This window comes from Natator depressus, chromosome 3 (genome assembly GCF_965152275.1).
Source record: "Natator depressus isolate rNatDep1 chromosome 3, rNatDep2.hap1, whole genome shotgun sequence".
NCBI classification, from domain to species: domain Eukaryota; kingdom Metazoa; phylum Chordata; order Testudines; family Cheloniidae; genus Natator; species Natator depressus.
In genome coordinates, this window is record NC_134236.1 from 107,917,413 (window position 1) to 108,044,389 (window position 126,977).

At 41.7% G+C, this 126,977-nt stretch overlaps 1 long non-coding RNA gene across 1 annotated transcript; it reads left to right on the top strand.

Moving 5' to 3' along the window:
- The first annotated feature begins 7,945 nt into the window (after positions 1-7,945).
- On the top strand, positions 7,946-107,826 carry LOC141984031 (uncharacterized). Its single transcript, XR_012638621.1, has 6 exons — positions 7,946-8,101; positions 19,284-19,426; positions 104,131-104,177; positions 105,301-105,517; positions 106,762-106,838; positions 107,336-107,826. It is a non-coding gene; the product is annotated as an uncharacterized LOC141984031 (long non-coding RNA).
- The last annotated feature ends 19,151 nt before the right edge of the window (positions 107,827-126,977 follow it).

The following is a 126,977-nucleotide window of genomic DNA, read 5'->3' on the forward strand; positions in this document are numbered from 1 at the left end:
AATCTCATCACTGTACTTTCCACTTTATGCATCCAATGAAGTAAGCTGTAGCTCACGAAAGCTTATGCTCAAATAAATTGGTTAGTCTCTAAGGTGCCACAAGTACTCCTTTTCTTTTTGTGAATACAGACTAACACGGCTGCTACTCTGAAACCTATTTTATTAGGTAATTTTAAGGAAATGTGTTAGGTGCCATCTGTGTGTTTTACTGCTGTCTGGTCATTTTACTGCTGTCTAATTAGCAGCCACAAGAGTCATCTTGTGCCACTTATCAGCATCATCTGAACTGTTGTGGATGTATCCTAAGGGGCTTATTGAATTTCTCTAAAACTTTCTTTAATATTGTCTTGGGGTCTTCCCTCCACCCCCAGTAGTTTTATGTATCATTTTATGTTGCAGAATAGAGACTAATATATGTAACACCAGGATATTTGTGTGTTAGCCAAACATAGTAGAAAACAAATTATTAACATTCAGGCTATGCCATTTGTATAAAAATGTACATCAAAACCATACAAATATATTGTTAAAATCACTAAGCATATCTTTATGTTCTGTTTACTAAACCTTTTGTAATAACAGAAGCAAACACAAACATATTTGTCACACTGTCTGAAGTGGCTCACAACCAAGTTTACCAATCTCAGGGCAGATCATCAAAAAGCAGAGCAGACTCCCCAGAGTGGTTGTATGTTCTATAATTAGATTTCAGCACCCCAGTAAAAAATGTCAGTTCCAGAAGTACTACAATAGTCTTGTAATGGAGTCATAGAGAGTCCCCTTGGACACTCCAGTCTATCTTGCCACCCATCTCTCTCTTGATGATCCCTTGCATCTCTTCCTTGATGCAACACAATACCTCATTTGCCTTCAGTGGCCCATCTTGTACACAAGACAGGCCCTTTACGTTGATTAATGCTTTGTTTCCTTTTTGATGAACTACACAATTACGGAAGTTTAGAATCCAAACACTCAATATAACTTTACACCAGGGGCCACAGAGGTTATCAGTGAGATCAATACATGCAGCACCCTACAAGCGTTTTATGAATTCTAAACACATTCTTATCAACTTAGCATCTACTAATATAGGTAAGCAAGATGGGTTTCCAGCTTTGGCTTTGTAAGTGTTCAGTGAGTCCTTGACATGAACGGGCACCTGGCCTGCCAGCTTTAAAATATTTAAAAAGACAATGTGATTTCAGAGGAATTAAAACAACCACAGAATATACTGCCTGAGTCTATAAAATGCACTTGGAAGCCCAAATGATCAGAAGGGCCATTTTGTATTTAAAGTAGTGAGAATCCAAAACCCCTTCAAGTAAATGGGAAGACTTCTGTTGACTGAAGAGGGCTCAGGAAAAGTCTCTGTAGGTTATCCAAACCTCTTTGGTCTAGAAATAGGGCTGGAAGCACCCCAGAACACGTTTCTTTAGAAGCTGAGGTATTGTGAGCGTGAGACCAGCAAAGTAGTGTTCTTGTATTCTTTGGTAGGCAGAGCAGCACTCTTCCAGTGGCGCTCCATACTCAAAATAACAGCCCTCCCATACTATCGATAGAACTACAGTAGCTCTGAGACAGCTTGCTAAAAGTAGAGTGTAGCCACATGGCATCATCCGGGGGAGAGGCTAGCCGCCCTGAGTATGTACCTTGTGTCTTGAACTGATATGTACTTTGGGTGGCTGGCTGCCCCCGCCACTGCCGCAGCTACACTCTATTTTGAGTTTCAGAGTAGCAGCCGTGTTAGTCTGTATCCACAAAAAGAACAGGAGGACTTGTGGCACCTTAGAGACTAACACATTTATTTGAGCATAAGCTTTTGTGAGCTACAGCTCACTTCATCGGATGCATTCAGCGCACTAACTCATAGTAGGTCTACCCCAGCTGGAAGTTACACCTGCAGCTCAGCTCCAACACACCCAGCATTGGGCCTGGTCAATCTCGAGATGATAAACCTACAAGAAAGCCTCAGTGTGTTGGAAGAAATGTACTGGTGCTAAAGAAGGTGGTAGTGTTCCCTCTAAATTAGGACTGACCCCATGCCTCAGCATAGTATTAGGAGCATTGTGGTGTTGAAGATGCAGTCCTTCAAAAATGTAAAACCAAAGTCCTTTTGTGCTGAGCATGAAAACCAGAGGATAATTATCTATTGATTCATTTTACAGGTCTAAGGGAGCTTTCTTAAACCAGATGAAAAATTTGACAAATTTCGGTTTTGATAACCTTATTCTCTCTATCCAACCTCCCTGCACCTTCAGTTAGATGTGATATTCTGATTCACTTATATCCTCAACTATTGTTTAGTATTGCATTAAATTACTGAACAGCTGCCCTATCCATCCCAGAGCAGGCTGCCTTTCAATGGGGAGGGTGTAGGGGTTGGAGTGAGTCTTTTGTGAATATATACAGTGTGCTTCTAAAGTGTTTGGGAATCTTCAGAATGAAGAGTACCATATAAATCTAATATTCTAACACATTATTAATTTCCTTCATTATGTTTACATTATTGTCTAATAAAATAGGCAATGAGTTACGAGATATGCAAGGGTAGGGTACAATCTAGCTCCCCCTTCCAACTAGCATCTGGGAGCACTAACACTTTTTGTGATTTAGAATTTATGGTGCATGCTATTTATATATATATATATATATCATGGTTTCATAGATTTAAGTCCAGAAGGGACTATTAGATCGTCTAGTCTGACCTCCTTTCTATTACAGGTCATTAAATTTCACTCAATCCTCCTATACTGAGTCCAATGATTATAGTTACACCAAAGCATTTCAGTCCTCATGAGACTAAACTGTGTGCCACACACAGAGAACAGAAGACACTGAGAAATCACCAGTGTCCACGGCCCATGCAATGGCAGGCAATTGTTTAGGTGAGGTGTCCAGATGATCCATGTCCCATGCTGCAGAAGAAGGTGAAAACCCACCAAGGTCCTTCCCAATCTAACCTGGGAGAAAATTCCTTCCTTACCCCACATCCGACAATCAGTTTGACCATGGGTATGTCTTCTTCAACCAGGCATATAAGAGACAGAGGACTCTCTGCACCACCTCAGAGCACCGTGTCCAGTTTCCATCTCTAGTGATGGCCAATCTCTGATGCTTCAGAAGAAGGCAAAGCACTACCTAGAATATATATGGCCAAGTATGGGGGGAGGGATCCTTTTGACTGCTGAATGCAACCAGTTGAATCCCTGAAATATGACATTACTATAGTCACTCTTAATGCAAAACTGCAAGTGTTATGGCATGTTGAGGGAAATAATGGAATGGTTTGGAATGGAATGGAAATAATGGGATGCAATTTTTTAAAATTGATGTTTATGTCATAGTCATGACACAAGTGTTACATGATTCTGCAATACCAAAGTCATGGAGTCCAAAGTGCTGTGTGTGCACGCATGTTCCAGTTCCTTTTGGAAGGCAGTTTAACATAAAGAACTGCCGGTGCAATTTCTGATATTGCCTGATAATTGATATGGCTGAAGACAGATGCAAAACTGTTCAGTGGGTACTGACAGTTTCCACAGCCTAGTCAGCATGGTGCTGACTTTTATCCATCATGTTGGATAAAAAGATGTCCCCAAGAGTACATTACAGGTATTAACCACAAGATGGCTCAATAGGAGAGGGAAATGTACCTTTTAGCATTAGAAACAAGTACACTGTATCCAGTTTTAATGACTAGACATAGGAATCTTAGATCTTGCCACACCAGAAGGAAAATCTATGCAACTTAATTTCTATAACACACAAATTCTACACAGATGAAAACCTGATTTAGATCAGAGACTATCAATCTTCTTTAAGTTTGACTGTTTTCCTCCATTCTAAATAAAAAAGTTTGGCTGAAGTTTTCTTGTAAGTATGGGGTGCCAGATCTAGGATACTAAAACCAATGGACTTTTGCTGAAAATAAAGTTTTGCTAGAAATAGGTTGGTTGCTGTATTTCACAGACAGTACGTTCAGCATGAATCTTCAAATACTATTTTAAAAAAGTGTTTCTAATTAAGGTGATTTGATTAATCATGTTTATACTGTATTGATGCACACAAGTTCTTAGAAAAGGTAGAATACCAATTACTTAGATGCCATTATTAAGAAAGAGAGAGAGATTGATCAAGGTAGATGGTGTTGCCAACTCTTGACAATTTTACTGCAAGTCTTGGGATATTTGGAGAGGAAGTTATTTATGTTTTGTTTGTTGCTGTTTTTAAAGCTCCATCTACTGCAATCAGGAGATTCAAATGAAAATTGAAATTCTTATGCAAACAAAAGAAAGTTTGTAGCCTTCATGATTGCAGAGAAAAACTTCGGAATGAGAGCACACTAAATGCTTGAAAACCTGGAGGCAATTAAAAAGAATCCAAAATGTATTATCTAAAAAAACAAAAAAGAAAGAAACAAAAAGCTTGTGATTTGTAATCCAATCTCATGACTTTTTGGGTCTAGACCCATGATTTCTGAATGATTGGGGTTGACAATAACTATAGATATCAGGCAGCAAATAATCCTCCTAGATTTAAAATAAGAAACCCACAACCCTGTAATGGTACAAACTAGTCACTCTCACACTTCTGCACTTAAACAAGACTTACAGGGTCTGATTCTGACTCTCACCAATGTAACTGTTATTCTGGTACAACTCATTGAGTTCAGTGAAGTTGCTCTGAAGTAAGTAGGTACAAGAATAAGGCTCTTAGTCCTTTTACATTATAAGCTGTGTTCAAGTGATCCAACTAAAGCACTTCTTTACATTAAAGAAATGCTTTCATAGCAACCTCTGACATTTTCTGGCAGCTTACTCATACTAAATGAGTATTTCAACTTGAATTGAACACTTCTTATATAACACGCTTACAACTGCCACACACTGTACTCACCACTTCATCAGGGATGATGTGCATGAAGGAAATTTGAAAAAAAAATCCTCTTTTTCCTCAGTCTCCATAACAATACAGTTGAAGAACAAGCTATAGGGAAACACACATTGGTGGGGTCTTTCTCACATCAGACACCACTCCCCTATGCCAAATCTACAGGCCTTTGTTGATGGGGAGGGTCCATTGAACCCAGGCCACAAGTAAATATTAGGGACAACAAATGAAAGAATAGGGACTGGAGTGAAGATCAGAGGTTAAAAAAAATCAGGGAACCAAATGGGGACACCAAGCAGATAACCCCCCCAAAGCACCTGCCTCTTCTCAAAGTCATCTAAGGAGTCAGTGGACACCTTCCACAGGAAAAATGCCCAGAGGCATGACTTAACAAGGGATCAGAGAGGGGCCCCACAGTCACACAGCACCACCTTCCCCCTCCCCCATCCAGCTTCCTCCACCCGGTGTGATGGATGGCCATCTTTGCCAGCGCCAGGAGGAGGTTGATGATGAGGTCTTATGACTTTGTGGGACCAAGGAGGGGGGGTGCATACATGAGGAGGTGAAGGGAGAAGTGCAGCCAGCACCGCAGTAAAAGGATCTGGAGGAGCCAGGAGAGGGGCTGCAGCCTGATATACCCTACATAGATGTGTGCCAGGGTCTCCTTCTTGCCCCAGAAAGGGCCTGTGTCAGGGGAGTTCATAAACTGTGCCAGGTACATGTCTGTGCTCTTGGCACCATGGAGGAGTTGCCAAGTGATGTCCCCAGTAGGCCATGGAACCAGAGTGAAGACTGATTCCTTATCTCGGTAACTGGAAAATCCTGTTGTTCACAGAAAGATGGCAGCCTCCATGAAATAACCTCAGAGCTATAAAGGGTGATAGAAATGCTTCAGTTCCCCAGAGGCATTACTTCCATATTATTAGGTGGAAAATCATTCGGTGGAATTTTCAAAGGCAGCCAGCATTGAAGTTTGTGGGAGCAATTAGCTCAATGTGGAGTGCTTTTGAAAACCCTAACGCAGGGGTTTTTAAACTGAGGGGTTGGGACCCCTCAGGGGATTGCAAGGTTATTACATGGGGGGTCACAAGCTGTCAGCCTCCACCCTAAACCCTGCTTTGCCTCCAGCATTTATCATGGTGTTAAATATATTTAAAAGTGTTTTTAATTTATTAAGGGAGGTTGCACTCAGAGGCTTGCTATGTGAAAGGGATCACCAGTACAAAAGTTTGAGAACCACTGTGCCTAACCCATTTGTTTTTCTGTAAGAGTGTACAATAGAACCTCAGAGTTACAAAAACCTCAGGAAGGGAGGTTGTTCATAATTCTGAACAAAACATTATGGTTGTTCTTTCAAAAGTTTACAACTGAACATTAACTTAATTCAGCTTTGAAACTTTACTATGCAGAAGAAAAATGCTGCTTTTAACCATCTTAATTTAAATGAAACAAGCACAGAACTGTTTCCTTATCTTGTCAAATCTTTTTTTTTAAATAACTTTCCTTTTATTTTTTTTACTAGTTTATGTTTAAGACTACTTTACTTGTTTCACCCCCCTAACCCCCCGCTGCTGCCTCATTGCGTACTTCTGGTTCCAAATGACTCATGTGGTTGACTTGCCAGTTAATAACTCTCAAGGTCTACTGTACATAGAATTGTTGGAAAGGTTTTTATTTTATGATTTCAAGACCGGAGTTTAATGAAGCTATACTCAGAAGATATGTAGATATGTGCTGGTTTAAATATACTAATTCATCCCTAGTGCAGCTCAATTTGATGTCAGCGGAGCTACAGTAGAGAGGAAATTTGGTCTATTTAATTTCATGTAGAAAAAGTGCCGTATGTTTAAATTGGAGCTGCTCGAAAAGAACAGTTTTTCACTGGGAAATTCTGATTCAATGATTCTGAAACACTGCATCACAATGTATTGATTGTTTAAATTTTCTATGGGAAATTAGCAAAACGTTTCATTTTTATAAGGATGAAATATTGTTTTGACTTACGTCATGTCATAATTGAATGTATAATTAATACTTCAGTAAGGTTTTTTGAATGTTTCTGAAAGGAAATATTTTGGTATTTTAGTTTCACAATAAATTTCAGAACTTTGACTTTTTGTTCCAATTGGGGATGAAAGAAATTTTAGAAATGTTGGAATTTCCCAAAGAATGGAAATCATATTTCCCAACCACCTCAAGTTTTTTATTAGTAGTATTCTGCATCAGTATTTTCAATTATGTAATCTCTGTGGTAAAAATGTTTCATAGGCAAGTAAGGATGTGTCCAGGTCTAAACTGAATAAAATGTTCACCACTAAATTTGTAACCTTTTTGCATGGGATTTGAAAATATTCAGAAAAGGGTTAAATGAAAGTACTTCAATTCTTTGCAAGTATTTTAACTTTAAAGGCTTTGCTTTGTTCGAAAGTTTTCTGAGTCAGTGATGTTCCTGGCACTTTCCAATTATACTGTTACACTTAGGGACCTGACACTTAGGGACCTGACCCTGCAAAACTCCCATTAATTGTTGGAATCGAGTTGCCTGTGTGTAACAATTTGCTTGTGAAGCTAAAAGTTAATATGTTCCTAATATGCACACAAACGTCCCTTTTTATTACTAGCACAGATGCCATTCCTGTTTTTCTATTGAGATATTTGCCAAAATGCTTACACATTACCGGCAGTATTGTCGGACAATTTAGTAATCAAGATTAGTATAATGCCAATTTAAATTTAGTTATCATCTAGGAATGTACTGAGGCTTAGTTTAAAACAGTTAATGATTTTCAAAGGCTATGAACTAATCTCCAACTCATTAAAATGTTGTAAAAAGAGTGAGGATTAACTGAGCTTCATCTGAAGCATTCAGCCATGAATTCTTAATTGCTTTAACTCAGCTAAGACCTGGTTGGTGCCTAATTGACTTTAGAACAGGCCTTTAACAAGATCTAGCAGGCAGTTAAATTTTGGCTGCCTCCATACTATGGATATAAGAAGTTTGCTGTCAGTTAATTGAATCTCCTGCTCAGCAGCAAAGCAGTTGGGTCATGGGCTCTAGGGTACTATACTACACCCAGAGGACAGAGAAGATATGACTGCTCCCTAATACGAGAAACAGCCAAGGTCTTCTTCCTCTCATCCTGCAGAGAGACAACCAGTTCAATTTGCTAATCCTGGGTCCGGAATGTGGTCCTCATCATCTGGTGTCTTGGTAGGTGTAAGTGTGTGTTAATGCTTACATTGATGGTGGTGTTGATGGAAAATTCTTGCTTCTAAGCATTGTTCCAGAACCAGTGTTGAGAAAATGTGTGGGTCCTGGAAGCATTTATACTGGAGTTTGTCAAAAAAGTTGAAATTTTTCTCCACAAGAAATTGAGCAAAAACATTCTCTAAATATTTTGGTTGAAAAAGTTTGGTGTTTCCACAGGAAGTTTTGAACTGAATATTTTCATTTTGAATCACTATTTGAGAATGAAGTGGAAATACTGATGTCATTTTGACTTAATTTCAGGTCTCAGAGTAGCAGCCATGTTAGTCTGTATCCGGAAAAAGAAAAGGAGTACTTGTGGCACCTTAGAGACTAACAAATTTATTTGAGCATAAGCTTTCGTGAGCTACAGCTCACTTCATTGGATGCATTCAGTGGAAAAAAAAATTCCACTGAGTGCATCCGATGAAGTGAGCTGTAGCTCACGAAAGCTTATGCTCAAATAAATTTGTTCATCCCTAAGGTGCCACAAGTACTCTTTTTCTATTTTGACTTAATGTTATTCCATTTAGTTTTGTTTCTTTAGTTTACAAAATACTAAATATTTTAACTTGAAATTAAACAAAATTTGTTTCCCAATGTCATATGGGGAAACTGAATTTTTTGTCAAAATTGGTATTTTCCCTGTGTAACTGTGATTTCAACAAAACCATATTTTTGGTGGGAAAACTTTCCAAGCAAAAAAATAATAAAAAATGACCAGCTCTAATATGTACTGATTTGCCAAAGTCCCGTCCTTATGAAGAAAAGGTCCATCTGACCAACTGTCATATAAATGCTTCATGATCCCACTGAATTTTTCTAAATGCTGGCCCTGGAACAATACTTAGAAGTAAGAATTTTCCATCCTCATCCTCCAACATCCAATCATCCATCACCAACATCCAATGTTTGTCCAGTTAAATCATGAAACTTTAGACCTTAACTTATTGAATTATTTTCCAATTTTGTTGTTGTTGTTGCTTAAGGACAACTATGTAAAGCCTCAATAGGTTCCCAGAATATCTACATTAATATTTGACCCTTGGTTGATTTCCTCTCCTGCCAATTCGGGGACCCTGCTTGAGTCCCATGCAGTTGCTGTTTTACGAGCACAGACCCCCTGCAGGGGGATCGGTCTTTACATGGGTATTCTATGGGGTGGTTGTCAGCTGAAGCAGGTCTGCGATAATGATTTGTTAGGGAGCCGTGGAAAGAGGCTGTCATTATGGAGGCCTCCACACTACGGCTTCCTGTGAATCCCCTGAGATCTGTGGTGTTTACAAACCAGACCTTTGGCCCATTCTTATTTATAAGCATCATTCCAGGACCAATGATACTTAGAAAAAGGTTGAGGGGTTTCTGGAAGCATTTATATGAGAGAAATGACAACTAAAATGTCTAAAACGAAAATAACTTGTTTCATAATAGTATGATTTTTATGGTCTGATCTCTCTTGATCTTACAAAGCTAGAAAAGAAAGCCTAATACAATGGTAACGGGAACATTCCTGGCTTTCTAGTGGTATAATCCTGTTTCATTCACTGATGGGTCACACTTTGCAAATACTGGACCTGGAAATGGGCAAAAGTGTTCAAGCTAATAGTTTATTCACCAAAAAAATGCAGTTTTAGTTAACTCAAAACTATTTTCAAATATTAGTTTTGTTTTAGAATTTTTTTCAGGGGCAACTTCAGAAAAATCTATGTGTGTCCAGCCAACAACACTCATAACTTTTAGCCCTGGGTGAGGACACTTGTCTTGCTCAGTGTAACAGCTTCACCAGGAGAGAATGAGAACAACCCACCCTCGAATAGCCTAGTGTGCGCACCTGAGAGAGGGAAGAGTCAATTTCAATTCCCTCTTCTAGACTGGGGATTTAAACCTGGGTCTCCCATGTCCTACGCAAGTGCCCTAATCACTGGGCTAAAAGCAACATACCCACTCTCAAGTCTCTGAAGTTGACTGGAATGAAACATTTCATACCACCTGAAATGGACTTTCCTGATTTGCTGACAAACTCCAAACATTTTGGGAATGGAACTGAATATTTTTTCTGATCTTTTTTGGTGTATTTGCCAAACTGAAATTCAATTATTCATTCAGCTCTAATAGGATGTTAAATCTGTCAGTGGTCCAAGAATGATTAATTCCATCTTCATCCTCACTTTGCAGAAGTGTCATTAGGGGGAATATCATAGATGGGTCAGCACAACATATCAACACAACATATATGGGTACTCACATGTGATACAGGATCATGCACCTGCCTACATACAGAGTAGACCAGTGCACAAGTCCACTCCCCTGAAGTGATTGTATGATGAAACTATTTCTCAGCTGGTTCTGTTTCTTTACCTAGCAGCATTTGGAAGTTTTGGGTATGACATGGCCTCTCTCTCTCTCTCTCTCTCTCTCTCTGTGTGTATATATACACACACACACACACACCCAGCAGCTTCTAATTTGAGCATTGACTTGTTTCTTCTAAAATTACTGACCTTCTTCATTTGCTGCATTCTGTTCTCTGTGATTTAAGAGAACAGAAATATGATACAATTTGAACCCCTATTGTTACTCTACAGATTAAACCCTGACCCCATTAAAATCAATGGTAAAACTCCTATTGACTTCAAGAGAGTCAGGAATTCATCCTGCATTTTAAAAAAAAACATCCCACTGAAAATGAAGCCTGATTTCTTGCTCACTAATTGACTGGTGAATATTCCCTTAGGGGTATTACAGCATTCTCTTTAGCCCAACTTCCATTTCACTTGTCAGGCTGCAACAGGTACTAAGCTGTCAATGAAAAAGAAATGGAAACATTATCTACTGCTTTGTCTTGTCATCTTTCTTTCTTCTTCTTTTCCTTGATTGCTAGTACTTTCATAACAATCCTCAAGTGCAAGGGACATGAAACATTTCTGATTTTTGTGCCTTGGACAGACTTTTACATCTCTAAAGGATAAAGTTCTGCTTCAGAACACTTCCCCAGTCATGTCCCAACCCAGGCAAGACATTTGTCCCCTCCACCTTGGCCCTCTCTCCTAGCCACTCACCCCCCCACACTCAAATCAACTACCTTACTACTGCTTGGCATAAACTTGTTTTGCTTTGGGGGAAGTTCACTCCTAAGGAAATATGTGCCTACCAATGAAGATGTACCAGAATGGGCCAAATTCTTTCCTGCTTTGATGTCACCAAAGTCAAAGGAGTTTCATCAAGAGTAAATTTGGCTTACTGTATATACGGTTAATAAAGAACAATGTAATTTACATAACTGAAAAGGTATAGGAAGTGGCCAAATGCTAGTCTGTAATAAGATGTTTGCTTATCTAAAAGTGTTCTGCAATTTCAGTTGGATACACTGTGCTGCAAGTCCTGACTAAAGTGTTGTGAAATATTGCTGTGTGCTGTTAAATAGGTGCTGTGTTTCACCCAGAGTTTGCTATCAGGTAAATTGGTCTTTTTTACCAGATATGATGTTGGATCATACAATGCTTTTGTAGACGCCAATTATCTAGTTCAACTGTGTGTTATCAGATACCTGTTCCTTGCACCCATAGTTAAGACTTCAAACACAACTTTTTGGAGGACATTTTGACTATTCCAAGAATTAGTTAGGGGACAAAGGGCAATATAAGAGAAAGAAAAAAGAATGAAAGAAATGGGAGGAATCAACGCCCATTAGTTGATCTTCACCTCTGGTTGCCAGTCCAATTCCTTTGTGCGTCACTCCTCTCCCCTTCTTCGCTATCTTTGTGGGCTGCAGCGGTCAGGTACTGAGAGGATGGGCAAGGCCAGCTAACTCTTTGGATTCACTAATGCCCAGCTTTCCTTCAGCAACAGTGCCAGGCAATTAATGATTGTAGTATTCTCTAGTTCATAAAATACTCCAGAAGTATGAGCTCATGTACATTCTTTCAGCTCAAGTTTATCAAAGAAAATCAACCTGGTGTCACAGATCCACGGCTATGAGACAATTTTATACCATCTCTGTGTTGCAAGTCTGATGTTTTTTGTCAGGAGGAAAAATAGGAAGGGTGTCCCAGATACCGGGAAAAATTCTGATGTCAAAGCCAAAAAGAAAAAAAGATAGAAGTAAAACTCAACTTTACTAAAATAAGACCAGTTGGCACAATGACCTGATCCTATGTTCCTTGTACAAGCAAAATTCCCATTTGAAATCAATGGGTGCGTAGGGACTGAAGAACTGGGTCTCAAGTTAACATGTCAATTTCCATAGTAGCTATAAAGGACTATGGGTAAAATATTCAAAAGAACCTTTTTCTTTGTAAACAAATGCTTCCGTGAAAACTCTTTGTTGTCCCTAAGCCACGATTTTAGTTTCAAACCTATCCTCTGGAAATGAAAGTCATTTTGCTTAAAAACATAAGTACAGCTGTCTGTGCAGGACTAAAACTAAGCTGAATTTTTAAAAGAGTCTGCTTGCTGTACAATTATGTTGCCAGAATTCAATTTTTATTTTTAAATTTTTGTTGATAGATAACATCCATGTTTCTTTTTAAGCATTCTTTTCTATTTTCATCAATTGAAATTTTTGCAAGTGCAGGAAATTATGGGGTTCATACAATGGGGACATCAGACAATAATTATTTAATGACAGTAGAAAGTAAGATTCAAAAAGTTAACACTTCATAACCATTAAAACACAAATTGTCAACATCATATGTCAAAATATACAAAGTAAATACCCTTATTCAAACTCTAATAAGTTCTCAAACAGCATTTTTCTTACTTTCCCTATCTGGAAATTTTGATTAACATCGATGGAAATATTTTGTCATTGATCTGTGTGTATACGGTGAAATCAACATTTATCAATATTTATTGATTAAAAATCGAATAATTCATTCAAAATTGTTACTGCTAGTGTTTCACTCAAGACACCCAAGTCATGTATAGTGGAGTGAAGTACTATAGTCAGACTGACGATGTGTATTGAAAATATACCAGTTCTCTATATAAAGCCTAACTTTAGCCATTAAGATCATAGTAAATTTAAATGAATGGGCTGCTGTCAAATAAGTTCAGCTCCAACTGTTCTTTTTTTTTTTTTTCCCACAGAACAAATTAGCAAAGAAAACTAATATGCTAGAGAGAGATTTTGAATAAAAAAATTTCATTAACATGCTCTTTTCAGTTCCATTGAAATTATTTTTGTATTCAACCATCCCCCTGCAGTGTTGAAAATCCAAACACAGCAGCATTGTTCTAGTGCATAAGCTCTTGAAAGAAAAACTTGCCACTCTAGTCTTACTGTTCAAGTAGTGCATACATTTTTTTCCAGACCACATCAATGGATCAAAGTTCAAGTTTAAAAAACCTTTCAGTTTTATGTATCAGATGTGTAACTGTTAACATCAGTAAAGGTTGTTTTTTATATGATAGATTGGTTACATTTTCCTCTGAAACATCTGGTATTAGCCACAATCAGAGAAAGGATATTGGACTAGATTGGACCATTGCTCTATTTTGGTATGGCTGTGATGATTTTTTTTTATATTTGATACATTGATTAAATAATATTTGATATATTGGTGTGTTTTTATAAAATTGCTATATTTTAATGACCTTTTAAATGTAAATGAACTAAAAACAAATCCATACTCTCTTTTTCTTGCATGATAGTATATTGTATAAGGCTGTGATAATACTAGTTATATAGTTAAGGCTGTGATAACACTAGTCAAAGTGGGCACTTTGACTAGTGTTCCAAATCCGATAAGTCAGGTTTCATATTTGCATCAGTAAAATGCTTGTGAGCTGGTTGTGCCACCAATCCAAGCTGTTTTACAATCCTAGATTTACTATACCTGCTCCTTGAGTACTGATGTGTGAAAGCAGTTATGACATCTGTTTCTCAGGTGCGGGGATACGGGGCCACAAAAGAGAGTCGGGGATTAATGAGGCTTTTAAAATTTTGTTACATTCCTAACAACGAAAATTTTGCTCTTCTACACCCCTACCTTTCAAGTTCAAATATTCTTCGTCAATTTTGTGAAACACACACACAAGTGATATGGGCATATTATCATCGATACACTGACTATAAAAATAAAATATACAAGAGACTCATGAATATTTATTTTAGTTCAAATAAGGGGCTACTAATCTGAAAAGTCTGAGAAACAGTGGAATAGAATGTAATGTTACATATATACACACCAACTCATCTCAGACAATCGACCTAATGTAGCGCTTGTGTAACTTTGACTTCAGTGGAGTATCACTAGGGAAGGCCTTGCCCCACTCTTCAATATCTAGGACTTTATTTTTAAAAAGTAGGATCCAGAATATCAGGTCTTTCCAACCTATGCTTGATTCAGAACTCAAAGGGATGAGAGGGCAGGCTGGCAAGCTCCCCTGAGTCCTGGGGCTGTTAAGGATCAGTTTGGCCCCCTGTTAAAAGTTAGAGCAGCTTTAGAGTTATTCTAATTTATGCCCAGCTGCAATGGGCCCCAAAGTGCTATTTCAGTAGCTATGGACGGACTGAGTTCAAGGGTGCCCTGGCAATGCCCACTTGCTTGTTGAGAGGTTGGCTTAGAGTTGTTAACACCAGCATTAGGCTCCCTGGGGGCTCTCAGGATGCCAGTTAAGACTGTTTTAATCTATTTGCTGGAGAGGCCCCAAGGGCCTGTATCAGGACCAGGATCTGGCCCTGTTTCCATAACATTGCAAATTTACACAATGTTTTTACAAACATAAATTTACTCTAAAGAATTTAAAATCAAAGATCTTATTTAATTGTGAACATGCTGTTCTGATATACACGCCAGCTTCCTGCCTGTGAACAGTACCCTGGCAGGAATACTGCTGTTTAATTGGATGTTTTTGAACTTATTTTCACATTCTTTATTAACCTGACTTTTAATTTCTGGCTGCTGAAAGTAATCTTTCTCACATTTTAGTTCCACCAGAATAATGCATTTCTTAAGAACATCTGTTAGCAGCATTTGAACAGGGAGTCCCTGGAGCACACATTAACCTGACTTGAGCTGAATATCCAATGTGTGAGATGAAATACAAATTGAAATAATAATTATGCACAATATTAATCATGCCAGTGGGACCTCTTGTATTCCAGTACCCTTGACAACACATGGCAGCTTGTGGTTTTTTTTAATTGCCACTACAGCTTGTGAAGTAGCTGCTGTGGCTATGTTCACATATGTATTAGAGTAATGGAATCAGGCTTAAGCCATTCCAATAAGATCAATATTTGTGGTTTTTTATCATTTGTGGTTTTTTTATCATTTGTATTACTTTTGTTTGATTGTCTATTTGCCGGACTATAGAGCATTACATTGACAGTCCCCAGAAAAATCATGGAGCAGGTCCTCAAAGAATCAATCCTGAAGCACTTACATGAGAGGAAAGTGATCAGGAACAGTCAGCATGGATTCACCAAGGGAAGGTCATGCCTGACTAATCTAATCACCTTCTATGATGAGATTACTGGTTCTGTGGATGAAGGGAAAGCAGTGGATGTATTGTTTCTTGACTTTAGCAAAGCTTTTGACATGGTCTCCCACAGTATTCTTGTCAGCAAGTTAAAGAAGTATGGGCTGGATGAATGCACTATAAGGTGGGTAGAAAGTTGGCTAGATTGTCGGGCTCAACGGGTAGTGGTCAATGGCTCCATGTCTAGTTGGCAGCCGGTGTCAAGTGGAGTGCCCCAGGGGACGGTCCTGGGGACGGTTTTGTTCAATATCTTCATAAATGATCTGGAGGATGGTGTGGATTGCACCCTCAGCAAATTTGCGGATGATACTAAACTGGGAGGAGTGGTAGATATGCTGGAGGGCAGGGATAGGATACAGAGGGACCTAGACAAATTGGAGGATTGGGCCAAAAGAAATCTGATGAGGTTCAATAAGGATAAGTGCAGGGTCCTGCACTTAGGACGGAAGAACCCAATGCACCGCTACAGACTAGGGACCGAATGGCTAGGCAGCAGTTCTGCGGAAAAGGACCTAGGGGTGACAGTGGACGAGAAGCTGGATATGAGTCAGCAGTGTGCCCTTGTTGCCAAGAAGGCCAATGGTATTTTAGGATGTATAAGTAGTGGCACAGCGAGCAGATCGAGGGACGTGATCGTTCCCCTCTATTCGACATTGGTGAGGCCTCATCTGGAATACTGTGTCCAGTTTTGGGCCCCACACTACAAGAAGGATGTGGAGAAATTGGAGAGAGTCCAGCAAAGGGCAACAAAAATGATTAGGGGTCTGGAACACATGACTTATGAGGAGAGGCTGAGGGAACTGGGATTGTTTAGTCTGCAGAAGAGAAGAATGAGGGGGGATTTGATAGCTACTTTCAACTACCTGAGAGGTGGTTCCAGAGAGGATGGTTCTAGACTATTCTCAGTGGTAGAAGAGGACAGGACAAGGAGTAATGGTCTCAAGTTGCAGTGGGGGAGGTTTAGGTTGGATATTAGGAAAAACTTTTTCACCAAGAGGGTGGTGAAACACTGGAATGTGTTACCTAGGGAGGTGGTAGAATCTCCTTCCTTAGAAGTTTTTAAGGTCAGGCTTGACAAAGCCCTGGCTGGGATGATTTAATTGGGGATTGGTCCTGCTTTGAGCAGGGGGTTGGACTAGATGACCTCCTGAGGTCCCTTCCAACCCTGATATTCTATGATTCTATGATTCTATGACACTTTAACTACCACCAGTAACAAGAAGCCTGTTTGGGCCCTAGAATTTTAAGGGCATAGAGATGTATTAAATATTTGTAATAGAAAGTAAAGCTTTACATGAAATTCAGACAACACTTCTTCCCATTTTTGTGAAGGAAAACCATTCTCACAGACTACACTATTCCGCTACCTAACAGGAAGCAAGGAGCCAAAAGAATCTTTTGAGTCACATACGGTATTTAAAGCGCAAGACCAGCCTTTACCATGTTTTCTTAACGTCTCATGAAAACATGCGGTAAAATCCTGCCCATATGAAATTCAGTGAGAGTTTTATTATTGACTTTAGTGGAGCTGGAGTTTCTTCTCCTTTCCTCTTTCCAAGGCAAGAAGATGATCGGAGAAAATGAGAAGAAATGAGAACAGATGCTCAGGCTTAATAGAGAACAAGAGTGCTCCAAACATCCAGCTTCAGGTGTCAGTTCTCTGAGAACTAAAAGCCCGCTAGGTATGTAGTTCCCTCCCCTGCCAAGAATTTCTTTTTAATCCATTGTATGTAGAGCTGGTCAAAAAAAATTCATCAATTCTTTTTTATCTGGTTCAATAAAAAACAGCTTTTTGACATGGAAATTTTCTCACAAAGTTCTATTTTGGTAAAAAAAAATCCGGTTTTCATCAAAAGAAAAACATCAAAAATTGTTTTTGCTTTTGAAAATGGACAATCTCCCCAAAATTCCATTAAAATTTTCAACAAAATCTTTTTTTTGTTGTTTTCTTCAAAGTTTTTCACCAAGAATGTATTTTTGACCACTCTGCTCATGTGTAACCATTTGCTAGACAGCATTAGAATGCTTTATACTGCACAATATGTTCAAGCCTTGGTGCAGTAGCTCTGACGTCTTTCCTCCACACCTTCACTCAAGGCCTTTGCACTGGCCTTCTACAGGCCAGCATGGAAAGCTAGTATGGGGGTCGTGTACGGGGAGACTTTGGCAAACCAGTAAAGTGCCTGAACCCACTATGGCTTATTGCTAAAAGCAGCCAAGTCAGCAGGCTGTAAATTGGCCATTCAGCAGTTTCAGTTTAACCAAGGCAGGAGGGGAGGGGGTTTTTTGGGTGCCACAGAGAAGGCAGGTTGACCCCGCGTCCTTCCTGATAAGAATTGTGTTGAAGTTGCCGGTAGATGTATTTTAGAAGAGCAAGATGTGCCCCAGGAATGTCTATTAGGGTCTCAAGGCTGCAAACTCTGGAAAAACCCACACCTGGTTAATCAATAATCAAAAGAAAGCCTCTTGCTTGCCCATTGGAACTGCTTGCTTAACAAGTTTTCTTTAAGGGACATGTCATTCTATTACTAATGTATAAATAAGGGGGGAGGAAGTTTGAGGTAGTGGGACTCTTCAGGACTGAACTCTCCCTCTGGATGCATCTTGTGTTCCCCACCGGTAGATGGGCTGCCGCTGTGCCACTTGAGAGCCACACTCGGCTTTGGCAATTATCAAGGGTTGCGGGTGTTTTACTAACCTGTTGTGGATGTGTGTATAAGTGCTTGAGACTAAGTAAAGTTTAGCTTTAAGTGCAAGCATTCTTGTGTTGTCTTGTTTGTGCCAGCCATCTATCGGTTGGATGGCCATGTCTCCCCTGATTTATTTCCTGACGCCACCTCGCACAGAATAAAAGTTACCAAGAGCTTTGGGTTGAAAGAACCCTGGATAACAGTGGGGTTGAGCCAGGAATGGAATCATGAGATTCATTTTCATGGATCCAGTGGCCCAATATCTCATACAGTCAGTCTGAAGTGTCGGGGTGGGGGGTGGGGAATGTATTGCACATATATATGCAGAATAACCCAGTTCTAATTTCAGAATCACTACACTTTCATGCCATGAAGTCATTCCCAAAGGAGTAGCCTGAAAATGTATGGGGGAAGGAGGGGAAGCAGGCAGAATTTTGAAAAGGACAGAGCTATACCTTCTAACTGCCAGAATCTCAATGTTATCATAATCGTGAGCCCAGTCCTGTTTGCAATGAAGGCAATGAGAGTTTTGCTGCAGACATCAATGAGAGCACGAGCATGTTTTCACCTTTTCATCCCTTATTTTGCATCTGGCTTGTTTATCTTTTGAAAAGAAGCAATTTTCTTTAAAGGACAAGCATTCTGCCACTGCTGAATTTGAACAGCATTTTTAATGACAGCATTTTCCTTGGCAATCTTCCTGTTATGTTAAAGGACACTTGGTTGAAATAATCATTAATACTTTATTATCAATAATAAACATGCTGAATCCCAACTGGCTCAAAGTAAAAGTTAACTTTTGAGATGAAATAATTACAGAATATTTTGAATTAGAGAAATATTGAGTGATGTGAGTGTCTGAGAGTTAAGCTAGAAAGACCATATTTAATGGAGGAGTTAAGACTACAGTGGCACTGAAATATTGATTAAGCAATTGACAATTTTTACTGGTTCTTTTTTATTCTTCCTAGGTTTGGTATCTGTGAGAGTCCTCATGGGACTTTGGATACCTTGTCCGACTCAGACGATACCCTCTCTCCTTCCCACACACAACTTTCCAAAAGAAATCTTCCTCTCATAGAGGAATCCACATGAGATACTTCAGGAAGACCGGGTAAGCTGTGGTAAAGTTAGAGCTGGGAGTTAACTTCATGTGTGCAGTAGTAGCTTTGGTTCTGTCTTCTCACTCTATAATTTGGGGTTGAAATTGCTATTAGTTTGTAAGGCACTTTCATAGTTGGGTTTATTTCCATTGTGGACAAGAAGAACAAGTTGCAGTGAACCGACTGCGCCAGTTTGCACAGCCAGAGCAGAATTTTGCCTGAAGCTATAACAAGTCCAGCTGTGAGACTGTCACATCTGATAGGCTACACAGAGTTGAACTAGGTCAGTATTTAGATGAGACTTTTAAAGAAAAAGTGTGAGCAGCAGGGAGAGATGTTGAGAATTTTGTAGGTGGTAAGTAATCAATTACACTGGATAGGTAGGGAGTTTGTTGGGTGTCCTGCCTCTGGCACTGGCCAACTACTTTAGAGGAAAGACAAAAAAAATAAAACAACAAATCAAGATGTGCCTAACTAGTTGTGCTCAGCTGTACAAAGGACAAATTCCTTCTACATACACTCTTATTATTATCACTTTATGCCACGAAACATAAGATTTGATTATCCCTTTTGCTGAATCTCTTCCTGAAACAATCTTTAATTTATTTACAGATCTTTTAATTTAAGAAATGTGCCCTATTACTAAAAATCCTTGGGACATAAGTTAAATAAAAATAACTTCTTAAAAGAATTTGTGGTTTAAAAAATGTACTCAATAATTTCACAGTTTTTGCAGAGGCTTCCAAAATACAATCAAATTTGGACTTTCCACAGCAAGCCACTTTGGAAAATTGATATTCCAACAAGAGTTTAAAAAAATTCAGTTGATTATATCTCACAGATACCTTGTCCAATTCAGATGATACCCTCCCTCCTTCCTACACACAACTTTCCAAAAAAAATCTTCCTCTGATAGAGGAATCCTCCACATGAGATACTTCAGGAAGACTGGGCAAGCTGTGGTGAAGTTAGAGCTGGGAGTTAAATTCATGTGTGCAGTAGCAGAAAAATCCCAGTCACATCCTTATGTTGCAGAGATGACCACATTTCCAAAATGCCAGTGAAGTTCAGAATTCTTCCAGAATGGTAACTGAAATGAAAACTGCTCTCACTTTAATGTTCAGCGTGTGCAAGCCAGTGCCTTCCAAAGGTCTTAACGGATTGTAGTATTTGGGAATTTGTTTTTGCTCTTATTAAATGATACCTATAATAAATAGGGGAAAGTGAGGAAAAGCAATCACCATAACAAAAAATACTCTGCTCTGAAGACTGTTAGAAAGCATCATTATTGGTGAAAATCTATTCTGAGGTTCAAGAATTTTGATTTCATCAAATCTCATCTAGATGCTGCTCAATGCAGTGTTATCATTATCATTTAGATCACTGCAGAGACTGCCAAAGCTCTTTGAACCAATTCCTGGTCCTTAGTTGTGAAAGTAATAATCGTACTTGACAGTCTAAGTAGGCATAGAATGTCTTTTATTTTTACACTTCAGAAAAAAAGGATTTAAACCCACCCCTCCCCCAAAGCCTGTAGCACTGAAGAATAAAGAACAACCAACCCTAAAAATGACATACACAATGTGTTATATATGAAGGACATCTACCAGCAGTGCTGCATTTCATTCTCCGGGAATGATGCAATAAGACTTTCTTTTCTTTTCTTTTCTTTTCTTTTCTTTTCTTTTCTTTCAAGAGATGATCTGATACAAGTCAAACTGCAGCAATTACTGTGAATGCTAGACTCCAGCAGATGGCAATGGCACACAGAATTACAGTTGCTTCCAGAGATGTGTCTGGGAATAATGCTTACCTGCTAGATGTGAAAAGCTATTAGAGAACAAATAGTTAGCCAGTATGTTTCATCTTCTAAAAAGCAATCAAGGATAAAGTGGAAAAGAGAGACTTAAATGTACTTAGTATGTAAATTTTCTCTCCAGAGAATGAAAAATTTCAAGGATTTGCAAGAGAGAAAACAGACTTGTTGAATCTCCTATAAGCAACAATGCTTAAACTTCAGAGATTCACAAGTCAGCACTGAAACAGTCTCCTAGACATGAAAACTAAATTTTTAAAAGGGTCTCAAGCTAGCTTTTAATTTTACATTTGCATTTCTCCACCCGCAATTACCTGGAGGTATAGTTAATTTGGGTGCAAATGACTGTATTGAAGTACCTAACTACCTGATCTGTGCATGCAAAGGCCATTTCTTGTACCTTTCTGTCAAGTACAATGCACATTTATTGTGCTATGTAACTAATAAGAATGATAAATGTTATCATTTGTGTCTGCAATTAATTACTCTCATAACTTTGTGCCAGCAATTAGTAATGGATGCATACATTTAGGGGCCATTAAGAATCTGGAAGATGTTGAGACGGGTGCAGGGGGATGGGGGAAGTAGGGTAGAAGTCTGCATTCAGTTCCTTGCTTTAATCAACTGTTTTTATGCTCAAAAAGAAAAGGAGGACTTGTGGCACCTTAGAGACTAACAGATTTATTTGAGCATAAGCTTTCGTGAGCTACAGCTCACTTCATCGGATGCATTCACTGGAAAATACAGTGGGAAGATTTATATACATAGAGAACATGAAACAATGGGTGTTACCATACACACTGTAAGGAGAGTGATCAGGTAAGGTGAGCTATTACCAGCAGGAGAGCGGCGGGGAAAAAACCTTTTGTAGTGATAATCAAGGTGGGCCATTTCCAGCAGTGGACAAGAATATCTGAGGAACAGCTAGGGGGGGAAATAACCATGGGGAAATAGTTTTACTTTGTGTAATGACACATCAACTCCAAGTCTCTATTCAAGCCTAAGTTAATTGTATCCAGTTTGCAAATTAATTCCAATTCAGCAGTTTCTTGTTGGAGTCTGTTTTTGAAGTTTTTTTGTTGAAAAATTGCAACTTTTAGGTCTGTAATCGAGTGACCAAAGAGATTCAAGTGTTCTCCAAATGGTTTTTGAATGTTATAATTCTTGACGTCAGGTTTGTGTCCATTTATTCTTTTACGTAGAGACTGTCCAGTTTGGCCAATGTACATGGCAGAGGGGCATTGCTGGCACATGATGGCCTATATCACATTGGTAGATGTGTAGGTGAATGAGCCTCTGATAGTGTGGCTGATGTGATTAGGCCCTATGATGGTGTCCCCTGAATAGATATGTGAACATAGTTAGCAATGGGCTTTGTTGCAAGGATAGGTTCCTGGGTTAGTGGTTCTGTTGTGTGGTGTGTGGTTGCTGGAGTATTTGCTTCAGGTTGGGAGGCTGTATGTAAGCAAGGACTGGCCTGTCTCCCAAGATCTGTGAGAGTGATGTGTCATCCTTCAGGATAGGTTGTAGATCCTTGATGATGCGTTGGAGAGGTTTTAGTTGGGGGCTGAAGGTGATGGCTAGTGGCGTTCTATTATTTTCTTTGTTGGGCCCGTCCCGTAGTAGGTAACTTCTGGGTGCTCTTCTGACTCTGTCAATCTGTTTCTTCACTTCAGTAGGTGGGTACTGTAGTTGTAAGAATGCTTGATAGAGATCTTGTAGGTGTTTGTCTCTGTCTGAGGGGTTGGAGCAAATGCAGTTGTATCGTAGAGCTTGGCTGTAGACAATGGATTGTGTGGTGTGGTCTGGATGAAATCTGGAGGCATGTAGGTAGGCATAGCGGTCAGTAGGTTTCTGGTATCAGGTGGTGTTTATGTGACCGTCGCTTATTAGCACTGTAGTGTCCAGGAAGTGGATCTCTTGTGTGGACTGGTCCAGGCTGAGGTTGATGGTGGGATGGAAATTGTTGAAATCATGGTGGAATTCCTCAAGGGCTTCTTTTCCATGGGTCCAGATGATGAAGATGTCATCAATGTAGCGCAAGTAGAGTAGGGGCATTAGGGGACGAGAGCTGAGGAAGTGTTGCTCTAAATCAGCCATAAAAATGTTGGCATACTGTGGGGCCATGTGAGTACCCATAGCAGTGCCGCTGATTTGAAGGTATACATTGTCCCCAAATGTGAAGTAGTTATGGGTGAGGACAAATTCACAAAGTTCAGCCACCAGGTTTGCCGTGACATTATCAGGGATACTGTTTCTGATGGCTTGTAGTCCATCTTTGTGTGGAATGTTGGTGTAGAGGGCTTCTACATCCATAGTGGCTAGGATGGTGTTTTCAGGAAGATCACCGATGAATTATAACATTCAAAAACCAGTTGGAGAACACTTGAATCTCTTTGGTCACTCGATTACAGACCTAAAAGTGGCAATTCTTCAACAAAAAAAACTTCAAAAACAGACTCCAACTAGAGACTGCTGAATTGGAATTAATTTGCAAACTGGATACAATTAACTTAAGGCTTGAATAGAGACTGGGAGTGGATGGGTCATTACACAAAGTAAAACTATTTCCTCGTGTTTATTTCCCCCACCCCACCCCACACTGTTCCTCAGACGTTCTTGTCAACTGCTGGAAATTGATTATCACTACAAAAGGTTTTTTCCCCCTGCTCTCCTGTGGGTAATAGCTCACCTTACCTGACCACTCTCCTTACAGTGTGTATGGTAACACCCATTGTTTCATGTTCTCTGTGTATATAAATCTCCCCACTGTATTTTCCACTAAATGCCTCTGATGAAGTGAGCTGTAGCTCACGAAAGCTTATGCTCAAATAAATTTGTTAGTCTCTAAGGTGCCACAAGTACTCCTTTCTTTTTGCGAATACAGACTAACATGGCTGTTACTCTGAAACCTGTTTTTATACTGAGTTTTAGAAGTTGTATGCATTATCTGTGTTAGGCTTTTCTATAACACCTGTTATGAGAGTATCTAAGCATTGACATTCGCATGCAATCTCCTTATCCCTTATGTACATAGAAGAGTTAGAGCATCCCATTATTCCTGGACTAATTCAAATGTCATCAAACTATTTCTCCTCTGAGAATAATGTGGAAGTCATTTAAGATTACAGGCTTACAACCTGTCTTTGAACTACACTGTCTATTTCATTGTTCTGAAACAGTCATGAGGAACACCTAAGCTACCTACTAGAACTGGCTGAATAATTCATGACAAATAATATATTCAACAAGCTTCGCTTCTTTCTCTGGTCTTGAATTGTCTGCAAACTGATTGTGAATTTTCTCAAATATATTTATCATTTGAAATGATCCAGTAACTAATTTCTGTGAATACATTATTGGTGTGTAATTTATGAGCAGTTTGTTATGAGTATTTGATATTTGAAAGCTGAGCTGTTTTGACTGGACACATGGTAAGATTGACACATGGTCACAAGTGATTCTGTTCCCTTGTTGGATGAGGATCACTTTATCATTGTTTTCAAGTCAAATATTAATGATTACAAATTTGAAAATTTGTTTTCTATAGATATGCTTTTAATATTTTGCTGTTTGAACAAATACAATAAAGGGCATGAATACAGTCAAAGTGAAACTTATTTAAGGAGAAAAAGGAGGACCTGGGAATTATAGATCAGTCAGCCTAACTTCAGTGCCCAGAAATATACTGGAACTAATTATTAAACGCTCAATTTGTCGAAACCTAGAGAATAATAGTGCTATAAATATAACGAACATGGATTTGTCAATAACAAATCATGCCAAACCAACCCAATTTCCTTCTTTGGCAGGTTTACTGGCCTAATGGATAATGGGGAAGCAGTAGACCTGATATATTTTGATTTTAGTAAGACTTTTGACATAGTCTCCCATGACAGTCACATGAGCAAATTAGGGAAATATGGATTAGATTAAATTACTAAAAGGTGGGTGCACAACTGATTGAAAGATCATGCTCAAAAAGCAATTATAAATGTTTTACTGTCAAAATGAGAGGATGTGTCAAGTGAGATATTGAAGGGGCTGTCCTGGGTCTGGTATTAATCAATATTTTCATTAATGACTTAGACAATGGAATGGAGGGTTTGTTTATAAAATTTGCAGATGACACTATCTGGGAGGAACTGCAAACATTTTGGAGGACTGGAACAGAATTGAAAATGATCTTGACAAATTGGAGAATTGGTCTGAAATCAACAATATGAAATTCAATAAAGATAAGTGCTAAGTACTACATTTAGGAAGGAAAAATCAAATATATAACTACAAAATGGGAAATAACTGGCTAGGCAGCAGTATTGCAGAACAGGATCTGGGAGCTATAGAAAATCACAAATTGAATAAATAAACAATTGATGCTGTTGCAAAAAAGGCAAATGTCGTTCTGAGATTTATTAACGGGCGTGTCATATGTAAAGTATAGAAGGCAATTGTCCCACTCTATTCAGCACTGCTGAGGTCTCAGCTGGATTACTATGTCCAGTTTGGGGCATCACAATTTAAGAAAGATGTGGACAAATAGGAAAGAGTCCAGAGGAGATTGACAAAAATGATAAGAGGTTTAGAAAACATGACCTATGAGAAAAGGTTGAAAGAAGTGGGCATGTTTAGTCTGGAGACAAGAAGGCTGCAGGGAAATATAGCAGTCTTCAAATAAGTACAAGTTTATTACACAGAGGATAGTGATAATTTGTCCTCCATGTCCACTGAGAGTTGGACAAGAAGCACTCGCTTTGGTTTGCAGCAAGACAGATTTTGGTTAGATATTAAGATCCATCTTCTAGGTCTTGCACATGTCTACAACACTGTAGGTCCCATGCACTGGTGTCCGAGAGTTGTCTTTCGTGGTACACATAGTGGTGGCCCTGTCCACACCTGAGTTGCTCGTGCACCAAACTGAGGGAATAAGGGACAAAGGTGCCCTTCCTCTTCTTCTGTTCCTTCTGACTGTCCATGGATGGTGGTTTGAGTATCTGTGTTCCCCCTGAAGAATCTTATTGCTGCTTGATTGCTGGCCTAGTAGTACTCTTTTCAATTTGACATTTGTTTGTTACTTTTTGTTTTTCTTTATTAGTTTGTTTTAATTTCACTTTAGTTGATTTTTTTTCTAGTTAGGTGGCCCTTAATGCCTCTCCCAGTACTATGCCAAAGTCCCCAGGTTTCAAACGTTGCTCAGTCTGTCATTCTGTCATTGATCCTTATATATGCTGTCTCAAGTGCTTAAGTGAGAGCCATGTTAGTGTTGTTAAGTGGTGTGGAGAGTTGTTGCTGCTGCAGCGTGGTTACTCTTCTTGGAGCTCTGATGTCAGCTGCATTAGCACACAGTGCAGCATGTTAATTCAACAGACTTCAGTGTTATTCATAGGAAAGACCACAGGCTCGGTTCCGTGGCAAAGGCACTCCGCCAGGTTTATTGTCGACAAAGCATAGTACTAGTACTAATACCCCATAGGAGCTACAGATACATTAATGCGTGTATGCCCTCGACAAGGTACCCAGTCCATCAGCACACCAGGATGACATCCCCTGGGCAAGCATAAAGTTGCCCCTCCTGTGACTTCTCCTTTTATACATTGGTACAAACAAGTCATGTATTATACTCCAGACATGGTTAGTTACTGCCCTTATCCTTGTACCTGCTAGTTTGAACAAAACATCCTTATCCATTATCCTGTCATCCCATCTCTATTTTACAATGGGTCACTGTGTTCCTGTACCATCTCCTAGGAATGTGCTTATGCCATTACTTAAGAACTCTGGGTATTCCTCTCCAGTCAGGAATGTGCTTACTTGTGGTTAGCTAATACCTAGTGTGTTGTTATTTTGCCAAGGCCAGGCCTACTCTGGTTCACAGCCTTTGGTTCACACTCTTAGGTTCCAGCAAGGCCTACAGTTAGAAACAGGAGTTCCATTAATAGTGTCTGCAAGACCAGGATACAGAAGCTGTGGGAAGAGCACCTCACTACATCCTGAGGGAGGTGGCCCTTAGCCAAGCATTGGAACCACCTTGGTCATTCAAGGGAAGTTCTTGGGCAACTCCATCCCAGCGTGGTCCCCCAGCTTTGTCTGCAGATAGGACCTGCAGGAGATCCCCATAACAGGGACCATCTTCTTCAAAGCTGAAAACATCAGACCAGTCCTGGCCTCAGAAACATAAAAAGTCAGCACTGGGCTCTTCAAAATCCAACATGTGAGATTCCGCTACAGAAGGTTATTCCAGCACCGATGGCACAGCACACACTTCAGCCCACCACCACCCCCAGCGTTGGCTCACAGGGGCAACAGAATTTCCCAAAAAGTGGGGGGAACCACCCCAGTACCCAAACTATAGCCCTGACCCCCCCTGCAGCCCCTTCCGCCAAACTCCCATCCTTGTGCCACCCCTTCCCCCCAAGACCCTGCCCTCACACCACCTCTTCCCCCCAAAAACACTGCCCCCACTCTCTCCTCTCTGCCTCTTTCCCCCCTCAGTCACGCTTATGGCCGATAAAAAGTGGAAGGGCACAGCCCTGTTGTCTCCAACAGATCAGACTTCTCTGATCAAGCGTGAACAAGATCTTTGGCATCAAGACATTCTCTTGTGGGCCCATTGGCTACAGGCCTGGTACTATCCTTGTCGACCTCATCTGTTCTAGAACTAGCTCCTCCACACCTCATGATACCAGCAGCTAGGAAGCCATCCGTCTTCCCTTTGATGCTGTGCTCCCAGCATAGATCCAGATCATGATTTCCTGGAACCCCTTCATTCCCCAGTACTGCATCACCTTGGCTCTTGGGATATTACAATTGTTCATCGGACTCTGAGGTTGGTTCTCTAGTCTCACATTACCAAGCGTCCAGTGCTTCCTCTCGATCCCATACACATCAGCATAGAATTGAGAAGAGTACAGCCACAGACTGGGGCACTTGGACCAGACATGCCTGGAACCTGGGACCATACCAGCCTTTGTGTAGGCCTTATTGGATATTCTGGGGAATGGCTTCGGCATCCCAGATCTACATCACCACTACCTCTAGCAAATCACTCAAGAGGGAGCTTTCGCCTGCTTGTATTGAGAGAGCAGTGATGGTCAGTGCTGTTCAGCCTGTGGACTCTCAGGTATAGGACTAGCCTCAACCTCTGGAGCCATGGCCTACCCTGGTACCACAGGACCAGCCTTGAAAGCTCTCTCCTTCATCTCTCCTCCTTTGCAAATGCTCCTCATTACCTGACAAGGCCCTGTAATGGGGTATTCTACTCACTGCTGGAATGGCACCTCCTCCTGGCCATTCTGGAGATTAGCTCCACGAGGCTGATAACCTTCCTGTGGTTTCACACTGTCTCTCTGTCTCACTCTACAGCCCCTCTCTCTCTGTCTAGGAACTGCAGCTGCCTCTTCATGACTCAGCTCTCTGGCCAGGTCACTCAGTGTTCCCCCCTTCTGGGGTATAGTCCTTCAAAGTCTCTGTCACTCCCACAGGAAGTCTTCCAGTTCACTGCCATGCTCAAGTCAAATCAACTGCTTCAAGGCCTGGAGAAGTCTAGAAGAAGAGAGAGAGGAGGAAGAGGACATATGTCTCCTCTTCTGCGACCTTTGCTTCCTCTTGTACTGGTCAGCCTGACAGAAGGGGCAATATAGTTGTCTAGGCTGTGTGACAGGGTCGGACCAGATGGCTATAGGAGAGTAATTTTTTTTTGAAGCAGAAAAGAATTTTATTTGTATAACACTTACAAAGAATCACCAAAAAGGATCAAGCAAAACTATGCAACAAAACAAAAGCAAACACAAGGTATAACACAGCAGCCTTCAGGAGGGAGAAGTGTTCAGGCTAGCCTGGGCCCAGAGCGGGGGGGCTTCCTCGACACTCGTGGTCTTCCACCCTCCTGAGTTACCTGGTGGCCTAGAGCGGGGGGGCTTCCTCGACACTCATGGTCTTCCACCCCCTCGAGTTACCTAGTGCCACGCCCAGTGTCACCGATAATTCCTCTCCTGAGAGTGCCCAACAAGATGGGCACGGCTGCGGGGTGGGCGGTTTGGGGGTGGGGGGGACGTACACCCACGTGTGATACGCGACAGTGATGATAGTATCCACAGTGGCAATGGCAGGGGCTTGGGTCCCCCTCAATCAAAGGGTCAGAGGGAGGGAACCGGACGGGGTCACCAAGCAGAGAACCTCGGACAGCGCCCACCGCTCCTCGAAGGCGTCAAGGGAGTCGGTGGACGCCACCCAGAGGAACTCCGCCCGGATACGTGAATGTACTGAGGATCGGAAAACAGCCCTACAGTCGCAGTACGCTTCATTGGCCAGCCTCCCCTCTCTGGTTTTATAAATGGCTGTTTTAGCTAGGGCTAGGAGGAGGATAACCAGGAGATCTCGTGACTTTGTGGGGCCACGGATGGGGAGTGTGTAGATAAAAAAGTGAGGGGAAAAATGTAGCCAAAAGCATAATAAAATATACGTGAGGAGCCGGAAAAGGGGCTGCAGCCTGGCACACTCTAAATATAAGTGTTCCAGGGTTTCCCTCATGTTGCAAAAAGGGCAAGTATCCGGGATGTGGGTGAACTGCGTCAAAAACACGCCCGTGCTCACAGCTCCATGAAGGAGCCACCAACTAATGTCCCCGACGGGCCTCGGGACCAAGGTGGAATACAGGCTGGCCCACCGGGGCTGCTCACCCTCCAAAGGTGGAAGGAGGTCCCGCCACTTTGTATCGGGGCGGGACATCAGGGTGTGGGCGTGAAGGGTGTGAAGCGTGAGTGTATATAGATGTTTCCTTGGCGCGGTTTGGAAGCTGACCGGCTGCAGTTCGTGCAGCTGGCTTGCAGTGAAAGGGTGAGGGGTTTGTTGGGATCTATGGGGTAGGGGCCCAATTGAAAGGTGCGGCAGGCCTGGGGTAGAGGGTGGGCGGGGTGCACCCTCGCGCAGGGCTCCGTTGAGATAAGCCCGAGCAGCGGGCGTCAAGGCGGCCTTCACCTCCTGAAGTACGCACCGGGGGGTACGAGGTCTGGAGAGCCCCATGCGCCGAGCAAGCGTCAGGGGATCCAACCAGTCTCCCTGGTCGTAGTCCAGGAGGTCTCCGACTGTCGTGACTTCCGCCAGGACCAAACTGGCGCACCGAGCGGGACTCCACCGCCTGCACACAGAGCTGGGGGTTGTGTAGCAGGGGCTCCGCGAGGCGATCTGCTCCCACGGTGACCGCCACGGACCTGGTCGTTGAAAACAGTTTCCAGGTCTGGAGGAGGTCCTGGTAGAAGACCAGCAGCCCAGAGAGGTCTCGTGGAAAACCTCGCGGACAAAGATAAAAGAGCTGCCAGTCGTAACGGAGCCCTTGGAAGCGGCGCAGGAAGGCGTGCACCAGTATGCTCCATGTCGAACTACCTGCACTATAAAGGAGCCTCTGCGGGGCCTGGAGGCGGAAGACATGGACCTGAGTGTGCAGACACTTCAGTCCCTGCCCTCCTTCCTTCAGGGGTAGATGAAGAACCCCAACAGGGGCCCAGTGCATTCCTGACCAAAAGAACTCTAGAATCGATGTCTGGAGGTTGGTCAGGAAACCCGGGGCCGGGACTAGGGTGTTGAGCCGGTACCAGAGCGTGGACAGGACTACTTGATTAAGCACCAGCACTCTCCCTTGGAGGGAGAGACATTGGAGTAGCCTCGTCCATTTCCGGAGCCGCTCTATCACCCCGCCTTCTAAATTTTGCCAGTTCTCCGGTGGAGAAGGGTGCGTGGCAAAAAGGTAAACGCCTAGGTAGAGCAGTGGACCCGCGCTCCACCGGATGGTCTGAAGCGCGGGTGGGAGGGAGCTCACCTGCCGCCAGTCCCCCACCGCCAAGCCAGAGCTCTTGACCCAGTTGACTCGGGCGGAGGAGGCTGCCGAATAGATGGCCTGGCATGCCTCCACTCGCGCCAGGTCGCCCGGGTCCTGGACCACGAGAAGTACGTCATCGGCGTATGCCGACAGGACCAGCCGCAGCTCCGGCTCCCGCAGCACCAACCCCGTCGACCTCCTTCGGAGGAGACAGAGGAAAGGCTTGATCGCCAGAGCGTACAGCTGGCCCGAGAGGGGGCACCCCTGCCGCACTCCTCGCCCGAAGCTGACCGGTTCGGTCAGGGTCCACTTGAGCCTAACCAAACACTCCGCGGAGGCATACAGCACTCGGAGAAAACTCACAAACTGAGGTCCGAATCCAAACGCCTGCAGAGTGCTCAGGAGGTACCCATGGTCTACTCTATCGAACGCCTTCTCCTGATCAAGAGACAGGAGGGCGAACGACAGACCATCTCTCCGCCCGAGTTCCAAAAGGTCTCGGACTAGAAATAGGTTGTCAAAAATGCTGCGACCCGGGACAGTATAGGTCTGGTCTGGGTGGATCACGTCCGCCATCACGGACGCTAGCCGCAGTGAAATTGCTTTCGCTATGATTTTGTAATCCGTGCTAAGGAGTGAGACGGGACGCCAGTTTCGTAAATCGCGGAGGTCCCCCTTCTTCGGCAACAAGGCGAGCACCGCTCACCTGCACGACAGAGGGAGGACCCCGCCCTGCAAAGACTCAGCCCAGACAGTGACTAGGTCTGGGCTGAGGATGTCCCAGAACGCGCGGTAAAACTCCACGGTCAGCCTGTCCATGCCCAGAGATTTATTGGTGGGCATGCGGCGGAGGGCTTCCGAGAACTCGGCCAGGGTGAGAAGCAGCTCTAGCCGGTCTTGGTCGCCCACGCTGACCATGGGGAGTTCCTCCCAGAGCACCCCGCAAGCACCAGGATCGGTCGGATCCGGGGAGAAAAGGCTTGCGTAGAAGTCGCGGGCCCTCCCACACATCTCCTCCGGATCCATGAGAAGGCAGGTGACGTGTTTCTTGGCCCCCCTCGTTTTCTCCAGGGCATAGAAGAAGCGGGAGCCATGGTCCATCTCCCGAAGGAGGCGGATGCGGGACCGGACGAAGGCACCTCGGGCCCAGTGGTCCTCGAGGGCCCGAAGCTCCTCCCGCTTCTCCCGGCACGCTCCGCAGAGGGACGGGTCCTCGGGGTTGGCGGCCAGGGGCCTCTCCATCTCTAAGACCTACCATTCCAACTGCTCTATCGCCGCATTTCTCCGTCGGCTGGTGCCCCGAGTGTAGTCGCGGCAGAAGAGCTTGGCGCGTACCTTCTCTAGATCCCACCATCGCCGCACCGAGGGAAAGGCACGCCACTGCTCTCGCCAGGCCAGCCAAAACTCCCGGAAGGACGTCACGAAACTCTCGTCCTCCAACAGGCTGTTGTTAAAGTGCCAATAGGCCGGCCCCGGTCTCTCTGCATGGAGGGAGACCGTTATAGTAACTAAATGATGGTCGGAAAAAGGGGCCGGCCGAAAGGTGGAGGAGTGAGCCTGTGAAAGATGGAAACAGGATAAGTAAATACGGTCCAACCGAGAGTGGTGTGACCGATGGGCCTCCACCCGGACAAAAGTGAACGTGGAGGTGTCATCTGGGTGATGGTCACGCCAGACATCCACTAGGGAGTGATGTTCAACTATTCCTTGGTAATGTTCGCGGCGGCTGGGCTCAGCTCGGCACCTGAGCGGTCCTGTTCCTCAAGGGTGGTGTTAAAGTCCCCTCCCAGGACCAGGCACTCGTGCGAATCTAGGGTGCCGAGAAAGTCGGACACCCGCTGGTAGAATTGTAGCCGCTTTGGGCTCATTTGCGGAGCATAGATATTAACAAGATTGACCATGAGCCCCTCCATACGGACTCGAAGGTGCAGCAGGTGGCCCGGCATGACCTCAGTGACCCCTAGCACCTCGGGCCGTAGGGTGGGGGAGAACAGGGTCGCCACTCCAGCTTGCCAAGTCGTGAAGTGGCTAAAGTGGACCCCGTCCCCCCACTCCAGCCGCCACCTGTCCTCGACGGTCGGGTCTGTATGGGTCTCCTGCAGGAAAACTACAGCGTACCCCCCTTCCCGAAGGTAAGAGAGCACCTGGGACCTGCGGAGAGCCATCCTACAGCCCCTGGTATTCAAGGTTGCAATAATAAGAGGCATCATGCGGAGGGCTGGGGGGGTGGGGGTTTCTCATTGGCGGAGGTGTTCGTGGCCCCCGGCGGGTTGTGCAGCAACCCGTGACCCATCCCGTAGATGAGTAGAGCGTTTCGGAAGCCGCGGGCCCGCTCGTAGGCCGCAGCACCGCGCCTTCCTTGCCCTCTTCCCTCCTTTATAAGGGATCTTGTGGCCTGAAAAATTTGATCAAAGTCCCCCCATAGCTGAAGAGCCAGCTGTACCCTATTGCGGGCACCACGGGTGTGTTCTAAGAACTTCTGTAGTGCATGCCGCAGCTCATGGGGGGGGTGGGGTTACGATTTCCGAGGTATTCCCTGGTGGAGCACTTAATACAGCCTCGTGGTCCGCTAAGGTGGGTAGGCAAGGTGCGGACCACCGACGGGGCGTCTGACAGGCTGGGGTTATTAAATCCATTTCGCGCCTTGGGGTGGAAGGGGATGGCGGGGGAAAAATTGCAACTCCTAATGGGTCGCGACTAGAAAGTGCAAAAACTGCTCCCTGGGGGGAATCTGCGAAAGGCGGAAAAAAAACAACCCCAGGGGCGGCAATAGCATTGCAGGAGGAGGTAAACTGGGCGGGGACAGGGGTGGGGGCAGGGGTAGAGGTAAGTCTCTGGGGTTCAGGAGGCAAGCAGCTGAAGGAAGGTGCCTCCTGAGCAGAGTCGAGGGTTAAGGGGTAAGGGAGGGGGCTCCCAGTAATGCTAGGCGCTGGCTCCGTGGTGGTCTTGGCGGCCATGGTATCAGGTGGTGGACCACCTTCTGCAGGGTGCTCGCCCGGGAAGGCAATGAGGGGGAGGGAGCATGGGGAAAGGGGGGCTGGGGTGAGGTTGCCCAGCTCGAGGCCAGCCGGGAGTAGATCATCCTCTCCCTGGGTGACTGGGGTCAAATCTAGGGCCTCAATCTCCGCATACACGGAGGAGAGGCCAACTCCTGCCACCCCGGGGGCTTCTCCTCCAGGGCCCGCCTCAACGGTCGCCTCGTGGTTCGCGGGGGGTTTGGGTGGTATCCGGGCAGAAGGGGTGTCCTCAGGGGTCTCGGAGGGGAGGGTCTCCCGAGGAGGGGGGATTCTGCCCTCCAATGCCAGTCTGTCTTCCCCTCCCAACACCAGCAGATGGATCTCACTCGTGGTCGTAGCGGGGGGCTCAATGTCAGTGCCTCCCTTCCTGGTCTTCCGGTGGGCTTCCGCGTCAGATGGATGCAGCGGAGCTCGAGCCTTCCGCTTGCCTCACTTCCCCTGGACTAAGGTCCAGCCCTCCATAGCATCGTCTGGGGGTTGATTAGCAGGGGTCGTGTCGGGCGAAGGCAATGGTTCAGGGGTTCGGGGGGGTAGCGGTGAGACAGCATGAGGGGCGGGGGGTTCTCCTTGGGGCAGGCCTTCTCCTGTACCCGGTAATATCTTTGCCACACCCTCCTCCATAGGCTCTGCTGAATTGGTAATAGCAAGGGTGGGACTCCCTTGCTCGCCCGGGCGATGTAGGGAAGGAGTCTCCTGGGCCCGGACGGGAGCAGCGATGGAGTGAGTAGGAGGAGGGTTGGTTCCAGGTGCCGGGCAGCCAGGGGCGTCGGCAATGACGGGGCCGATGTCCTGCCGGGTGTCGGGGGTCTCGGGTGGCCCTCCCCCCCGGGGCCAAAGGGCAGTCTCTGCAGACATGCCCCGCTGAGCAGCAGAGGTAGCACCGGGCCTCTCCGGTGGAGTAAAAGATCTGATAGCGGGCTCCCTGGTAGGGGACTAGGAAGGACCCCTCGAGCGCCTCTCCGTCACGCACCCCCGCCGGCGGTAGAAGCTGCACTTGCCGGCGGAATGAAAAGACGTGACGGAGGGTGGGGTCCTTGCAGCCCAACGGGAGAGGGCTGATGACAGAGGTAAGTTTCCCCAGGGCGGAGAGAGCGGGTAACAGGGCAGCATTGGGTAAAAAGGGAGGAACGGAGGTGAGGACGAGGCGAACGCCCAGGTCTTCTAGCGGCTCTAGGGGGACGAACACCCCCCCACCGCCAGGCCCCTCTCCACCGCCTCCTGGGCGGCAGCCTCCATAGCTAAGAAAAAAACGACCTTCCCATACATCTTGGAGGCTGCCACAATAGCTGTGGGTCCTACCACCTTCGCCAATGCCTGCACGTATGTCTCCACGTGGGGCAAGGCGGGCACCAGGAGGCAACGGACACCGTGCTTCCTGGTCAAGGTGGGGAAAGGGCCCTGGCTGCTGGAGATGGTAGCGGAGGCAGTGGGTGGGCGAGATGACGAGGCGGCAGGCGGGGGGGGCCTGCCACCACCCGGGCATAAGTCCTGGGGGCCAGGGGAGGGACATTCGCAGAGCTGGTGGAGGGAAGTGCGGGGAGGGGCACCACAGTCGATGACGAGGCCACGGCTGTGGGGGCAGCCCCTGCCATGGAGGGCCTAGATGTTTTAGCGGGGCCCTTTCCTTTCTTCCCGCCCTGGCCTTTGCGGCCAGCTGGGGGGGGGGCGGTTCCTAGAATCTGGGGGGGCGGTGGGCGCAGCAGCGGCAGTAATCACTCCATTGCCTCCTGCTGCCGGTGCCCCAGCGGGGGCGGTGGCAAGTATTTTAACAATTGTGGTGGGGGGGGCGGGTTGGGGGTTGGGCGGGGGGGTAGGGGAGAAACAGCTGATATTATTAAAGGGGCCTCGCCCCTCTCATTCCCCGCCATTGTGAGCAGGGAGAGACGGGGAGACACCGGAAGGAGGAGGGGGAAGCAGATTAACCGCTCCTCCCTGCTGGGCTGCAAGCGGGGGGGCGGGGGGAATGCCAAATGGGTTGGACTGGGAGGGGGGGGAAACAAAAAATGGAATCCAATAATAGGGGCAAGCCGTGGAATAAGCAGTCCGGGGGGGGGGGGTGCAGACCCATGCACGTTTGTCCAAAGAGTCTCGTTTGGTCGGCTGTTATGTCCAGTCCGAAAGGCAAAGTTCAAAGCAAACAGCTGGATCCGAAGGCAGATGGCAGGTTGCCAGCAGGGACGGACGGAGGGGGGCCGTGACAATTGTAGTAATGGTGGGGGAGTTGGGGGCACCGATGGATCAGGGGGCAGCTCGTTGCCACACCCCCTGTGCCACCACAAACGCAATTAAAACACAGTCAAACTCCCCCCCATGAGAGTATAATTCAAAAAATTACTCAGTCTTACGGCCCCCTTCGCGATGATTTGTAGTTTGCTGGATGATTTCTTCTCCAACTGTGTTGGCTGTGTTCCAAGGCTTCCGGCAGGCTGAGAATGTTATAAAGATAAGGCTGGAATGTCCAAACAAACAGCGAAACGGCTGGGTCTGGGGGCTTCCACTCCCCCCTCCGGATAGCAAAATCGTCAATCTTCCCCCCCTCTTCCGGGGGTTTCAATTGAGACAAATAGCTGCGCCCGAAAGCAGGCGGGGGCGGGGGGTGGTGCTGGCTGCAAGGTGGCAGCCAATCAGCACTCAAAAAAAAAGCAAGAAAAAGCGGCAGAAATCAAACCAAAACAAAAAGCGTCTGGCCCGGCCGGGGCGGGGGGACTAAAACAGGTTCAAAAAGTAAGAAAAATCTTAGGGGGCTTTAGGAAAGAAAAGAAAGCAGATAGCTGAGGAGCAAGCTAGGGACGGTCCCGTCTCCCAACAGGGAAGGTTCCAGAACAATCAGGAATCTTCTGGAGACAATTAAGACAGACTGATTAGAACACCTGCAGCCAATCAAGAAGCTGCTAGAACCAATTAAGGCAGGCTAATCAGGGGACCTGGGTTTAAAAAGGCGCTCACTTCAGTTTGGAGTGTGCGTGTGAGGAGCTGGGAGCAAGAGGCACTATGAGCTGAGAGTGAGAACGTGGACTGTTGGAGGATTGAGGTGTACAAGCATTATCAGACACCAGGAGGAAGGTCCTATCGTGAGGATAAAGAAGGTGTTGGGAGGAGGCCATGGGGAAGTAGCCCAGTGAGTTGTAGCTGTCGCACAGCTGTTCCAGGAGGCACTCTAGACAGCTGCATTCCACAGGGCCCTGGGCTGGAACCCGGAGTAGAGGGTGGGCCCGGGTTTCCCCCAAATCCTCCCAACTCCTGGTCACACACAGGAGGAGTCGACCTGGCCTGTGGGTTCAGAAAAACGGCCAAGCTGAGGGCTGCCGTGAAGCTCCAAGATGAGCAAATCCGCCAATAAGTGCAAGACCCACCAAGGTAGAGCAGGAACTTTGTCACAGCTGGTATTAAGGATGATAATTTGTCCTCTTCATACCTGGAATGTAGATCCCCAAGGACCTTAAGAGTGCTCTTGAGTCCTTTAGAGTATGCTAAGCCTCATCTGTTTTGGAAGAGAACAAAGTACACCTCTTGAAGGGCAGGTCCTCAATGGACAGGTATACAGTAGTCCATTGACCTCTCCATCTGTTCAACCTCCTGGGCCTGAAATTAAACAAAGAAAAGTCAATATTATTGCCTCTGCAAAGGACAGAATTAATTGGGGTGGGTCCTGGACTTGATCTCGGCCACAGCTTTTTTGCCTCTTTCCAGATTTCAGATTATACAGGAGCTTTATACATCCCTCATGTATCATCCATGGATCACCATGAGGAATTGATTTCCTGCTGTGACTAAGCAAAATGATGCGTGGACATGTGACTTGCCCATGTGACTCCAAAGATTATCTTGTTACTGTAATTTTCTACAGTAAGAACAATGGGATTTCCTCCACATGGCAGAAGATATAAAAGGCCCTGGAAACACTTCAATTTTGCCTCTATCCTGCTCAAGCCTCCGGACCATAAACTTATACTAATGGAAGCATTCTAACCAATGGACTGAGGATCTTCCCATGATTTGGAAGCAACGAGAGACTTACCAAGCCAGCAGTTTATTCCATCACTGCTATAAGCCTGAACCAAGAACTTTGCACTTATTGTATGTATTTGATTCCCATAACCATTTTTAACTCTCACCATTCTTTCTTTCTTTTTTATTAATAAACCTTTAGCTTTTAGATACTAAAGGATTGGCAACAACGTAATTTTTGGGTAGGATCTAACTTATATATTGAGCTGGGTGTGTGGCTGGTCCTTTGGAATCAGAAGAACCTTTTATTTGAAAAGTTTGGTTCTAAAGGTCCACTCATCTCTAAGTCTAGTGTTATCAATGGTAATACAAGGACCGGTATGCCTAAGGAAACTGCTTTTATGACTTTTGTTAAGCAGTGTGGTGAAACAGAAGTTTACTTTTGTTGCTTGTTTGGTATATTTTATGGGAGAGTAACCGCCAGCTTTGAGGTGTGTCTGCCCTATTTCTCAGCCGTTTGTCCTAAATTTAGTATTCTCAGTTGTGACCCATGAAGGCACGTTTACAAGGTGAAAGTGGCTTTCTTAGTGGCTTTAGTAGGAGATTGGAAGAACGGAATGCACCGGTCACTGATCCACCATACACCATTTTCTACAAGGACACAGATCAGTTTAAGCCAAACCCTAAGTTTCTCTCAAAGGTGGTATCTAATTTTCACATGAATCAGTCTATATACCGGCCAGGTTTCTTTCTGAAGATGCATGCTCACAAGGATGACAAAGGCTGTACGCTCTAGATATTCACTAGGCATTGGCTCACACAGCTGGAAAGTAAAGCCCTTTTGGGTTTCATCCCAGCTTTTTGTTTCCTATTCAGAGAATATGAGAGGATAACCAATTACAGCACAGAGATTTTCCAAATGGATCACCAACCACATAGCTTCATGTTATGCTGCCAAAGGTGTAGTGCCTCCTGACAAGCTGACAACACACCCATCCAGAGCACATTCAGCCTCAGTAGCATTTGTGGCATACCTCTCTGTTGTGGATATCTGTAGCGCAGTGACATGCTCTTCAGTTCATCCATTCAACAGACATTATGCACTCACTCAAGGGAGAATGCAAATGTAACACAAGCAGTCCTTCAGTCTCTCTTATGATGAGACTCCAAGCCCCATCACCTGGGGTAACGGTTTGGCAGTCACCTATCCTGTAATGGACATATGCAAGCACTTGAAAAAGAAAAACAATTGCTCACCTTCTCATAACTGTTGTTCTTCAGAATGTGTTGCATATGTCAATTATATAACCCATCCTCCTTCCCTGATGCATCAGAGTCTACCATTGGCTTCCAGTGCAAAGCAACTGAAAGAGGGGTGGGGGCTCCGCCCTCAACACCTCCGTTCAGAGCACAACAAGCTGGGGTCTGGGTGGGGCTGCCCCTATGGGAACTGCTGGGGCACAGGACACTCATACATCTACAGTTTAATGGATGTATGTAACATATCTCAAAGAACAACAGTTATGAGAAGGTAACTAGAACTCTAAGGAAAGTTAAGCACCAGAGCAGGGTACCTAGGGAGGTTGTGGAATTCCCCATCATTGGAACTTTTGTAAGAACAGGTTAGACAGACATATGATAGGGATGATCTAGGTATACTTAATTCTTCCTTAACATGGGGGGATGGACTAGATGACCTCTTGAGGTCCCTTCAAGCCCTACATTTCTATGATTTTATGAATATTCAGAGGGAAATATTTGCAATATTGTCCCATCTCTGCTTTGTTATGCACAGCAGATAAATAGTAGGTAAGTTTTGAAATGATCTCATAGACCTTCCTCGTCAAATCAATGTGTTTTACTTATATCACTGACACTGCCCTAAATTCTTTTATGGTGTCGCTGAGCACTGTCAAACCATTACCACTTTCAACTACACTGGGAGGCTGTATTTCAGTGGTGAGTGAAATTATTTTTATTTGTAAGTTATAAAACTTTAGGTTTCTACTTTAATGTAAGGTTGTGATGATAGATGATTATATCAATAAATGGCTGGGCAAAGCAAGGCCATACATTTAACTTGGCATTTCCATCTGTTTGCCTGTTATGGGTCTGTTCAAGGCATCAGTGGGCAGAAATTGGAAAACCAAAAGGGAGAAATGGAGGAGACTAGCATCTGATTAGGAGATGCAGCTGCTTCAACCACATCTGTAATTGTCCACAGATGAAAGAAATGATTGATGGCAGCTATTAACACCTTCCCTCATAACAATACTTCCCATCTCAGCTCAGCCCATATAAGTTAAAATGTTGACACCCTGAGTATTTTATCTCCCAGACAGAAAGAAAACAAATAAGAAGAGGGGAGGGGGAGGATGGGCGGCACACAGAGCCTCTGGCATGGGTGGGGGGTGGGAGTGGAAGATCCTGGTATGAGGGAATTGGAGACCACACAGAATCTTTGGGGAATGGGGAGTGGCCCACACAGCCCACAGCATTGTGGGAAGAGTGGAAGGAGAAGGAACACAGAGCCTCTGGCATGAGGGAATGTGGCAAAGGGTTGTAGTGAGTCCCTGAACTAGAGAGGGATGGGAAGGTGGCCCACAGGGAGCTTGTGGGGGATGAGAAGAATGGAGGAAGAGAAAAAGGCCCTGGTGTGTTCGAAGAGCTCAGCCTAGAGAAGCAACAAGCCTGTGACCCTCAAGTTTTTTTCATTTTTTTCCCAACTTCAACTTAACTGTTTCTGAAGAGATCCACATCTGTGAATACAACTTATTAGAGGACATCGTTATGTATATATATTTCCTATTATGGCTGAAAAACTCACCAATCAGATGGAGACGCTGTCCTAACTCCAGACTAAAATCTCTTCTTATGGTACCACTGAAAGATCACTGGAATGCAGGCATTCCAATCCATTCCCTAGTACTGATACATGCTGCTAGAGTATAAAGGGGGAAATAATTAATCTTTGAATCTGAAATCTTGTAGATGAGTTTTGACACTCTGTGATCCATAATAAATAACTCGCTCTGTCTGCTGAAAATCACAATTTGTGTTGTGAATGATGAAGAAGGACAAATACTCTGGAGATACAAAGTGCTGGTTTCAATAGTATAAGACATAGAGGCCTAAAACAGCAAAGATATCGAGAATAAACTTTAATTTGTTATATTTTAATAAGTTCATGTTAATGGCTTTCAGAAGTAGTTTTTGAAGCCGCTTGGCTTGGAGCTTTGATTGAGCAAAATAACCTTTCACCCAGTTCCCCAGTGTCTCAGAAAGGGTGAAAGTCTGCAATTTCTCACTTTGGTCATGAGGCCCTGTGTGCCTTGAGAAAATATAAACATGGGAAATGTGAATGGGTACGGAACAATTTTCTAAGTCAAGGAATAAAAAGACATAAATTATGACCAGGAAGGTACTAGGCCCTAATAATTAAGAAACCCACACAAAGGGAGGGAGGGGGGTTGAGATCATTTTTATGGAGTAATCATCTCCTGTTAATCCCTCGTTATTGTTTACTTGGGAAAAACAGACTTGTGGACATGACCAAGAACCAGTACCCTAAAAGTAGGGCCCCAAAAATGGACCAAAATCTGACTTGATCAGGGTTGGACAAAGCAGTTGGTGTGAGAAACATGTGATCCTCTGGTTTGATGGGAAGATCACCGGGAGCTTCTGTGGGATGACATCACCCTGGGTTTCACCCGTAAAATCAGTTAAATGAGGAAGAAATTGTGCTCCTCCCAAGGTCACCACAACAACAGCCAAGTGGTTGATGCCCCTACTTTCCCTCCCAAGGAAACCAGAGACAAAGACATCCCAGAACACCCAGTTGACCAAAGGGTGACTCCCACTAGCATGTCGGTACCTGAGCTGGAAGACATTGCCTGGTTCCCCAAACTGCAATTTTTCACTGAAGTCTGAGGCTCTGCAGATCAAGCAAGCTGAAGAGCAGATTCCTTTATCTTTTTCAAAGTAACTTTCTTCTTTGTTTCCTTAATAGGACATTTTTGAATACCTGCAGGGATGCCTGTCAGAAAAGTGAAACTGCAGGTGCTGAGCTAAATTATATACCTGCTGGGATAATCAAAGACAATTGTAGAGGGGCTAAAAGCTTAAAACCCTGGTTTGGAGGAGGAGGAATATGGGTTCCTGCCCAGAGAAAGGTGACTGCTAGAGGCCTGAGGCCTGAGACCTAAGACAGAATTCCTTGAGCAGACCACGGAGGGGAACAGAGGTGCAGTTACCTCAAAGTTATGACAGACAGATCTCCAGATCACAGATAGCACTAATTAACTCACTTGCAGTCTCAGCACAAACTTGAGGGATAGAATGAACATTGAGATTGACCTTCCCTCTTATTCTTTCATTAAGCCTAACCTCTAGGTCATGTTGAATACTGGTGAGGAATCTTGCCTTGAAGTTACTCATGCTGTACTTGCACTGTGGCTAAAATGAGGCCTTCAAGCTCTATGGCAATAAATATGACACCTCTCAAGAGCACAATACTCACTTCTAAGAGTTAATTTAAAAAACTTCTGACCCTTTTATTCCAGTCAGAATTGCACATTACAAGCACAAAATAAATGAAAAAAAGGACCAATGGGCATCAGTGACTTTGAGACAGACTAGCTCCAGATCAGTCCTTCAACAAGATTAGGAAAGAAAATCAAGGGTCATTAGCAGCCTCTCTTTCTGTGTTAATCATAAGTATATTTTATTTCCAGTTTTCCTGTCTTGGAATTAATATATTTACCCTCCCAATTAATCTTTTTACAGGTCTCATAATCTAGAACAAGAGCTTTGGAAATTACACCTTTGCTCCAGTTAGAATGAGTGGTGAGCTATTTAGGCAGCCAGCTGTAGAATTAAATACTGTCTACTCATCAGTTCCTTTGTTGGAACCTGAGAGTCATCTTTGAACTACATCTGGCTTTCTGCTGTCACAACATGAGAATCCCGGCAGCATTCCAGAACCTCACTTTCCTGGAAAATGTTGCTACTATATCATCTGGTAGCCAATTTCTTAGCTTTATCATTAAAATGGAATCCTTGGTAATTAATTGATGGGGTTATGCACACACATGCATTCATTCATGCAACTCTTCCAACATGCTAGACTTAGCCATTAGGCAGGCACACACAGAATACTCTGTGCTTTACTGGTCTTGTAGCCTTTTATTTTATTCAAAGTGAATTTAGTGATGTTAGCCTACATCACCGTGGGTTCTGGCAGCCACAGTGTGTTCCTCATTTTCTAGGTACCCAATTTGGGACACCTGGGCTTGATTTGCAGAAGTGCTGAACGCTCACAATTGCAACTGAGGTTAACATGAGTTCTGCTCTGAATGAATTAAGTGTCATAAAATGCTAAGTGCTCTGAAAGATCAGGCCTGAGGATTCTCATGTTGGACACCCAAAATTAGTTGACAATTTTGGCTTTAATCGCTGTGCCTCTATTCCCTTTATATAAAATGGGCATAACAAAAACTCTCCAAATGGAGGCAGGGTGTGAAAGATTAATTCATTAACTTTTGTAGACAACTGAAATACTACAATGAGAAATCCCCACAGGGAAATTAATAATTCTGTATTCAGTGAAGGGTTTGGATGATGTGCAGTAAATAATGCATGGGGCCACATACTGAATGATGAGGATAAAAATAAATATTCAGTAGTGGCCTATTCAGTAAGCACTGTTCATCCTGTGGAGAAATAATATGTGATCATACAGTTACAGACTGTATCATGATGCATACACTGGAGGGAACTGAATTAAGGTTGCACGGACAACCATAATTCTGGCATTTCCTAATTTTTCAGTGTTTGACTTTCCAACCTTGATGTTCTATTAATGTAGCCTTTGTTAATGTAATTATATGATAATATTAGAGAACGTCTGATCAAAACTATATGCCTCTGAACTGTGTCATTCACCATTTGGAATTCAATCCCAAATTTGCATCTGAATTTTGAAGTTGGCTCCATTATTGGCCAAAGCAAAATTCTGGATCTGAACACTCTCACTTAGAAGTTGTGTAACTTTGGTCCAGTCTTGTAGGTGTGACTATCTGCTCCTCATATTAGCTGACTCATAGGCACATAGTAACCATTTCATTAGGAGAAAGGGTATGTTTTTGAGTGACTTGTTCAGAATCCAAACAATGTATGAGTTCCAGTGGTTTTGTTCAGCATCATCACTTGGGAGAGGACAGCATTTTGGTAACTAAGAGAAGATGGAAGGACTGTCACATGGAAGTGTAAAAGGAAGAGGGGATGGTGCTCATGAAATCTCAGATGGCAGGTCTTATCTACCTGTTATGTTACATTTCCACAGCACTTTTCTTCTCAAAGTTTTGTTGTTGTTGTTATTGTTTTTGTTTTTTTACAGACTCTGTAACAGGGATCACTTCAAGCAGCAACCACACATAAACACTTCTGAGGTGAAAATCAGAGCGCCTGAAAGGCTGTGTCTACAGCTGGAGCTGGTGGTGTGATACCCAGCCCGAGTAGACATACTTGCTCTAGCTCTCATCAGGCTAGCTCCCTAAAAGCAGTAGTGTACCCAAAGTAGCATAGCCTGCAGTTGCAGTGGCATGCCACTCCGACTACAAACCTACTACAGACCCCATGCGTACATACGTAGGGCATCTAGCTTTTGTTGCCTGGGCTACTACAGCTACACTTTTATTTTTGCTTGGTAGCTCTGAGAGTATTATGTGAGTTGGGAATCACACCGCTATCTCCAAATGTAGACACACCCTCAGTATCAGTAACACTGTAGAATAATGTTCGCAAGAGGTATTATGTATCCATTTAAAACTGCAAAGGAAATGTAGTTGAGCAGAATACTTATGGTTTCCATACATGAAGAACAAATATAGTGTACATGGCTTTTGTTTCAGATTAAGAAAAACAATGAAGTCAGAAAAACTATAGCATCACCACGAGAGCAAAGTGTGTAATTCATTCTGTAAATCTTTTCATCTTTAACTTTGTTGCACAGGGTCCTCATATAAGATGTTGCTAGATAGCCAGGCTGGAGACCTTTACATTTAAAGGTACATAGGAAACAGAATAATCTCTAGATCTGGTTGAAAAAACAGGACAACATTTTCATAAAACTGTCATGCCTTTGTTGTTGAAATTGCAAATTTTGAATTTTTTTTTACCAGTCCTGATTATCTCATTACACTTGCATAGCTACAAAGAGTACAACAAATTCAAATTCCTGAATTTGATCGTGCAAGACTTTTAGTACATTTTTGGAGTTTTAGATTATTTGGTAAGGGTTGGCTAAGCATCTAGGATGAAATTTTCAAAGCCATGCAGGGGACCTAGACGCATATCCTCTCTTAAAATAAAGGGAAGAAGTGTGGATTAAATCCCTGGACTGCTTTCACAATCGCAATCCTAAACTTTAGGTGCTTATCTAAATTAAGTCTTTTGTACTTTGCTATACTGTCCAAACAAAGCTTGCTTCTGAATTATGCAGTGATGCAGCCCATAAAATGATCCTTGAGGAGACTTACATTCTAATATTGTTTTCATCATTTCTTAATTTCTTTCAGATTTTAATGTTTGCAATTATGTAAAAATAAATTTAGCTCCTGGACGTAGAACTTCTGTACCAAGTATGGCTTAGTTACAGTTTGATTTTTATAACTTCTTTGCACAGTTCTGATCTGATATATGGGGAAGTTCTGAAGGAAATCATAACAGAGCTTTAATTTCACAGGTGATTAGCAGCCCTGGGGAAAATATGATATTGAGAGATATAAACATTTGTGGACTAGATGGTTTTGGTTTGAACATTTGCTATTGCTTCCCATTTTTGTTTTTTCCCTTTTTATTACCTTGATTTATAAAAATAATACCATGACTGACATACTCACAAAAGCTACCTGAGCCAGGACATCACCCTAATTTCCTGGTTGCAATGGTACCATTGCACATTTCAGCTGAAAACCTATGTCAGAAAATAAATGAAGATTAAATTTTGAGATATGCCAAATTACTTGCCCATAATTTGAATTGTTAGTGAACTGCAAAATACCAGTTTCCTGACTTTGGGGACTCAGAGCCCCTATTTTCTGTTCAATTCATTGGCTTCACTTTAGATCTAACCATCATCTGCACAAATTAAATTCAGTTTGGCAATAAAACAATTACTCTGTGACAATTGTTGCATAGTTTTCTTTACTTCACTTTCTTTCCATCTCATGTCAAGAACTTCATTCCATAGTAAAACATTTTCTTTTCACTTCTGATTGAGTCAGACACACTAAATTTATTTTTTAAAAGCTGTTGGAGCTTTGATAAATTTTGTCTGTTGGGATAGCCCTTTTATGCTACCTTCATCTCTAGGGCCAATAAAGCCCCTTGTATCAGCCTTTGAGTGTAAATAATAAGTGTAGTTTGCCTTCTATATTTGGGGAAAGCCATGACAATGGTGTCATGTGCTCAGGGAGGCAAATTCCACACCTGACTGAGGCTTGCAGTTTGGCCCATGATGAAAATCCCTCCAGTTCTTGGCCCTGACACATCTAGAAAGTTTCTTAGGCATGGGACCGAATATCCATGATGATTCCAACTAGCTTCCCAACATTGGATCCATCACTTTGTTCCAGGAAGGGAATGAGAAAGGATTCCCATATGAGCTGGTTAGAAAATGGATTTTCCATCCACGAAACTCTCCAGATTTTGAATTTTTTTCATCCCAAATCCAAAATTTTGAAATTTATTGCCAAATGAAATTCTGAAAAAAATATTAGTTTGGGGACTGTCAAAACATTTCATTTCAATTTCAACCTTGTTTTAAAAAAATAAAGTAAATGTAAAGTCATTTTGAAACAAAAAGTAAACTTTTAGTTCTGAAAATGTTAATATGGGACATTGTGATATTTTCAATTTTTCCCAATTATTTTTCTAAACAAAATTTCATCAAAATTGATATGATTTCAAACACACACAAATATTTTTGTCACTCAGCATTTTCTGATGGAAAAGTGTTTTGACAAAAAAAATACACTGGTCAGCTGTAATTTCCATCAGTGAGTCCCTCTCTCTACATTTGCTGTAGGGCCTGAGTTCTGGGTGTACAGCAGCTTAAGAATGAGCTGTGTGAGGGTGAGTTGATGTGCCAAGGCCCAAGGAGCAAAGAATGTTTAAATGGGGCATTGAAGTTGGTGGAGGGGAAGGATAAAGAAATGAGTATGAGTCCATCAAAAGGAATGGCCCACACTGAGTCAGTTCTACAGGTACTGTAGGGAGAGCACGTGTTGTGAGGTGGAGTTTGATTGCAGTCAGGGGGAATCATCTGCAGGGGTAGCTGACGCTGGCTTCTCCTGGCATTCTCACACATTGTATGAAAATGTGTGAAACTGGCTCTACCCAGCAGGACAGAAAACCAGTGGACTAAAATTATTCTTATTACCAACATCAAGGCCATTCAAACCACTTTTGTTAAAACACAGTGGAAATATATGAATTATTCTTAGTCTTCAATTGATAATGCAGATTAGGTCTGTACATAAAATAATGCAGTTTTCTCACAGTTACATGATGTGCTCAAAGCGTCTTCATGGACGTCACTTCTCACAAGGGTCTGATTCTGCTTGCATTTACACTAGATGTAATAAATCTGGAGTAACTCCGCTACTGTTAGCTATATTACACCAGTGCAAAGGAGACCCATGGTTCCAGGGAGACAGATCACAAAGTGGGTCAGGAATTTTATTTTCCTGTATGGGCTAGTCCCTACATAATTTGGTTTGAACCCCTAAATACTGAATTCTTCCAGCTGAAGGGCCAGATCCTTAGCCTTGCTAAGGGTGCATTTTAATGTACAGTCACTGACAGAAAGTTCCGAGAAGATAGGATAACTTCCTGGTTAATGCCAGCTGCTGTTGGGATTGGGCTGGTCAATTCTAGGTTCTTCAACGGAGAGAGGTTTACAAGTGCCTTATACTGCTACAGTCTTCGCTAGACAGACTTTCCACGGCCAGGGACCCAGACTGGCTACTCTAAGAAAACAAATTAAACTTGAGTCTACATCTTTCTTCAGTGGCATGCCACATATCTCACTTTCTGACACATTTTACACACACAAAGTTAAAGTTCTCCATTACAAACTCCATCACTAGTCAACATTTATCAAATTTGGCACTGGATAGATTATTACTTATAATACAGAGAAATTTTAAGGTATTTATAATAAATATATAACAGTCTTTCTCCCCAAAGGGGAAGGGTGAACCTGACAGTATCATGTTGTGGTACAGCTTTTGCATTCATTATGTAGAAAAGACAAACTATAACTATTTCCTTGTAAATGTTACTATATGTTTTGAGCTCCCTAGAGTTTCTAAAACTTAAATATGTTAAAACTGAATTTTCTTAGACTCTCCTAAATGTGTTTCACTGGAATTCCCACTGAGATGCAGTTCAGGAAATGAGAGATATTTCATATATATTAGATTATTTTGTAAATTTGAAACATTTTCAGTATGATTTTCCCCTGTACTCCTTCCTAAAAAACAACCCCCTGCTGATGATAGTGTACTATATCACAGTGTCCTCAGAAGAAGAGAGCTTAGAAGATACATTTATAGAGAAAGGCAAACCTTTGGAAATCATTAGTTACAACATCTAAATAATATCTTATCCTATCTGTTTTTTTTCTTGAAATCTGAGGCTCTGTATTTAGCAGGGTTCTTTCTCTAATCTAAAATGAATGATAAAAAAAAACCTTTAAAATGACAGAAAGACTGTTCTTTATGACTGATTTTGTACTGTCTCTGACAAGTCTGAATCAAATTCACAAGTTATTTGCCTTCAGAGAGCCAAACCGCAAAAATCTGTGCAGATTCTGAAATGTAGTTGTGTTATTTTCAAAACTCACAACACTGCGAACATTTCATGACTACTTTCAAGTCAAACATTAGTTCTGGACTTAATAATAATAATAATTAATAATAACAATTTGACTTGTATATTCCTCAATCATCCACTTCTTGATCACAAATGGAGATTTTTCCCATTCTGCCAACATCTGAGCTGGAGCCAGTTATGGAAGAAAACGTGGCTGGCAGGTTTAAAGGACAATTTGTCCGCATTGCTGGAGCACTTAAATGACTTTGAACTGTGGGGCCAGAGCAGAGGGAAGACTCTATAATGGGGAAGGGTTCTTTATTTTTCTGGAGACAGAGAACTTTTTTGTGGATTTAATAGGCGTTTCCCCACTTCAAGAATAGAAGAGACACTTTCTTTGATAGTTGGGGGGCAGGAAGTTTGTCTGTGGAGTGGCAGGTGCTGATGGAAAGACGGGGGGCAAGGGAAGAAAGGCGGGTGCTGCAGTACAGAAAGGGAGGAGCAGCAGTAGCAGCAATTCTGAAGGAAAGTGAAGGCTGCTAGCTCCTTTCCCCTTGAATACAGTCACATAGGGTATTGGAAGATAGCATCACAGCTTATGTATATTCAAGCTGCTCATTTGATCTTTTGCTGGTTTTGTTGCTCCATCATATGACATTTTTATTTAAACACCTTCATTGGGGTTCTGGTTCTGGGTGCTTTTTATTTTTAAACATATTTGCGTAGGCTTTTGACATTGGCATTGGAAATCATTCATGGTCGTTTGCCATCCTCACAGATCCAGCCTCTTTATTGCAGACTAGGCCCTATTCCAGCCTGTTCACATCAGGGAAGTTAGTTAGAAAAAGCTGCCCTAGCTCTGCAAATCCAGCCCTTAAAGGGCCAGTCGGAGTAGTAGGCCTTTGTCACATTGTGGTATGTACCTCTTAAGATTCACATTGTTGATTCCTTTATCCAGTGTGAAGTATAAAACTTATGTTCCTGGCTACTTTGCTCCTTGATTCCCTTTTAGTTTTCTGTGCAATGCTTGTTCTAAAACTATGTAACTCACCAAAGAGGAACAAAGCTTCACTTAATTCAGAATGCTAGATTCCTACAGAAGGTGTTATCTCTTGACCATCAAGAAGGACCGTTCAATCCAAATGGGCCACAGTGGAACAAAGATTTAGTCAATTGCTCCCCCACCCACCCATGAAGAGGTTATATGTAGAAGTGATCGTCACATCAGCTTTTCTTCTAGGAAGATGGGGATAAAAATCCGTGACCAGAAGAAATTAGGGTCCCTTTATAATATCTTGACTCTGAGGAGCAAAGATTCCTAAACATGAGCAAGAGATCTCCAAGTTGCTTGGCTTGGGTTAGCCCCAAAGGACATAAAAACTTGCTTATTATAGAAGCTTCCATTACCTTTGTACTATTGTATCTCATTTGGGTGTGTATGCTTACCTGATTTAACCTTGTAAATAACTCTCATGTCTTTTTCCTAGATAACAAACCAACTAAAGGTTTATTACAGGATTAGCTACAAGCTTTGTCTTTGGTATGAGACTTGGTGTAAGTGACTGGTCATTGGGGACTGGGAGTAACCTGACTATTTTGTGATCTTTGGTGTAAAGTGACCACCTATCACAGAGTCAAGCTTGCCTAGATGGCAAGATAGATTGGAATGCCCAAGGGCACTGTTTGTGACTCTGTGTTAAGGCTCTATAATGCCTGAGAAGTATACACTTATTACGTGGTTGGGGAAATCTAAGTGTAGAACTCACAAGCAGTTTGGCGTTTGTGCCTTGCTTCTTAACAGTCTGCCCTGAGGTTGGTATTCTTGCTCATGAGCTACTCCAGAAAGCATGACAAAGTCATCTAACCATTTCCAGTGAGTTGTAGGGCTACTGGAACAGACAAAGAATGCCTGAGGGAATATGGGATGTAGGAAGGGGTGGGGTGAAGCAGGGAGCCTATCAGAGGCCCTTAAAAAGTGGTTCAAGGGATGAGGAAATTTGAAAATCATTGGCTTAGAGAATGTACTTCTGTCTTAAACTTGTGTCTTTTTTAGAATGTATCTATTTACACTTAAGACTTTCTCAAAAAAAGATCAGATTTTTCTTTTCATTATGTAGTGGTGACAGGAAATCATTTGCCTAATTTTTTTTAGATGAGAAATTCAACTGTTGCTGTGGTAGCTGGTAGATTTATGAAGTATGAAGCTGTGATATCGAAAAACAGAGGGGTAGCATAATTGAAAAAAGGCATCATCGTAAAGTTTCCTAGCCAAGTTTCTTGTCAATTGCTGTAATTTCAGGGAGGATATATTTTTTTCTTCATATAAACACAAGGATTCAGCCTTCTTGTTAAAGTGTAAAGAGTAAAGTCAGTGAAGTTACACCAAGAAAACACAATGTAAAATTGGTGTAAGTAAGAGGAGAATCAGGCCCACAGTGTTTATAGTATGTTGTTATCTCTTCACTCACTGTGTCAAGCAGTTTTGTGAATGATGTGTAAAGATTATACCATATATTTCATCAGAGGTATTTAATTATAAATTGTTGCCTAAATTACATCATTTTGAAAAAAGTGCACTTTGCTAATTATCTCCATACATGAAAGATCACTCGTATATAAAACAACTTCACAAAATGGCAGTATGATTTGGATTCAAATTTGTACTTGCATTTTTTTATTATTGTACACACAGATAACACGATATTTGAAAATAATGAGATAATTTATTAGCAAAGTGCATCTCACCATTACATATTCAGGCAATTTGAATATGCATTTTCTTTGACATCTGATTAAAGGACGCATGTAAGCAAGGAACATCTGGGATGTAGTTTTACATGATTATATAAATAACTTGGATTGAACCAGTGTTTGTATAAGATTCAGCTGTTCATTGTTAAAAATCGGTGGGGAAAGCTTGCTACAGAAAGTGCATCAAGTAACTTCTATCTCTGTAGCTCAGAAAAAGAATTTTCACAACACATATCTGTCACCTGGCAACTCCTGGGATGGGATTTATCATGACTAATCCAAAAATGCATTGTTGTTTCCCATGTAATGTAGAATAGATTAGAGAAATTGGGGAGATGAGGCAGGATTTCACAATATAAAGAAGCAACCGTGTATTTTCAAAGTATCTCCTCACCCCTGAGCAACATAAAAAAGAAAACACAATTTTTAAAATAAGGTATCTGCACATCAAATCAGTCACTTGCAAACGGGACAATTTTAAGCAAGCAGAACAGTTCTATTCATTCAATTTAATCAGTAATAGACAATTATCTTGAGTACCATGTTATTGCTATAGGCTAGTGCTGTCTATAGAAAAAAGGATATTTTTCTAAGATACATTTCTTAAATTAAAAAAAAACTATTCTAAAATAAACATTTGAAACCTAATTTAAAGATTTTTGAAATTATTGCGTTGAGAAAAATATCTTTCATGCACAAAATGCACCAACACATTTTATAATAAGAATCCTAGTGACAGAGGATGTGGAAAAAGCTAATGTGCTCAATGCTTTTTTTGCCTCTGTCTTCACTAACAAGGACAGCTCCCAGACTGCTGCGCTGGGCATCGCAACATGGGGAGTAGATGGCCAGCCCTCTGTGGAGAAAGAGGTGGTTAGGGACTATTTAGAAAAGCTGGACGTGCACAAGTCCATGGGGCCGGACGAGTTGCATCCGAGAGTGCTAAAGGAATTGGCGGATGTGATTGCAGAGCCATTGGCCATTATCTTTGAAAACTCGTGGCGAACGGGGGAAGTCCCAGATGACTGGAAAAAGGCTAATATAGTGCCAATCTTTAAAAAAGGGAAGAAGGAGGAGCCTGGGAACTACAGGCCAGTCAGCCTCACCTCAGTCCCCGGAAAAATCATGGAGCAGGTCCTCAAGGAATCAATCCTGAAGCACTTACACGAGAGTAAAGTGATCAGGAACAGTCAGCATGGATTCACCAAGGGAAGGTCATGCCTGACTAATCTAATCGCCTTCTATGATGAGATTACTGATTCTGTGGATGAAGGGAAAGCAGTGGATGTATTGTTTATTGACTTTAGCAAAGCTTTTGACACGGTCTCCCACAGTATTCTTGTCAGCAAGTTAGGGAAGTATGGGCTGGATGAATGTACTATAAGGTGGGTAGAAAGTTGGCTAGATTGTCGGGCTCAACGGGTAGTGATCAATGACTCCATGTCTAGTTGGCAGCCGGTGTCAAGTGGAGTGCCCCAGGGGTCAGTCCTGGGGCCGGTTTTGTTCAGTATCTTCATAAATGATCTGGAGGATGGTGTGGATTGCACTCTTAGCAAATTTGCGGATGATACTAAACTGGAAGGAGTGGTAGATACGTTGGAGGGCAGAGATAGGATACAGAGGGACCTAGACAAATTGGAGGATTGGGCCAAAAGAAACCTGATGAGGTTCAATAAGGATAAGTGCAGGGTCCTGCACTTAGGACAGAAGAACCCAATGCACAGCTACAGACTAGGGACCGAATGGCTAGGCAGCAGTTCTGCGGAAAAGGACCTAGGGGTTACAGTGGACAAGAAGCTGGATATGAGTCAGCAGTGTGCCCTTGTTGCCAAGAAGGCCAAGGGCATTCTGGGATGTATAAGTAGGGGCATAGCGAGCAGATCGAGGGACGTGATCGTTCCCCTCTATTCGACATTGGTGAGGCCTCATCTGGAGGACTGTGTCCAGTTTTGGGCCCCACACTACAAGAAGGATGTGGATAAATTGGAGAGAGTCCAGCGAAGGGCAACAAAAATGATTAGGGGACTGGAACACATGACTTATGAGGAGAGGCTGAGGGAACTGGGATTGTTTAGTCTGCAGAAGAGAAGAATGAGGGGGGATTTGATAGCTGCTTTCAACTACCTGAAAGGTGGTTCCAAAGAGGATGGTTCTAGACTATTCTCAGTGGTAGAAGATGACAGGACAAGGAGTAATGGTCTCAAGTTGCAGTGGGGGAGGTTTAGGTTGGATATTAGGAAAAACTTTTTCACTAGGAGGGTGGTGAAACACTGGAATGCGTTACCTAGGGAGGTGGTGGAATCTCCTTCCTTAGAAGTTTTTAAGGTCAGGCTTGACAAAGCCCTGGCTGGGATGATTTAATTGGGGATTGGTCCTGCTTTGAGCAGGGGGTTGGACTAGATGACCTCCTGAGGTCCCTTCCAACCCTGATATTCTATGATTCTATGATTCTATGGTATATAAAGTATTGTCACACAGTAGAGGAACGTTTTCTTTTAATAACCCTTCAGAGGACCATCATAACAGTCATTAACATTTCTGTAAATGAATTGCACAGTAATATTTGATTAAATAATTAAGTAGTCTCCTTTAGTGAAGATCTGCTGTGCAGTTAATAACAGGAATACCCCTCACAGAACTCAGGTTTGCTTCCCAGCTTAGTTATTCCAAAAAAGGGCCTGCTGGGTTTGTTAACAGGAAACTGTAGCAAAGCAAAACTATGATGAATATCACCGAAAATAATGTGAACCTCCTGGTTAATTTATGACCTCTCAAAATTAGACCTCAAAATTAGACCCCATTTGAACAAGGGAAACAAGAAATGGTACACCTGCACCTTCAATACTGTGTCCAGTTCTGGTCGCTCCATCTCAAAAAGAATGTCATGGATCTGGAAAAGGTTCAGAGAAGGGCAACACAGATGAATAAGGGCATGGAACATCTTCCATACAAGGAGAAACTAAAAAGATTAAGGCTTTTCAGTTTAGAAAAGTGATGTCTAAGGAGGATATGATAGAATTCCATAAAATCATGAATGATGTGGAAAAAGTGAAGTGTTATTTACACTTTTCCGGTATTGATTCACCCATTCTTCTTCAGCATTGACCTCCAACTAGAGGTCACTGAATGAAATTAATAGGCTGCAGGTTTATCACAAACAAGAGGAAGTGCTTTATTCAGACAATGCACAATTAACCTATGGAACTCATTGTCATGGGCTGTTGTGATGGCCAAAAGTATAACTGGTTTGGTTAAAAAAAGAACTAGATAAGTTCATGGAGGATAGGTCCACCAATGACTATTAGTCAAGATGGTCAGGGATGCAAGCCCATCTTGGGGAGACCCTGACTCTCAGACTTCCACAAGCCAGGAGGGGAAGACAGAGATGGATCTCTTCAAAATTGCCTTGTCCTGTGCACTCCCCCTGAAGCTCTGGTACTGGCCACTGTCAAAGACAGGATATTGGGCTATATGGAGCACAGGTCTGACCCAGTATGGATGTTCTTATTTATCCCCAAGATACGCAGCAGAAGGATCAGGAATAAATACCTAAGGTTATTTTAGTGACTCTTAGTTTTGTTACTTAGAGATAAAATAACTACTGGTAGGTTTATCTGTCAGTAATTAGCTTGCTATTTCCTGTGCAGACCCTTCTAAAGAGTCAGGACTGAAATCCTTGTACTTTGGGGTATTATTAGGCACTTCACCACTGCAAGACAAGTGACATTTAATTTCTGAATTTAATAGGCAGCCATCGTCAGTGCAGTTGAAAATATATCCAAAGGAATTGCAAATCTTCAGGATAAAGGAACATGAGGAACAGGAGCAACAAAAGATAATTGTTTCCTGACAATAACAACTATAACTACTACTCAGATTTAGTAGTTGACTCATCAGTATGATTTGATGGAACTGAATAATTACCCTTAGATAAGATCACTTGCAATGCTGTCACTATGGACAGAAATGCATTGTACATCAGAGGGTGCTGCTTTGCTAGAATGTGAAAGAACCTCAGTGTAAATCTCTTGTAATTCTGAATTTAACTAAACTATTGAACAGAATACTTAATCTTCAATATCTCATTGGGTGTTAAATATATATTTAAAGTTTTCAAGAGGTCAGAAAATCTAAATTAGTGGATATTCTGTTTTTCTTTGTAAAGTAGAAATTAAAATAGAGATGTTCCCCATGTGTATCTAATGTATATTCATATACACACACATTTTCATTTATGCGAACACAACATTTTTCATTTGTTTGAACACAAACTGCTTACAAATGTAGATTTTAAAATGTGTACACAACCTGGGTTGCTGGGAATGTTTGGAGAATACTGTATGAACACAAATTGGAAGAGTATGGGTCTAATTATTATTCTTTCTGGGCATATCTACATTGCAATGTAAGCCCAGGGTTCAAACTCAGGCTCAAGCCTAACCCCCCTTCAATCTACATACAAATTGCACTAACCCAGGGTTCAGACCAAGGGTCCCAGGTCCCCCTAGAAGTAGAGGGTCTGAGCCGGAGTCAAGCTAGGACTCAGAGTTCAAGCCCTATTGATTTACAGTGTGGCTCTAGCCCCGCTAGACTAATGCTCTGGGAGTCCACCAAAAGCATCCCACAATTCCATGGGCCAACTTTCTTTGTCCTCTGAATAGTCAAGATTGGCAGACAGTTAAGTTTTCCCACTTTGCACCATCAACAAAGAGTGAGAGTGGCCACATTGTGGGAGGGCATGAAGAAGTCTGGGTTATATGTAGCTGGGCTCAGGATCGCATAACGCAGTGTAGATATTGGAACTCCAGTGTTCAACAATTCCTAACCTGGGGTTACAAATGGGTGTAGACACTCAAGCCCTAGGTTAATAAACCCAGGGTCTACTAACTCCAGTTCTACTTATCCTGGGCTTACACTGCAGTGTAGACATACTGTATGTGTTCTTTGCCCTCCATGATCTATCACACAAGTATTATTCAAATAATCAGAGATAAAACCTCCGGCCATCATTTTACAAATCTGGGCGCTGAAAGTTAGGATCCTAATTCCCCATTTAGGAATCAAAATTAAAATGACCTAATTGTCAGACATCAACGGGAGTCGCAATCACTCGGAACCTTTGACAATCAGGCCACTTATTTAGGTGCCTAATATGGATTTATTAGTTTAGCTTTGGGGGCTCAGGTTGAAAATGTTGGTTGTTCTTCATAATGTAATATAAAAGCTGATGAAATAAATGGAGCTATGCCAATTTACACCTGCTAAGGATCTGGCCCCATTTATCATGGCTACAATTGACACAATGCTAAAAATGTAGTACAGAGAAATGTTTTAATGAACACTACCTACTCTCTGGCAAACAAGAGGTTAACATCAACTCAGCTTCCCTCTGTCCTTGCACAGGCCTTTACGGGAGATAATGAAGCCAGGCTGGAGCCCTCAGAACAGTCTCTGATCAGAAACTCATACGAGTGGCTGTGTGGAAGACTGAAGGGAAGGATGTCTGGAAGTAAGGAGGACTCTGTACCAAGACACTACTTGTATGCAAACAATTAGGGCTGAAATTTGCAGGAGCTTGTGTGAGAGAAAGTGGCAGTTGAGGTGACAGAAAAGTGGTGGTTGGGCTCCTCTGGCCACACAAGGCACTTTCACAAAGAGGGTGCAATTGGACACAAAAAGCCCTGAATGTACAGGTGGGTGTGACAAATAATGGGGTGTGGGAACTCGGTGTGTCTAAGAGCATGGACACTTATCTTGCTGTTTTAGAAGTATCAAGAGGCTTCTTATGCACCTGAATAGGTGCTGCTTTCTAGGGATATGTCTACATACAAGAACCATAGCAACACAGCTGCAGCTACTCCACCATAGTGCTGTAGTGCAGACACTGAGGGCTGTTCTACACTAGGAACTTACATCAGTATAGCTACGTCTCTTGGAGGTATGAAAAATCCACACCCCTGAGAGAAACAGTTATACCTACCTAACCCCTGGGGGAGACAGTGCTAGGTCAACAGAAGAACTCTCTTGGTCAGGTGGATTACTTACAGCAACAGGAGAACAATGTAGTGTCTACACTGCAGCACTATGTTGCGCTGTAGCATTTTAAGCATACACATACCCTTACTACAGCAACAAAAGGGGTTCTTCCATTGCTAAGGTAGATCCACCCCCTTGAGAGGAAGTAGCTAGGTTACAACAGAATTCTTTCTCTGACATAGCAGTATCTACACCAAGGCTTAGGTTGGCTTAACTAACTCTGTGAGAAGGTTGAATTTTTCACCCCTGTGAGTAATTTAGCTAAGTTTTAGGTGTTAACCAGGCCTATGAGTGACTCTGCCATAACCAACTTAGCAGGTGCAAGTTGAAACCTCTCTGCTATGTAACCTTCATTCTCCCCTATCCCCTTCCTCAGGTCTGGCCTGAGATTTTTACACATGGCTGGACACACAGTTTCAGTTCAACCCTTTTTTCTCCGCCCAAGCTCCATTTTCCAAAGAAGATGAATATAAGAACTGAAATGTTAGTTTTATGGGAAATTCTGTGATTTTGAAATTTCTTTTCTTCATCATTGCAACAAAAACAAGAAATTTGAAAATTTCCCACAACATGACAAGAAAAATTTCAGGTCAATCAAAAAGCTTTCTTTCAATTTTGACATTTTTAATTTTTCAATTTTCTAAATAAAATTAAAAGATACTTCTAAATGAAAAGTAACTTTAAACAAAAAACCAAAACATTCCATTCCATAAATGTCAAAACCTTATCAAAATAAATATTTTCATTTTTTTCCTACACAAAATTTTGTCAATATCAACATGTTCCCATGGGAATTTACAGTTTCAATAAAAGAACCTTTGCCAGCAGAAAAATGTTCCATCAGAAAATTTCAACTAGCTTGAATGAACACAAAATAAAGCTTAGTCAGGACTTAAGTGGTGCATTAGACCTTGTGCAGGAATACTGCAATTTAATTTCTTGTATGAGTAAATTGAGCAGGATTTGGCTCTGTGACAGAAAGGAAGGGAACTCAGAGTTGGCAGTCAATACATACTTTTAAAAAGTTGTTATCAGAATACATCAAATGCCAATAAATCTTTGCCACTATGCAAAATAAGAATCTCTTTTTTTTTTTTGGCTGCTTTGCCAACCCAGCTCAAAGTCAATTTATTTTCAGCTCAAAAAATCCTTTAATGCAGTAACAAAAAGCTTTTCAGGAGGGAAATAATGGCATATGTTGTTTGATTATTAAACTGTGAGCCAGTCATTTGTAACTCAGAAAAATAAGTGTATTATGGCTAAAATAACGTGACAATATGCTCAACTTTATTTGTTTTCTATTAGAAAAGCCACTCTCATAATAAACAGCTGTCCTAGGTAAAACAAAACAAAAGAAAAATAAAAAATGGGTGAGAGTTAGCATGATATTTTATTTTATCTTTTTGATGGGAGGTTGAGAGAATATTAAGAAGGGGGTAAGAGAATATAATATGTTTGAAGCTAAGTTTGATGGACAGCTGGTATCTACTCCATAGGTAAGACAGCAAGAGCCTTTCCATTATAAAGAGAAATGCTTCTACCTCCCAAATTTCTTTGATAAAATTTTGTTTGGACTAGAAATTAGAGTAAAATGAGGGGGTCAAAGGGGGTTGGGATTTTGAGCTGATTTGGCAGAATGAGATGCAATGTAAAAATGTCAGTGTTTTTCTTGATTTTATATCCTATCTCCACCATGGAGAGGCCTGGAAATTTCTGAGTTAGTTTAGTAGGAGCCTTCCCTTGATTTCATTGGAACTTGGCTCTGGTTCTAGATTTCTGGCAACCACCAAAGTCTTTTGGTGTTTTGAAGTGAGAATTCACCCTAGTCTGGAAGTCATTCACTTATGAAATGGGAATTTCAGACCACCCCAGAAGCACCTTTTTTTTTTTGAGATATTTCACTGCTACCATTGTCATGAAAAATGTTAATAAAAGGTGTGATGGAAGAATCGGTCAGTAATTTTACTTCTAATTAAAATGCTGATAAGCATGGGATTTTCAAAAAACATTCAGAATTGATCTAACTCTCCTTTGGTGGATGTCAGTGCTAAAGCTCCCATTGACTTCATCAGGAGCAAAGTTTAATCCAATGCTGAGTGCTTTTGACTATCGCACCCTTAGCTTTTTGTTGGTTGGTTGCTTAATCTGCTCTGCAACGTGTGTTTGGGAAGGATTGTTTAAATGTATGTCGGAGGAGCACCATGTAAACATCTGCAAGGTCATCTCATTGTCCTCCTTCAAGTCCCTCCTTAAAACTCTCCTCTGCCATGATGATTACAAAAAGATTTGCATTTGGTTAAGGAGCTGGTGTGCTGTTACCACTCCTTTTCATGATGACAAGTATAGTTGTATTGCTTCTGTGTGCTCTCATTAGCTATTTGTTGAATCTACCTATTCTCCATCAGAGATTCCAAGGACAGAAGGAACTACCGTGATCATGTAGAGTAATGTCCAGTACAACACAGGGCATATATTTTCTAAAAACATCCAGTCCTCGATTTAAGCTTGAGTCACCTTATATTTAGACCACAACCCTGCATATGCTTAATTGTATGTGCTGTAAAGTAGTTTCATTTAAGACAAGACTATTCACCATGTTTAAAGTTAACCAAATGTGGAAATCTTTGCAAGATTAGTGTCATTGATTGTACTGTCTTTGGAGCAGGTATTGTCTTTTTGTTGTGTGTTTGTACAGCATCTTGCACATTGACATCATTATCCATGACTGGTGGATAATCATGCCTCTAGGCTCTACCACAGTGCTAATCATAATAATAAAGTAATCAGTATTCGATAAAATGGTGATAGACACCTTAAACAAACCTAAGACAAACAGAACTTGTGAAGCACTGCAAGAAAGTCTTTAAAACTGAAGTTGGCTAGTAAGAAAGAGGGTTGAGGGTGATGTCTTATATCAAGTATAATGTAAGGGCAGTCACGGCAGAAAGGAGAATCCAGATAAGACTGGTGCAATCTGAGAGAATCAGAATCAGATTGGGGTTGTCCAGGAAATATAAGACAGGCAGAGGGCATTTGTGAGTTCAGGGATGAACAGGAGGGGCAAGCTTCAGGGCGAGTTGGGTGGATACCTTTGGGATGACAGACTTGCAAATGGGAACCCTATGTTTGGGAAGTCTTTGCATTTAAAGTCTAATAGCTTTATACTATTTCTTTAATCTTGTCTATTGAATCAAATGGTTTGTTATTGGCCCTTCAGTGTCGTTAGCTATGTTCTCAGAATGGCGTCAGAAATGCCTGCTCTGTGTAAGGAATGGGTATGCCACCTGCACCAAATATCCCTCACATATCATTGTTATCTAGAGAATGGATTATCGCAACCTACTCTGAAGCTTTGGCTGAAGACCACTAGAAAACTTCAGCTATGGGATGTGTAGCATGCAGTTGCCAATACTTACTTAGTGGTATTTCTTCCATGAAGAACATTATTATACCTGTACTCTACCGTCCAATTTGTTTCCAGCTACAATTTAAAGTCTTGGTTTTAACTCCCAGTATAATGTCCATTGACTTTCAATGCGACTTGTACTCCTAAGTCAGTCAGGTGCTTTTGAAAATTCCACCCCAGGGTCCCAATTACCTGACAGATCATCTGTCACAGGTTGGCTGGCCCTTCAGGATAATTGTATCAGCTTACCCTCAACTGATTCTGATCTGATGACTTAATTATAACGAGTGATCCCAGTTGTGAAAGAGTCAGAGAGGGCAACACAGAGGGATGAGAACTCACTGAAGGAAGGAGACACAGGAGAGGGAAGCAAGGGGCCTGATGGACACAACTTACAGGGAACTGGTTAGACTCCTGCAGAAAGTACTGAGATAGGGCCTGTAAAAAGCAGAGAGCTTCCTGGGAGAAGCTGCTGGAATCACTGGGGAAGGGAGACAGTGGGAAACCTGTCAAGAAGAAAAGAGCCTCCACATAGCAAGCCCTTGGAGGCAGTGGTCAGTTCAAAGGAGCAAAGAAGAACTGTGCAGGAGTAGGGGTGAAGAGCAGGGAACTTCAATAAATCCTAGACTGTGAGAGGGACTTCCAGAGGTAGCAGTCTGAGAGACAGCTTTTTCCAACAGGGGCGAGAGCTAAGCCCAGACAGTGGGCTGAAGAATAGCCATAAGAGGGTAAAGGCATGGCTGGTTTGGGTCTTTTGTTTGGTTGTCTAGTTGGACTTTTGTTACCCTAGATGGGGACTGAACTGGTAAAAAAACATGGTGTTGCAAGTGTTTTCATCTCTAGTACCCCCTATTGACCACATCTTTGGTCCTGTGTTGGCCTGTCTCTTTCTGCATCTTACTTGGCTGGAGAGATGGCTGGGTCAGACACAGAAAGAGACACATGATTGCAGGACCAAATATGTGGTCAACAGGGGGTGCTAGAGATGAAGAACCCTGCAACACCAGTACCAACAGGCACTTCAGTGGTAAGTACAGCTGCTTACACCATCTCTTTCCTGATACTGTAACAGTTGAGATCAAAGGATCTTTAGCTAACACCTCCTCTTGCATTTAATTAACCTTGGAATTTGCTTCCCAGTTGGTCTGAGAGAGCTAGAATCTGTTGGTATTCAGTGCATGCTGTAAGGATTATTCTTCTTCCAGGCTTTTGAGAAGGTCGGTGGGGCTGAGGGTGATGAAAGGAATGGAAAGTTCACGCTGAAGGACTGGATGGGTGAAAAAGATTCTCTTATGCTTATTGGTCCAGTCTGCCTGTTATTTGTATAAATTGTTTGCATGTGCAACTATCCACAAGATAGACACTTTTTATAAATATAAATAAAAAAACAGAATCGTGGAGTGAAATATTGTGGTAATAAACAAATCATAAACATTTCTACAGTGAATGTGATTAAAACCATAACTATTCTGTTAATGATCATTTCCCACATGCAATTTTCAAACTGTTATATGCACTAAATATAGCATCCAATGAGTTTAATGGTGATTTTATCTCAGTATTGCAGTAGAATGTGATATCTCTTCTCTCACTGGCTCTTTATGCCAGTATATTAAGTTATTCATATTCTAAAGTATTTTCTCTGAAAGATTAGAGACATTCTCAAAGCAGGCTACATAATAATAATAATTAGAATAAGCGTTTATATAGTGCTTTTCATAGTGCTTCTTTAAAATCCTTTGCACACATTATCTGCAGAGGTCAGAGAAATATAAGCGGGCATTGTAGTGACCCTAGAGGAAAGATTAAAAGAGTTAAAAACAGATTACCTTTGATTTTAACATCTGGCAATTCAGTTTATTTCAGGGACATAAAAACATACACATTTTTTTAATGCAATGTTGTTGTAGCCATGTTGGTCCCTGAATATTAGAGAGACAAGCTGGCTGAGGTAATATCTCTTATTGGACCAACTTCTGTTGGTGAAAGAGAGGCGTTTTAGCCTACACAGAGCTCTTCTTCAGATCTGGGATATTTTCTCAGAGCATCACTGCTAAATACAAAGTGAAACAGATTGTTTATCATACATAGTTAACACATATTTCAATGGCCATTTAAAGTGAAGTTGCCCAGTAACACCTCTTCAGTCAAGAGGGGCACAGGTTTAGTGCAATTGTAGTGGTGTCATAAATCCAGTGTCTCTATTCAGTCCATGATTTTTAGTGTCTAGCAGTCATGAATTTAAGTTCCCAGGTTTGTCTTTTGCAGGTTTCTTTTGAGGACAAGAACTGAGATGTCAGATATAAAGTGATCGCTTTGTGAAAACAGTGGTCAGCTGCAGGTGATATGGTGTTTTTGTCTTTTATCATTTTTCTGTGAGAGTTCATTCGATTGCATAGTGATTGTCTGGTTTCACCCACGTAGTTATTATTGGGGCTTTTAGTGCACTGGATGGGGTACACCACATGTTGTGGTATGCATGTGTAGGACCCATAGATCTTGAAAGGTGTTATCTCCCATCACCCTATGAGTGGAGAGATACTAACAAGGGTTACAAAGAGATCTTACAAAACTGGGTGACTGGGCAACAAAATGGCAGATGAAATACTATGCTGATAAATGCAAAGTAATGCACATTGAAAAACACAATCCCAACTATACATATAAAATGATGGAGTCTAAAATAGCTGTTACAAGTTAAAAAAGAAGAGAGAGATAAAGATCTTGTGATTATTGTGGATAGTTCTCTGAAAACAATCAACGTGCAGCAGCAGTCAAAAAAGCCAACAGAATGTTAGGAGCCATTAGGAAAGAGATAGATGATAAGACAGAAAATATCATAATGCCGCTAAATAAAGCCATGGTATGCCCACACCTGGAATACTGTGTGCAGTTCTGGTCACCCTATCTCAAAAAAACCCAAAACATTAGAAATGGAAAAGGTACAGAGAAGGGAAACAAAAATGATTAGGGATATGGAACAAACTTGCATAGGAGGAGAGATTAAAAAGAGTGGGACTTTACAGCTTGGAGAAGAGATGACTAAGGTGAGGTTAAGATAGAGGTCTACAAAATCACGAATGGTGTGGAGAATGTGAGTACAGAAATGTTAATTACCCTTTCACATAACGTGAGAACCAGAGGTCACCCAACGAAATTAATAAACAGCAGGTTTAAAACAAATTAAAGGAAATAAAATTCTTCTCACAAATGCACAGTCAACCTGTAGAACACATTGCCAGGGGATGTTGTGAAGGCCAAAAGTGTAACTGGGTTAAAAAAAGAATTAGATAATTACATTGAGGACACATCTATCAATGGCTATTAGCCAAGATGGCTAGCAATGCAAACCCCAGGCTCTGAGTGTCTCTAAACTCCTGACTCCCAGATGCTGGGACTGGCTGACAGGGGATGGATTATTTGATAATTGCCCTGCTTTGTTCATTCCCTCTGAAGAATTTGGCATTGGCTGCTGTTGGAAGACAGGATACTGGGCTAGATGGACCATTGGTATGAGCCAGTATGGCCATTCTTATGTTTTTAACAGCCTACTTCACCTTAAGTGATCCCCTGAAAAATGTGTTAACTACTTATGCTAAACAATCTGTTCCACCTTGTATTTAGCTGTGACATGCTGAGTATATTTTCCAAACTTGAAGAAGAACTCTGTGTAAGCTCAAAAGTTTCTCTCTCACCAACAGAAGATTGTCGAGTAAAAGATATTACTTCACCCACCTTGTCTCTCTAATTTTTCCAATGTTGATTATCATCTTAGCTCTCATGTATAAGATACCAGCATAAACATAAATGTAGAAGGGTTTGTGAATGCCCTCCATGATATTTTTGCAACTTAGAAAAATATCTGTGTAACAAATTACAAGAATTAATGGGCCAGGTCTCAGCTGGCATCAATCAGTATACTTCAGTTGAAGTCAATGGAGCTGTGCTGAACTACATCATCAGGAGAATCCCCAAAATGTATGTGCCCTGTGGCCTGAAGCTCTAGATGGTAAGGACCTCTCTGTTCCCATCTGTTGGTGAAGAATGGTCACAGAGCTGCTTAATCTGCATAAACTATTTACCCAGAATTCCAGAGGGACAGATGCTCCAGAAGGGGAAGGGGCTTTCTGCTACCATATGTTGGTCAACAGGAAGAAGTACAGCTCTATTTGCATAAGCTTTCTACTCACAGTTCCTCCAGTGGGAGTCACCATAATGGTACATAAACTCAGTGTTGGTTGGGTAGTGGAAATTTTCTGATAAAAGGGCTCTCAGTCTGTAGCAAGGACTCTGTTCAAAGGTTCTATGTACTACTGGTTCTGCTGTACTGAAGACTGTGTGCTATTGAGAAGAACCTTTAAGTGGAGATAACATAGAGGAAGTTCCTTAGTAGGGTACAATGGAAAGCTGGAGAGGACAGCAGCAGACCTAAATGAACTCTAGTGAGGGCCTCTCCTATTCAACTAATAAACAAAGATGAAATAGCTACAGCTGCACTTGGGGATAGAACCTCAGGAGAGGACCAGGCAGCACTTCCCAAGGGTCTGTAGACAGGCTGACCCAGCTACGTCCCAGGACTCAGGGACTACGCTACCCACTGCCACTAAACCATGAGTGGGGTTTAGCAGATGAGGAAGGGGGAAGTGATGTGGTAGAGAGACATTTGCCTATTGTGTGTTCACACTGGTTGATGGGGAACAGAATTAATGGACTACTGCTAAAGCTACCTTGGGAGAATGTTTTGTTTATCACTGATGGATGGTTGTTGCATTTTCCCAAAGTGATGCTATTCCCTTTTCTCCTAAGAAAATAGTTCGTGTTTCATACAGAGTCAGTGTTTGCAAGTGGGGATAAATTGCCTATTAAGGGTGTCCAGGAGAAGTATTTAGTGATCCCAGAAATTCTAAAGGAAGCGGGGGGTCAAGCCAGTGGTGGCATACATAAGTTTTAAGAAGGACCACTCTCTACTCTATTTGAACGAGTCTTGTTGATTCTGGTAACACCTGACTGAAGATTTTTTGTGTGTCTGTGTGTTAGTGTTAGAGCTGGTTGGAAATTTTCCGACGTGATGTTTGTTCACTGGAAAATGCTGATTCAGCAAAATGGTACAGCAGAACCTGTCGATTTTAATGAAATTTCACCAGTATGATGGTATATATACCACCTCCCTGGCTTTGAATGAGTTAACTGGAGCTAAGGAGCTTCATTAGGAAACCCGGTTGTACCTGGAGAGTGAGTCAGCCTCAATTAAGGATGAGGAGCTAGGTGTTTATAGAAAGAAAGCCCAACTTCAGGAAGAGAGGGAAAGAACTCTGCAGTCGTGTCCTTGGCAGTGGAGAGACCCCACAGGGTCAAAGACAAGGCCCAGGGGAAGAGCTGGGCTTATGGAGAGAAGTATGGCAAGAGGCCAGGAGAATCACAGAGAAGCCAGGAGGGTCAAGCAAGCTCAGGTGGTGAGCCTTGATAAAAGGACAGGATCCAAACCCCCAGGAAGGAAAATGCAGGAGGCAATCAACTGAGGAACAGAATACAGAGGAAACGTAAGATGGATGACAGTTCAAACCTGAGGAGGGTGGAAGTGGTTTAAGTTTATGTTTCATTTGGGATTTGTTGGGGGACTCCATAGGGGAACCATGTGTACCCTGACCCTGAAAGACAAGTGAACAGTGAGAGGCCATGGAACCTGGGAAGAAGAGAAGTATACAGTAGGCCCAGAAGGAGGCCATGGTGAAAGCTTGCTGACAGGATGAGATAGGAAGAAGCCTAGGGATGTAGCAGGGTCTCAATCAGGGCTGGATTACCCAATAGGCAGACTAAGCATGTGCTTAGGGCACCAGCAAAGCAGGGGGCACACACAAAAAAAGAGATTTTTTTTTAAATTTGATATTTGATATTTCAAAAAAAGCATCGAAGTAGTCATCATGGGAAAAATCAGAACTTTGTTAGACTTCCTTACACTCCACTACACACTCTTTCCCTGTTTTCCTGTTCTCTTTTTATTACTTATCCCCACCTAAACAAGGGGGGCGTCCTACTAATGTAGATCAAAATAATGCGAGGAAATCAGATCGTTCCAAAACCTGTAGGTGTTTCAGAGACTGACCCTTCTTCTATTGGTGAAACAAACACCATTCCAGAACATGTGGATGTGTCAGAGACTGTAACTGATCATCCTATTCCTGGTGGTAAAACAGACATTGTTCTAGAAAGTGTGGATGTATCAGAGACTGAACCTGCTCATGCTGTAAATAATAGGAGAAAAGATCCTGGTATGTGGGTTGATTTCAGTACCGATGATGTAGCTCACTGGATAGATCGTGGACCAAACGACTGTCAACACCACACTGGGCCATTGGAGAAATCACATCAGACTTTTACCAATGGCAAACAAACAAGATATTGTCCACAAAAAATATTTTTCAGCGAATGTTGAGAAATACACTCGAGAATGGCTACTGTATTCACCATCAACAGGGTCTGTGTACTGTTTTGTTTGCAAACTTTTTGCATATAAACCTTCAACATCCCGGTTTGCTGCAGATGAATTTAGTGACTGGTGGAATACTGTTTTAATTGAACAACATGAAAATAGCACTATTCACAGAGATTCAATGTTGACATATTTAAATTGAAGACAGGGCTTTGGGTTGATACAAAAATTTGAAGAACAAATTAAAGGGGAGCGTGAATACTGGCAACATGTCATGCAGTGTGTTATAGCTGTTATTCAAACAATAGCTGAACGTGGTCTGCCTTTCCGGGGATCAAATGACACATTTGGATCATTGCAGAATGGAAATTTCTTGGGATTATTGGAGCTTGTGGCTCAGTTTGACCCATTTTTAGCAGGCCATATCTCAAAATATGGGAATGCTGGCAAAGGTAACCCATCATTCTGATCCAAGACAATATGTGATGAACTCATTGGTCTAATACAGGGGTCCCCAACGCGGCACCCACCGGGGCATTTTTGTGCTTCTGCAGGACACCCCACCGCCAAAATGCCACCGAGAAGCATTGCCATTTCTCGGCGGCATTTCAGCGGCAGCACTTATTGCCAGTGCCGCTTCTCGGCAGCAGCATTTCGGTGGCAGCATGTCCAGCACCCGCCACAGTCTTCTGGGAATAGCAATATGCTATTCCTACAAGAAAGGTTGGGAACCACTGATGCAATGAGTGACAAAGTTCATTCAGCTATTGTGGATGAAATAAGTACTGCTGGGTACTTCAGTTTATCTGTTGACTCTACACCTGATCTTTCACGTATTGATCAATTGAGTATTGTAGTAAGATATGTGTCTCCCACAGATGGAAAACCAGTTGAACGATTTATAACATTCCTCAATTTGAAAAGCCATACTGGTGAAGGAATTGCAAATCAAGTACTGCATTATTTATGCCAAGTTTGCAAAATAGATTTCTCAAAGTGCAGAGGTCAATCTTATGACAACACTGCCAAAATGTCAGGGCATTATCAAGGAATGCAGAAGAAGCTTTTAGAACCGAACAAATATGCCATATTCATACCATGCGCTGTACACTTTCTCAGTCTTGTTGGCCACAGTGCTGTTGATTGTTGTCCGGTGGCAGTAAGTTTTTTCTCAACAGTCCAGTTACTTTATACATTTTTCTCTGCCTCAACACACTGATGGGCAGTTCTTAAAACATATTTAAGAATGATTGTGATGGGCAATGATTGTGTGTTGAAATCTCTTTATACATTTTTCTCTGCCTCAACACACTGATGGGCGGTTCTTAAAACATATTTAAGAATGATTGTGATGGGCAATGATTGTGTGTTGAAATCTCTTTCTAATACTCGCTGGGAGGCACATGAAGTGGCAACAAGTGCAATTCTGGAGTCCTACTCAAAGATTGTGGATGCATTGGAAAATATAGCTGAAGACCAATCACAAAAGGGAGAAACTGTACGAGAGGCAGAAAAGATTGCAAACAAGATGCAAGAACTAGAGTTTGTATTCATGTTGACCATGTGGAATGAAATTTTACAACGCTTTTTACCACACAAGTCAAGCTCTCCAAGAAAAAGAATTGGATTTGAAAACATGTGCAGACCTCTATCAATCATTAGCAGACCACTTACACACTTTGAGGAATGATTTCAAAAGATTTGAAGACATATCAAAAGATATCTTGCCTGATACTAACTACAAAGAAGCCCATACCTGCAAGCGAATCAGGAAAAAACAAGCAAATGATAGCAGTGCAACAGAAACAGCATTGAATCCTAGAGACAAATTTCGCGTATCTACTTACTACGCTATAATGATACCCTTGAAGCTCATATGAAGAGGAGAGGTGAAGTGTACAAAGAAGTGTAAAGTAGATTTTCTTTTCTAAATGATATGGACTTATCTGATGAACAATATTCTCAAAGTTCCCAAAAGCTCATACCCTGTTGACTTGAACATGAATCTCTATGGAGAAGTACAGAGGTTTCACTGTTATCTGCGGGCAAAATTTAATGAAACAGGAAAAATGAAATTCAGTCACATTGATCTTCATGACAAAATATTGAAAGACGGAATACAATGTGTATTTCCAAATGTAGAGATCGCATTACACATTTTTCTAACATTGATGATTACTAACTGCACCCAGAATGCTCTTTTTCTCAGCTGAAAAAAATAAAAAACCCTCAGAACTACAATGTGTCAGGACAGACTTGATTCACTTTCCCTATTGTGTATGGAAGCGGACATGCTTCGCTGAGTCAGCTTTGATGAATTTATCCAGAATTTTGCAATCAGAAAATCTAGAAAGGAGATATTTTAATTTCAGCATACATGTAAGTTTGGTGTCATTTTGAAAAATAAAATTTTATTTTATGGTATAGTATTGTTTTTATTTTGAATTACATATGGGGGGGCACCATAATCTTTTCAGTGCTTAGGGCCTCTAAAGGTCTTAATCCGGCCCTGGTCTCAATAGACAGACCTTGCTGGCTGTCCTTGGGCTGGAACCCAGAAAAGAAGGAGGGCTTGGGTTCTCTGACCAGCCAATGGGGAAGGTGGTGTGAAGCCCCCAGATATAACGGGATAATGACTCTTGAAAGCCCCAGACAATATTGTGTTAAGGACCAAGGGCCCAGAGACGTTTGGGGTTGAGGGGGCGCACAGATTGAGGCCTGATATAAGGACCCTGGACTAATGCTGGTGGGATTTTCTGTCCTCCTGGAAGAGGGGACTATAAACAAGGGTGGGCACATCCACAATGGAAGTATTGGGGAGGTGGATCTATGTTTATGCCTCCTCAATATTGTCCACCCCCACAATATCTTGTGGAGGCAAGAGTGGGATCTGGCTTTGTTTTCACCCTAGCATATGCATGTTGAGGTGCAGAGGTGAGAGCAGGTCCCAGAGGAGGTGCTGGAGCAGCCATCATGGCACATGAAATTGGATCAGCCCCCAGGGAACAGATAGGGGACACCCGGTGGAGACACCTGGACTGGAGGAGAGACAGGATTTAGAGCATATGTGCCAGCTGCCAGGGGTGGCAAAGAGAGAGGAGCACAAGACACACTCCCTCTTTGAGTATCAATACCTCCCCTCGCTCCCACCCCAACCCTCCACACCAGTGGTAGTCAATAGGTGGACCGCGGGCCAAAATACGGACAGACAGACTCTTTTGAACAGACCTTGAAATCTTTGTATTTACTTATTATCATTGTTGTTTATTATTTTCCCTTGACCATGAAATTTGGACCTTGACAAAGAATAATTGACTACCTCTGGTCTAAATTGGTCTAAAAACTCCTAAATTGATTTATTCATTTATTGCAATAAGGACTAGCACCAATGAGTATTTTATTGAAAGTTTGATGGTTCATCTTTGTATTGATTTGCTATATATTTTGAACCTGACATCTGCACAGTCCCCAATAGGCTGAATAACTTTTCATTCACAGCAAGCGCCCATGCTCTCCCTATCCCTGACTATAAGAGATCTGGCTGAGGTTTGAGCCATGAGAAGAGGCAGACCAGCACAGGCTGCAGCAGCTGCCATCCGTAAGGGGTGGTAGACAAGAGGAGACTGTTACCCCACCCCCAATCATAACACCAGTAGTAACTCTGCTCTTCTACAACAGAAACCAGGCAAGTTTCCAGTGGAAACATCTCTATTTGCCTCTTTGGCAGTCCACCTGGAGGACTAATTGGGAATCTGGAAGCTGTGGAGCCAGAGCTTCAAGGCTACCAGCTCCACAGCAGCCTGATTGGAAAGGTGAATCAGGGCTTCCTTGGGGAAGGGGAAGGCTCCTCAAGGTAGCTGGCTCTCCAGCTCCTGGGGCAACTGGCTCCCCAGGCTCAATTATCTGACTCCCAACAGCAGCCAGCTGTGCAGAGTGGGTTGGATCAAAAAGAAGTAGGTAAAATATGTCTTTATTCCCTTCAGATAAACAGAATAATCTGTTCTCAAAGTTAATCTATTTTTATACTCCCAGAGAATATAATGTGTATTTGGGAAGTCACATTATATGTTCTAGCCCCTAAGACTCACGGTCATCAGAATTTACTTCTAGTCTCTGGTAGAGTTTGATGAAAGTTCTATCTCCATACTTATGGGCTATGGAAAGAAGTGACTAAATCACATACTTATCTAATTGCAGCTAATCAAATTGGATCTTATTCTCCATTGCCTTTCGATGTATATAGTCAGTTGCCCATGGGCAAAGAGACGTAAAATGCTACCAAGCTAAACCTCCATGATTGGAAATTAACCACACTCTCTCCTTTCCCTTCACCCACCAACGTGCATGCATCTTACACACCAAAAAGCCAAAATTCATTAGGTTTCCTTTGCAGTACTAGGAAAATCTGCTACAATACTTACATTTGATTTTATACTGGCTGAAATTCTATAGAGTGTTTGTGAGATAAGTTATAACTTCTGTCCAGGACCTCTCAAGGGGAATATTTTCTTGAATAGTAGAAATTTTCTGAAAACAATCCTTAGAATTAATCATTGTAAAGAGGGTATTACTGCCCAAAGGTATTAATTACCAAAGACTATAGATGAGTCAGCTTGAGACTAACGTAAGAGAAAAGAGAGCATGTTAAAAAGGCTTATCAAAATGGATACATATATAGTAATTGATTTTAGACAATAACATATTTTCAGTCTAGCATTCTGTGCCCATATGTCTTAATCTAGTAGCAACGATGCTATCTTTGTGGAATATTAAGTATAACAGGCTTCCTTGCACTTTTTACTAAGCAGTACAACTGTATTCTGAATTAATATTTTACACAGTAGCAAAAGCTAGCGTTACAACTAGCTTTCAGCTATAAAGATTGATTTGTATAGACTATAACAGGGTTAAAAAAAGAACTAGATAAGTTCATAGAGGACAGGTCCATCAATGGCTATTAGCCAGGATGGGCAGGAATGGTGTCCCTAGCCTCTGTTTGCCAGAAGCTGGGAATGGGCAACAGGGGATGGATCGCTTGATGATTACCTGTTCTCTACATTCCCTCTGGGGCACCTGGCATTGGCCACTATCAGAAGACAGGATACTGGGCTAGACGGACCTTTGGTTTAACCCAGTATGGCCGTTCTTATGAACATCCAACTCCCTTAATTTCCTTAAAAGAAGATCCTTTCTGATTTAAATTGTCCCTGTTCTATCTGCTAGAGAATTATTTGCATGGGGGTGGCGAGGAGGGAGGCTATGAGGTTAACTGAACAAAGTTTCAGAGAGATGAGAATTTCGAAGTATGTGCTTTTTCACTTTCAAAAAAGCCTGTTTCTGTGCATCATAGTTTTTTTTTTAAATTGTTCTAAAAACTCCAAATTTGATTTATTCATTTATTGCAATAAGGACTAGTACCAATGAGTATTGTATTGAAAGTTTGGTGGTTCATCTTTGTATTGATTTGCTATATATTTTGAACCTGACGTCTGCACAGTCCCCAACAGGCTGAATAACTTTTCAGTGTTTTTGACTGAGACTCAGAAGCTCTATAGGAACAAAGACACCCACCACATCCAATGGCCTGTAAAACCGACATTCTGCAAGATTAGAAATCACGTTCGCCAGGCAGGATGTTTTATAAAGCCTTATCCAAAAGTCATGTGCATAGTTAGCCACATGGCACTCAATTAGTCTTCCTCAAAATCACAAATGAGTGAGTTAATGGTAATAAGGATTTAAACATCTGGTTCCAGTGAGTCCCAGTACTGCACACTAGAGATTCAGGCCCCAATCCTATAAATATTTATGCATCTGCTTAACTTTACTACTGTGGAATCAATGGGACTACTCACAATAGTAATGTTAAGCATGTGCATAAGTGTTTGTAAGATTGAGGCCCGAGACTGCCAGTTTGGGAATGATGGTTCTGAAAATTCTTGGCCTCTTATATTCTGGTTCAGATTTGCTATTGGGTAATGGAACTGCTCTGTCTTACTATTTTTGACAGGTCAAATACATTTATAGAAACACAGATCCTTGTGCCAGAACAATGATGCCCTAAATATTTATTTCATGTTTATGCCTTGAGGTAAGACACATCAAAAGATCTCCTGGCTGTACTGTACAGATTTCCCTATTATTCCAGACAATCTCTTTCAGTTGTAGGGCCTTAATTTGCAATTCTTACTCAGGCAACCCTCCGAGAAGTCAATGAGTGTTTTAGTTAAATGAGCATTGCACCATCAGTTTGAGTCCCTGTGGTGCTTTAAAAGACTGACACCTGAATGAAATCAGTCAACTAAAATTACTTGGTTAGAATGATTCCCCCATAATACTGTAATTAATTACATTTGCGTATTCTACATTTTAAAAATTCATAATTTTAGATCACACTCAATATTTTATTACTTTTTTAGACTTATATAATTTCTCAAAGGCCTGAGTCTCCAACACTTATCCATAGTGAGTAGTAATTAATCATGTGAGTATTCCCAACTTTGGTCCCTTACTGGGGCTACTGATGTGAGTAAAGAATGCAGAATTAGGCCCTCGTACTGCAAATTGCTCCATGCAGGCAAGGCCTGAAGGCAGTATACCAACTTAGAGATTACTAAATGATCATAGAACATCCATAGGTCAGCAAAGCAATAGTTTACTAGGAACAAAATGTCCTATTAAAATTCATTCTAAGTGGAAGTATTTTTCTTAGGGTACATCTATCTGCATACCACAGGTGGTGGCGTGTAGAGTATGCATAGCTATATGCTGCAGGGAAAAGCAGTGTGTGTCCATGCCATGGTGTGTAGCTACACACATCAGTGAAAGGGGGCAGGTAGTGGGGAAAAGGCTTTGGGAGCAGAGAGCTCCCTGACCCTTTCCCTTCTGCCTCTCCTCTGCCAGAGCCTCTCCCCACTGCTGGAGAGTTTCACTGTCGAGGGGAAAGGCTCTGGAGGCTCCCTCAGTGGTGAAAGGCTCCAGCAGTGGGGAGCTGCTGGAGCCTTTCCCTGCTGCCTGGCCCCCGATAGAGCCTTTCAGCGTGGTGGGGGAAAGGCTCTGACAGCGGGACACTACACTGCTAAAAATAGCAACATAGATGGAGGCGACAGTGCTTGGGTGTGTAGAGAGCTGTGTAGGGTCCATATGTATGTACCCTAGGGGTTCAGGCATGTCTTCACTCTACTCACCTAAGCAGTGCCTTACTGTCTACATTGCTATTTATACCCACTTCGGGGGCCTGCAGTGTATGTACTCTACATGCCGCCGAAAGGAGTGTGCAGTGTAGATGTGCCCTTAATGCACAGTATATGTATAGGGTGAGATTTCCAGAAGTGCCAGTGTTGACCTAACTCTGGTCCACTTGACCTCAATGGGAATCTTACAATTGAGGTCAATGGGAGCAGAGCTCAGCCAACACTGAGAGCTTTTAAAATCCCATCTATATAGGATGACCACTTTATAGCCATCACTGATGAGTGGAAATATCTAGAGGAAGAAGGATGAGAGAATTCTTTTTCATAAGCCCTGATCCAAAGCCCCCTGAAGTTTTTGGAAAGACTCCCATCACAGGAAAAACACTGCAGTTCACAAAACCTGAGTTAGGTACCTAGGCTCTCTATAGAATGAATAGGTGTCTTAGACTGTAGTTCACAAAATCCTGACTAGGTGGGGAGGTGCCTAAACTAGCCAATGGGAGATGCTGATGACAGGGATGTGTCCTGAGCTCCATCCCTCTCACAAAGATAAGCATTACCCTCCAGTCTGGACCTAGGTGCCTATTTCTGCTCGTGATTCTCAGCTATGATCCATGTCCTTGAATTAGGCACCTAAAGTGTTTCTTGCAAGAAGCTAGGGGGAAGGAGCTCCCTCATAATTTTCAGCCCAGTGGTTAGCACCCTCACTTGGGATGTGGGAGACCCTTGGTTCAAGTCCCCCTTCTGCTTCAGGAAGAGAAGGGATTTACAACAGGGACCTGCCACCTCGCAGGTGAGCGTTCTAAACATTGGGCATCCTGATGTAGGACTCATTCTCTTCTGTTAATTATGTGTCCAAAGTGGAATAGCTTTAAAGAGTCGACAGAACAGGGAGCATTGATCGGGGTCTCCCACCTCCCAGTTGAGTGCCCTACCCACCAGGCTATAGCCTCATTTTCACTTGTGCTCTGTCCCAATTAATATTTATCTATTCACAGTGGAACAGTTCAACAGGAGAGACTGAGACAAACTCCCAAGAGAATATCCTATAGTCCAATGATTACTGAAACCTACCTGAGAAGTGGCAGGTCCTTGTTCAAATCCCTTATCATCATCAGGTAGAGGGAAGACTTCATATCCCAAAAGAGTAATCTCACCACAGGGTAAAGGTTATGAGAGAGGTTCTCCTCTGGCTGTTTTGTGCAGAGATAGGCAGCCTTTGAGTGCACCCATTAGACCAGGCCCACTCTGGGGTTTAAGCAGAAAATAGGTTCCCAGACACCTAGAGTGAGACAGCCGTGCACATGCCCAAAAGCAGATAGTTAGGCACCTAGGGAGCTTTTACTGCAAAAACATAGGTTCCTAAACTCATTCGGCAGCCAAGCAGGGTTGGGAGGCAGCCAAGCAGGAGTCTTGTGACTCCTAGACATGATGTCTAAAAGTGCCTAAGTAACTGAGGTGCCTAAGTACAGTGCTTAGAGATATATTAACTACAGCTGGATCCTCTCCACACTGATGCTTAGGAGGAGGAGGAGTTTCAGTCGCAGGAGTTTCAGTCAATGATGCCAGGTTCAGCAATGGTTCCTAAAGTGACGCTGAACATGGTTTGATCCTGTCTAAACTTGTTTCACCATTTTTAGCAATATGTGTTGCTGATACCCACTAAAAGCAAAGGGTCAATTTGTGAGACCAGGTCAGAAGTTTAAATGACCTCACTGCACAAACCTTTAAGCCTAGTTCAGAAGGCCATATATTGAGCTATTCTGTGCCATTGATTTTTGAGCAGAACTTACTGTTAAAACCAGTGAAGAGTTAAAAATGTTGACATATGGCACATTGATCTTCATCACCCATGAGAATTTTTTGTATGTTTTCTTTAAATTAGTCCTTCACTAGGCACAATAGGAAAGAAACTTCAGTAAGTTCCAGACAGAGGACTCATTGCAATTCTTAGGTGGCACCCTGCAGCACAAAATCAGGAGATCAAGCCTTAATTTTGCATTGGGTGAAAGCTGATCTATAGTACAGATCATTCATAATGCCCAGCTTATCACTTCGCTTTCATTTTGTGTGCCATCGTGTTGTGCTAGGATAAAAAAAATGGAGAATATCTAAACTTACTGACTTCCATATTATCTACACAAAGCAATCTTTAGTTATTGTTATATTGTAATTTAAAATAAGTTCTTATATCAGAACAAGCTTCATCTCAGAAGCTATTTCCCCAGAGATTGGAGTATTTAATTTAAGCTTATAACAGTCAGTTGGTTTTGTTTGGTTTTTTAGATGGTTGATTTCCTCATCTCATAGTTACTGATAGTATAAGCTGTGTGTGATGTTATCATTATCTTTGTCTTTCAGGCCTTCCAAAATAATTGTCTCACCATCCGAAAAAAAGACAAATTTATTTTTTCAATTACTTAAATTCAAGGTGGGAAGATCTTAATTTAAAATTCAGCAGTATTTACAGATGGGGGAGATTGAGCTTTACTGAGAGGGCATGCATTTGTTACAAAGTTCTGTCATTTCAGGGCTGATTCTTTGGAAGTCGACCAACTTTTGAACAAGAACCAATCCTCTGACATGGGTTATTTATGTGGGGGTTGTACATTTTGCTGCTTCTGTAAGCCAAGCACATTTCCCACAGCAGAGTAGATTTAAATAAAGGAAACCATAGTGTGAGATAAGCAAAATACTAATTTATCATACATCCCTCATGAGGGGGATGTTTAAAACTACTGCTATCACCTGAGGTTATTGATTAGTATTAAATTAATGTTCAAAATTACTAAAGGGATTTTTCAGGACTCATATTTGGGTACATTACAAAGCAATGAGTACATAAATCTGATTAGTGAATGCCATTGTTCACATCCCCTATTGATAGTCATTCACTAGATTATTTTTTTCTAATAATAAAACTGGCATCACTGTATCTTTGACTTTACCTTGGGAAGGACCATGGATCTCTACTATTTGGGCATTTCCTTCACTTTCAACTATGGAGGTCTGAGAGAGAGAATTAGGGAATGCATGTTATTCAAAATAACTGGCAAATCATTCTCGTATTTCTTTTCACAGTGAAGCAGTATACCATCAGCACCTCTGCAACGTATTATTAAAATAATTATCTGTTGCTGTCTGTTCAATACTTTTACTACCTTCTGTAGCTGAGTGAAAGACTGTCACATTGTTCTGTTCAAACAAGTTCTATTTTATTTTTTCCACAATAAGATGCTCTAATACTTTGCATCCTATATCATTAGACTCTGGATCTGACTATATAATTAAAGTACACACAGTTACATGCTACCATTATTCATCTCTAATAGAGCCAGCTGGGAACAAACATGAGTGTGGATGGAGTCTCAGGATAATGGAATGGCTACCAGTGTGCTATGTGTAACCCTTCTGCCCGTCAGAGTTGGCAACAACAAGGGCTGGGTTCAGTATCTAGGGGATCCATTCCAATAACACAATGCAAACCGGCTCGAGCCCCCACCCAGTGACCTGGGACAAATATATATACCACCCCCGCTGGGCGCCTCCAAGAGGCAATACTTCCCCTCTCGCAAGCACATAGTCTGAGTGTAGCAAAAAGCCTTTTAATAACAGGGAGAAACAATGTGGCATTATGTTGGGGAAACACCACCAACAGGATTCATAACACAACCCATGAGCAAAAAAAACCCATCTCAAGCAAATTGGGGCATGCCCCTTTCCCTTTGGTTCTTGAGTCCAGCAACCCCAAATCACCCAAAGTCCCAAAAGTCCAATGACCCAAAAGTCTCTGTCCCTGGTCAGGGCAGCCCCAGAGTTCAAAAGTTTATCTGCGGAGCTTTATCTCCCAACCTGGGTGGAGATGGGACGGGGGTAAGAGGCACCTTACATGATCTGAAGCTGACCGCCCCACAGCTCCATAGGCCTTTGCTCCGCTCCGCTCCGCCAGCCGCCCCACAAACTCCTTCGCTCAGCTCCGCTCCGCTCCGCGGCCCGCCAGCAGCTCCCACCGTCCCACGAACTGCTCCACCAGCCGATCCACAAACTGCTCCGCGTCCCACCAGCAGCTCCCGCCGTCCTACGAACTGCTCCACCAGCCTGTCCACAAGGCTCTCCAGCTGTCCCGCAAACTGCTCCACGATATATCTTCAGGCTCCCCACTACTTAACACAACGCTCAGTGATTTCAGCTCTTAGTCAGTTCAGCTCTTTGGTGAATTCAGCTTGTAGTAGGGGAGCCTCAGTGCCAGTGCACTATTAGCCCAAAGTGAGCTCAGCAGCCTGTAACTAGACTTCTAATGAAATCAAAATTAGCTCTGATATTCCACAGTGGAGAGAGGAGGAAGTGCAATTAGCATGTAAGGCCCTCACCGAGGGGCCCATGCCACCAAGTATTAATACTTGTCCCCAGCCTCTCTCAATTCACAGAGTTTTGGAACCCATGACCCTTGCCTAGCGAGTGCTACTTAGTTGATGGTGAGTCCCTCCATCATAACAAAAGGCCAAGTACAGTTCCAAGCACAGTTCCCATAATCAGGGTAATAACAATTTATTCTTCCTGCCCCAATAACAGAGACACTGGGGATCCCACAGCAGCCAAAGTGACCATTTGGGCAGCTATGGCCTCATTCTAGGCGGGGTGGGTGTGCCTATGCAAATGAGATCGGCCCCTGAAGTTCTTTTCCACAACTTGCCACACCTCACCACCAGATGTCAGGGTGGAGCTCATCCTGACACTGCTTACATCTGTTTAACTGGATATGCTTAAATGGGACTGCTATTTTACTGGAACACTTCCTTGGGAGCTAAATTAGAGGAGTGACAATGATAACTAATGCTTAATCAGGAGAGTATTAGCAAAAATGTTGCTTAATACACTAACTTAATACTAAAAGGTTAATGGGTGATTAAACAAGTGTTTAATTGGTCTATCTAAGCATTTTAACTATTGTTCAAGTTCTTTATGAAATTATAAAAACCATATGGGGGGATACACAAGACCAGCATTGTCAGTTAAACTACTATGAAATTTTGAGCTCTCAACACACTCTCTCATCATCTGGACCTGAAGATCAGGGTCTATATACTGTATTTTCCACTCCATGCATCTGATGAAGTGGGTTATAGCCCACGAAAGCTTATGCCCAAATAAATTTGCTAGTCTCTAAGGTGCCACAAGGACTCCTGTCATTTTTGTATGTACCCATAGCTTCATATACACTGAGAATTGTTGGCAATTCTCGTACTGGTACAGCTCCATCCTTGCTAACGATGGTAGAAATGCTAGCATGGTGTACTTATTTTCACACACACACAAATAAAAATGCATTACCTTGCAAACTGAATGAGACAGCAGAAACTTAGGTACTCTCCGCATCCCAGTTTTTACTACTGTACTGACTACCATTCAGTCTTCAATTGCTAAGTGAAGTGCTTTGGAAAAATCAACACTTCCATTAGTTTGTCTCACTTGCTCCTAATTTATTTTTCCCCTTCAAAAGAATTCTTTCCCAGGTGTCCGTCTGGTGGGTTTTTCCCACATGCTTATGGTCTAATTGATCACCATATTTGGCGTCAGGAAGGAATTTTCCTCAGATCAGATTGGCAGAGACCCTGGGAGTTTTTCGCCATCCTCTGCAGCATGGGCCATGGGTGACTTGCAGGTTTAAACTTGTGTAAATGGTGGAGTCTTTGCAAATTGAAATCTTTAAACCATGATTTGAGGACTTCAGTAACTTAGCCAGAAGTTAGGGGTCTATTACAGGTGTGGGTGGGTGAGATTCTGTGGCCTGGAATGTGCAGGAGGTCAGACTAGAAAATGATGATAGTCCCTTCTGGCCTTAAAGTCTGTGAGGATCTGACTCCCATCTCTGCTCTATCCTGTCCCCCAGGAGGAGAGGCATAAATGGCCAATAACATTAAGCGCTATAGTCATGAACTGGTCAATGGCTTAATTGACACAGAAGAGGTGGATTTTAAGTCTGATACATGTGAACACAACAGCATTTATCCATGTCCTACTTGGCTTTGTTTAAAAGGAAATATCAGCCATTATGTTAAATACATCCCATACCTAGTAGGCACAACACTGGACTGGGAGCCTATTCCTGGCTCGTGCTATGTAACTTTGGTCAAGAACCTTAAGGTCAAATTTTCAAAACTGACCTTTAAATTTGGATGTCTCGTGTCTAAAGCTAGGCACTCAGAATACATCAGACCACATCAAGCTGATGAGTTCAAGTTGATGGAGGGTGCATGTGCTCATCAGTAGTTCTGGAAATCATACCTATGAATCAGATCTGTTCACTGGTAACTTTTGAAAACATGGACTTTGATTGTCATGTGTACTAGTTTGTGAAGTGGGAATAATAATTCTTGTCCTCCCTTTTGTCAAGCAGTTGGAGATCTGTGGATGAACAGCATTAAGTATGTTTACACTTTTATTATAGCATACTAGGAGGGTAACAGCTTGCTGAAAGTCTTAACAATTCTATTTTGGTATCAAAATCATTGCTCACAAATGAAGAGCTGCAGAAACAGTCATGTTTGACCAATAATAAATCACTTAGTCTCATTTCTTATTCTCTGTAACAGTCACAGATACTAGTTTTCAAATCGTTCTGGTTGGAGCAGCAGAACAGATAGGCTACCAAGAGGGGTAAATAATTATCCATTCTGAGGACACGCTATTGTGCAATAAAGATTTAAATTAATATTGACTGATTACCTTTGCCCCTCAGCTGCCACACCATGAGACCTGAAATCATACCAACCATCATTTAGAACATCCAGTCTTGGGAAGCCACTTCTATTCTATTCAAGTAGCAATGGGTTGAACATTTAAATATTGTGAAACTCAGTATTAAATCACAGAATCATAGAATCATAGAATATCAGGGTTGGAAGGGACCTCAGGAGGTCATCTAGTCCAACCCCCTGCTCAAAGCAGGACCAATCCCCAATTAAATCATCCCAGACAGGGCTTTGTCAAGCCTGACCTTAAAAACTTCTAAGGAAGGAGATTCTACCACCTCCCGAGGTAACGCATTCCAGTGTTTCACCACCCTCCTAGTGAAAAAGTTTTTCCTAATATCCAACCTAAACCTCCCCCACTGCAACTTGAGACCATTACTCCTTGTCCTGTCATCTTCTACCACTGAGAATAGTCTAGAACCATCCTCTTTGGAACCACCTCTCAGGTAGTTGAAAGCAGCTATCAAATCCCCCCTCATTCTTCTCTTCTGCAGACTAAACAATCCCAGTTCCCTCAGCCTCTCCTCATAAGTCATGTGTTCTTATTCTCTGTAACAGTCACAGATACTAGTTTTCAAATCGTTCTGGTTGGAGCAGCAGAACAGATAGGCTACCAAGAGGGGTAAATAATTATCCATTCTGAGGACACGCTTTTGTGCAATAAAGATTTAAATTAATATTGACTGATCTTTGTAGAAGCTGAAGATGGGATATTTCAAAGAAGAATAAGGGAGTTAGGAATCCAGCTCATTGAAATTCAGTGATCTTTGGGTACCCAATTCCTGTAGGTTTCTCTGAAAATCCCAATCTAAATTTTTCACACAGGTTTCAGTTGCTGTTGTGACACGACTCACAAGAGCGTTGCTGGTACTTAAGAATGCCACTGTTTCAGGAGGCCACTTTTCAGAAGTATATTTAGCTAGGTGTAGGTAAAATACCTGATAGGCCTTTGAGCATGTTAAGTGTGTCAAGCTCATCTCAAATTGTGTTGCCTCCTGTTATATAGTATTTGTATATAGACTGTTGCCCTATACATTATAGAGTGACAGAGGCACATTTCAAAGTATAGTCTGTTACAAAAAGCGGGTTCATTTCACAATTCAAGATCCTTTGGCAATATCAACAAGCTTTTTTCTTCAAATTTCCCACCAATATAGTTCCACAGGTGGAAACAATGGTACAAGTGCTAGTGTAGACAAACCACAGTGTTTGCTAACCCTCTTCAGGGCAGCTTTAGTCAATACGGTGCTAAAACATCCATGGATTGTCTCTCAGTAGTGCTCCCATTGTTATCATCACTAGTGATTGTGCAACTGTGAACACTTTAAAGAAAAATGCTAGTGTGATCAAGGCCCTAATTTGGTCAGGTATTTTGTGGGGGGAGTATATTCTTCCCATAAGCAATAAAACATCTAATTTGAGCAGGATGATATTCAAAAGCATGAGGGATAAGTTGGACAATTCACTCTTATAGTCTGTCCCTACGGCTTTTCTAAAGGACCGGTATAATGAGGACTTTAAACATACACATACTGCTAAGAATGTGTTTAATTGGGTGTCTAGATGATGCAAGTGACTTAAGTGTGAACAAATAATATATGAAAAATAAAGCCACTAGTATAGTCCTAACAATTATGTGTGTCCTGTTATGAAATGGGCTTTTAGAGCTGTATTGAAATGTCTTTCTGTTTGTATCAAATGTACTTTATCTTTCAAACAAGACTATTTACTGGCTTTTTTGAATTTCCTATAGGCTGATAATTTATTGTAAGCTGCAAATGTTCATGCATATACAGAGAGCTCAGAAAGTCTCAGTAGGAATGAAAAGCATATTAAGTAAAATCAAGTGATGCTAATTGTCTGTTACTAAATTAATTAGTGTAAGTCAGGTAATTTAGAAGGTCTGCTGATGCAGTGGGAGGGTTTTGAAAGCCCAAGGGAAGGCTTAAGAGTTTGGGAATTGATTGACGTGATATCAAAGAGCCCTGAGAGGATGGGAGGGTCCCTCAGTACTCTTGTGATGCGGTGTACCAGGCATTTGCTGCCCCCTGCTGGAGGCTCCACCACCTTGGCAAATCCCACCTTAGGAAGAGGTCCTACTGGAAGGGAAGAGCAGGAAGTTCAGAGCTGTAGGGTTGCTGAGCAAGACCTATCATGACCAGCTGCAGGCAGAACCATTGACCAGCAGTCCTCTGGCACATAGAAAGGCCAGGAGTAGGGGGTGGCCAATCAGGGCCCATCAGGCCAGATACACAGAACTGGCTGCTTCGACTGGGGCCAGTGCTGAATGCAGGTAGGAGAGAAAAAGCTGGATTTCCCTGTCCTAAACCAAGTAGCCTGGCCTAGTCAAGGGGTTAACCTTGACAACACTGTTCGTGCATCTCTATGAAGAACTAGCATTTATATTATGGATTTTAAAGCCCCAGTAGCTATTTTGAGTTAAAATTGTTTTCTGTTAACTCTGGAAGAGGTCAGGACTGAAAGCTGACCTGGCTGGAGAGACTGGCCATGGAAGCAGCAGACCATTGTAGAACCGGGACACTAGGGGCTCTCCCCTTGCAATGCGGTGTCTTGACACTAGGGAGCACTCTGGTGATGAGTGCACACTAAAACAACTACCCACTACAAGCATTTGAAAACCTCATACAGTATATCAAATGCCTCAGCACCAACTGTGGGGATGAAACTAGACAATCACTAGGCTCAATCAAATAAGTGCACAGAAAAAATGATCAGACAAAAACACCATATCAACCATGGCATGAACACCTCTTACAAAGTGATCAGTCCATATCGGATCTTTCAATACACATACTCAAAAAAAACCTGCACAACGGCTTTGAAAGGCAAGGCTGGGAACTTAAATTTATAACTCTGGTAGACTCTAAAAAACATGGACTTAAAAGGGACACTGGTTTCATGGCTCTTTGCAACAGTCTAATATACTCCTTTACAGCTAACCTGTAATGGCCCATGTCAAGCCACTTTTGGATAGCAATCTAACCATTATTTCCCATTCCCTCTCAAGTGACCTCCTGCAACATGTTAGCCCTTATTCTTAACTATCTGTCCCAAATTGTATTTAGATCAGACATTCTCATTTCTTTCCTCAAACCTAAAGAAGAGCTCTGTATAGTTTGAAAGCTTGTACCTTCCACCAACCAAAATTGGTCTAATACAAGATACTTTATCACCTACCTTGTCTCACTCATATCCTGAGACAAACACAGCTACAGCAACACTGCAAACAAATGGATTATGCCTCATTCTGCAGGTTTTCCCATATTTGTTCCATCTCTAACTGTTTAAAAAACAAGACTTGTATACTTTAGTGCAGGAGGAAGGAACTGGGTGGTGGTGGTACTTAGCAGGATAGTTGCTTTTCACAAACTGGCAGCCAGGACTTTCATTATCTTATTCATCATGAGGAGTTCTTTTCTGACTAATGCCCCACAGAGCATGAATAGCAGTAGAGGTGTGGTGATTCATAGCTGATTCATCAACCAGACCTGAGTCAGAAGAATTTGCAGCATCTGAGAGTGGGGCACATATGGGTAGTTGTTGCCAGCTTGCTTATGATCTTCCTTTTTCATGTGGTTTGATGCTTGTGGAGATTTATTAGCCCCTGTCAGTGCACTGCATAGATAGGACTTCATTGATGCTTGGAACAAATTGTGGAAAATGGAAATTACATGCTTGCACTGGTAGTTTTGTTGAAGTATGCTTAGATTGGTTGTATGTTACAATAGAGTAGTTTAGGCAGCTTGTTCAGCCACTGTGAATGAAAATCAATGTGCAGCAAGTCTAATCGAATGGCATAGGATTTTAAAGACGACACTAAAAATAAAAAAAACCCTATTTCTTCATGACAGTGACTCACACAATGAACTCTTTGTAAAATAACGTTTCCCCGAGCAAAATAGATCTCAAATGGCCCTTTTCAATATATCCTTACATGACAATCCAAAGACTATTCAAAAACCACACTCCTATTTGAACCCATGTCATATTCCACGGCTGATTGAACCTGAGCATTGATCATCTGATTTTATGGAACTATGTAAAGAAACTTACAATCTGTTATTCCTTTGGAAAATTAACATGCACAGAATTAATCTTGTTAAAGAGAAATCAGCAATGTGTTGATCCTTCAAGTCCATCACCCTTTGACACTGGCTACTAGAGATCACAGACAATATGTATACTGATTAAGGATAGCTGAGAACTCTTGAATTTTAGTGAGAAGCATCTTTTTTGTTTCCTCTCATTTTATTTTCCTAAGAGAGGAATTTTCATCTTTCTTAGACTACCCAGTAGAGTGAGGAAAAGATGATTCCTTGGAGGTAATGCTTAGAGCTCAAGTTGCATTTATTATTTTTTTACTCTTTTAATCAAACTTTCCTTCAGCAAAGTCATTCCAGCTGTCCATGATAAAGCTGTGCTTTCCACGTTGTACAGTATCTTTACTTATTCGAGCTAAATATTTCTTCAAGCACTATCTATCTCAGGGGTCTCAAACACATGGGCCTCTCCCCCCAGCGCACCACATCCCCACTCCTCTGCCTACCTCTAGGTGCTTCCCACCACCAAACAGCTGTTTGGTGGTGCTTAGTGCTTTCCAGGAGGGAGTGGGGAGCAGCAGGGAGCCCCCTGCTTAGAGGAGGAGGTGGAGAAGAGGTGGGGCAGGGGTGGGGATTTGGGGAAGGGGTTGGAATAGGGGCAGGGAGTGGACAGAGTTGGGGTGGGGACTTTGGGGAAGGGGTTGGAATGAGGGCAGGGAAGGGGCAGAGCCTCATGGAAGGGGTGGAGTGGGGGCGGGGCTGGGGTCAGTGGAGGGAGGGGGGGCTTTTGTACCTTTATATGAAAAGGTGTCAGTGATGTGGCCCTCGGGCCAATGTACTAGTCCTCATGTGGCCCTCATGGTGATTTGAGTTAGAGATCCCTGATCTATCTTATCCTTCTACTATAGCATCACCATTGCAACACTGGTGGTTAAGCTTGTGGGATGACTAACTCCAAGCAGAGGCCAAGTAGAGGCCTGCCTGTTTGACTCTTACTTTTATTGAAAGACAGCAACTGAAACTGAAGAATACAGAGCAGTTCTGAATTCACACCCATTCTTCCTGGAATTCTCAATGAAGGTGATGGTTGCAATGAAGACACTTCTGATAGAGACAAACACCTACAAGATCTCTATCAAGCTTTCTTACAACTACAATACCCACCTGCTGAAGTGAAGAAACAGATTGACAGAGCCAGAAGAGTACCCAGAAGTCACCTACTACAGGACAGGCCCAACAAAGAAAATAACAGAACGCCACCAGCCATCACCTTCAGCCCCCAACTAAAACCTCTCCAACGCATCATCAAGGATCTACAACCTATCCTGAAGGACGACTCATCACTCTCACAGATCTTGGGAGACAGGCCAGTCCTTGTTTACAGACAGCCCCCCAACCTGAAGCAAATACTCACCAGCAACCACACACCACACAACAGAACCACTAACCCAGGAACCTATCCTTACAACAAAGCCCGTTGCCAACTGTGTCCACATACCTATTCAGGGGACACCATCATAGGGCCTAATCACATCAGCCATACTATCAGAGGCTCGTTCACCTGCACATCTACCAATGTGATATCTACCACCATGTGCCAGCAATGCCCCTCTGCCATGTACATTGGCCAAACTGGACAGTCTCTACATAAAAGAATAAATGGACACAAATCAGACGTCAAGAATTATAACATTCAAAAACCAGTTGGAGAACACTTCAATCTCTTTGGTCACTTGATTACAGACCTAAAAGTTGCAATTCTTCAACAAAAAAACTTCAAAAACAGACTCCAAGGAGAGACTGCTGAATTGGAATTAATTTGCAAACTGGATACAATTAACTTAGGCTTGAATAAAGACTGGGAGTGGATGGGTCATTACACAAAGTAAAACTATTTCCCCATGTTTATTCCCCCCACCCCACCCACACTGTTCCTCAGACGTTCTTGTCAACTGCTGGAAATGGCCTACCTTGATTATCACTACAAAAGGTTTCCCCCCTTCCCCCCGCTCTCCTGCTGGTAATAGCTCACCTGAAGTGATCACTATGGTTACAGTGTGTATGGTAACACCCATTGTTTCATGTTCTCTGTGTATATAAATCTCCCCACTGTATTTTCCACTGAATGCATCTGATGAAGTGAAGTGAGCTGTAGCTCACGAAAGCTTATTCTCAAATAAATTGGTTAGTCGCTAAGGTGCCACAAGTACTCCTTTTCTTTTTGTGAATACAGACTAACATGGCTGCTATTCTGAAACCTGACTTCTGATATGGACATATGAAACTTGGAACTTGGCTGAGAACACCAACTTATTTTATGCAGGCCTCCAAACTCTCAGACAGTGAGAACTTTCAGTCACTACTAGTATGGGTTGGATATGAAGTGGCCAGCTTGAGAAGAAAGGTTCTGTGTTCTATTTCTAATTTCCTGAGCCATTGCAGAGCTCCCCTGCCCCAAACACTTAAATAAATATCTCCTTAATTGAGTCAGGAGGCTTGTGCTGATACAACCTGGACTGTACTACCTGTCATAGAGAGACAGGATTGAACTAACCACCCCCCAGTGTCCTTATGATCAATACATTCACTGGGATAAAAACTGTACAGAACCAAAAACCCTTGTGTACTGAATGCACTATGGAAAATGTTTATATTTAAATAAAATTTAAATTCAAATGGAAAATAGATACTCATTTTATAAGACAAATCTAGCAAAACCCATCAACAAAAATATTCATTTATCCATTATAATATCATTGAAGATGTAAGGAAGAGGAAATTTTTGCAATGGGCTGTATAGATCATTTTCTCAGATGGTGAATTTCCTCATCCTCTCACATGATACAGTCATCAGTTCCTTTCCGAAACTGTACCTGTTTCACCCAATTAAATGAAAAGCATGGTTTCACTTTGTATTATCCTATCTGTTCAGTTAATGACTGCATCTTAGAGAACTGATTCACAATGGAAAGGTGCTGAGAGAGGTACTCAGAAGACAGTACTAGTTATTCATGTGATAGTCTTTAGGATTACTAACTCAATTGTATACAAATATTTTAGCATAAGTCATTTTAAAAAAATCGAAATCTGTTTTCTGTAGTGAAATGTGAAATGTATGTTACAATAAATTTAGAAATGACTGCAAAGATAGTTTACTGCAGATATCTTTAGAAACCCTATTATCAGTCAGTCTGCAGAACAATGCTTTTTAGTGGTTTTTCCACCTTATTTCTAGGACAAATTTAGAGTGGGGGAGGTACATAGATCAGATTTTCAAATATTTTTATAATGCCAGGTTTATGTACAATCATTATTTAAGTGGTGGCATAGGATGGCATGGTTCTTGGTCCCTCTTAGCACCCACACTGTGCAAACCGGGATGGAGAGATAGGTAAGGTAAAAACAATGCCTGCCCAGAGTTGGCCACATAGGAAGCAGAGATATTGCATTTTCTACAAGAGTGTGGAGCTACTGCTCCAGTGACCACTTCAGGGGCCTTTAGAAGGAATTCTGGCATGCTCCAGCCATCACTTAGCCCAGGAATAGAATCAGAATCTCTCTCTGATTAAAGAAAGGCTAAAACCCTCCTCTACCCTTTCCTAGGCCCTTACAGTCAAGTTTTGTTTTCATCCATATTTCAGTCTCTCTTAAATAGACTGAATATTCTTTTGTATCTGATCCTTTTTGTCAAAAATTCCCACTGAAATCAGTGGGAGATAATTGTATCCAATGATTGTATAAGCAGAAGCTTTAGAGACAGAAAATACACAATATGTCAACTAGTCCTTCTCCTTTCCCATGGAGGATTGTCTCATATTGTGAATTTGCCAAAATTTTGGTATGTTTTAAACATCCTAAGTAATGGGGTTTCCACCACTTCCCTTGAGGAAACTAACTAGAGGTAGTGCAGTGGAGTGGCTAGAGTACTGGATGGGGAGTCAGGTAGGGTGACCAGATAGCAAGTGTGAAAAATTGGGGAAGGGGGTTGGAGGTAATATATAAGAAAAAGCCCTGACTATTTGGACAGTCCCTATAAAATCAGGACATCTGGTCACCCTAGAGTCAGGAGACCTGGGCTCTATTATAGCTCTATAATATGCAACCTCAGACAAAAAGAAAAGGAGTACTTGTGGCACCTTAGCGACTAACCAATTTATTTGAGCATAAGCTTTCGTGAGCTACAGCTCACTTCATCGGATGCATACTGTGGAAAGTGTAGAAGATCTTTTTATACACACAAAGCATGAAAAAATACCTCCCCCCACCCCACTCTCCTGCTGGTAATAGCTTATCTAAAGTGATCACTCTCCTTACAATGTGTATGATAATCAAGTTGGGCCATTTCCAGCAGAAATCCAGGTTTGTTGAAAGTTGCGATATTACAACAAAAAAACTTCAAATCCAGACTCCAGCGAGAAACTGTTGAATTGGAATTCATTTGCAAATTGGATACAATTAGCTTAGGCTTGAATAGAGACTGGGAGTGGCTAAGTCATTATGCAAGGTAACCTATTTCCCCTTGTTTTTTCCTACCTCCCCCCCAGACATTCTTGTTAAACCCTGGATTTGTGCTGAAAATGGCCCACCTTGATTATCATACACATTGTAAGGAGAGTGGTCACTTTAGATAAGCTATTACCAGCAGGAGAGTAGGGTGGGGGGAGGTATTTTTTCATGCTTTGTGTGTATAAAAAGATCTTCTACACTTTCCACAGTATGCATCCGATGAAGTGAGCTGTAGCTCACGAAAGCTTATGCTCAAATAAATTGGTTAGTCTCTAAGGTGCCACAAGTCCTCCTTTTCTTTTTGCGAATACAGACTAACACGGCTGTTACTCTGAAACCTCAGACAAGTTACTTCTGTTTCATCTCCCGTCCTCTCTCTCTCTTATCTAGTCAGAGTGTACCCTTTAGGGCAGGGACTCTCTCACTATGACAATTTGTACAACACCTAACAAAATAGGATCCCAATATTGATTAGGTCCCCTAAATGCTGCTGTAATACAAATAATAGTCTTGGGGACTGAAGTTTACCCTAACATTCCGCCATTTTCCTCATTTTTTATTCTACTACTCATATTTATACCACAATTTCCTTTTCTACAATGATGCCATTTGTACTATTTTTCCCCACTTTCCATTACTGTTTTACTAATTAAGTGCACTGTCAGTTTTAGGCAATTTATGAGCAGCTATACTGCAATACACATGCTGTTCAAGTCACTATAACTTTTCTATTTCTTACGTCATGGTTAAGTATGCTGAATTTTTTTTTCTTTTTGCTATTTTTACTCTACCAGACATCTCCTGTACTGTTATACAATGTTAAAAAGTAACTAGCGAATTGAGACTTGTAACACATTTTTAGTAATTGATCAGACAGTTTTAAAATAAAATAAATGGCATATTGCCGATGCTATTCCATACACTTCCCTGCTCTCTAGTGGCTTCTGTTAAATGAATTTGGTGGTCTCAATCCATTTCCTAATAGTCCACAACACAAAAAACACCACCACAATTTGCACTAACTGACAAGCTTCTTGGAATTATTATCAAAAGAGGCCAAGGACTGAATGTGATGGAGACCGAGCTATCCTCTTTCTTGGTGGTGGTGCCTCTAGGTCAGAGCTGAGGCATACTGGTGGATCATTTTGACAAAACTTGTGCTGTCAATGACTAAGCTATGTCTCTGAGTGGACAGAGCTTCAATATGGCAACTTTCTCCAGTACTTAAATTTGATAGGGAGTATAAGTAAAAAGAGTAACACTTAAATTATAGCAACTTACTGCAAAATAAGATGACAGGAGATTTCTCAGTGACCATCAGTGCCTAAAGATCTTAATTTTGTTGTTAATTATACATACTGTGTTTGCCCTTAGGAGCTCCAGTCATGGACTAGAACCAAACTGTACTAGGCACCATATCAAGAAAGAACAAAAAGAGGGTTCCTGCTCCATAGAGCTTACAGTTGAAGTCATTTGCAACTGAAAGTGTGAGGCCTGCCTTCGAACAAACAAGGTGGGTGAGGTAATACATTTTATTGGACCAGCTTCTGTTAGTGCAAGAGACAAGCTTTTGAGTTGCACAGAGCTCTTCTTCAGGTCTTGTAAAGCTTGAAAGCTTGTCTCTTTCACCAGCAGAAGTTGGTCCAATAAGAGATATCACCTACCTTGTCTCATTAATATCATGGGACATACACAGCTACAACAACACTGCAAACAACAACTCAAGGAAACAGTTACAGGTGATCTACACAGAGTGGTTTCACTACTTAGAAAGGACCTCTCAGATGCAGTACAGCACTTCCTTGTGATCCATTACACCATGTTCATTGTATGGTTGTTAGAGGACTTGAATCAGTTCAGTTCAATTGCCTCCCATTTCAACTCAGTCAATTAGAAGAAGCAGTAGTACAGGATAAACTGTGCCATTAGCAGGAGGTAACAGATGGGTAGTATAGTAGGTAGTTAGCTGTCAAGGAAAAATACAATCCAGAAAGCGATACATAAGGCTTTTGTTACCACCATAAAGTAAACCTAGACTATGCCGAAGGAATCATTCCTATTCATGGATCCAGAGCTAAGCAAATGCTATGCAATCAGATCCGGTAAGCCAATAAAAAGTATCAAACTCCCACCTTTGTGATGTGTATATATATTGAACTGCCAACACAAGGTGTTGGCTCTGACTCAGAAGAGCATCCCTAGAGGAAAATGTTTAAGCATGTGCTTAAAGGTAAGTGCATGTTTAAATGTTTTCCTGAATAGGGGTGGACTTAGGTGCTTATGTGCTTAGGTGTCTTTCTGAATTGAGGCCTATAGTATGGTAAAAGCAAATGATGTCCCATACTTTCTGTATCATTATGATGTCCAGTGTGGCAGCTTTAAGTTTATTTGCTGATGTGCTTGATGATGGCAATATGTGCCATGTCCTCTGCATCTCTAATAGACTCTTTAAAGTGCTTCCCCATACAGTGCTTTCAAATCTCATTTTGTTTCCCCTTTTAGTCCTCAGCAAAGCAGCTATTAAAACCCGCAAAAACAAATAAAACAAACTTACACACCACTTAGCTGTTGACAATGGAGTCCTACCACTAGAATGAGCAATTTAATGCAGAATACTAAGTGCACGGTGCCAGTCAAGTAATTGTTTATTTGTTGGTGTATCTTTGCTTTACAGAAGTATTGCATTCAGCTTAATTTAAATCCACACTAGTGCTGGCCAAAACTCAGAAATTCCAGTTTGTGAGAAATTTTGAAGTTTCCCCATTAACTGGAAATTTTGGATTTTTATTTAATTTTTGAAACATGAACAATGTGTTTCCAAGACAAAATATGTTCCTCATAACCACAGCAGCTGCCGTCTGAAATTGATGTGATTCTTTTCACTCTCACTACTGTCTTCCACTGAATAGAAGCCATAAAAATGATTGTCTCACAGCCACTGTTCTTGGTGGGAAGCAGTGACCCTCACAAGAGTCATTTCAATTTTGGGCAACAGCTCCCCAAACTTCCAGGTCCCTGATGTGTGAATTGCTCTGGGGCTGGGGACCCTAGGGCTCCCAAACAGGCTTAGAAGTCTGGAAGCCCTTGGGTCCCAGACCTCCAGGCAGCCTTCATGGCAGGGCTGCCCTGGTGCCATTCACCCAGGAAACTAGTTCCAGGATTTCCAGGCTTCCCCGCCATAGAGCAAGGAATCCCTGAGAGCTCCTGCTCAAGCCAGGGTTCTCAGTGCTTCCAAGGCTACCAGACTGCCTGCTGCGGAGCCAGAGAGTACTGCTTAGAGGTGAGGCTTCCAGAATTTCCAGTCTCCCACTTCCACAGCAGGGACCCTGGAGGTCCTGAGAACCCCCAGGATGTCCAACCTTATGGAGCTACCATGCGGACTGCCCTGGGGATGGGGAACTCATGGCTTCTAGAGTCTGTGGCTCCAGAGCAGTGCGACCACACAGATTGCCTGTGTACTAGCGACTTCAGGGTTTCCAGGGTCCAGGACTCCAGAAGCCCAACGTCCACAACAGCCTTCCAGGTGAGCTAGTACCATTGGAACCCTGCCTGAGATTCAATGAAAGTTCACTGAACTTATATATTACCATGAAACATTCTGGGTTGGATGAATTGACACCAGCTCTAATCCTCACCTACTGGGGAAACAAACATCCAACACCCTGGGAAATCTGTAGGCTATCATATTCTGCAGAATCAGAGAAAACTCAAGTGGAAGAAATCTGACCTAAATGTAGATCTGGGAGAACATCACAAAAATTTATTCTTTAAAATAAAAACTGAATTTACTTCTGCAGTACTTGCAAGCCTTTTGATTCCCTTTCCCTGAACACATGTTTCAGTAAATTTTATTTTTAAGAGTATTCATGGCAGGTGAATGTACTGTGAATATTCACACAAACACTGAGGCCCTTGAGCAGGTGTGATCATTGGAGTTGTAAACACAGGGCTGGTCAAAACTGAGAAAGTGATTTTACAAGAAATGTTAAAGTTCCCTCCATTTCACATGGTCAAAAGGGACTCATTTTTCTGTTTCTTGTGACTTTTTACAAAAACTAAGAGGTTGGGTTTTTTATTAAAGTACAGTAGTTTTCAAAATGTTTCACATTTTTGAAAACCTTATTTACTTACTGACTGCTATTTTTTGTGTGGTTAGAGCTGGATGATTTTTGTTAAACGACAAAAAGGGTAATGATTTCAAAGTCCAGTCTGATTAAAACTTGGATAAAAGTATTGATAAAATACGTTGCAGAAAGAGTCATAGAATATGTGGACAATTTTGACTGCTCTGATCATAGGTTTCTAAGTTGCAAGGTCATTGGCTGAGCTTGGGAAGGCCTCACATTCACCTCTATGGCCTTTTTCTGTTTGTATTTAATGCAGTAACTTTTGAAAACTCCAGCCAATCCATTCCAAAATTTCAGGGAATGTTCTAGGCATCAACTCTATTGATTTGGGGGAAAACTGTAATACTGAAATGAAGGACACAGAGCCATTATCAGCTCTTTATCAAAGCCCCAAACAGCTCTACAACAGTGTACAAATCAAAAACCCATTAACTCCTTCCAGCATAATAGTACCACATTACATCTCTGCCATCCTCCTGGAGAGTTTAATATATTGACACCATGAATGATTTATCTCCCAAACCGAAGGAAGAAGAGTGGGAGCAAGTGCTATGCAGTAAGGGGGGGATGGGGGCATGCACACAGCCCCTGGCATGAGGGAGGAGAACGTGGGACCCTGGTATGGGTGGGGGGATAGGCATACAGATCCCCTAACATAAGAGAAATGGGGTATAACAGTGTGGCACCCACCTCCCATGAGCACCCCCTTCTGGTCAGGTGTCTCTGCACTCATTAAACAGTCCCAGGCCTGGTACAGGTCCACACCCCCAGGCCTTCCTCCATGGAGGCCATTGTTTTGCCCTTCTGGCCCCAGCTCGGCCTCTTAACAGTTCAGTTCCCCTTCTGGGAGTTATTGTTATCCAACTGCAGAACACTTCTCCAGGAGCCTGGGGCGGGGGGGGAGGGGACGGGACACACCTGTGCATACTCACTAGTGCGGGTCCCAGACCAGGGACCCCAAGAATAACAGCCACATGCCACCATGTCCCTTTAACTACTCTGCTTTCAGTTTCCTGGGCCACCTCCCTACACTCCCAGCCTCACACTTATCTCAAGGCTCATCTAAGTTCAGGCCTAGCAGCCAGCCAGGAGCATTTTCTCACTGCCACAGTCCCTACCAGCACTGAGCTGTCTATGGTGTTGCAGTTCCTTTTAGGCAGCCAGGAGCACCAGCTACACTCCTCTAGCTCCAGCAACAACCTGACTGTCACTATCACTGTCTCTGCCTCTGCAGCTCCTTTTATGTGGCCCTCCTGGGCCCTGATTGGCTGCTCCCTGCAGCCTTTTTGATTGGCTGCTTCCCTTGCATCAGACTGGACTCTAGGCTTCTTGGAGGACTCCTCTACTACTCCTTTCTGGGACAGATATGGCAGGACACTGAGGCCTCCAGCAAGGCCTAGTCCACCCTGTCACAGGGGGTAATAATGTTACATACAGAAGCTCTGCCCTGGGGGAGAATGAGGAAATTTGCTATGGGGGCAATTGTTGGTACTCAGATCTCCTTCTATGGAGGGAAGCAGGGGAAATGGGGGACCCTGGAATGGATGGAATTTGGTATAGGGAGAATAGGGGTGCATACAAAGCTTCTGCTACAGGGAGGATGAGGGACCCTGGAATGGGGGCCACACAAAGACCCTGGAATGGGGACAGATGGTAGGAATGGAGCATACAGGACTACTGGCAAGAGGGAGATTGGGGAATCTGATATGGTGGGAGTTGGGGGCCCTTGGCGTGGGGGAAAGATAGTAATGAGAGTCACAATGAGCTTCGAGCATGGAAGAGAGATTGGGGGACTCTGGAAAGGGACAAAAGGAGAATGTGGAGCAAGCAGAACCCTTGGAAAGGGAAGGTGGGGGGCATGCAGAATCTGATATAGTAGCATGGGAGGCGGCACCCAGGGAGGTTGTGGGATGGAATGGAAAGATTCAAGGAGCTCCTGGTGTATGCAGTAAGCTCAGCCAACAGAAGCTGAGAACCGTATAACCCCTAGTCTAGGTGGGGACTGTAAAAAAACAATCATGCAACTTCCTATATGTGACCAATCAGAAGAACGGCCATACTGGGTCAAATCAAAGATCCATCTAGCCGAGTATCCTGTCTTCCGACAGTGGCCAATGCCAGGTGCTTCAGAGGGAATGAACAAAACAGGGCAATTATCAAGTGATCCATCCCCTGTCGCCCACTCCCAACTTCTGGCAAATGGAGGCTAGGGACACCATCCCTGCCCAATCTGGCTAATAGGCATTAATGGACCTATCCTCCATGAACTTACCTAGTTCTTTTTTTTTTGAACCCTGTTATCACAGAGCATTAATATTGATTCACAAATATTGAATGCTTCCAGGAATGCTCACAGCATAGACATGGAGCAACCCCTGGCCTGATATTTGTTTGCACAAAAACAAAATTAACAATTGTGCAGTGAAAAAAATTCTAAGACTCTTTATAGACAAATCATATCAAGAAAAGAGCTAAATTCATCAAATGAAATATTCATAGTAATGTGATGCCCATCGCTATAGTGACTGGAAGTCAGACATCTGGGTGCTGTTTTGGTGGTATTTGTCAACTGACAGTAACACTTCAGTTCCTCAGTAGACTAAGTGCCCCTATGACTTCCAAACATCCCTTCCAAACTTCCAGATGTCAAACTGTTGACATAGAAGGGGATGGGAGGAAGCAGTACCATGCTGTCAACTTGCCCTGTGTTAACTCACATAGTGGTAGAGTGCACAGTAGGGCGGTAGTGGGATGTACAGTCTTCTAGGAATTGCAGTTAAATGTGTACAATGGGCTGCTCAGGAAAGTATTGTCCCACCAGAGGCATAGTCCTTGCTGGAGCACCTTCTGGCTATTATCATAACTTATTTAATATTGTATTTCAGTAATACCTCCTAAAGGGCTTATGGTCACACTGTTCTAGGTACTTGTTACACATATTGAAAGATCATAGCCATTTGAAGTAGGAACCATTGAAGTTTAGTTTAGAGAGAGACCGGTGACTAAATGGCACATTTTTAGTCTTCAGTTGCATGCAGGAGGATTTCCACAATAAATATTCCTCCCAATTGTAGGAAAAGAAATTGCACTTGTAATGTAATGTAATGTAATGTTTTAGGTTTTTTTTGCATGGAGATTTTCTGTAGGTGGGAGCTCTGGAAATAAGAAATGATTCAAGAAGCTCAAGCCTTTTATTACTGTTCTGCTCAGATTCTTAAAAGAACTGCACCACAAGTAGTTAACAGAAATTTCTCCAAAACAAGAAATGTCTATATATCCAGTTAAATAGAACTGGTTTGTAAAACTATTTGATATAGCACCATCAGGTAACTCCCCATTACATTATATAGCATAACCTGGAGATTGTATGAATGAATGAATGTTTTTCTCATCATCTAGAAAAGATCTGTACACTTTCATTTCACCCAATGTGCATTTATTCTTGTAATAAGGAAAGGTGTGATTGGGACATTTCTGAATATAATTCACTCCTAGAGATCATTGTATGTTAATCTGTTATGTATAAATGAAAAAAAACCAATCCTGATGTTTCTAAGTTCTTTGATCTACAGTTTTTTTAAAATGCATATTTACACATATAGTTTGTCTTAAAATTTCTGCGCTAGCTCATTCATATATTACTTCCTTAGTGATGTTCATTAGTTTCTTCTTAGCACCATGTCAATAACTGCTTTGCAAACCAGCAGTAGATATTCATTTTCACTGCAGAGTCATTGAAATTGATTATATCATTGATAATTTGATTTTGCTTCTTTGCTGTGCTGGTGAATCAAATCATTTAATTGAATGAACAGTAACAGTCATGGAAGTCTTTGATTATGACCTGAAGTTAACATTTACTTTTGTCTGCTTTCTTATTTTCCATGTGCAGTCACGAAATAGAATTAAGATATATATTTGCACAAATATCTGTGTCTGTTTTTCCTAATATTCTGATCTAAATGAAAAGTCAGAAATATAGGGCATAAGGGAAGGGACTTCCTGAGTCATTGAGTCCAGTCCCCGGCTATTCCTGTAATCCCATTCATAAATTTATCAGACTCCCTCTGAAAACTAGTTAGGCTATTTGCCCACACCACTAACAAGGCACAGAGAAGGGGGGGGGAAGAGTTCTAAAGATATCAACAGTGTTGTGCCAAATCTGTCTCACAAGGAAAACACCAGAAGCTAGGATCAAATAAAATGTATTGAAGATGGCAGATCAGCTATCATGTATCATAATGAAATCACTGGCTCACTCAATGTTTAACAAATCAGTGAATTTGCATAAGAGAAAAATTGTCAATGAAAACTGATGAACACCAATATTTCTAAGACAAGACTGTCTCTGTCCCAACTCATAAACATTGTCTTTTCCCCACTATTTCCATGTAGCAGGCACAGTTCAGAGGCTTGTTAGCTTGACTTCCATCAGGGCTGTTGTAAAATTGCAGCTTATACGCACTTTGATCAAAGACACATTTATTTATTGCTTGTACGTTTTCAAAGAAGTGAGCCATCTTCACCAATGGAGAGTCTTTAAAAATGTTGTTATTAAACGGTTCTCATTATCCAGTTACTCAGAAACAATGTTTTCAAAGACTATCAGGGTTGGAAGGGACCCCAGGAGGTCATCTAGTCGGACCCCTGCTCAAAGCAGGACCAGTCCCCAATTTTTGGCCCAGATCCCTAAATGGCCCCCTCAAGGATTGAACTCACAACCCTAGGTTTAGAGGCCACTGCTCAAACCACTGAGCTATCCCTATCCCTTTTAAAATACCAGTACCATGTGGGAGACTCTGGTTTAATCTAGGTCCAGGACTCTCTTTTTGCGGGCCAGGGGGGTGGGTGGGTTTGCCGGATAGAATAGAGCATGCTGTGGAGAAAGTGTTTTGAACTCATGCAAGTATGAGCTACTTTTTCTATTCCCTGAAAACGCCCGCCCGCCCCCCCCCCACTAATTAAATAGTTTTCAGAGTTGCAGCCGTGTTAGTCTGTATTCGCAAAAAGAAAAGGGATACTTGTGGCACCTTCGAGACTAACAAATTTATTTGAGCATAAGCTTTTGTGATGAAGTGAGCTGTAGCTCACGAAAGCTTATGCTCAAATAAATTTGTTAGTCTCTAAGGTGCCACGAGTCCTCCTTTTAATTAAATAGTGGCTCACTGGAATTTTCAATATTGGAGTGTTTCAAGAGAAGCCTCTAGAAACACCATTTCTGACCACTACTTATTTCTTTCTATTTCCAACCCTTCAGATGGACTGGCAGAAAAGTTTGGAGGAGAAGGTTGCACTGTTAATCTTGGATCTTCTGTCTAGGGAACACACTCAAATATCTTTGCAGGGACTTTCTAGGAGTACCTAGAGAATAAAACTTCCTCACCCTGCCCTATTGTGCTTACTCAGCCCTGATCTCAGTGTGAAAGGGTGGTTCAGTCACTCATTGCATCTGATTTTAAGCCTGGGCTCCTCTGCTGAAAATGGAAACCAGGGTGCCAGTTAGTAGAGCTGTACAAATAATTGATTCTTTGGCTTCACTGGCAGTTCTAGGGAGGAAAAAAGGCAGGTAAAAAGAAAAAAAAATAATTTCAGGTGGACAAACATTTAATTCATGTTTTAATTTTGAATGGTTTTTAAAAATTAAAAGTGAAGGAAATTTAAAAAACAAAATGCTGTTTTGAAAGTATCACAATGAAATGTTTTAACTTTTTCAGATTTTAAAAAAAAACTATCAGTGAAACTGATAGGCATTCACAAAACATTTTGGTGTACCTGAATCTGCATTGTTCACTAGCTATGTTTCTGACAAAAATTTCACCCAGCTCTACCAATTAATGCCAGTTTGGTGACATTTTTTTGTGACACAGACACCTGTCCACTAGGAAATGCACTAAGGCCATTCACTCACTTTACAGAGGCTACCAAAAGCTGTTATGTATAATTTTATAATTTGATGTTTATTACATTATAACTTGTTGACATAATAATGGGATCAGATATTGAACAAGATTACTTTACTACATGATCAAAAGGTAGAGGCTGGCCTAAGAAATAGAAAACTTGTTAAAACTTCCAAGAGATAAATATTAAAGGAAAGAAAATTTGGGGGAGGGGGGACTAAAAGTGGAGTTTCTTTGATATAATCAGAACATTTACTCTAGAGCAAAACTATATCTTTAAAATTAGAATGTGGTTTTCAAAAGAGAAAAACTAATAGACTAAGTTTACCTTCAAGCACACAATTTATACAAAACAATTGTCATGCAGTCTTTCCAATTTTAAAATATTTATTGGAGATCATGACCTATGAAGTGTATTGCAAAGAGGCCAAGATATAGGAGGTGCAGAGGTAATTTAACTTTATTCCTATTTTAGCTCTAGAGGGAAAGAATATTGACTGGCAATTTTTTTTTAAAGAAAAAATACAATACAATACACACAATAGACAAAGGAGGCAGTTTTAGCTGATGTGGTTGTATTTGTTCTATAAAAGTAGGATAGCTTTGATTTTGTTTATTTGAGGAGGATACTGGTGCTATTTCCCCCCACCAGTGGCTCTTGATCTATCCCTTTGAATCTGTCTCTGAATAGCACTAATGTTTTTCTCCCAAACCAAAATCACTGGAATATCTGTACATAAGGCTCGCCTCCCATGCTCAGTGATTTAGAAATAAGACATTCTGAAAAAAACCCTTGAATGAACACCTGGTGTTCAAAAAATGTTTAATACCTCAACAGGAAAGAAAATAAATACAAGGACAGCAACAAGCCATATAGCAGTCAATATCTAGTGTGATGATCTTGAGTGGCGAAACTCAATGCAGCTATCTAATTAATTGTGACATTTTCCAACTGCTTGAATGGAAGCCTGTAAAGATTTCCAGTGAGTCCCCAATTCTGTTTTACTATGACTGGTGTATTCATTTGATGTTACTAGCATTGTCTATGACAGCAGCTGAATTTTCCAGATGTTTCCTCAATGAAAGGAAATATTTAAGTGTTTGGTGTCCAAGTGTTTCTTCAATATTTCCAGTTTCTTTTCACAAGCTACTGATGTTGACTAACATGATGCGTGTCATCATTTTTGATCTTGAAGTTTTACATTCAATTTGAACTATGAGTGAAATCAGCAAACAGCATCTAGTCATTCAGCCACTATAAGTTCATTAATTCTGTGTAATCATGTCCTTTTTGAACTAAGAGAAACCTGACTTCTTCCACATATTCCATAAAACGTCCAAGATCATGGCCCTGGTATAGCTCTCTGACACTGTTCTGCATTAGCAATGAGCAGAAATGAAATTCATAACTTATTTTACCACCTTTGTTCACAAATTTCTAACCTGGCTTTGGAACACAGCACCTCTTGATGAGCTGAAATTCCACCTACTGGTGATTGACATCCTCAGGAAGATATTGATAGAAATCTGCTTTGCATCTGACCATGCCAGGAGCTCTCTCCTTACTGTCATATGTTCAATGTACTAATGTCTGGCCTTGAAAATGTCTGAGTCACTGCAAAGAAAATACCATGTACAATTGTTCCTGACAATCTCAATAATTTTAACTTGCTTTTCCTCACACTTTGTCCTTTTGATAACTGAGAATTAACGAGCAGTTTCAAGTCATGTTCAAGCTGTATGCATATCTCCATTCATATGACAGATTCGGGGTGAAATTCTGGTCCTACTGAAGTCAATGGAAGTTTTGAACATGTGTTTCAATGGGGACAAGATTTAGCCCTCTGCCTTCAGCTGTGTTTTTGTTACACAGTAGCTCTTTAATTGTAATTTATTATCATTTCAGGGGCCTGTAACTGAAATACTTTAGAAACTTCTTCCTTTAGGGACAGGAAAGTCTCTTTTCTCATCTTATTTAGAACAGGAGAACCACTTGCATGGGGATTGATTCTAAGGTGCCTTCACTGCCTTCACTGCAGTTAGCCCAGGTGTGGCCCCTAATTCCCCTTCACATCAACCAGAAAAATTTAAGCCAAGGCTTCAGGGTGCTTTAAACTTGGGCGGGGACACACAGGTGAAGATATAGACTTGAGTTTGGGTTTTGCTTCAGCCCAGGCTGACAACCCACCACCTTTGTAGTGAGAAAGCACGCTAATTAAGCCCAGGTGCTATCCCAGAATTCCAAATGGGCTGTACTTTGTCTAACTCCTCCCTTCTTCCACACTGTGTTTGAAACCCACATTTGCCTTTTCCATGCCTGCTGTGCATCTGCATCATTTTAATAGATGCTGTCCAAGAAATCACCCTCCCGTGCAGCCAGCTGACAGAAATGGAGAGTCAGAGTATTCAGTTGGGTGCCCTATGATTCACTTTGTGGTTTTCAGACTGAATTCTTTAATGACATTCTCATTAAAAGTTCTTGCTTGCAAATGCTCTTTGCTTTTGCCTTCAGAACTGTCTTCATTAATAATGAGTAACTCCACTTGCAAGTTATTTACATGAAGTATTTTTCTCCCATCGCTGCCACAGACAGCTGCTCTGTGCTAGTTGAGAAAGAGAGACCACCCTGCAAATGAATTCATAGAGCACCCCGGTGTAATGCACCGCTTAGAATCATGGAGTATCCCACCAAGATCCATCCCAGCGCATAGGCTAGTACCGCACCCTTGTGGTTGCAGTCACATGGGTCTGACATAGGTAATACTTTGTAGCGGGGACACTCTACCAATCCTAGGCAAACCTGGGCTAACTCTGAAGTGAAGACCTCTGCTAAATATAGTCTTGGTTCTGTAACACTCAGCTCAGGACAGATAGTGTAGTCAAATGTGTGAAAAATAAACACTTTCTAAGAATGCCTATGTTTCCAGGGACTGACTTGGTAAAGATCAAGTGATCATAGGTCCTGATTTTACCCTGTTTTTCATATAATATTATTTAAGAACATTTAAGTGTCCCGATTTTTTATTTTATCCATAAAAATGTGGGAGGTTACAACTACAAAACATTAAGACATTTTGCTCATACTATAATAAGTAGAACTTGCTGACTGCAGTGTGTACAAATAGTCCAGTTGGCATGTTAGAACTTGATAGTAGTGACCCCAGGACACACTTACCAAAAATGTTTGTTTTTAAAGGCAAAGTTACAATAAAACATTAACATACTACATTGTACACTACTTGTTCAGGATCAGGTTAATATTCAAAGAACTTGGCTCAAGTTTCTGGGTTGCTGGCTGGGAAGCCTTCCTCTGAGTACTCTAAAAAGAGTGACCAAGTTTCTAAATACCTATCCTCTTTTTGGTGCTTCTCTTGTGTACATGGTGCAAAAGCTTTTCCATAACAAGGATAGTCCATATTTTATTATTCCACAACTCCATAGGAGGATGGTCACTTTTTTCCAGTAATGTGCAACAAAAAGTTTAGCTGCTAACAATAACATAAAACAATTTGTCATTCTGTTTAAAATGTAGATCTTTTACTGGAGCATTAAGTAAGCAGGTCAGGGGATTTCTAAGAAGCCAGCATTTTGTCATAAGATGAATCTGTTTAATAATTTTTCTCCAAAATCATCTAATTCCTGGACACAAACACCAGATATGCAAGTATGTTCCCTGTTCCCTACAATCCCTCCAACAGAGCATCTCACTAGAAGCAAAAATAGGTTAGATCTTAATTGGAGTCAAATGCCATCTGTACAGTAATTTATAAACAAATTATTTAAGCTACACAAATTGAAGATGTATGTCTCTTTTCGTACACAGAGACCCACTCATTCATATCTTTGTCCAAATCCCTGTCATATCTTTTTGTCTGGATTATTTTCTTATCAACATCTTTTTCAGTCAACATTGTATAAATCTTAGCAATTAAACCTTTTGTTCCAGCTTGCTCCTTGGTCAACTGCACAAATGTGTTTAAAGGTCTGGCTAGAGCTGCCTCATATCCAGATTTTACAATAAAATGTTTGACTTGTAAATATTGAAAATACGGGATCTTTGTCTTATTCATGTTATTACAGATCTCTTGGTACGATTTCAAATCAGGATCCAGGAACAACCGTCCAAAGTGAGTAGTCTCAGCTCTTACCCACAATGAATATTCACTTCAATATTTCCTAGGGATATTTTCTGATTTCCTGATTACTAATGAAAGAAACTAAGGGACAGGGCCTTGACGACAGGAATTTAGAACATATGTCCAGCTGCTAAGGTGGACTGTATGAATGGGTGATTTTTTTTTTATTTCTGATGACCTAAATTTCTGTTCAACCCAACAATTACTATGAATAGCTATATTTGGGCTCCAATGATGTTAAAGTTTTACCAAGCATTCTAGGTGTATTTTTGTCTTTGTATGAATATTTCATTACCTTAAAAATGTTGCCTCAAATATGTCCTTTTTCTTCCATTATGGTCAAGTTAGGCAAGGGCACACTGTAAACGTCTATTAGTGATTACAGAGATGCTTCCAGCTCTACAGGACTGAGTGATTCTGAATTTTTTCTCTTGGCAAATAGAAATGGAAGGCTTCTTATCCCTTTCAGTATCATGGAGAAAGTAGTCCTGCCCTGAGGCAAACTGGGACTAGTCATAGAGAAAGGTCATGTAGGGGCCAGTAACTGAAATCTCTTGGAATTTTGTTTGGCTTGGGGGTTAAGATCCCAGTGAAGGACTGAAATATAGCCTCTCTATTTTTAACATCCTTGATGTAGGACTGTCAGAGCAGAGTTTACCAGAGGGGACACTGAAAGCTTGGGTAAGACTTGTTTACTCCTGACATCTACAGGTACTTGATCCTTCCTGTCACAAGTAGTAAGGAATAGGCCTGCACTGCCATGAACTACTGACACATATGCACACTTAGTAAATAAAAGAACTCTGTTTCCAATGACAGAGTCCCAAATGCCAGTTTCCTGGTTGAGTTGTAGACAATCAAGAATTCTGAGGAGTGAGCCCAGTGATATTGCACAGTTGTGAAGTTTGGATCCAGACCCAAACTTCTACAAAATGTAGGGATATTCAGAACAGTGGTTTGGCTCAGACCTCTCTGATTCAAAGTCTGTCATGGGGAATCATGCAGCTAGCAGTTCATTTATCAAGGACAATGGGTTCTCTGTTCCTACAGCTCACATATAGAAATCTACCTTTTGCTCAGATAATTTCTGATTGACTCCTCTCTTGTTTGGCAGTTGAACATTTGCAGAGAGATGCCGGGGAAATCAAGGAGTTGGCGTTCTGCTGTGAAGCTGGGGAAACGACTTCTAAGACTTTTTAGGTTGGCTGCCCCTCGTTGCCCCGGAAGTTCTCTGCTCGCAGCCTTGCCAGCTGCCATTGCTCAACATCTCTGCATGACAGAGCACTGACAGTGACTGCAGCTCTGCAGCAGGTAGCGTGGCCCATCTGCGGGTATGTCTAGACCAGAATTGGAATTTTCAGCTCAAGTAGATAAACCTGCACTACCGCTGAACGAGCTGGTGTGCTAAAATATACTGTGCTGCTGTAGGGGTGAGAGCAGCAGGAGGGGCTAGCCACCCCAAGTATGTGCCTCCTGTCTCAGATGGAATTATACTGTGGGGCAGCTAGCCCCTCCCACTGCCTGCGCCACTGCAGCTATGCTCTATTTTTAGTGCCCTAGCGTGATCAGAACAAGACATACTCAAGCTGGAAATTACACCTTCCAGCTCCAGTGCAGATATACCTTTTCTGCTTTCAGACCCCACTCCCATACCTTTTCAAATGTTCCTTCCCTCTGCTGGGGCCCTCACCTGACTCTGGCCCCCACCTGCAGGAGGATATACCCCAACTAGCCACAACATGAGGAAGACAGAGACCCCACCCCCCTGCCTCTCCCACATTACTGTCTCATGGCATCAGAGACAAAAACAATCCAGTTAAGTGCGACATGCTTAACCAGGAACTTCACTAATTTAAGACACATGTCAGGAAACAGATTTAAATCCAACTATACTTGATCGCAATGGAGGCTGCTGAAGGGAGACAGGTGTCACACCATAGATGCATTACTATGTTTAGGACTTTCAGATGTCTCATGTTGGTTCCATCCATTTGCTTCTTTAACAATTTTTGGTCTCCTTAGCTTGGTATTGTTTCATCACTCCCTCTTCCAGGTGTTGTCTCTTTTTATGATAATTACACATCCAAATCTGTCATCCTGGGCATCTTGCAGTTGTCCTTTGGCACCTGGAAACAACAGGTTAAATCACTTTCCTTCTGCAGATGGTGGGCTTGATTCTCTACTGCCTGGCATCTTGTGTAGTCATTTATACCTGTGTTTTGCACTCACTTGGCACAGGTGTAACTGGGTACACAAAGGGCAAAGCAGTAGAGTAATCAGACCAGTGTAGCCTCTCAACTCCATGGGTCTGTCCGATTTAATATGGTACATTTTTCAGCTCCCATGGCAGCAGCATTATTACTAAAAAGGTGCCTTCAGTTAATTAAGAATTCCTTTCAGTGGGAAGAAAAGACCTCCCATCAAGCCACACCAACCAAGAGTTTGCTGTATACATGAAAAATCTCTTTAAATATTTCCCTTCAGCAAGCATAAACAGTGGAACTTCCACCCAAGCATTCTCAAGCACTAGCTTTGAATATCACAATACTTACTGATAATTTTGTTCCCCCGCAAGCTCTCATATGGAAAAACAGAAAGTGCCTGGAGTGGGAGAACAAGGATCACAGTGTGACATAACAAACACAGCGATGGGTAAGGAGGACAAGGCTACAACAATAAGACAGCTCACTGAATTTTTTAGAAATTTTCATTCAATGATTATGTAATTTCCATCCCCCCCATTTTTGACAATCAGTGAAGATAGTGCAACTGCATAGCTATTAGCTCTATTTCAAACATTCTTTTTAGACCTACGTTGCACCAAAATGTCAGCTATATTGTTTCTACTTTGAGATAGACAGAACATATCTCTCTTTGGCTGACTTTTAGGGATAAGTAAATAGATCTGGATAAAATAAACTCTGATATAAAGCTTTTCCCCAAAGGTTCCCCAACACTGAAGGGTTTTTTTGTTTTTCTTATTGAGATTTTACATAAGTTTGACTGGAAAAAAAGCTATGCTCCTCAATACTTTCTGGACTGGATTCTGGTCTCGTTCTAGATTTACACAAGTAATGACTTCAGTGGAGTCATTCTATTTACCTTGATTATGATCTTAAATCAATCTTGATGTTTTTATCTGGATGCAGGATGCAAGGAGAGAACATAAGAATGGCCATACTGGGTCAGAAAATGGTCCATCTGGCCCCGTTTCCTGTCTTCTGACAGCAGCCAATGCCACTTGCTTCAGAGGGAATGAACAGACCGTGTAATCATCAAGTAATCCATCCCCTGTTGCCAATTCCCAGCTTCTGGCAAACAGAGTCTAGGGAGACTTCAGAGTATGGGTTTGAATCCCTGCTCAGCCTGGCTAATGGCCATTGATGGACCTATCCTCCATGAACTTGTCTAGTTCTTTTTTGAACCCTGTTATAGTCTTGTCTGTGTGTTGTGTGAAGAAATACTTCCTTTTGTTTGTTTTAAACCTGCTACCTATTAATTTCATTTGGTGACCCCTAGTTCTTGTGTTATGAGAAGGAGTAAATAACACTTCTTTATTTACTTTCTCCACACCAGTCATGATTTTATAGACCTCTATCATATCCCCCCTTAGTTATCCCTTTTCCAAGCTGAAAAGTCCCAGTCCTATTAATCTCTGCTCACATGAAAGCTGTTCCATACCCCTAATCATTTTTGTTGCTCTTTTCTGAACCTTTACAATTCCAATATATCTTTTTTGAGATGGAGCAACCACATCTGCTCCCAGTATTCAAGCGGGGGGCGTACAGTGGATTTATAGAGAGGCAATATGATATTTTCTGTCTTATTATCTATCCCTTTCTTAATGATTCTCAACATACTGTTCACTTTTTTGACTGCTGCTGCACACTGAGTGGATGTTTTCAGAGAACTATCCACAATGACTCCACAATCTCTTTCTTGAGTGGTAACAGCTAATTTAGACCCCACCATTTTATATTTATAGCTGGGATTATGTTTTCCAAGGTGCATTACTTTGCATTTATCAACACTGAATTTCATCTTCCGTTTTGTTGCCCAGTCACCCATTTCGGGGAGATGCCTTTGTAACTCTTTGCAGTCTGCCTGGGACTTACCTATCTTGAGTAGTTTTGTGTCACCTGCAAATTTTGCCATCTCACTATTTACCCTCTTTTCCAGATCATTTATGAATATGTTGAGATATGAATGAAAAATCAGTTCTTTGATATTTTCATGCTGAACCAAACCAAGAAGTACTCTAACCCAGTGGTTCTCAAACTAGGGCCGCCACTTGTTCAGGGAAAGCCCCTGGTGGGCCGGGCCAGTTTGTTTACCTGCCGCATCCACAGGTTCGGCCAATCGCAGCTCCCACTGACTTCGGTTCGCCACTCCAGGCCAATGGGGGCTACAAGAAGGGTGGCCAGCACATCCCTCGGCCCGCGTCACTTCCTACAGCCCCCATTGGCCTGGAGTGGCAAACCGCGGCCAGTTGGAGCCACAAACGGCCAAACCTGCGGACACGGCAGGTAAACAAACCAGCCCAGCCCGCCAGGGGCTTTCCCTGAACAAGTGGCAGCCCTAGTTTGAGAACCACTGCTCTAACCATCATCATGAGACAGTCCAGTTTTATGAGAATGAAATAGGTTTAGATAAATAGCATCCAAACTTTTGACTGTTCATTCAAATTAAACTGAGATTAATCACTGGTGATATATACTTCTGTCATCTTTCTCCAAATAAATATGCCAAATCATCAGGTATGTACATTTTCATAGCTATATTCAGCTACACCAACTGAGGATCTCACCCATTCTTATATTATCAGCTGTAACATGATGTCACAATATGTTTGATTATAGCATGTTAGACAAGGTCATGAGTTTATTGTTTTATGAAACATGTTGTACGAACTAAGAGAAACTTGAAGTGGGTGACAATTATATTTTTCAGGCAGACTCATATTTCTTATGGGGGTATTCATGCATATCTGCAGTACTTTCTCATTATAATTGCTGTGGGCACAAAATGCTATGTTTTGAATTATGTCTTTAAAATTGCTTTTTCATTTCACGGTTATAAGAACAAAATCTTTGATAGCTGCCTGAACTGTAAACTTTAAAACATGAGCACATTTTCATGTTTTTGTCCTTTTTTATGATTGATGTGTTTAAGAAAAAATAACTGCTTTTCATTTTAGTTTCTGATGGCAAATCTGTATTGCTTATATGGGGGAGGGAGGAAAAGTATATTGAATTCTTTACTCTCCGGTTGAGTGGATCAGAATAATAAGATAACTACACAAAATATTGCAGAGAAATATGCTTCCACACATTCTCATTTTAGACTCACAAAAGTCATTCAATCTCTGATTTTTGTCCAATAGAATAACAAAACAATACACTCAGGGGAAAAAACCTACTAACAAATATTGTCACAACTATACATGCAGTCACAGTATCACCTGCCAAAAAAGTAACCTCACAGTGAGGAATGAGTTTAGGATGCTGTCAAGGTTCCTTCCCCACTCTGAGCTCTAGGGTACAGATGTGGGGACCTGCATGAAAACCTCCTAAGCTTACTTTTACCAGCTTAGGTAAACTTCCCTAAGGTACAAACTATTTTACCTTTTGCCCTTGGACTTTCGCTGCCACCACCAAACGTCTAACCGGGTTTATTATTGGAAAAGAGCTGTTTGGAAACGTCTTTCCCCCCAAAATCCTCACCAAAACCTTGCACCCCCCCCTTCCTGGGGAAGGTTTGATAAAAATCCTCACCAATTTGCATAGGTGACCACAGACCCAAACCCTTGGATCTTAAGAACAATGAAAAAAGCGTTCAGTTTCTTACAAGAAGAATTTTAATAGTAGAAAAAGTAAAAAAGAATCACCTCTGTAAAATCAGGATGGTAAATACCTTACAGGGTAATTAGATTCAAAATAGAGAATCCCTCTAGGCAAAACTTTAAGTTACAAAAAGACACAAAGACAGGAATATCCATTCCATTCAGCACAGCTTATTTTCTCAGCCATTTAAAGAAATCATAATCTAACGCATATCTAGCTAGATTACTTACTAAGTTCTAAGACTCCATTCCTGTTCTGTCCCCGGCAAAAGCATCCCATAGAATTCAGCTCTTTAACTCAATAAAGCGGAGTCATCCTGTGTCAGGTTGGATCACAGAAACCCCCTGGGAGCTGCCACCTGATGTGCCAAGACTACTTCTGCTCCTGCTATCCTGCCCTGTCAGCTTAGGACTTCTGTGCCCTGCCTGGTTTGAGCAAGATCCGCTAGCCTGCTGCAAACCGAGACCCAGGTCTGAACCACGTCCCCTAACAGCTGTAGGCTTAACTGAAAGCAGATTACAGAAGTGTGCCTGTCTTTGACACTCAGATGCCCAACTCCCAATGGGGTCCAAACCCTAAATAAATCTGTTTTACCCTGTATAAAGCTTATACAGGGTAAACTCATACATTGTTTGCCATCTATAACACTGATAGCAAGATATGCACAGCTGTTTGCCCTGCCCCCCCCAAGAATTAATACATACTCTGGGTTAATTAATAAGTAAAAAGTGATTTTATTAAATACAGAAAATAAGATTTAAGTGGTTCCAAGTAATAACAGGCAGAACAAAGTAAATTACCAAGCAAAATAAAATAAAACAAGCAAATCTAAGCCTAATACAGTAATAAAACTGAATACAGATAAAATTTCACCCTCCGAGATGTTTCAATAAGTTTCTTTCACAGACTCAGCGTCTTCCTAGTCTGGGCACAGTCCTTTCCCCTGGTACAGCCCTTGTTCCAGCTCAGGTGGTAGCTGGGGATTTCTCATGATGGCTGCCTCCTGGTTCTGTTCCACCCACTTATATCTCTTTTGCATAAGGCGGGAATCCTTTGTCCCTCTCTGGGTTCCCACCCCTCCTTCTCAATGGAAAGCACCAGGTTAAAGATAGATTCCAGTTCAGATGACATGATCACATGTCACTGTAAGACTTCATTACCCACTTGCCAGCACACACATATACAGGAAGACTTCCAAGTAAACAGAGCCATCTGCTCTCAATTGTCCTGGTTGATGGGAGCCATCAAGATTCCAAACCACCATTAATGGCCCACACTTCATATTTCTAGTTTCCGATACAAGAGTGATACATTTATACAAATAGGATGACCACACTCAGTAGATTTTAAGCTTTGTAATGATACCTTACAAGAGACCTTTTGCATGAAGCATATTTAAGTTACATTAGATTCAAACTCATTAGCATATTTTCATAAAATTATATAGAATGCAATGTCACACATCCTAAGAGCAGCTTCCCCATCACCCTTTTTGACTGCACGTGGAATGTCTTATCATAGTTGGGAGTCCAGTGCTAAGACTTAGAATTGCCCCTTGAGAACCACTAACAAAGTGTTAAAAGGAGAACCATTAACAAAGTATTTGTTGATCCACTTGTACTCTTGTGCATCTTTTTTACTGGGTATCCAAACAAGTAAAATGGAAAAGAATCAAAGAACTTGTACATATTACACTTTGCCAGGCACACAGGTTATTGTATCTGCAGAGTTATAGTACTGATTTTACCCTTTCATCTTGACACTTGCATTAGATTTATTTGTTATATTTTAACACACAATTATGCAAACTGACTAATGGCAAAACCTCTTCTCTTTTTTCTTCTTCTTTTGCACTTTTGATACCTTCTGCTAGTATATTCTTGTTAACTCAAGAATGCTGGGGAAGGTTGGTGAAGGACTGTACTCAAAGATGCTCAGAGACCATGGTGGTGTGTACAGTAGAAGAAAACCTAAACAGAATAAATTATCTACCTACTCAATCACAAATGACATGGCCATACACTTTAAAGCCAATATTCACTTTTACAAAATAAAAAATCTCTATGCTCTTGGTGCTCATACCCACTGTTTATACAAGACCTTAGTATAATCTGACTTTGTTGCTGGAGAGTCAAAAAAAGTACATGTAACATTGTTAGTGATACGCTTCTGATACTATAATAATACTGACAGTAAGCAAAGAAGTCAATGAGTCAAAGCCATTTAGCCACACCCCAACTGCACCATTACAAGACAGGCCATTAATGTATTTTGGTTTCATATAAACCTGGTAAGAATGTAATTGATACTTTTGTTCTAAATTGCTGGCAAAAGAAATGCTGACTCTTGAAGTTGGGGTGTTAGAATATGTAACATATGTTAAAGAGATGAACCTCCACATCATTCTTCATTTGACTCTTTAGGTTTTTCATTATGTCCCTCATTTTCAGTCTGTCATGCATTGTAAAGGCTGGTGTCACATATATGGGATGTGGCAGGTTGACAGTCATATATCTAAGTATCCATAATTAAAGTTTAATTAATGCTGAGCTGCAACGAAAGCTCTGTGGAAATGCATAAAACATCAAGCAGAATGCATAATAGATTCATTCTAATTAATGTTAACAATGAATACCAAATCAAATCCTAATTGTAACTGTGCTGCACCGAGTGCTGCATAGATGGGCAAGGTGACTTGGAGGTAATAACACTTGTTTAGCTTTCCTGTTAATCCTTTATTACATTACAATGAAAGTGTCCAAGTTTTTGTGAATCTGGATACCACCCCACACACTCTGACTGCTAGACCACCTTTTTTCCCCATTCTTCACTTTGGAAAGTGACACCGTAGAAAAAGAGGCACAGCTGTTCTTTCTGTCCAACACCAGGACACATAAAGGGTTCATGAATGCTTCATGATGACATATTAAGTTAACAGTATGCTTGCTATGCACAATAATAAAGTGAGATGTCTGTAAAAAGATACTCCTACGTGCGTATTATGGTAGGAACCTGTGGTATAGGAACCAGTGGCTGTACTGTGGTGACAGTTAGGTCTTTCCTAGAATGACATTATAGCACAAGGGAATTAATTCAATATGTACTCGTGATGTATACCAGTGTGAGCAAGAGGAGAAGCAGACAGATGGTTGTAGATATGGAACATACAAAGGATGTGGAAACACTCTACGTCTACGCAAATTCATTTGAATATTCATTAGAAATCTGAACAGAATATCTTGCAGTTAATATACAAACGCACATCAGAAAATTCAATGGAACTCCTTCAAATTAGACTAGTGAAGTTATAAACAGAGAATCGGAGCAGGGGAGAGAATAAACAACGAATAAAAAAAGTCAAGATTATGCAAGAAAAATACCCAGATTCTGATTTCTATTACATCATGTTAAACTGGAAGTAACTGCATTGGCTCCAGTGGAGTTACAGATTCTCCTGTTTTACATGGGTACAAATCTGAGGCAACTCCGTGGAATTTAATCAAATTATGCTGGTGTAAAAACAGTATAAGTGAAAGAAGAATCAGGCCCGATGACTTTACAGGGAGTCATCAGACTTACGACACAATTCGTTCCTCAGAATTGCATTGTAAGTTGAAACAGTGTAAGTCAAAACCGCTTTTCCCATAGGAGTCAATGGTATGAAGGGAGGACTGGCTCCTGAACCAAGGCTTGATACAATATTTTCACCACAATAACCCAGATTTTTGTACCAAATGAATTATAGATGACTAATGTTGCAACGTCAATGTATTTACTGTACACTGTATTTTGTAAACAGCATTCAGATAAATATATAAACTCACATATGCTGCTCAGAATGCCAGCAACACAGGTTCAGAAAGCTAGGGAGAATGGCCCACATTCTGAGCCTCAGCCAATCACTATTCAAGCTTTCTGATTGGCTGAGCCCAGGTCTGGGAGCCAATCGAAAACAAGCAGCAACCCTACCCGGCAACAAGCTACCCTGCTGCCTCAAAGCCAATCAGAAGCGACCCCTTCCAGCTCCATACCAGTATAATGCGACCAGGAAGTGATTTCAAGAGAACATTATGCAAATTGAGCATCCTAAGGGTGAAAAAAGCATTATAGGGGCAAAACAGGCCGTCAATTGAAAAGCATTGTAAGTGGCATCCGATCTAAGTCGGGCATCATAATTCTGAGGACTCCCTGTACTAGCAGGAATGTTCACTAAAATGGAGACTGTTAAGGGGTTATAGCTGAATATTTATGACAAGCAAATTCTGAAGTTGGAAATGCCAGTATTCACAGAAGAAACCTGACCGTACGAACTGCGCTTTTCTATGGCAGTCAGTGGATCCACTATTCACACTGACGTACTGGAGATTAAAAACTGACCCTTGGAACCACCAGGCTGGATCTTGGAAGCCTTCTGTGTGCACAGCTTCCTTTGACTGAGGTTATGAGTCTATTACCAGAGTAGATGGATGAGGTTCTGTTGCTGCAACGTGCAGGAAGTCAAACTAGATGATCATGATGGTCCCTTCTGGCCTTAAAGTGTATAACTGGGCATTTCACAAATTGGGACCTTGACAGATTATGGCTATCACAATAACATGACAACAAGAAAATTTAAAATAGTACATATTGGAAAGAACAGGATATACCAAGTCATATGGAGAGAAGAACAAAGGGTCAAACAATAGTAGCTTACAAAAATAGCAAACCACATGTCTTGTGGTTTTTTCTCATTTCTCTACATCGAACAAAGCTATATTTTTCAAAGAGGTGGGAACAAAAATAATGAAACCATTTATAAGGACAGATGTAATTCTCTCTTTTGATACACCCGTTCACAGTCTATTATGGATTTTTAATCTTAAGAGGTTTCACAAGGATGATAAAAAATAGTACAAATATTCCCACGGCAGCCTACAAATTATAATAAGTGAGCCTTATCCTTATTTTCCACTCTGTTACACCAATTTAGCTCCATTTAAGTCAATGGAGCAACACCAGTATAAAACCAGCATAAAGGAATGGAGAATTGTGTCCTTCATGGTCTCTCTGTGGTCCTAAATGAACAATAATAGTTTATCTGTAATAATAGAGTACTATAACTTGTTCCTGCATGATCTAATCTTCTGGTTTTCATGTACATACAAGTCCCACTGGGACAATAGAATTATTGTCTTGCAAAATACTGCAGAAATGAGGCCCATTTGGGCACAATTCTGATTTTATATTTCACTTTTGACTAAACTGAAAGTAAACTAAATAGTCAAATTCCAGACCTGTTTTTTTTTTCATTCTTACCCCATTTCTTTACACTCATTTCCTCTCACTCCCTGCATTATATCCTTTCCAACTTCCTACTGCTTTGTCTATATAACTCAAGCATCTTATCTTTCCTATCTCTTTCTCCCTCCTCCCCCAGCTGCTACCTGGCTCACACATCAACATTTACCTTCTTCAGGTTTATTGAGGACTATAATGGGGGTTACAAACCCCATACTGAGTATAGGCACAAGGGAGAGGACTGGATGGCAAGCAACTAGATGGACCATACCCAGCACAGCTGTCAGAACTGCCAATCATGGAGGCATGCACACACAGCTGTGATCAATAAGGAAAACAAACCCAGCAATAAAAGAAGAACAGAAAGCACCCACAAGGCAGAAAGACTTAAGATAGCAGAGGGGTAATAACTGTATCCCAGACTTTCTCTAAGATACTGACAGGGAGACAAAGAAAAACTGCAAGGCCAAGGGTTTAAGGGTTAAGTGACTCATTTTAGGTAAAGTTGATAGACTAGGCTAATTGGAGATGAAGAGAGGGAGATGAGTTAGGAAAAATCTGAGAGCACTCAAGAGGCTGCCCCAAGAGGAGTTGACAAGGACTTTACCAATAAAAAAAAAAAAATAATAATAATAATTAATAATAACAACACTGCAGGAGACAGTTACACAAGCCCTAATACAAACCTAGGGTGCATTCATTCCCTGTCCTCCAAAGTAGCCTTAAATGGGATTTAAGGGATGAAAATCCCTTGTCCTGGCTTTCTGCCATATTGCTGAATTTCATCTGTTAAGAATAGATATTAATGAGCAGAAAAAAATCACACTGATATTTTCCTTAGAGACATGTTAAAGAATTGTCTGGAGAATTTGGTTCCATGGGTCATAGTCTCCCCTTCTCCTTGCCTCTCACTGTTGTCATGGATTCTTATTTACCCAAATTCTGATTTTTGGGGGCAGGGGGGAGAAAACACGTTGTTATGCACTAGTAAATGACCACAGTAAAGAAGAAAAATTCTCTATTTTTCCAAAGGAAATGTGACAGGAATTACACACAAGTCAATGTTTGCAGGGTCAGGACCATAGGAGGTAATTTCAGTGGAGGAACAACTTACAGAATTAGTTAAAATTATACTGAATTTACATTACTTGCTATTATTTCCAGTGCAATTACTGGTTAATCATGCTATATGCTTTCTGCTAAATGCAGTATGGTATTCACTTATGTAACTATCTTGTGACATCGCAAAATAAGTAAGTTGTGCAATATGTTGCTGCTTCTGCACTAACTTGAATTTAAGGGAGTAGACTTTCCCAGTTACATCATTGTGAATCTGTTTCAGAGTAGCAGCCGTGTTAGTCTGTATTTGCAAAAAGAAAAGGAGTACTTGTGGCACCTTAGAGACTAACCAATTTATTTGAGCATAAGCTTTCGTGAGCTACAGCTGTAGCTCACAAAAGCTTATGCTCAAATAAATTGGCTAGTCTCTAAGGTGCCACTAGTACTCCTTTTCTTATTGTGAATCTGGAGTATCTATTGACTTTAATGGAGTTACTCTGGATTTATTACAGTTTAAGAGTAAACAGATTTTGACCTAACCCAAAAAAATGCCTAAATGTTTTCATTGCTTCTCCATTTATATTGTGTGACAATGAGCCTCTTTTGTCACATCACGCTTCAGCATTTCTCCCTCTGGCATTGAGGGGTCCTGGGGTAAATCAGTCCCACTCCAGAGGTTTAGTACGTCACATTGGTTTAATTACAATATTTACAGGGTAGGCCTTAAGGATGGCCCACAGGCTTCTTTAAATAAAAAGAAAAAATACATTTCTTAACTCCCATCACAGTATTGTCTCTTCTTATGCTAGCCACCCTCTCTAATACACTCTGGCCCCAGCTATGCTGGGAACCAAGACTCCTTCCCCAAACAGAAATATACACAAGATTTCCTTTTATCCCCCCCACCCCCTCAAAAAAAAAAAACCAGCTCTTTACATTGAAGAAGCCTTTTCCCCTGGCTGCACACAACCCTTCTGCAGCCTGCTTCTCATCCCTACTCCCTTTTCTTTCTCCCCGAGGGTTTTTTTAAAAGTCACAAGATGCCTTTAATTAGACTTAGTTGTCCATAATTAACCTGTGGTAATCTCTTTTAGTTCCTAGGGAAAAGGCCTTTAACCATTCTAATATATCTGATGTCAATGACCCTTCCAGAACTGACTATCACAAATTGGAACTTAAAGTAAGATCTGTTAAATTTAAGTTCTATTTCATCTATGAACACACCAGTCATAGTTTTGCCAGCTCAGCTTGGCTCCAGTGAGAGCAAGAGAGGCAATATTCTTTCCTTCTGAGAGAGTTTATTATTACTATGCTATAACAGCAGACCACTGGAAATTATCAGGCAAATGGAGCTATGAACAAAAATGCTCTGGTGAGACACATTTATTTATTACCTTCTATTTGCATTAGTGTTATATTCTGCTGAAAATAAGCTGTAATTTCATTCAAACAGAGCATTGTATTTACCTCATCCCCCTCTTACTGAAATCTGCGACCATTCATCTTGTGACATCCTTTAATAAATCCTTTTTAATAGAGCATGACACTAAATTATATGTTTATTTTTCATTCTACAATTTACAATTCAGTTTGTTTGGCTTTTCTTTGCAGACTTTTTTTAAAAGATTATAGGCTGATGCAGACCTCATTAAAATCAATAGAAAGACTCTCATTGATTTCAGTGGGTTTTGGCTTAGGCTGCGTAGGCCTTTTGTTGCCCTCATTTACCACAGAGTAAATCCAGAATAACTCCACTGAAATTAGTGGACCAGATTCTCTGTTGCCCAGGAAAAACTGGAGTAAGTACCGTACAACTGTTCCCAGTCATGAACTTCAGTGCCAAGAATAAGTATGAACCTAGATGGTGCCTTTAGGTTATTTTTTATTGTGTTTATTGTATTTTATTTATATTTATGCAAATGATGAAAAAGGCACATATCCACAATGCCCTAAATGCCCTTGACATGAAAATACATTGCAACATTACTTACATTGCAACATTACTCTTAATGCAGAAGTACAATTTTATCTGTTTTAGATAAAACAGATACACCATCATTTAGATACACCATCGTTCTCGTGTCTGAGCACCTTCCATTTAAAATGAATAACAATGGCACGGTTCCTATCAGACTTCATGGGGTCTCTGGCACATCTCCCTTAATATAATTCACCACTGGGCATTTTTAAAAACTCAATAGTTCTGTCAGTGTTGACATCAGCAGAGAATTTGGTCTTGAGTGATTATACTAAATTAACAATAATTGTAACATTTCCATGAGGTTGCATGGTTAAATCTCCACCAACATTTTGGAAGTACAGGGGTTAGAGGTGAAATTCTACCTAGAAAAGCCATGTTCCATTACTGTGTTAGGCTGGAGATCAGACTAGATGATCACAACAGCACATTCTGGCCTTATAATCTATGAATTATGTAAAACTATTGTAGAAACTCACCAAATAAGGCTAATGACAAGTGGTTTGCTTTTTCAGGCATTAACTCTTCCCGAATAAAGTATTCCAGTCAAACAGTGATGGCTAAAAACTGTTGTGGAGCTAAAATAAGAGACGTTATTAAGCTGCGAAAGAACAGAACAAAACAAGTCACATAATTAAACATTTCAATGAATATAAATTTTGTTTCAGTGACACTTCATTTTAGTCTCTGTTGAAAAGCACTCTCATTCTACAGCACAATAATTGCTGTCTGCTCTTGGAATCTCCTTGACGGGTAGCATTATGCCATCACTTCATTAGAATTGAATATGTTGATATTCCTTTTTTAAAACCTCTCTTAAAAGTAAATACATGCTTTCAACTATATGCATGCTTGTTGCTCACAAGGAGACATTCTCTTGTTTCATGCCTAAGAGATCCTTGATCAAGCATATGTTTTGAGCTATCCTGCTAACTAAAAGTGAGGTATCTTACCCTTTTTGTGTTCAAGTATATAATTATATTGTAAGGATTAGAAGCACCGTTAATGGAAATCTGGAAGAAGTTTTTTCACATTGTGTGCATTTTTTTTTCTCCAGATTCATACACTGTTGTGGAAATTTTTAAGTTTAAATTTCAGCAAATTAATCTCAAAAGACCTATGGTACTATAATAATTTAGTAAATTATTGTATTAGATAACTACTTTTAAATACAATTTACTTTTTATCAAAACCAACTTTGTTTGCTTAAACAATCCCCTTGCCTCCCTGAAGTCTTCCATTCCTTTCTTGATAGTCCAGAAATCTTTCCATCCCCAGTTACAGTTATGGTACTTCTTTTTTTTTTTTTTTTTAAGAGCACATTGGGGGTAGATTTTTCAGAGGGAAAAATGGCAGTTGGATGCTACCTCCCATTGATTTTCTTTGAGATTTAGGGGTAAAACTTCCAAAAGTGCCTAAGTCCCTCTGCAAGTGACTTTGGTCATATTTTTAAAGGTATTTAGACACCTAACTCCCACTGAAACCAGAATCAAGCCCGAAGCATGAAATACCACAGGGAAGATGACTCCAATGGGAGTTAGGTATCTAAATACAAATATGTCACTTGGGCACTTTTGAATTTTGTTTTACTTTTGATGTCTACCTGCCACTTGTGCTTTTGAAAGTCTTCCCCAGGGTGTTTCATGTTCAGGGCTCGAGCCTCTTCTCTTCCAGGGCTTGATCCTAAATCAATAAGTCAATGGGAGTTTTTCCATGAATTTCAGTGGAAGCAGGTTGACACATTTATATGCTAGTTTTACACCAGAATAACTTTGTTGATTTCAGAGGAGTTTCTTCTGATTTAAACCAGCATATGCAAGAGGATAATCAGGCCAGTACTCTTAGGTGATGTCTACACTATATGGCAGTGCAAGCTACGACATATGAATTGCAGAGCACACCAAATATTAATATTATCTATCCTCTTTCAAACAGGATTATGTTGAGGTAAACAAGGTACCATTTAATTTGCATCAGCAACATCCACAGAGGGCAGTTTAGAGAACAACATTTTGATGCTTTCTGAAATTCACGCTTCTCCACCCCGTCCCATAGTCTGCACTGTGGCAGTAAAGCCCTAAATCAGTGATTTCCAAATCATATTTGCTAAATGTTATAAATCAAAGCAAACTTTTTTGCTAACTTTCAGGTCAGCAGAATGTGGGAAAATCAAACTGTTTATCAGTGTTGAATTGCTAACAGAAGTAAAATAGTCTCCTTTCTTACCGTAAGCAGGATTAAAGTAGAAGCTGAATGGAAGTGAATTGGGAATATAATGTTGGTTGGTAATTTTTGTTTTGTTGATTGTGTAGTTGGATTTACACTCTATAATTCTGGAGACAGGGACTTTCTAGAAACACCACCTTTATTTCCATTTTACATAGTTCCAGACTGACTATGGGAAAACTGACTTTCATTAGTAAAAAGATCAGAGGTATTTTATTGGAAATGGTACATTGCTCTGAATCATTGCACACTTTTTTATTATATCTTTGACTTTAATGCAATGGTTTGACATCATTTAGAAAGTACAAAATGAAACATTCTAGGAACAGAAAAAAAAATTCCAAAATATTTCAACTATGGCACTATATCCTTTGAAAATAATTACCTGAATGACAACACCAGGCAGGTGCTGAACAAAAAACAAGAGGTTGTTCCTTTGCACAGTACAAATGTCTTTCCTAAACTTGATTTTTTCAGTTAAGTCTTTAAAAATTCACAGAGTTGGTTTATAAGCCTTTAATACAGTTGAAAGCTGAGTCATCTTTTCGTGGACTTTATTATTTTCACCGTATTTTCAAGTCTGATGAAAGAACAGAAGGCTAATATGAATGAGAATCTATAGGAAATGAGAAGCATCAGTCATTGAGAGCTTTGCTGGTTTTCTGAGACCATCTGAACATCCAGAGATTGCAAAGTTAGGTTAATAATGAGAACTGGTGGGAAATTTCCCAGGGAACAACTTTTCCAGTAAGAAAATGCCAATTTATTAAAATTGAAACGTTCTGTGTTAACATAGCAATTTTGACAAAATTTAATTTAGAAAAAATATCAAAAGGAAGCATTTTGGAACAAAATGGTTCAACTTTTCATTCTGAAATGTATTTTATTTATATTCTGTTTAAGACACCTATCTTTTCTCTAAAATTCCCAGGTTTTAAAAAAGCCCACATTTGGGTTTCACTGTTTTGATTTGCTCTATGTGAATGTTTGAAATGCTAGAACTCTCTGGACCCAGCTTCCCACTCTGGAAGGACAGATAGCTGCTAGGTACCCCACACAGAGTCCCTGCTGGACAGCATAGCATGCCTGTGTGCAAGAAGGAAACTTTCAGTTGGTGGCTGCTAGTCTGCAGTGGGGGAGTGAAATGAGCAGGGAGTCAGGTCTTGGCAGATGAGATCACTGGACTGCTGCAGCGATCAGCCTGCAGAAAGCGAGATGCCTCACCAGGCTACCTTATGAGTTCTGGGCACCCCTTTCCTTGCCTGCTGCCCTTCAATTTTGGTTTTCACCATTTTTTCACCTATTTTTTAATTTTGGCGTAAACAGTGATAAATTCTCAGGACATTTTAACCAAAATAAAAACCAAAATGAAGGGCCTTCCTTATATTATAATTTATAATGTAAAATAAAGTCAAAATCAAACCCTTACAATCATATTGACATGAAACATTTTAATTAACCCAAAATATTTTTTTAAATTTCATTTTATAGGAAATTAAAAAAAATAAATTCCAACTTGAAGTTAAAACAAATTGTGGAATATCAGAATTTCCTGAAAAATAGAAACTCTAGTTCCTATACAGCTTTACTAATAATATTGTGGGGAAAGTCTTTCTTGTGAGACTCGTGCATCTCTTCTTCTGTTCATGGACAGAAATACCACCAGAACAATCTCTCTTGTGATATTGAGCATGTCCAATCATTGTGGAAACAAAGAAAAACAAAGCCATTCAACAAGTTCAGTGAAGCATTTCACTTTGATTTTGTTTTGGATACCAAGTGAGGATTTCATATTTTTATGGCCAACAATGTAATTTTCAATAAACTTTAGACTTTTTCCCCTTTAAATGAAATTCTCCCTCCCCCTGGGATAAGAGTATTTACACACTGACAGAACTTGTGAAGCAAAGTTAGTTATGGTTCAAATACCACCAACTGAATAAATACTCCTATAATCCACAAGCTTAGCAGATGCAGACAAGAAACCAAAAATACAATTGCACAATTAATTTGCTTCCAAATGCTCTGAAAAGAGAGCCAATATTTTTTACTAGCAGCACATTATGCTTAGGTTGTCAGTCAATATATGCTGATAGCTTTCACGCAGCCACTTCAGTCCAGCTTGTTTAAAATGTTATGGGAGCTTTCGGCTGCGAATGCCAGCAGCCTTGATGAGAAGTTGCATCTTACATTTTTTCTTTAAAAAATGACTTTACTGTGCTGGATATCAGGGTATGTCTACACTGCAATTAGAGATGTGATTACAGTTCAGATAGGCAAAAAGAAAAGGAGTACTTGTGGCACCTTAGAGACTAACCAATTTATTTGAGCATAAGCTTTCGTGAGCTACAGCTCACTTCATCGGATGCTGTAGCTCACGAAAGCTTATGCTCAAATAAATTGGTTAGTCTCTAAGGTGCCACAAGTACTCCTTTTCTTTTTGCGAATACAGACTAACACGGCTGTTACTCTGAAAGTTCAGATAGGCACACCCCTGCTAGCTTTCATCTAGCTTTCAGGTTTCCACTAAAAATCGCAATGAAGGTACAGTGGCATGGGCTAGCAATGTGAGTGTGTGCCCATTGTAAGCAAACACAAGCAGTTATTAAAGACCCCATGGTGTTTCCCTCGTAACTCAGCACTTGGGGAGATGCTCCATTATCTCAGTTCACGTTTTCCAGTTGTGAGGTGAAGACTATTATGGGAGATCAAGAAAAGCCAACTTGCGTGGAGGGAGGTTCACTTCTTTCTCGCCAATGTGAAAAACTTCAGCCCATGTTAGCAAATGTTTGAATATGTGAGTGCATATGTTTATGGTGAACAGTGTCATAGGTCGGTATAGCAGACTGGCTAGAGAGCAGTGTTCCCCTCCAGTGACTGGCCCACACACTGGATATTCTTGTTGGATGAAGGTGATCTCTTTTAGTTAAAGCCTATGTTTTTGGATCTGAAAGACCCAGAGTTCTAAATCTGGTTCCCCAGGTACATTGTGTGTGATTTATATAATAATTGTGCCTACTGTCACCAGTGTTACAAGAATACTCTCTCTGTGTGTATGTACTTATCAAGTCCACTCTACTGATAAATCAGCTCTTTTAAGTTACAGCATTTCTACTGAATCCAGAATGTAAATCAATGACAACAATAAATATTGTCCTCTTCCATCCCCTCCAAAAGTAATTGAAAGAATATTCAGAATTCACAGATCAGGGTAAAAATTCCTCTCATGTTCTGGAATGCAATCCAGATCAGTGAGTGGCTGTGTCGGCACCTGCCCTGTAGACCTGGGCGCCTTAAAAACTTAGCGGCTGTGGCTAACAGCCTGGACACTGACAGCCAACAGCTGGTTTAAATTAAAAGTAAAACAATTATATTAACAGAAGATGTTAAGTGAGTTCAAGTACAGAGGATAGAGTTGGAAGCAGTTGCAAGCAAATAAAAGTGAAAAATGCTTTCTAGAGACTAAGGGTATGTCTACACTATGAAATTAGGTTGATTTTACAGAAGTTGATTTTTAGAAATTGATTTTATAAAGTCAATTGTGTATATCCCCACTAAGTGCATTAAGTCGGTGGAGTGCATCCTAACTACCGTGGCTAGCATCGACTCACAGAGAAGTGCACTGTGGGAAGCTATCCAACAGTTCCCACAGTCTGCGCTGCCCATTGGAATTCTGGGTTAATCTCCCAATGCCTGATGGGGCAAAAACATTGTCGCGGGTGGTTCTGGGTACATGTTGTCAGTCTCCCCTCCCTCTGTGAAAGCAACTGCAGACAATCATTTTGCACCTTTTTGCCTGGATTACTCGTGCAGATGCTGTAGCATGGCAAGCATGGAGCCTGCTCAGCTCACCGCTGCTATTGCGAGCATTGTAAACACCTCACGCATTATACTGCAGTATGTGCAGAAACTGGCTAAGAGACGGCAGCACGAGGACGATTGTGAGGAGGACATGGACACAGATGTTCCTGAAAGTACGGGATGTGGCAATTGGGACATCATGGTGGCAGTGGGGCTGGTAGATACAGTGGAACGCCGCTTCTGGGCCCGGGAAACAAGCACAGACTGGTGGGACCACATAGTCTTGCAGGTATGGAATGATTCCCAGTGGCTGCGAAACTTTCGCATGCGTAAGGCCACTTTCCTGGAACTCTGTGAGTTGCTTTCTCCCACCCTGAAGCGCAGGAATACCAAGATGAGAGCTGCCCTGACAGTTAAGAAGTGAGTGGCGATAGCCCTGTGGAAGCTTGCAATGCCTGACTGCTACCGGTCAGTTGGGAATCAATTTGGAGTGAGCAAATCTACTGTGTGGACTGCTGTGATTCAAGTAGCCAATGCAATCACTGACATTCTGCTATCAAGGGTAGTGACTCTGGGAAATGTGCAGGTCATAGTGGATGGCTTTGCTGCAATAGGTTTCCCTAACTGTGGTGGGGTGATAGACGGAACACATATCCCTATCTTGGCACCGGACCACCTTGCCAACCAGTATATAAACTGCAAGGGGTACTTCTCAATGGTGCTGCAAGCATTGGTGGATCAAAAGGGACGTTTCACCGACATCAACGTGGGATGGCCGGAAAAGGTGCATGACACTCACATCTTTAGGAACTCCAGGCTGTTTGAGCAGCTGCAAGAGGGGACTTACTTCCCAGACCAGAAAATTACTGTTGTGGATGTTAAAATGCCAATAGTTATCCTTGGAGACCCAGCCTACCCCTTGCTCCCATGGCTCATGAAGCCATACACAGGCAGCCTGGACAGTAGTAAGGAACCGTTCAACTATAGGCTGAGCAAGTGCAGAATGGTGGTAGAATGTGCCTTTGGACATTTAAAAGCTCGCTGGCGCTGTTTGCCGACTAGACCTCAGCACAAACAATATACCCATTGTTATTACTGCTTGCTGTGTGCTCCATAATATCTGTGAGAGTAAGGGGGAGACGTTTATGGCAGGGTGGGAGGTTGAGGCAAATCGCCTCGCTATCAGTTTTGAACAGCCAGACACCAGGGCAATTAGAAGAACACAGGTAGGTGCACTGCGCATCAGAGAGGCTTTGAAAACCAGTTTCATGACTGGCCAGCTATGGTGTGACAGTTGTGTGTGCTTCTCCTTGATGCAAACCCGCCCTCTTTGTTGATTTTAATTCCCTGTAAGCCAACCACCCTACCCCCTTCGATCACAGCTGGCAAAGGAAATAAAGTCACGATTGTTTTGAAACCATGCATTCTTTATTAATTAAAAAAAGGGAGATAACTGATAGGTAGCCTGGGAAGGGTGGGGGAGGAGGGGAGGAGGTAAGGCTACCTTGCTTATTGTAGCCACACTACAAATCAAAACTGTTTGAATGATAGCCTTCTGTTGCTTGGGCCATCCTCTGGAGTGAGTGGCTGGGTGCCCGGAGCCTCCCTCCCCCCTTCGTTCTTGGGCGTCTGGGTGAGGAGGATATGGAACTTGGGGAGGAGGGCAGGCGGCTGTACAGTGGATGCAGCGGCGGTCTGTGCTCTTGTTGGCTTTTCTGCAGCTACACCAAACGCCTGAGCATGTCTGTTTGCTCCCCCATTAGCCTCAGCATCACTTCCTGCCTCTGCTCATTGCGCTCACTTAATGCTTTCCTGGACTCTGCCACTGAATGCCTCCATGCATTCTGCTGTGCCCTATCAGTGCGGGAGGACTGCATGAGCTCGGAAAATTTGTCATCACAATTGCGTTTTTTTCACCTTCTAATCTGAGAACCTCAGGGACGGAGATGATAAGGGGAGCATAGAAACATTTGCACCTGTGGGGGGATAAAAAGGGAGAGTAAAATTTAAGATGGTACATTTCTGAGAACAAAAGGGAGACTCTTTCACAGTGAATCAAGCAATTCACAGAGGACTGCACACGTGCTTTAGGTACAAAGTCGCATTTTACCTTTTATATAGAGCGCCTGCCGGTATGGTGACACATCACACACAGCTGGGCAACAGAATTCAGTTTCTAGGCAGCCATGGTAAGCCAAAGGGTATGCGGGTTTGGCTTCTAATGCCTTCATAACATGTGTCCTACCGTGGACAAGTACAGAAGTCTATTTTAAGAGCCCTTTAGGTCAACAGAATGGGGTTGCTTGTGTAGACGCATTCATTATAAAATCAACAGGGATCCCGCCTTGGGAGTGTATTGGTTCCACAGTGATGAAAAGGTCCTGGCTGCCTGGGAGAACAGATTCACCACTTGCCTGCTGTGCATTCTCCTCCTCTTCCTCCTCCACAAAATCCTCCTCCATGTTGCATGAGACTCCCCCCTTGCAGGTGTCCACAGACAGTGGTGGGATAGTGGTAGGGTCCCCCCCTAAAATGCCATGCAGCTGATCATAGAAGTGGCATGTATGGGGCTCTGACCCGGAGCGACCAAAGCCTCCTTGTCTTTTG